At 33.2% G+C, this 128,769-nt stretch overlaps 6 protein-coding genes and 1 long non-coding RNA gene across 8 annotated transcripts; 4 read left to right on the top strand and 3 right to left on the bottom strand.

The window, feature by feature from the left end:
• The first annotated feature begins 25,954 nt into the window (after window positions 1-25,954).
• LOC123692584 lies at window positions 25,955-26,706 on the top strand. The gene is made up of 2 exons (XR_006751587.1): window positions 25,955-26,066; window positions 26,524-26,706. It is a non-coding gene; the product is annotated as an uncharacterized LOC123692584 (long non-coding RNA).
• A 29,324-nt stretch (window positions 26,707-56,030) lies between these two features.
• Window positions 56,031-58,775, top strand: LOC123692811 (inducible metalloproteinase inhibitor protein-like). The gene is made up of 4 exons (XM_045637607.1): window positions 56,031-56,140; window positions 57,453-57,647; window positions 58,078-58,275; window positions 58,659-58,775. The coding sequence occupies exons 1-4, from the start codon at window positions 56,086-56,088 to the stop codon at window positions 58,664-58,666; spliced, it is 456 nt and encodes a 151-aa protein (XP_045493563.1). The 5' UTR covers window positions 56,031-56,085; the 3' UTR covers window positions 58,667-58,775.
• A 2,642-nt stretch (window positions 58,776-61,417) lies between these two features.
• Window positions 61,418-63,602, top strand: LOC123692810. Its single transcript, XM_045637606.1, has 4 exons — window positions 61,418-61,498; window positions 61,764-61,946; window positions 62,338-62,538; window positions 63,499-63,602. Exons 1-4 carry the CDS (start codon window positions 61,435-61,437, stop codon window positions 63,507-63,509), a joined length of 459 nt encoding a protein of 152 aa, XP_045493562.1. The 5' UTR covers window positions 61,418-61,434; the 3' UTR covers window positions 63,510-63,602.
• A 1,457-nt stretch (window positions 63,603-65,059) lies between these two features.
• Window positions 65,060-68,497, top strand: LOC123692551 (inducible metalloproteinase inhibitor protein-like). Its single transcript, XM_045637309.1, has 5 exons — window positions 65,060-65,170; window positions 66,048-66,239; window positions 67,133-67,324; window positions 67,558-67,617; window positions 68,175-68,497. The coding sequence occupies exons 1-5, from the start codon at window positions 65,107-65,109 to the stop codon at window positions 68,390-68,392; spliced, it is 726 nt and encodes a 241-aa protein (XP_045493265.1). The 5' UTR covers window positions 65,060-65,106; the 3' UTR covers window positions 68,393-68,497.
• An 888-nt stretch (window positions 68,498-69,385) lies between these two features.
• LOC123692550 (aspartate--tRNA ligase, mitochondrial) lies at window positions 69,386-71,337 on the bottom strand. The gene has a single exon (XM_045637308.1). The coding sequence runs from the start codon at window positions 71,275-71,277 to the stop codon at window positions 69,409-69,411; it is 1,869 nt and encodes a 622-aa protein (XP_045493264.1). The 5' UTR covers window positions 71,278-71,337; the 3' UTR covers window positions 69,386-69,408.
• Window positions 71,338-75,132: 3,795 nt separating this feature from the next.
• LOC123692455 (probable RNA-binding protein 46) lies at window positions 75,133-77,910 on the bottom strand. The gene is made up of 4 exons (XM_045637205.1): window positions 77,193-77,910; window positions 76,420-76,901; window positions 76,033-76,240; window positions 75,133-75,739 (listed from the first exon to the last, which is right to left on the bottom strand). The coding sequence occupies exons 1-4, from the start codon at window positions 77,847-77,849 to the stop codon at window positions 75,566-75,568; spliced, it is 1,521 nt and encodes a 506-aa protein (XP_045493161.1). The 5' UTR covers window positions 77,850-77,910; the 3' UTR covers window positions 75,133-75,565.
• A 2,878-nt stretch (window positions 77,911-80,788) lies between these two features.
• LOC123692767 (sialin) lies at window positions 80,789-119,280 on the bottom strand. Of its 2 annotated transcripts, none has more exons than XM_045637552.1 (11): window positions 119,156-119,280; window positions 96,711-96,906; window positions 95,699-95,817; window positions 95,183-95,297; window positions 94,286-94,460; window positions 86,590-86,690; window positions 85,951-86,104; window positions 85,410-85,582; window positions 84,671-84,774; window positions 83,574-83,694; window positions 80,789-81,003 (listed from the first exon to the last, which is right to left on the bottom strand). In XM_045637552.1, exons 1-11 carry the CDS (start codon window positions 119,209-119,211, stop codon window positions 80,797-80,799), a joined length of 1,521 nt encoding a protein of 506 aa, XP_045493508.1. In that variant the 5' UTR covers window positions 119,212-119,280; the 3' UTR covers window positions 80,789-80,796. The 2 variants fall into 2 exon arrangements, with proteins under 2 accessions (XP_045493508.1, XP_045493507.1); XM_045637551.1 differs by lacking the exon at window positions 119,156-119,280 and adding an exon at window positions 116,805-116,967.
• Between the last annotated feature and the right edge of the window lie 9,489 nt (window positions 119,281-128,769).

Genomic DNA, 128,769 nt, shown 5'->3' with positions numbered 1-128,769 from the left:
ATTTATGCCAACTTCAACTGAACCATGGTAAAATACTGTCTTTTGCAGACGACACAGCAATTTTATTCTCGGGTGACTCATGGACAGAAGTGTTTCAAAGTACACAAAAAGGCTTTGATCAGATTTGTGAGTGGCTAAAATGTAATGTTTTAACGTTAAATGTGGATAAGACTAAATATATTGCCTTTGCGTCAAAAAAAAATCTTCTTCCTCCTGCAAGTTACAACATTACCTCACATACATGCACACCTATGACTTACCGAACCTGCTCTTGTCCTTCTATACAAAGAACTGACACTATCAAATATCTTGGAGTTTACTTGGATCAAACTCTCACATTTAAGCCTCACATTGAAATTTTAGTCACACGGATTCGCAAACTGATATATATATTTAAAATTTTGAGACATATTGCTGATTTTCGGACAATAAAAATGGTTTACTCAGCTCTATGTCATTCAATCATTAATTATTGTATTAGCTCCTGGGGAGGCGCTTGCAAGGTACACCTCATAGAAGCTGAAAGGGCACAAAGAGCCATACTCAGAGTTGGAGCTGGTTTACCATTTCGCTATCCTACTTGCGAACTATACAAACGTTGGGATGTACTAACTGTCAGACAGACTTTTATCTTATCCATTATAATAAGGCAACATGCACAATTAAAATATGATCCGAATTTCAACAGGGACAAGCGTAGAAAAGATATTATTTGTAAAAAAAACTCTTTTAATACATGTCTGTCACATAGATTTTACTATTTTCTTGGGGCATTTTTATACAATAAAATCAATAAGTCTATTTCAATATACTATCTTAGTACATCAAGGTGTAAGACGTCGGTGTGTAAATGGCTGAAAAACTTGGACTATCAAACATCAGAAAATTTTATTCATAATATTCGGTAAGTAGAGAAACTGAATCGTGCATACTCTATCGCAAAAACGCATCCACACCTACCCTCAATCACACATATATACGCGCTCACACACGCATACACACACGCACACACACACACACACACTCACCTACATACGCATACACTAACACACATACACAAACACTCACATTATACACTAACTATATTAATTCATTTTGGCCTGTCATCTCATCTATAAAATGATTTATAATATGTCCATTGGTAGTTTTTCGATATAATTTTTCACTTAACTTTAATTATGATTGATTCTTTCTCATTTAATGTTCACGTTCATTGTTTGTCTGATAGATGTGATTGTTAATGCTTGGGGGCCTGGTGACCCGTAGCACAAGTATTTTGTACTTATCGCGGGCACCAGTCTCTCACAAATGTTAGTATTAAGATATATAGATTAACAATGTATGTGTTGATTGTGCATTTGTGATGAGAAAATAAATAAATATTTAATTTAATTTAATTTAAGTTTCTCAATACTCATATACCTATCTACAAAAAGAAACATTGTTTGTTCAGGACAGTTATGTAAACAACTTTCTTGTAACCCATTTCACCCATTCAATTCTTTGAGCAATAGAATAACTAATGTTTCTTTAGCTTTCTTCAAGTATATCTATACTAATATATTATAAAGCTGAAGAGTTCGTTTGTTTGTTTGATTGATTGTTTGTTTGAACACGATTTGAAAAATTCTTTCGGTGTTAGATAGCCCATTTATCGAGGAAGGCTATAGGCTATATATTTTCACGCTACGACCAACAGGTGGAGTGGAGCCACGGGGGTGAAACCACGGGGAACAGCTAGTTGCGAATAAAGCTGATAGATAATTCTACATTCAAGAAATAACGAGACAAGTTCTTTGGTTGTACATTGTTAAAGTTTTCTATGCCGCTGCTTCACTGTAAATGGTGTGAATATTTGAAAGTTATCGGGCGTTTTAAGTGGATTTACAATCGTTAAATGTAAATTGAAGAATGTTTTTTTATTGTAGTGTTTACAAGATAAGAGAGAGATTATTAGATTTTTTTTTTCATAGTAGTTATACAAGATTGCGTACTGTAAACTTGGATATACTTTACTAAACTAGCTTACCGCCCGCGGCTTCGCCCGCTTTAAACGATTTGAGATTTAAACTATCCTATCTCTCAAGTTGGATCAAACTGCACATGGTGTGCGAATTTTATTATAATCGGTTAAGTGGTTTAGGAGTCCATTGAGGACAAACATTGTGACACGAGATTTATATATATTAGAAGATTATTGAGGATACACTTTTATTTCATTGAACATAACCACAGAATAATAACCAGTAGCTAGCTAACATTACAAGGAGCATAAGAGCCAACAGTTCCAGAATCACCGTTAGCAAGTACCCAAAACCATACTTCATTTGCGCAGTCGGTAACAGCATTTGCGTTGATTGCGTCCAGCGACAAATACTTCTAAAGGCGGTTACACAGAGCAAGCAGCCTCGCGAGGCAATTGCTGCGCGAAGCAAACTTTGTTCACTTACCAAGGCGGTGACAATACAATAATTTAAAGAGCTGCTTCACGTACCAATTGCCTCACGTTCAACGCAAATGCTGTTGTTGTCAATTGTACAAACGCAGCTTTAAGGCCCGGCGCAGATATAGTGAAGCGCAGCGCAGCGCATTTTTCATTGTCAAACTATTTTCGACATTGTTTTTCATTAAAATAAAATTCAAAATCAAATAACAACAGTTTATTTTGGGGAGCATCGAAGCGTCACACGCGAAAGGTAGTGCGCTGCGCTTTTTTGATGTTTATCACGTTATTTTAATGAGGAAAATGTCGATAATAGTTTGACAATGAAAAGTGCGCTGCGCTTCGTCATATCGGCGCCGGCCCTTAGGGTAATTGCAAAAACGGTGATTCTGGAACTGTTAGTAGTGAGAATAGAGGTGATGTTTCTTGTAATGTCATTGAATTGTGAATTGTTGGGTTGAAATAACATTCGAAATACATCATTTAGAATTATTGGCGGTATTTCGAAAGACTGCTCGCTCTGTGTGGACTCGCCTAATAGCAACTTCAAACGTAGTAGCAATGAACACCAAACGAGCCCCATAACGACATCGAAACAAAGGGTTCCGGAGAAACTTTTTAATAAATCATTTAATTTGACCCGGGGTGTAACATGCTAAATCAATTTGCGTAATAAAGTTGATTTTTTGAAGTAAAACTTCTTTATCGGGGTTGGAAAAAAATGTATGTAACATTTTTTCGTTACGCGTGACATTTTTCCGTTACGCGCCATCTTTTTCTTATCCCTACCACGCGTGATTCGACATTTTTCTGTAAAGTTGCATATAGTAAATTATTGTTTGAAAAATAAGGTCATCAAGAAGTTTCACTTCTGACGTGTGTACACTAGTACACGCACACATTTTTATTTTGTTATGTTTGATTTGCGTGTATATTTTTTGATACGTAACAATAAACCTAATTGTAAAATGTAAAACAGATTTATTTATGCATTTCTTTTATTTTCTTACCTGCAATTATTTACAGTGTGTTGTTAAGATTGCGTTATTTTATCTTCATTTTTAATTATTATCATATTACATATTATATACTCTATTCTCTACATTTTAAACTTTACTTTTATACTGCAAATTATCGCCAATTTTTATATAAATTGTAATAGAATATTAAAATTTCGCACCATTCACAGTATTCTCAACTTACACCTCCATTTCGCATTATTTCTAACTTCTAGAAAAACTATACAAGAAATAACAAGATTGTCTACCATTGAGAAAGATATATCTCTTATTCCTGGAAGAAATAATTCATTCTGAATGCAATTTATACTGGTCATTCTGCAAGGGAAGTTATTGTTAGTGCCCGCTCTATTTCGAAGTAGAGTTACAATTGTGGTTGAAAAACGTTTAATATGTTGCTATCGTTTATTTGTCTATTGCAAGGAGTATAGAAATGTTGTGAAAGATAGTGTTTTCATATCCAATTAGAATGTATTGTAATGTATTGTTTAGTTACGTTATTTCTTAGTGCCATATCACACTAGCGGATTGCGAGCGGTTTCAAAGCGGAGCGGGTGCGCAACGAATACGTTGCGGGCGCGCAACGAACACGCCGCGGATGCGCAGCGAACACGTCGCGGACGCGCAACGATTTCGCTGCGAATAGAAGCGTCAACGTCATTTTGTATACTCTCGCACAAAAGCCAGCCCTTCCGCCTTGCCTAACTTCCGTTCAATATTTCCATCGTTTCTGTAGCACTCAATTTTTTAACCGTACTGTGGAAATGCACTTACTTAACTAAAGATGTAATAACAACTGAAGTTGTTGAAAAAGGTGCTATAAAATTGAATTACTAGGACTTTAGAATGTAGCATACATTCCAAAAGTATGCAACGACTGACCAGTATAATCTCTCCCATAGCAACGTATGTTATAAAGAGATTTTGTGAACCTAATTATGAGCAAAGTGATAGTGAGTTGCTGGTTGCTTGATAAAATTTTCTATTCACTGCTATTTATCTAATAATAAGATAGCCCTGTTTAAGTTAAGGAGCTTTAAAATTTATTTCACTAGTGAACTTTCATAATGAGCAATTAAGTTATCTGATTGCATTTCGACCAAGATTTAATAGATAAAACAATACCCTAAACATTAACATGTTATGAAACTCGTAAAAAATTATGATCTCATAATTATTATACTATAACAAGTTATAAGAAACAACCAGCACGGATTCCATTTTGTAAATGAGTGTACATGACCGCGACGTAAACGTTGCGCATCTGCCACGCGTCCGCAACGAATTCGCTGCGCATCCGCGGCGTGTTCGTTGCGCGCCCGCAACGTATTCGTTGCGCACCCGCTCCGCTTTGAAACCGCTCGCAATCCGCTAGTGTGATATGTCACTTAGACTGACCGGTAGGCTTGGTTGGTAGTGGCCCTGCCTACCAAGCCAGAGGTCGTGGGTTCGATTCCCACCCGGGGCAAATATTTGTGTGATGAACATAGATGTTTGCTCTGTATCTGGGTGTTACATAATATCTATCATATATAAGTATTTATTTAAAATTATATTTGTATGTTTATCAGCCATCTGGTTTCCATAACACAAGCGAATTGCGAAAGCTTAGTATGGAATCAGATCGTGCCGTGTGTGAAAATTGTCCTGAAGTATTTATTTATTTATTCTTTACATTTTCCTGTAAGTTATTAACATAATATGGTGAAAGATACGTATCTTGCATTTTTAATTTGAAGCAATTCTAAAGTACGACTTAGTTTTTTATTAATTTTTTAATATGTTATTAGTAGATAAATGCATAGTCCTATGTATGTAAGTTCAATTCTGTGATGATTTTGGTGAAGTGAATTCACTTCATCCGTAATCCTTCTGCAAATACCGTAACACTTTTATTATCACTATCATCACTACATAGTATAAAACAAAGTCGCTTTCTCTGTCCCTATGTCCCTTTGTATGCTTAAATCTTTAAAACTACTCAACGGATTTTGATGCGGTTTTTTTTAAATAGATAGAGTGATTCAAGAGGAAGGTTTTAGTATATCATTTATTAGGTTTTAGACAAAGCGGGCGAAGCCGCGGGCGGTAAGCTAGTAATTAGTAAAGAAAACTATTTCCTATTTGAGATACGGTACTAACAAAATATATTATGCTTCAAAGAGACACCAAAAAATCTCAATTAAAATCCGCTTTTGTACAAAATTCACACCTAATTATTCATACAAATTCACTTCATTATTTCAGTGCAAACTAATTGAATTCTTTACCTTGGAGACCTGACCTGCCGAACACGGAAAATGCGGGTAGAATAAGAGCATTTTACTTCCTGCTGTCTCGGCGTAACCTAGAAAGCCGCTCCATATATTTCGATAGAGGTTTTAAAAATAATACCGATATTTTTTTTGACATATTTCATTTTAATTGCTTTGGATTTAGAGAATATACAGCAATGCGGTCGTAATGCTAAATCTTAGAATGTGACTTTTCCGTCTCAATATTACTAATATTATCTATACTATCTATACTAATATTATAAAGAGGAAAGGTTTGTAATTATGTATGTATGGTTTTCACGCATAAACTACTGGACCGATTTCAAAAATTCTTTCACTGTTAGAAAGCTGCCTCTTTACTGAGCAACATAGGCTATATTGCATTTTCAAAAAATTTGAGATTGAGATCCTTACCAAAAATGCAATAATGTAATCCATTGTAAAAAATTCCAATATTAAAAATTCTGTCATCGCGTGCGCTGAGGAATCTATTCCTTGAAGTACGAGGATGGTTCTTATGAAAAAAAAACGTAAACATGTAGGTACCACGGGCGAATCCGGGGCGGACCGCTACGCTGTTACATATTTTTAAAGTGAAACTTTTATTAGATCGTCTCAAACTTTTTGGTCTGTGTAGCGCATGTCGCGTGTATCGCGGCTGCCGAGTAGGTATACCTACTCGGCAGCCGACCGACACGCGACATGCGCTACACAAAGCAGTGTTCGGAACCGTTCGAACAGTTTCACTTTTACCGTGGTTTCATAAAACCACACAACATTTTTTTAAACTATTTCAAATTTATATCTTTTCAATAGGGTTTAGGTACTTTATTACACAAAAGTATGTTAAATTTACCGCTACCAAAATATTTCAAATTATATAAACATTATACATTATAGAATGGACGTGATTATAAAATTGATAAAATTAATGATTTTTACGACCCAAAACTATTGTATATTCTCTTAACCACCAGACAACTAACGAAGCATGTTGACAGTATAATTACAACAAAAAAAGCGTACAAAAATAGTGACCTAAAAAGTTGTTTGTAATTGTCTAGAGGGTTCTTTCAATTCTGTGAAACCTAGATTCTATTGAAGTCTCTTAAAGACAAACATTGGAGCGTTGCTTCAGAATAGATAGCCTCGGAAGGTGCATTATAATTGGATTTTACAGGTATGAATGGAGTTGGATTTAGTTCTTGGTTCTGAGCAAAAGTTGATCTGTTGCCAGTTATTATATTATGATAAAAGCTCTTGAAAGCTGTCTGATAAATATAAATGTTATGGTAAATCCTACTAATATTATAAATGCGAAAGTTTGTGAGGATGTGTGTGTGTGTGTGTGTGTGTGTGTTTGTTACTCTTTCACGCAATTACTACTGAACCGATTACAATGAAATTTAGCACACATATAGAGGGTAACTTGAGTTAACACATAGGATAGGCTTTATCTCGTAAATCCCACGGGAACGCGAACTATGCGGGTTTTCCTTTGAAAACGCGGACGAAGCCGCGGGCCGAAATCTAGTATTAAAATATGTTAACACTAGGTTTCCGCCCGCGGCTTCGCCCGCGCAGTCGAAGAAAAACCCGCATAGTTCCCGTTCCCGTGGGATTTCCGGGATTGCGTCATTTTCCCGGGATAAAAAGTAGCCTATGTCCTTTCTTGGGTATCAAAATATATCCATACCAAATTTCATGAAAATTGGTTCAGTAGTTTAGGCGTGATTGAGTAACAGACAGACAGACAGAGTTACTTTCGCATTTATAATATTAGTATGGATGTGTTATCTTTTAGTTACTAGCATGATTGTATGAATCATAATCTTTAAAATAAAGGTTGCAAATCATAGCCTGATAGCAAGAGTGAAAAGTAAGAATACGAAATTTGTGAGTACAGTGAGAAATGCAATAAACGGATGTTTGGTGATTCAAATAAACCTAAATGAACTTATAAAAGAACCATAACGATAAGATCTCAACGTCGATACAATTACGTACACTACACAGGTCAAACTAAACTGGTTGTGTTTACATGCCAAAGAAGCTAGTCTTAAAACTGCCTTTTTGCGTCGGACTTAAGATTTACGAGGACATCTCAATAAGGAAGGTCTGGTTCCCGGAATACCGGTGGCTGTGAGTATATAAATTACAGTCTTGTTACATAAAAATGAAATATCTGTACCAGTGTTTGTAAGACCGATCATAATTTTAACAGCTTGTTCACAGCTTGTAGATATGTTCTGTTTAGTTTATCTATTAGTTTAAATCAATAAATAATTGAAAATAAATAATTTAATCAATAAAATAAATAATTTAATGAAAGCGTCCATCGCCTATAGCACAGGTCTAGTACCTAGTTTAGGCGATTGTCGTGTCTCATTTATGTAATCTTCTTATAATGTGGGTCTAAATAAATATTTTTCATTTTCATTTTTTTCAAATGATGTGTAATCGAAGAATGTGTTAACAAGTATGAAATAGGCTATCAGGGATTTAAATATATAGAAACAACACACTATCAATTTGTATACTATGTGTAAAATTAATTACTAATATTGACATAGACATTTTGCAAAGCTTATGTGAAATTACTATAACTACGGTACTTGGTTAAAATATATCCCCCATTAATCAAAACATTGGATATAACTAGATATAAGTAACTCAAAATCTATATATATATATTTAAATGAAACCCGTTTCGCGTTGTCACGGCATCACGCGTGAACGGGTGGACCGATTTCGATAATTCTTTTTTTATTATATTTCTTGAAGTACGAGGATGGTTCTTATGTAGAGAAAACGTAAATATGTACCACGGGCGAAGCTGGGGCGGACCGCTAGTTATATATAAAGAAACAGGAATTTCTCTCAATAAAAATAAATATTGTGAATTTAACTCAATATTGCAAGCACTTCATCTTTATTAACCGACTTCAAAAAAAAAGGAAGAGGTTATCATTTTCTTTTTCAATTTCAACGAACTGATATAAAGTTTGTTATATTTATTTGAACTTAGAAAGTGAAATACAAGTATCTTGGAAACATCCTTCCGTCACAACAAAATTTCATCAAGATCTAAATCTTAACGTCACCGAAAGGAAACAACCCAACTAACTTTTTAAGAACTTATAAGAAAAATATTTGTATTTTCCAGCTGCTATTGACATTTTCTGGGAAATTTATCAAAATTAAGTACAAGAAACTAAAGAAACCCATAAATCTATTAAAAGTTCCGATTAATTTATGCTTCAGTAAAGTTATGTTTTTATAAGAAAAGGGAAAAAAAAGGTTGTGACATAGTTTTTTGATAGAATAAGTTGAAGATCTTTAAGAAATATTTATATTTCACCTATAACCATGATGGAACTATTTATAGAAGAAAGAGCCATTTCAACTCACGTACTACATCCAATACGAAGACTAAAAGTGGTAGTTCTAGTGCCAAAAGCTCTTATCTAAAAACGCCCTAAAATCTAAGCTCTGTGCAAATTTCAATAGTCTGGTGATATTTCTGATACCGCCTTTCTAAGGTCTGACGTAACAATGACAACGTATCACGTCTTCAAATATAAGGTGGCCTAAAATTCTAAAATGAGCCGCGGCTTCATGTCAAGGCTTGCTTCTATCGCGCGTATGGGGTCATGTTTTGTTATCAGAAAGCTTAAGCGGGTGCCTGGATGTTTGTGGATGTAAATTTACAGTTATGATGTCGAGATATCGAACTATTTGAACATAATTTTCAAATTTTATAGAGTATTAGAATACCTACATCTCGGTAAAAATCTACCAAATGGAAGTTAAATCTACCAAGTTTTATTTTTAATAAAATGCTTCCTTATACCATTTCTCTTCTTTAAACCAAATTTGGGATTAACTGACAATATTATTTTTACAGAATGTATAATATTCCTTTATATAATACTTATGAAATGCCTTATCAATTTATCATACATTTTGTTCACGATTCTTTTAAGTTACATTTTTTTTATAATCAGTAAAAAATTATAGCCAATTCAGATATAATTCACAATCGTTTGACAGGTTAGCCGTGATAAGGGTCAAGATTTGGGTTGTATTTTAAGAAATATTAACGACCGTATGGTCTGAAAGAGAAGTATGACTTCGCAGAATAAGAAAATATAGAGCATTTATCATGGTAATATGTCAAATGTGATAATCTTGTAGATTTGTTATGCGATTTGCCTTTATTTGTGGTAATAAAATTGAACTGTATGTTTGATTTTACTTTTATTCAAGCAGATGTTTCCATTTCTCTACAAGTATGTCTCAAATGTAGAATCATGTTTTATATACCAATAAAATAAAATTCATTCGTCCCGTAATGTTAACAGAGGTGTTAAGCTTCAAAGGTTATTAAATCATCTTCTCTATGCATTTTAAAGATGCATTAATGTAATTAGAGAAGATGAATGTTTTAGATTTAATTTCCATGTCCTTTTTATTAAATTTAGCGTTGACAAAAATAGCTCCAACTTTTCAATACCTGTAAAATCGGTAACGATTTTCAGGAACCTCGTACACAGGTTTAAGCTGCAAATTGATCTAGACAGATGTCACAGGCACGAAGGAAAAACGCGTTAACACAAGCTTTTAGCGTTGCTTTCAACAGAATGTGGGATTCTGTTTGATTTTATTGATAGAGTAAATGCAACCTTATTTCAAAGTATAATGGGATTTTTATTTTAATGGCCATCTGAATTGATAATACATTGACTCATTGATAGTATTACATGGTATTTCTGTTTTTATTTGTAAGGGCATAATAGGTATATTAAAATATATCTAATAATACAATCGCGTCACTTTATGTTCCTTTTCGTATGTGTATGATGATTTTAATTTAAATAAATTGTCTATTATTTATGTAGAATAAACTCCTTACTAACTTAAATATTGCACTTTAAAAAGTTTTATGAACCTTTTCAAATGATTTTCTAGTATAATTTCAATAACGTCCTTAACTTTTTATGAGTTTTGACTGGGCACGTCGCGTCGGTTAAAACCTATATTGACTAGATGTCTCGACTTAAAATCAGTTAATAAGGATATTGACCGATGCCCTTAGTCAATAACGTTATTAACTGGTTTAATCAGATAAAATCAGTTAATAAGGATATTAACCGACGCCCTTAGTCAATATCCTTATTAACTGATTTTACCGGTCAATAACGTTATTGACTGGTTCAGGGTTTTGACTGTAACATATACATATAATAAATCTGTAGAAGGGTCAATTCTGTACATTGAAAATATTGAAAAAATAAATAGCAGGGGGTGTTACTGGATCGATACCAAACCCAAATATGTGATTAAAAAAAATTTTGTCTGTCTGTCTGTCTGTCCGTCTGTCTGTCTGTATGTGAAGGCATCACGTGAAAACTAGCGGTTCGATTTCGATGAAACTTGGTATAATTATACCTTATTATCCTGGGCGTAAAATAGGATACTTTTTATCCTGGAAAAATACGTAGAAAAAAATTAATCTTAATTTTTCAGTTTTATCCATAGACGTTGTTCCGTAGAACCGCGAACACACGTTGCGTATTATTATAGGCCTAGCCGTATTTGGGAATTGGGTCCAATAGATATTTATAAGATGTTATTGACAGAGGTACTCAAAATGGAGAAATAACCATCCACGCGAAGACCGACATCCGCGCGGACGGAGTCGCGGGCGGAAGCTAGTATATAATATTATTGTCATGCGCATTAGTGTCATAGTCATACAATTGTTGATGCGTATCGTCAGGACCGACGGTACGCACTGACGGTCGGTCAAGCTCTGCAACCAGCCTTAAACTAAGTAATGGTTATATAAAACATAAAAATTTAAACAAAACCGAGCTATAGTATATAACGGCCGTGACCCACACATTAAGACCACAAAGTGAAAGATCTTGGCTTCACACTTCGATGCTTTTCTTGATACGATCGCTTTTATACTTGAGCTTCCATTGAAAAATCTTAAACTATGATATAAATGGGTATAATGTGTTTCAAATTTTAAAAATAATGTCATTCAAATTCGAACACTTATTCATACAACGTTTTTAGATGCGCTTTTAAATTATTATCAAATAGTTTAATTGTTGCCACCGATTCTAAAGCGTTTAAAGAAAAGAGTCGGAAAGAAACTTTGTAGCTGCACTTTTAAAATCATATCAATCATTTTTAAAAGCATTGTAGAAAGCGTTCTAGTATAGTAGATAGTTCTAGGTCGTTGAACTTGTTATTACATAACGACTGTCACCTGCGTTCCCCTGCACTACGATGAAATATGTAGAATATGTACACCTTTGACAAATTTGCACTGAACTTCGCAAACATAAGTGTAAAGTAATATAAAAGCAGAGAAATCTTTTATATTATACGTGAAAACGATATTAATAAAATAACTTTAATTCCATTTCATTAATATTTCATTCTATTCTTCTTTTTATTAATTAACTCTAATTTTCTTATGTTAAATCTAACATTTTAATATATACTTATATCATAATTGTTTATTTGTTTGAACACGCTAATCTCAAAACTACTGGTCCGATTTGTAAATTTCGGTGTTACATAGCCTATTTATCAAGGAAAGCTATAGGCTATATACATATCACCATGCTAAGATCAACAGGAGCGGAGCAATGCGGGTAAAACCGCAAGGCACAGCTAGTGTTATATAAACTCGTACAACCTCAAATACAATAAAGTTTTGTGGATCGAACGTGCCGCAGGATTTCGGAACTTGTTAAAAATTTCCACCCGAAAACAAACTTCGAATGTTATTCTTTGAGCAATCGTAGAAATTTTGATATATTATAAACATATACTGCATTATTGAGCAAATAATTTAAAGTAGTTTCTGTTATAGTTTTGACGTGATAACGTCTATAAAATCGTTTTAGTCGGGTGACATGTTCAGAAACTTGTGTAATAATAATAATAAAAAAAGGCGTAGGGATGTGACGACCCCATCGCCCACGGTTGAAATATCTATGGTCTACGTGACAAAAGATATTTCACCCGTGCAGTCAGTCAACCCGCAGGACACCTTGTGGCGGGGTGTCGGGGAGTAGCGACCCCGTGGGAACCGAGTGCTCCCGGGGGAGGCCCCTGTCTTAATCTCCGGCTTGCCTTCACCGGCCGGTCGGAGTGAAGCCTGACGAGGACAGGACCCCCACCTCTGGCTTGCCTTAACCGGCCGGCCAGAGTGGAGTCGCGAGAGCTTTTAGCTCGAAGGGTGGATGCGAATCATAAGTGGCGAGTGGGCACGTGATGCTGGACCCTCAGGGAGCGCGTGATCGTAGTTTAAAGTCCAGGGACGCCTCTCCACCCTTAGCTGCTCACAATATGTTGCCCCCTTGTCGCACTATTGCAGCGGCTTATTTCGGGGGCCCATACAGTGAGAGGGCGAGTCACCACCTGCCAACATATTTTTACTTTCTTTTAGTAGAAAGGCAGGTGCCATAGTTTCTAATAGTCCCCAAATACCGGCCCATTTAACATCCCACTCCATAGCCCAGTTTATTTTGTTTTCCATATCTCGAAATAGTCCTACATCGGCCGCGGACTGCCTAGGACTGTATCTCTATAGTGCAGTCATGGGCAGGCTGCGGCTGGTGTCCCACAACACAGTAAAGTTCTCTAAAGGGCCTCTGCGTGTTGGATCCGTGTCCCCACGTAAGCCTTCCAAAGGACCGGGTACCTTCCTTATGATGGTACCCGAGTATTATGGAATGAGATACAGATAATAATAAAATAAATTTTATTAGGCACACCAAATTACCACCACCAACACAAACCAAGAAACAAAAAACAATATCAAAATACACTCTTAAAATTAAACAAACATAAAAATTAAAACTAATATAATTTGTGTGGCGACTGGCGACCTAAAGGGTAAGGCCGCTCAGCATATGCTATGCCGATGTGGTCAGCATAGCGCTGGTTTTCAGGGCCCCACCAGACAACAAAACGCTTAAGTCTAAAGTGTCTCTCTCTGCTATCGGTTAATTAAACAATTAATTTAGAAAAAAAAATAATAATAATTATATGTTTGCATGTAAAGAATATAATATAATACTATATAATACTAATATTACCCATATTGTGAACTACATAATATACTTATAATACATTCAAAAATTCAACTAATACACTAATATATATATATATAAATAACCATAGTTTATAAATATAAGAAATTATAAGAATACAACTATATTGCATTCTATATAATACGTGTATATACAATGTCTTTCGGCTTTGTTTGCGTTATATACAACGCAACTAAGGTTTTCCGACGAATTCGTTAATCAAATGTTTTTTATATTTATGCTTAAAAGAATTTTTAGACATTGATTCACGTATCGGCGGCGGTAGATTATTCCAACACTTAGTTGCGTTGTATACAAAGCTGCCTCTAAAGGCGGTTGTACGGTATCTGAGCATAACCATCATGTATGTTGATGCTCTTGTGAAGTGTGAGCCATCACCTACCCACCTAAGTTTATTATAAAGGTATTTTGGTATCTGTGACGTCACCACCTCAAAAAGCATCACAGCGAAGTGAAGGCGCCTGCGTCGTTCCATATTGAGGGTTTTTGCCTGGATTAGATATGGCGTAACATGTTCTCTTGGCGGTATGTCCCAGCAGAACCGGGCACACGCATTTTGAACCCGCTGTATGGCATTCTTGGTTCTTGCTAGCAATATTGCACCGTACATAGTATCTCCGAAATTAAATTTCGAGAGAACTAGTGCCTCACAGAGCCTAATACGTAAGGGTGTGGTGATATAGTTTCTGATGCGATACAGTAGCTTTAACCTATAGAAACAGTTTGATATAGTTGTGTGGAAGTGCTTTTCGAATCTGAGGTTCTCATCGAATACAACTCCAAGATTACGAGCTTCTACGACACGATCAATTCGTTACGTTTACGTATACGTTTGCCCTTCAATTTTTAATGTTAAATCGTATCCAATCACTTTTTCGACCATCCTCGGTGTACCTAAAACCATAAATTTGGTCTTTGTAGGATTAAGGACAAGTGAGTTTTTCTCCGACCACTTTGATATGCGCATCAGGTCCGAGCTTAGCTCAGCAATAGCTTCAGGAGTTCGGGACGGATGGAATGAGATGTATAATTGAATATCATCCGCATAAAGATGGTATCGACTATACATTATCTCGCTGGTGATATCGGAGGTATATAGTATAAAGAGAAGTGGGCCCAAGATGGAGCCCTGTGGGACTCCTCTAGTTACCACCCTTTGCTGAGAATACACGACCGACCCGTCCTCCTTACGAAGCGCTACTGTTTGTGTACGATTGCTGAGATAGCTACTGAACCAACTGACTGTTTCCTTGCTTAACCCGTAAAACGACATCTTAGATAAAAGTAATGGTATATTGATGGTGTCGAAGGCTCTAGTGTAGTCAAGAAAGACAATAGCAGTGCTCAGGCCCGAATCTTGCGCGGTCAAAATGTTATCAACAACTTCGGTCAATGCAGATACAGTACCTCGACCTTTCCTAAACCCAGACTGTAGGTCTGAAAGTAATCCATTCTGCTCCAAGTACTGAGTTAGTTGGCCGTGCACTATCCTCTCGATAACTTTTGACAGACAAGGGAGAATGCTGATTGGCCTCAGGTCTTTTGAGGTCACTGGATTTTCTTTTTTTGGTATTGGCTGGACCAGTGCTCTTTTCCAAAGTTCAGGAAATTTGTGTCACACCAAAACCTCACGAGCGCGATCGCAGGTATAACGAGAGAGAGACGGACCGATCTCCCGTCTCATCTCGAGCGTCTCATCTCATCATAAGACGTTATCACGTAAACATCTCGATCGTAAACCTACTTTACAAACAACCAATTTTTTATTTTTATAACAATAAAAATAAACACTATACTTAACAGAAATGAATTTAGAAGAAGCATTAGAAAAGAGATTTTATTTGTTCTTCACGACTATGTTAAAAAGATGAAATGCCCATTGGAAAGACATAAGAACCTGTATATAAGAACAGACAAAAACTCGAAAAACATATAATTAGAGCATCTATAGATATAGGCTGTCTTACAAATCGACTCGGTCGTGAAATCAAACGGTCCTATTCACGAACAAAAAGCGTCATTCCTCCAAGAGTGCTTCAAAACACAAATCTGACTTTGATTATTGTCATCTCAGTTGAGGACGCTTCAAGTGACATAAACATATGGGTGTCGTAAAGTTGACGTATCGTAAAAAGGCTTTTTCGTGAACCAAATACGTTAATGGCGCAATTTTATTGGTGCGAAAGATTTCTGAAACACATAGTACCGCATTCAGCGAACCGTTTTTATAGTTGATAGGGCCTCTTAGGGCGGCTATTGGGGACCTCAAGTCAGGTGCAAGAGATTTCTTGCACACTTTTTAAACAAAGAAACACTCCCGAATGAAATGAAAAAGTATTAATTTAGCTGTATATCGATTTATTTAATTGGTCAATGTCACGATCGATAGGTCACCGTCAATTGATTTAATGCTATTTGATTGAACTAATAGCAACTATACGAATGACTAGCGCGTCCATTGAATGACGACATTTAATTGAATGACTAGGCTGAACCTGAACGTTGATTTAACAAGCGTCACTCAAAATTCTACTAGTTAGTAGGTAGATTGTAACATAGCGGTTATAACGCTCGGTCAAAGTCAAATACTGTTGAATGACTGTTCATTTGACGACAGTTCTTGAGATGTGACTTTTTCCATAGATATAGATATTATGATTGCAAGCCGACGACAAGGATCCCCGCAGAACACACATAACTTGTAACTTTCATTGTTATTGTTATCTCGCCCAGCTTTTGGTATATATCGAACGAATTAACGACCAATGAAATTGCGCCTTAATACATATTATAGTCTGTAGGTATCTTGTTTTGAGTCGCGGCTGTGATCAAAAGTTTAAATCGTATTTTTTATTGCCACGCTTAGATAAAAGGCCTTTGTGTGTAAAGTTTATTCGATGGGTTTACAGCTGATATGAATTTTATTACCAATGACCTAATGTTGTTTGTTTATGCAATATTGCCCGGTTTTACTAGCCATAAAGCTTTGTCAGGGAGAATAAGTAATCATGTATTTATTTGTGTACTTTTAATGAATATATTACTTTCTTATTCTCTCTACAGAAGAAAATACCCGTATTGACGTCACTTATACAATTTAAAAAATAATAATTTTCAATAGTTTTCACTGAACTAAGACCAAACTGTATTTGATGTATAATTTCATATGCAATTTTATGACGGTTTGATATGAACAACTATCGCAAAATAATGCATTGAATTTTAAATTGGTTTCAAACTTTCAACATTTTTCACAGTTCATTCGCGAAATTGATAAATTTATTTATAAACTAACGGTGAAATATTTACAGTGGAAAATAAACCTCATATTTTTTAAAGTTTTCTATGTAATTAAATTGAGCGCAAACTCGCACTATTTTCACCATCACTACATAGTATAAAACAAAGTCGCTTTCTTTGTCCATATGTCCCTATATTGTATGCTTAAAACTACACAACGGATTACGTTTTTTTTATAGATAGAGTTGTTCAAGAGGAAGGTTTTAGTATATAATTTATTATTAAAACAAAGCGGGCGAAGCCGTAAAGAAAGCTAGTATACCTTATATAACTTCTTAAAACAATGACTGTGCTTTCTATTAAATTTACCATGACAATTAGAACTATGTTTTAACATGATCCTTATGACCTGATTCCATCAGATTGACCTAAAATCACCGTAAATTTATCAAGCATAATACATTTGAGAGATTAATGGGGCGGTTCTCTAAAATATATCTTGTGCCAATGATAAATCTCAATGACGTACAGCTTCCGTAATGAAAACCACTTTGGGAAGATTCGAGATTAATTTAACTTGAACGTCTAATCTTTAATTAAATTTCTAATTAGCATAAACACGACTGAAATGTTAAATATATCAAGAATTTAGAAAGTTGTTCAGAAGGTTATTCGAACAAACTTAGAACGAATTTTGTAAGAGAACGATTTGAATATTTATATACCTATAGAAAATTAACAACGAAAATAATGAGAGCATGTTCTCTCTTCACAACTTTTTTTTTTGCTTCGGGAATTTTTGGTATTTTTCATTATAACGTATTTTGATGATAATATTCTTATGAAAAGTATTTTTTTTTAGATTTTAGTAAGTAATAGATATTGCTCAGAACAGTATGGATTTTTGGGAATTGAATAAAAATATAAGAAGAAATCAATATAATATTTACTTTAATTCTGAAGAGTTGCTTCGGAAGAGTTTGGTTATGCAGCTTATTAGATTTTTATGACATTTTTGTGTACATTCAGATTATAAAGAAATCATGCAGACTGTCTGTCTGTCTGTTACGCTTTCCCGCTAACCTCTCAACCGATTTTGATGAAATTTGGCACAGAAAAATAACCATATATTCAAATGTCGGTACGGGTTAAACTGCAAATAAAAAGGCTCTAAATCGCTACATGGACCCCGGGTGACTCTAACAAACGGTAGCGGTTTCCCCTATGTGCCCTCACCGTACTTGCCTTATTTTCATGTTGGATTGAAGGAAGGCTAGTAGCCTTATACGTTTTAGTAAAAATATAAGAAGATTTTTTTTAATTCATTGTTTATTCTTATTAGTTACGAAATATCCATATAAAGATATGTTTTTATAAAGTGGATGGCGACGATTGAGAGGTTTTACAACAAGAAAACACAGTATATTATTAGGAAATAACAAAAAAAAATATCATAACAAATTGAAATCATTATTTGTGCATAAAATATTAGGAGTTTGTGTCCTTTGTGCTAGTGCATATAAAGTGTTTTATTCATTCATTAAAATTGTAAACAAATTTACATCCTCATTCAGAAAAAAAAAACAACAAAGATATATTCATTTAAATTTCACAAGAAAACGTCACATTTTAAACAAATAACTCAGGTATAAGCCACGTATAAACTTTACAGAATGGTACCTATATTTTTTTAAGAATTAACAAGAAAGAAAAACAACAGATAACTAGTCAAGAATTTCACGCTGAAAATTTATCTTGTTACCTCAACTTTATCTTTGTGTGTTCATTGTTAGCACTTATTCGGTTTCAAATAGTTTAACTAATGTTTAATTATTTATAATTCGTTTTTATAATTTAGAATTCGTTTCAGGTACATTTTCACGAATTTGGAAACTTAAGACGGCGTTAATTTCAAAAATGTGCATATATGAATTTCCATAATTCGAAATTTATAAAAATACGCTTAAAATTAAAAAAAAATCATTTGATAAGCCCAACCTAATAAATTGTCATAAATTTTAAGTAACCTATGAAAATAAAAAATAGTACGTAAAACTACTCATATTTGTAATTTTATTTGATAAAAAAATTAATAAGTAACACCGATACATAACTTCTAGTCTAACTTTTTAAGAGCGTCATAAGAGCAATTACCCATGCAATTAAAACCACTAAAAACCAGACACAACACATCCTGCGAAACAAACGTTCAAAAACAAGGACATACTTTAGAATTCCCTGTTACAAAGGATACAGGACAGACTCAGAAAAATTTCCATTTCAGTACATTTCTTACGAATGTTATACGTACGTACGTAAAATTAAATTAAATATTTTTTTTAAATAAAGCAACATATATAATATATACATATTACACACACACACACACACCAATACACAAAGATACACACCTGTTCTGTTCCTTATAGTATATCTGAATAGTTTTTACATACCCATTTATCTTTATATCACTTTTTACTTTATTAAGGAAATGTTATTCGTGTAACAATAAATGGTAATGTACTCTAGGAAGAGCGAGATGTTCTACCACAAGCTTATAAATGCTTAAAAGGATGTCTCAATGACTGATATAATTGTAAACATATTTGTTAACGAATAAATATTTTTGATTTTGATTTTGATTATACGTACGTGATACGCCTGTTTACACACCTGTTTATTATTGCTAGTATAGTATCTGTGGTATTAATATCGTGGGAATGTTCGAGAACAGAATTAGCAAGCTGATTTTTTCAATTAAACTTCTATAAGCGCGTTGAGAGTAAAATTTCAAGGTCGCGTCATGGCAATACCGTCACGTCCTGGAGTAAGACGATGATTTTGGTATCTTTGAATCTTGCCAAAGAAGTTCCGCTTCTGACACGTGTGCTCGGCACACACGGTCTTTTTGTTATATACAGATATGTGTAATTGTGTAGGTAGTATGTATAATATTCTGTGACGAGAGAAATACAGTTGAAAATATTATGTGGTATGTAGACGTTTTAAGCTTATTCTGTGTACTTGTTCAATGTTTTTAATTTTTAAAGTGAAACTTTTATTACATCGTATTGAACTTTTTGGTCTGTGTAGCGCATGTCGCGTGACGTACGATACGTACGATAATTATCGTACAAATACGATAATTTTTAGTTAAATGTCTATAGTGTGAAAAAAAGTTTCACTTTTATAATGTTTCATAAAACCATTTTATATTCATTACGTTATTTATTTGTATTTATATAATATAGTAAACGTAATTAGGTTGTGGTTGCCGAATCAATTAGAGAACGATATTATTGAGTATTTAAAACCAATTCGATATTGGAATTAAGAAGTAAATCCACAAAGCTATTTAATTAAAATGTTCGAAACAAATTGCGACAAAAAATAAATACATCGCAGTATTACAAATTACAATTCGCTTTGATAAAAAGAAACGGAAAATAAAAGGCCATCAGAAAAATAAACATTCCTTGTAGTATTAATGTCTTAAGTTGCTGGGCGTTTGTTTTTATATAAATGTTACATTGTTGAATTCAGAAAAGAATCATTTTATGCATAAATCAAAATATAATCTGGAGTTATCGCTCGCTTTATTTAACTTTGATTACTATTAAATAATATAAAAAAGCTTCTTAATAAATATGTATATTGATGACCTACGAACCAAATCTACGATCCGATTTTGGAAATAATCTCCGTTAAATCATCACTACATAGAACAAAAAAGTGGCTTTCTCTGTCCCTATGTCCCTTTGTACGCTTAAATCTTTAAAACTAGGCAACGGATTTTAATGCGATTTTTTTAATAGATAGAGTGATTCAAGAGGAAGATTTTGGTATAAAGGAGATTGCCCAAGTGACTATGGCACTTGGTATCGCAATCAAACTTATTGTGTCAAGATGAAATATAGCTCAATTTAACGCTTGATGTTAGTACTTTTAGAAACGATTAAAGTTTTTATATAAATAAGCCGCAGTTCGCGACAATAAAAATAAAACAATAGTTTTATTCAACACTTCAAAAAAATACTTTACCGAGTTTAAACTAACGATGAACGTTAAGTTTTACATTTATTACATAGGTAATATTTCAATTTGCAAGACAAATGTGAAAAGTAAATCGTAATAAACATTACCTATATCAAAATAAATTACGTCGAACATTGCGTCGAACACATTCATTCAAGATTCATTTCAAATAGAAACTATGACATAAGACGCAGGACGCTTGCAAGAGAGATAGATATATGTGTCAAAACAAAAACTTTTACTTTTATTTCTATTTATGTGGTATAATTACGACTTAATAGTGATAAATATGATCATTATAAATACAAATAGGAATTAACAATATCACGAACACGTGACACAATTAGTATTTTACCGATTCCATATGTGGTCATACATGTTTCAAAACACAAACTTTTTATATTATTTCAATTTATCCGGTATAATTAAGACTTAATAGTGATACATATGATCATTACAAATACAAATAGGAATTAACAATATCACGAATACGTGGCACAACTCAAATTTTACCGATACCACCCGTGGTCATCCTCCTTTATTAGGTTTTAGACAAAGCGGGCGAAGCCGCGGGCGGTAAGCTAGTAAAGTTATAGAAATTAATTTCACAAGAAATATGCTATTTTATTTCTTAGGCATAATCTTTTTTCGATCCTTTGAGAAATAAAAGCGGCCTTTAACTTAAAAAATAAATTGCCAAGTCATTAATTAAGATATTAAAATACAGTTAATTAATCCGTCAAAAACTGTAGCAAAGATAAACGAAGCAAAATTTAAAGTGTTTTTTACCTCATTTTAAACTTTTTATTTTACAGTTTCTATCTTATACAATACTATCATACCGCCCGCGGCTTCGCCCGCTTTGTCTAAAAACTAATAAATTATATACTAAAACCTTCCTCTTGAATCACTCTATCTATAACAAAAAAACCGCATCAAAATCCGTTGCGTAGTTTTAAAGATTTAAGCATACATACAAAGGGACATAGGGACAGAAAAAGCAACTTTGTTTAAGTAGTGATTAACTTTCCACGTAAAACTTGAATAATTCATATAACATACATGCTACTCGAAAATACAGACTTGCTATCATACATAATGTAGGTCTGTACGCTGTAACGTTCGATATACATTTTCTAGTTCCCGCTATTTTAGGTTAAAAATCTGTCAGTTTAAAAGGAAGTAGTTCAAAGTTCTCTCTATGTTTTAAATACATATTTAACTAGCGGTCCGCCCCGGCTTCGCCCGTGGTACATATTAACGTTTTCTCTACATAAGAACCATCCTCGTACTTCAAGGAATATAATAAAAAAAGAATTATCGAAATCGGTTCAGCCGTTCTCGAGTTATGGAATTACAACGAAAAGTGGCATTGATTTTTATATATATAGATAGAAGATGTGTATGATACGATGTCATAATTTTACAGAGTGATATTCTTTCTTTTAAAAAAACTAAATAAGTGAAAGTATTTTTCTGTTTCAATATGTATCATATAATAATTATTGTCCACGCATATACTTGTAAAATGAGGATTTCTTTATAAAACTTGTTGATTAATAAATAAAAAGGTGCTTAAGTATTTTTGTTGTAATTATTATATACCTCTGCTATAAATTTAAATATTCAATAATACACAAAAACGTGTAACGATGAGCAGTGTGCGAAAAATATATGAGATGTCAGCTTCAACTAGAAAATGGACACCCATCGTATTAATTAACGAACTACGAATGTTTCTAGTTTCTACACAGTTACTATTAACTGCAGTCTGCAATGCACTCGTCTCTACGATGTTTCATTTACAACGACCCTTCATAATCTTTTATTTTTCTACACAATGTGGCATGTCTGTTGTTTAACTAATCTTTGCCTAAAATAAATAGTTTATAGGAAATATTTTTAATTACAAATTAATAATTATTTTAGAATGAAAATAACAAGAATGAAATACTGATTTTATGTTTTGTAGAAATTATGAAAAATAATAATACCTACCGATTAGTGAAAAGCAAATTACATTAGCCTGCGCCATAGAATAATAACTAGTTGCCTGCGCTAAAAAAATATATTAGCTACAGCTACACCAAGATCTAAAATCAATTTACTTATTCTTTAAAATATGAAGGTAATCATTATTCATAATATTTCAATAATAACTATAAACTAATTTTATTACGTTTAAAATCAATCCAGACAAAACGTACAGAGAAACTAACTCCGTATATTTCTTGTATCTTGATTCTAAGCCGTCGATATTTTAAGTTTAGCACTTATTTAGCACACGGCTAGGTCTGCTATTTTTGCCTAACCTAAATTGATGTAGACTTTTACAAACATACAGTTACAAACTGCTCAAACTCTTATTCGACTGAAAAATATAGCAAACTGAAATACTATATTTAGAACCTTGCTAGAATATTGCATTTTAGATAAGCTTGAAAATTTGATTGATAACTATGTAATCAATGTTTTCAAACTTATTGCAAGTTTGATGAAGCGGAAATAAATAAAGCTCTGCCTACACAAAGTTTATCACAGCAGTGGCCAAGACATTTTAATATTTAATGAAATTCTATAATATACAATTTGAATACGGTATATTTTAGCATAGGCATCTCAAAACAACGTGTATAGTTTTCTACATAACTAAGACAAAATCGAATAAGTAAGTTCTTCAACTAGTAGTTTTTTTTTAATATAATAACATTAAAAATAAATCTACAACACGGTAAAATTGAACAATTGAAGTTGTGATTGAAATCTTCAATATGTAGAAACATCTTTCTTTATTATAATAGGCAAGAGCAATATTTGAACAGCTCTAGAAAGTTCGAGCACATTTCAATAAGACACGTAACTCCATATAAAGGCGCCATTTATCAAATATTTCATATATTTGTATGACGGATTTGATGTTACATACGCAGCATAAATATGAGGGTATAACGGGAGACAATTTATTATGACTCTTCAGACGAGCATCATAGGTACCTATATGTTTGTTTGTTTGAAGGCGATAATCTCAGGAACTACGGGTTTGATTTGAAAAAATATTTCGGTATTAAATAGACCATTTTCGAGGAAATCTATAGGCTATATATTATTATCATCACGCTAAACCAACAGGAGCGGAGTACTGCAACTTATATTTCATAATGTAAGTTTTCTGTATTTAAAACTTTTTAACGGATTTAAAACTCGAGTCAACGTTTCGACGTTACAGCGAGCGTGGTCATGGGGAGATAATTAATTTGTATTTATATTATCAGTTAGGTTCCTTGGCTTCGATTGTAGTTAAACTACGGACTTAAATATATGCAATTTTTTAATATATCGGGAAAACTGCCCCAATTCTTACACAGCCTAAATAAAATCCATTTCCAAACACAAGACATTTGTTTCACAACCATATGTAAATCGGAACAAGATTGCGAACTACGCCACCCTATTCTTCACATCAAAAAGAGCCATTGTTCCTGATTTATTATAATTATAACCGATTCCCTCCAGGCACTCGTTTCCCGCACACAAATCTTATGAAAACTCCACAAAACGTAGCACTCTAAGAGCCATTCGCAGCATCTGGGTTCTTCCCGCGGTATTCAATTTCTAAATTTACTCACAGATACTATAAAGGCTTTGCCAGATAGAAAGCGTAGAGCGTGCGACATAGCGCTAACCTGGCGGCCCGCTGTGACGCCAAATTATGTTGTAGGTACTACGCGTTTTCAGTTAGAATGCGTATATAGTGCGCATCAGAGCGTTGGCTCTTTGTTTGACAGAAAATTACCACGTAAAACAGCACAGCTTGGCGTCAGGTTAGCGCTCTGAACAATGACTAAGGAATCCTATGGACAGGGCATATTGTTCTATACAAACAACTGATTATACAAATATCATGCATTTCGATACCGAAATAATAAAACTAATACTGTCTCTTTCTAACTAATGAATATTCTGATATGTGAAAAAATATGGCTATACGTCAGTCAGTGCTAATTCTATACCGCTTGACATTTGAAGTTAGCTCAAATACCTACTGTGGCCGGTCGCCATTTTATGTTCTCGTTATTACGATGTACATGCTCTGTCATTGCTCCGTAGTAAACATTGAAAAATATTGAATATTATTGTGATTGTGACAAACATTTGTGTCTAAAACATATAGAGTGGTCAAGGACAAATAGTGGCATAATGCCAAAGCGCAGTATTGTGGGATGTGGCTCCGGAAAGAATGAAAACCAGAAAAGTTTGTCTTTGCAACGGTATGTATACGTTTTGACTGAAATATTAGTTATTTCTTTGCTGATTTAGTTATTTTCATGTATATTGAATTGAGGAGTATTCACAGACTATGTTCAGTGCAAAATTGTTACCAAATATAGCTTTATTTTGTATATTTTCGTTCTAGTAAAATAATGAATTTGGGTGCTAGTGATGGCTTATAATATCGACATTAGCAAAATGTTCGATGAAGACGTGCGTCTCCCAAGGCTGTGTCATTAATCTTAAGAATAGTTGCTTTGGTGAATACACTTCCAAATTAACAAATTAATTTTGCCAAGAGCAGCAGAAGGAAAAATAAAACACCTAATATGAATTTTAACTTAAGTAAGATTAAGATTAGTCGCTTTTATAGTACTTTAAAAATGTATTTATAAATAAGTCAGGTCAGGACTAAAATTATAATAACCTAAAAATTCATTTTTTATAGGTTACCAAGAAGTGAAAATAGAAAAGGAAAATGGTTAGAAGCAATTGAAACTGAAAATATCAAGCCAAATGTAAAGGATATATTATCATAGTATGTTCCCTACATTTCCCCGAAAGTGCTTTCAATAGAACAATGGATGTGATTAGTCTGCACGATGATGCTATACCAGTATGTTTGCCGCTGCATTCACACAGGGTGAGGTTTTTATCTGTAGACACGTGATGTCTTCCAATTTACTTTTGGTCTTTTTATTTAGATTTAGGGCTGTCATTTATATTCTAACGTTTCTCCTATTTTGAAGAGGGCCTGTGAACAAACTGAGATGGTTTTATATGATTTTTTGAGTACAAACTTGGGTGATATTTGGTTGTTGAAATGTTATTGACTGAGGGAAAGTGAAATTTACTTTAAATACATGGGGTGTTTTAATTTATTTTTCTATTCTTTATAAATTTATATTTATAAAGCATTTGAATGCCATAAAATAAAACCAAAAATATAAATTTAAATTCCGCTATTGCAAGCCCTAATGTTAATATTAATTTCAAACCGTCGTGTCAGCATTGCCCTTTTAATTAAAATGTATTGCATGTTAGTTAAAATGTAAAGTGAACAATGTTAGTTAATGTAAACTGTGACATTTCATTTCCAGGTACCGGTTGAGCCTCAAATCCCGAACTCAAAAATGAATAGAGTGAATCCGAGTGCATCACAGGCTGCACGAAATAGTTTAGTTCTATAATTTTCTCTGTTATTAAGTAATTATTGTTTTTTTTTTTCTATTACCTACTGTATATTGTGTTGTTCATCGTAATAAAAAACTATTATATACCTATATTAGTATTTATTTTGTATCATTATATTACATTCCTCAAAACTGAAATTAGTTCAGCTAAAAGGTAACAAACAGCACATTCAATGACTGGGTGGTACGAAGTTCACCGGGACCGCTAGTAATTTAATAAAACAATCGAATACTAAATTATTCTGTTTTTCCGGAGCATGCGCCATCCCGCATGGCTGTAATACCATAGCAGCAAAATGCATACAACAGATTTTATACCGCATTCCTGTACCACATTTGCTCTTTACTGGCATGCTTCCGTTAATACTACATTCCAATAATATCTGATTTCAAAAACACCAGCCAAACAAAACAAAATATCCAATAAACCAGTTGGTCAATTTAGCAGATAACTTAAATGCCAAATTGTAAGTCTACCGTAATCCTTATATCCAAGTCAAAATTGAACTGGATTTATTAAATTATACAGGGTTAGCTATCTTGTCCTGCGAGGTTGCTGGTGTTTTACAAGTAACCCTGTTTAGGTGTTACCGTCACGAGCACTCATCGTCATACTTCATTCTCATTATTTTTCTTCATCGCGCCAAAAGAAGTATAACTTCAAAAAATATGTATATATAAATACTAGCGGTCCGCCCCGGCTTCGCCCGTGGTACATTTTTACGTTTTCTCTCCATAAGAACCATCCTCGTACTTCAAGAAATGTAATAAAAAAAGAATTAACGAAATCGGTTCAGTTGTTCTCGAGTTATGCGCTTACCAACACAATTTGCGATTCATTTTTATATTATAGATTATTTTTATATCGATAAACATATTAATGTTTATCGATATATTCTCGGCACTAAACACCGCCATGTTTTGTTCCATTCAATATGGCGCCGGCCACACTTTTTTTGTAGGTATGTCACTTCCATGTGATTCCTTATTCATTGGCTCTGAAGAGTACAATGACGCCGACAGTGCTATTGGCACTGTTCAGATTGAAAGCGAACTTAGTGCGTGCGCGTCAGAGCGTCATCGCTCTGTTTGACAGTAGGTATGTTAGCGGCTAGTACAACAGAATTCGGCATCATAGCGCGACATCAAGTTAGCGCTCTACGCCTCTACCACGCGATAAGAACGCATTCTATTTGACAAAGCTATAAGTCGGCATAAGGCCGATCGTTCAATATGTATTACTATATTGTACTATCTGTATTCTGTTTTCGTAACAAAAGAATTTCTTTCAGTAACAATCATCTATATACAATGGAAGTTTGTTTTGTTCGAATGGTTTTGGGTGAAACTTTGACGTGATTTTCGATTTGTGCGAAACACTTTTGTTTGTTATAATGGCGGAATTTGATACTTTGTTATTAGTTTCATGTCCTTGAATTGAATAAATAGTTTGTACTTATTATTGTAAAATGCTACGACGACGTTTCTTGTGGAAAATATTGTGAAATCTAAGTGTGAAATAAAGAATCAATAGAGGTTATTGACAACGTAACTTTTAATAAAATCATAAGTATTGTGAATTTTAAGATGCCGATGTCTTATTATAAAGTGTACCCAATTGAAACATAGGGTAGGGTGTAAATACACTGACGTACCTAAATTTTAATTAATTAATCATTTTCCCTAGTAAGAAATCTTATAACTTTGCAAAACATCCTTATTTTCTTAAGTTACCAACATCTTAGTTGCAAACTATTGTTTTAATTACACAATAAACCAGAGATAATACTAATGAACCGCTATATCTGAGTCTATTATCTGGCTTGCGACCAAAAGCTATGAATTTAATGCTTCTACAGAGTTCTGTGTGACAGTTTCGTAACCTTAATCTTATTATAATGATGTGTATACTTAAAAATTTAACCACTTATAATAATTATCATTATCTTAGTTAGTATTGTAGTATACTATGTATCAAATACTACTTTAGAATATATTATAATTTATAAACGATTTAATAACGAAGCTGTTGGGCTGGTGGTAATATAGGTGAAATAATTTAAAAATAACATTGTTTGTTAATCATTAACAAAAAACTAACAATATTTTACCTTTATGATATTATTTTAAACACATTTTACATACATCTACTATGTATAAGTGTCGACATAACATAAATAGATTTATGACCGAATTTTAAATGTGAAAAGCTAAAATAATTAAAGTAAGTTATACTTAAAACTTATCTTAACCCGTCATGAAAAAATAATCAGCTATTGTGTGCAAAGTGTTACCTTTTGAAAAATCTATCCTAAACCTACATATTCTAATACAACCTTTTCACTTTATTCACATTCGTGAAAACAAATCGCAAAATCGGCCATCTTGAAAAGATTGAGGAATCGAGATGAGAAAGTAAAAAAGGATTCCCAATACTACCCGCGGAAAAAAGAAATATGAAGTCAAATGCTTTCTTTTAGGCTTTAGGCTGCTTTCAGAAATGAATTTAGGTTGAAAGGAGGATTCGACCGGTGAACCTTTGGTACCTTTGATACAGAAATATTTTATTACCTCCAAATAAAACAATTTGAAAAGAATACAAGCCAAAAAAAGTGCCAAAAATTTCATTTTAACACTGTTATCTAATACTATATAGTTTTAGTCTAAAAGCTTGTTTCAATTGTCTTCTAAGTTAAGAAATATGAGCAATCCAGTGTGAATTGTAATATACTCCTCTAACTGTAAACCTCAACTTTATTAGAGTACAGAATTCTAACTACGCCATGTAACTGCATTCAGTTCATCCGTTTATTTTATTTCCACGACCTCTCAAGTTAAACGCTTGACTCTTTAAGTGCCAGCACAAGGCGCCGAGCAGTAATTATGAAGAACAATTACTTTTGTAAAGGTATTCTGCCTTGTAGGACAAAATCTCTGCTTAGAGCTTTGAGTTCCGACTTTTTGGCGGTGCGGATGTTACGCTCGACTGTTTTGAGGTTAATTTAAGTGGAATAAAACATGTGGACGGAAAACATTCAAATAAAGAATGTTATAAAATCGCTATTGATAGTACTTATTAATAATTTCAAAGAAAGACTCAAAAACTTGTTACTTGTTTATGAACAATGCTCTTTTTAACCTCCCCTTGAATGATGCAGTTTTCGTAGCGTATTTTTGGTCATTAATTCATAGTATAATTATTTTCTTTGTTGTTTTGTTAACTGGCTTTAATTATAGGATAGGTAATTATGATTATCTTTAATGACCCGATAAATGTTCTATTCGGTTAGGCTTCTGTTTTAAAGTGTAATTATTTGGGAGCCTTCTTGTGTCAATGTGACTTTATAAAAATAAACACACCATCTATTAATGTATTTATGTCCTATCTATAAAAACCTAATACTATTATTTAATCCTGAGCTTCTATAAAAACCTACTACTATAAAAATTCTCGTACTTGTTCAAGCTATTCTTTCCCAGATAATCCCTTTGAGGGCAACACCTTCACAAAGTGTTGCGGACGTAAGAGCTACTTGTGAATAAACCGTTCGCTTGGTTGCCATCCTGTTCATGTATAAATATAGTTATAGGACTTTTGTTATAAGGTATAGCTACTTAATTTATGAAGCTATGCTAATTAATATGTAAATATTTGATTCGATACCGCGTTAATGTTAATTAATCAAAATGCGGCTGAGTTTTCATAAAATCAGCAAATTTTATTTACTTGTTAAACAATATTGATGTAACATTACTTTAATTCGGTTTTAAAACAGTATTTTCATTTTATAAACGATCTTTTCATAGTTTAAGAACAGTTTATTTATCACACAACGTCATAATATTATTATGATCGTAGTCCTAATAATTAGTATAGAAATAGATTAAAGGATATAATATTATTAGCACATAGGCTTTTTATCTATCACGCAAGTAAAGCCGCGGACTCTAACAAGTTTTGTGATAAAGGTATATCTTTTCTTTCAAAAATAAATAATCTGGTAAGAATGATAGACAACTCCATAGAATATATTAACATATTTAAGACCACGCTTTTGTCTTCACTTATTTATTCGAGTATTCAAATAAGAAGAGCGAACGAAGGTAAGACTGATAAGAAAGGTAAAATATAAACAACTAGCGGTCCGCCCCGGCTTCTCCCGTGGTACAGATTTCGCAATAAAAGGTAGCCTATGTTCTTTCTCAGGGTCTAAAGATTGTCTGTGCCAAATTTCATCAAAATCGGTCCAGTAGTTTATGCGTGAAAAGTTGAAAACCATATGTATACATATATACATACATAATTACAAACTTTTCCTCTTTATAATATTAGTATAGATAATAGAATAGGTACCTACATCTTTGAAAAGCTAAGGATATTAGGAGAGCTATTTACAAGGGAAGAATTCTTCAAGGTCCGGAATTACTACCCTTATTGATATAAATTATCTATGTACTACCTAAAAATAGGATAGGATCTATTTGAGATTATTGTAAATGATATCTTACACTGTATCTGTTATCGCAACTTTCTATCGAAAATATCTATAATGCACGGTATATATATTATGTACTAGCGGTCCGCCCCGGCTTCGCCCGTGGTACATATTAACGTTTTCTCTACATAAGAACCATCCTCGTACTTCAAGGAATATAATAAAAAAAAAGAATTAAAGAAATCGGTTCAGCTGTTCTAAAGTTATGCGCTTACCAACACATTTTGGTATTCATTTTTATATTATAAGATTATGAAATAATCAAATCAATTTTTAATTAACGTGTGATTGTTATTAGATATAATGCAATGCAATTAAATTTAAATCTATGAATAATCCCTAGTGTTTCATATCAAAATGTAGCTAGTTTATTATTAATAAGTGTTTGTATCATGTTCACGTAGTCCTCTTATGGAAATTAATAATTTATCTGAATTTATCATAGTTGTATAATATGTACTCCCATAATTATACGTTATTATGATGAAAATATAAATTAACTAGCTTACCGCCCGCGGCTTCGCCCGCTTTCTCTAAAACGATTTGAGATTTAAACTATCCTATCTCTCAAGTTGGATCGAACTCCACGTGGTGTGCGAATTTTATTATAATCGGTTAAGTGGTTTAGGAGTCCATTGAAGACAAACATTGTGACACGAGATTTATATATATTAAGATATCGTACCTATCTACTTTAACAGATTTAGAATTTTTCATAATCACTATGTAAAATAATTCTTCTCTGTTTTTAATATTTTTATACAGCATATTTAATTTTAGCTTTCTGAAAGAAAAATCTCAATTTTATAGTAAAAAAAATATTCAGCATTATCTAAAAATATAAACTATCATTTCATACATATTACGTCCTCTGCATGAATTGCAACACTCAAAGCTTTGCCCGAATACCAACTTTAACGCATTACTCGCAAATCGCGATAATAGGTATGTTCGAAATTCGACAAATTAACTCATACCTACGGTTACGTTCTCAATTTAAAATAATTTAAAAATATATTTTATCTGTAACACTCGTTATTGCAACCTTTTTGGCACTAGTAAGATACTGGCCGATGAGAAAGACAAGAAAAAAAAATATTTTAAAAATCGAATGTGTCAAATTCAGGCGCGCTTCGCGCGTTGATTTCCCGAGCGCGCGAGCGGTCTTCACGGATGTAGGGCGGGCACTGCCTTTGCGGCAGGAGCCTGCGTCATAGTAAATGGACCTCGGCGCCTTTTTGTGGTATCCTAATTAATGGCCAAGCGTGACGTGGACGCAGATGATGTCAAATATCACAAAAAAACGATTTATTTTAGTGAATTAATGAGCCTCTTGCTGAAAATTGCTGAGATAAATATTTTATCTTCAAGGCCTATTGGCGTTAAACACTGACGTAAGTTTATTATAATCTAACTTAGAAGTACTTCGTAGTTATAATTATTAATTGAATTAAATCAATTCAGTACCTCCTTGTAATATTGTGAAAAAAGATTGTTTAGATTAAATTTAGTAGTTTATAATACCATAGCGTACACGCTATATATACTATTTATATAAATATATTATATTTAGAATATACCTACTTACTATTTATATATACATATTAATAGTATATTCAAATACAAAAATAAATATAATTCACAACAATGCAAAATACGAGACAAAACGTAGGTCGTAGTCATTTGATTTATTGCGTACATGTAAACTACGTAGGTATATTGTTTTACAGCCAAAAAGAATGAACTACTTATATTACATATGATAACTATTTAGTATTAGGTTTCGGTGTTAGTGTTAAATCGTATCTATTAAAATAGGGGTGCAATACTCTAAGTTTATTATTATTATAACTTTTACTTTGCTCTAATTTTAATGTGTTTTAATTGAAGTAGTGCGAAGTTTACGTACCTAGTACTTAACTATTTAAATCACAGATCACAGAAACTCTATGATTTAAATATGTATTTAGGAATATGGGATACTACTAAGGCCCCTATTAATCGTTGGAACATTTTATAGGTTAGGTTTTGCAGGCTGGCAACACTTGCAGACGAGGATCGTGCCAATGAATCTGAAACTTGTTACATTTCACCGAGTTTATTGCACTGCCTGTAAGTTTTATAGTTTTACTTGACCCCGTAAGATTTTATGGTAAAATAGATCTTGTATAAATGGTATAACGTTTATTTTAGCGTTGTAATGGACATTTAACTTCGTAAAAAAGTGTTGGAAAGATTATGTTGTTATTAATAGCGTTTATTTTCAACTATCCATTCCTAACGTTTTCAGGATATATTTCTTCTGATTTCCAAGAGCTTGTGTATCATTTAATTAATTAATAAAAGCTCTATTTTAAACGGTGAATATTTTTAAGTTTCAGGGCCGATTTTTCAATCATTGGTTAAAACTTACCCGTCCAATAAAGTATTACACGATATTATTAAAATTTCACTTGTAAACTGTCAATTGCATGCAATAAGAATGCATTTTGAAATGGTAGTTTAATAGTTTAATACGTTATTCGACGAATAAGTTTTAACCGAGGATTGAAAAATCAGCCCTAAATATGATTTTTTTGAAATATATTCAAGCAATTAAACTATAATGTTATCTGATTTGTCTCTATAATTTAAATACGTGTTCTTTTTTGTCTAGGACACAAACATTCCAAGTAAGAAATCATGAGTAAGAAAAATAAACAAGGAAGATAGTATTTTTGTATGGAAGAGAGAAAAGCGGACGTGTCAGCTATCATAGATGTAAGGACTGTGAAATATTACTTTTGTCTTACGTTACAGTTTTCTTAGTGCATTTCTTTTATGCTGTTATTTTTATATACTTTGAACACAACCATAATATATACCATATTGTTGTTATTATAATGCTGTAGCGTGTATTATATCTAATGTTGTAGCGTTATATTCTATTCAATACCATACTAGCTGTGCTCCGCGGTTTTACCCGCAATGCTTCGCTCCTGTTGGTCTCAGCGAGATAATAATTATAGCCTAAAGACATCCTCGATAAATGGGCTATCTAACACTGAAAGAATTTTTCAAATCGGATCAGTTGTTCCCGAGATTAGCGCTTTCAAACAAACAAACTCTTCAGCTTTATAATATTAAAGTATAAATTAGTATAGATTATCCCACCAAAAACATTTTCATGTAAAATGTTGCCAAGACGAGCCCATATGACTCGCACTGTGAAAAAGTTATCAGATCTCATGTAGAGCCAAGCTTCTAACACTACACGCCCTAACTCTACAAGGCCTAACTTCACAAACTCTACACCTTAGTCAAAATATGTGGCTTGGCCATTTCGCTACATTCACATCGGCGTAAGGTGAAAAATTAATTCACTGTTCATTACTTTTGTGTTATACAATAGTTCTTGTAGTAACGAACGGCCAAGCCACATATTTTGACTAAGGTGTAGAGTTTGTGAAGTTAGGCCTTGTAGAGTTAGGGCGTGTAGTGTTAGAAGCTTGGCTCTACATGAGATCTGATAACTTTTTCACAGTGCGAGTCATATGGGCTCGTCTTGGCAACATTTTACATGAAAATGTTTTTGGTGGGATTTCATTTCTTTTTGTAAGTTGTTTGTAACAAAATTTTATATGTCGATTAAATTTTTATTTTTTTTTAACAAGGAGTACCTATACATATATATATCTAGGGAAACCAAGTTTTAGATTATTAGATTAGACCTCTAGCGTCATCAAAATTTAATTTAAAATTACAGGTCTCATACAAACTCCCATCCCCTAGTTTAAGGGGTTGGGGGATGAAAGTTACAAGTTTTATAATTTTTTTGTTGTTTGTGTGCTAATACTAGCTTACATACAAAATTTCAGCTTTCTAGGACAATAAGTAATACCTTAAGAATTTTGATGATCATCAGTGAGTCAGTGACGAAATTAGCGTTTTTTAGATATAAATAAAATCTGAAGTATAAAAGCTAATGAAATTAAAACTTAATATGTTCAATAAGTCCGCTATTGACAATATATCCCGAAAATTTTGTTGATCTAGCATAATCCAAACCCAAGTTATGAGCGTTCAAAAAAACGTCGAAGCGCTTCGAGAAAAGGTAGGTAGTGCCCGTGCGCTTCGCTTGTTCGCTTGGCTCGTCTTGGCGGGGGCACTACCGTGCCCCCAGATAGGTACTTATTTTTTTATATGCTTGGTATTTATATTATTATCTACACATCAGATTTTAACTTTTAAAATATTTTTAGTTAGTTATTAGTAAAACCACAGGTAATACATTATTTATTTGATACAGTCAAGTAACATGCCTTTTTAAACTAGGTACTCCGTACTACGTGTTAAGTGCATAATTAAATCAAGTACCAAAAACAACGATTAATATTATCTTATTAATAATCCATTTGTTAAATTATAATCCTGCAAGTGCAAGATCAATACTTCCCTCCGTCGAGAACAAACCCAAGACAGTTTGTTTACACCAAGTTGTAACACTTACACCAAACGCTTACAACACGAAATAAATGAAAACCCATTTGACTGCCACAATTCTGTGAAGTTAATTTCAGCACGTAGTTCCCTGTTGTTTTGTAACAGTCTTACAAACCCACCTTAATTATTGTTCTACTAGCTTTCCGCCCGCGGCTTCGCCCGCGTTTTCAAAGAAAAACCCGCATAGTTCCCGTTCCCGAGGGATTTCCGGGATAAAACCTATCCTATCTCTCAAATTGGATCGAACTGCACACGGTGTGCGAATTTTATTACAATCGGTTAAGTGGTTTAGGAGTCCATTGAAGACAAACATTGTGACACGAGATTTATATATATTAAGATTTAATTTACTAAATATACAGTTTACTGTATAGTAAGGATAAATATAAATGAGAAATATTTAAGAAAGAGAAAATAATCGATAAAGAGGCCGAATTCGAATCCGTGTCTTTCGCATTACCGGGGCGACAGCTACTCGTGATCACGCCAGAGCAATCGAATTTATTCTATCATTTCGTTTTATGTATCTATACCCCAAAAAATTCTCGTTATTAAAGCATTTGAATTTTATACGAAACGTGGTAAGCTAACCATCCGCGACTTCGGTCACTTTATCTGAAACCTAATAAATTATATACTAAAACCTTCCTCTGGAATTACTCTATCTATAAAAAAACTGCATTTAAATCCGCTGTGTTGTTTTAAAGATTTAAGCATACATAAAGAAAGAGAAAGCGACTTTCTATACTATGTAATGATATCAAGGATACACATAGTTAAGTATTCCTTTTACACACATTTTTAGTCAGTACTAAAACTACTGGGTAAAGAGTACTTATAGTTTGGGAAATTAATAGCTAATACGCTTACGTGTACAGATTTTTGACTAGTCTGAGAAACACTATCCGCTGAATTCCTCTAATAAAAATTAAATCTTGTACGATATAAAAAATACAACACTTACGTCATGTTTCTACTGGAAAAAAATAATTTTGACGTCCAAAATAAAATCTAAAAGAGCGTATAACAAAGTAGTTATCTAACTTCTCTACCTGCCTATTTGTTAATCGGACAGAAAAAATAAATAAATTGAGTGTCAAAAAGAATAAAACAATACACCTTATTAGCTCATATTTTAAAAATTGAAAAACACGTACATATTTTGTCTACTCAATAGATTTTTATGCTCAAAGAGATGTTTCGTTACATAATACAATAGCATAACCAACATCAATTTTCCGCCCGATTATACATAAGTTGGTCAATTTCGGAACCAATTCCACCAAATAACTTATCTATAATTTGTTAAACGTTATCTTGTGTATTTATCAGTTTTTTTTTTTTAATGTTCATAAGTCATAACCGTTTTCAAAAGCATGTAGTGTTAGCCTGTAAGTAATTGTTACACTTGATACGTTAAATTGTATTTTTCCTTTTATGCCATATATAGTGTAAACAATTGTTGGCTATCCTTGGTAAATAAATAAATAAATAAATAAATAATGGAAAATTGAAGGGCTTTTTGAACAAATATTAAACGTAGCAGTCTAGTTTTCTAAGAAAAAAATTCTTCCTCTCCTTTAGAATAAATCATAAGCAATAACAACATGTATTAAGAAATAAATTTCAAATTATGTAGACTTTATCAGCATATAGAATAAACTCATTTGGATTGTCATTTCCTATATACATTAACTTTTCAAAGTCAAGCTTGAAAGAGCTGATCGCTTACCAGGAAATATGAAAATTTTTCAACATCAACAAACAGATTAAAATGTCAATAGGTTAGACCACAATTTACGTTTTTACGACCATAAGTCATGATATAAAAACGACATCATATTTTAGGGTACGCCGAATAGGAAGTTACCAACTTGAGCATTAGAACACATGCTTATAGATTTTGCCAATTTTGTGGGCAATTACAAATAAATTTGTGTAAATAACATGCCCAAAATTTCAAAATAAAAATAGGCAAAATTTCAAATAATATAATTTCAAAATAATAATATTTTTACTTTGATGCCTATTTGTATTCAAAAAACTAGGACAAAACTGTCTGTTATTTTCTGAAATACTCTTGTGTTTAATAAAATAAAGCCAGATTAAATGTACCGAGGTAGTACTGTAAAAAAATATAGTTGAACTATAAAAAATAAAATACGCTGCGTATAAACCTATGGTTAATTTTAAACAGCTCAAGTAATGCAATAAACAATGTTTAAAAGAAAAGACAATCGCTGGAGAGGAATTAATTATGGACTACTAAACTAATGAAAACGAATGAACTAGATCCTTTGTACAAGGCGTGCGATTAATATATTTAACTTAGAGGTAATTTTCTTGTACTACGAGATAGAACTTTGTAAAAATAAAGTCTCAGTTGAGAAAGTTATAGTACTTCCACCTTCTTTATGAACTGCGGTTATAAAATAGCAAATAAAAAGAGAACATTTCGCTAAAAATGACATAAAACTTCTTTATATTATAACTAGCGGTATATATTCGCCCGTGGTACATATTTCGCGATAAAAGGTAGCCTATGTTCCTAAATATAAATTCTTATTCTATTCTTCTATTCTTCTTCTTCTTTCTCATGGTCTAAAGATTGTCTGTGCCAAATTTCATCAAAATCGGTTGAGAGGTTTAAGCGGGAAAGCGTAACAGACAGACAGACAGACAGAGTTACTTTCACATTTATAATATTAGTAGGGATTATTACTACTACTTACATAATACACAAAAAACATGATACTAAAAGTTTCGTAGAAATTAAACAGTTTTTTAAATGTTATTCTAATTTAATTTTACTCTAAAGTGTACGTAGTTTCTGCTTTGTCAGCGAAGTTATATAAGTACACGAAATTCTCTTTGCCAGCAAGTGCTTCAAAATTAATAAATATAAATGTGGCACTAATTTGCAGGAAAATTACTAGCAAAGTAAAATTAAGTAAACCATTTTTTAATTGGTTTATTAAGATTCACAAAAATATATGTTTTACTAAAATTTCTTAAAAATAATTGTTTTATCATTATTTGTACATTACGATTTTATAAGTAGAGTACGCTTAAAAATATATTAGAGAGCAAAGAGAGGAATCGTAAAGAGAGAATAATCAAAATATATACGTAAAAAAAGTCTTGAAAATTGAAACATTTTTGTTATGCAGATACGTACACGGAAATTTATCGTAAAACATAAGTTACTTTTTGTAAAAAAAATAAAACTGCAAGCATAGAATTCGAATGGAATTTTAATTTGTAGTATCTCGCTCAAACATTTATCTTTAAAAGATTGAAATTTCTATTTTCTACACTTCTAGCAAAAGAGAAATCTTTTACTAAAGATTGAAAACACCAATGAAGGACTTATCAATGTGACCTTTAACATTTTACGCACAAAAACTTGTCTAATGTTATTTATGGCAAATTGATGATATGGAAAAAGGGATAATGGAGGATATAACATTTTACATTGTGAAAAATTGGTGTGTGTTTATTATTGACTGTTGAGCTATTTAAAGGATTGAAACAATCTTCTGTATATCCATGTATTCACTGCATGATGTCGTATGTCCATTTACTTCAAAATAATCCTAAAATTATGATATATTTTCATTTAGAACTCTGTCCACACATACGCAAAAATAACAATGAACAAAACGTTGAAGTTGGTTGCCTGGAAGATATCACTTGTAAGTGATAAGGCCGCCTTCTGTGCTATTTTAGTATAAGTTTTATTGTACTTATTGTTTCTTATGCAGCACTATAGAGTTTGAAATAAAATAAATACCTGTACACCTAGGTACAGCTTTGAGTTTGTTATCTAGATATTATACTATAGTTTATAAATTAGCCTCTCGCCACAATATTGGATATATTTGGCAGCACTTAACAAGTTTGAAACTTGGCCATTTGGGAGCCAGCGGTTGGTTAGTTTACTGAAGTTAGAAGTGGGCTGACTTACCGTGGATCAAAGCTGCCAACCTGCTTCGTTACTTGGACTACTAATATGTGATCTATTGAATATTAATGTTGAGAATCTTTTGATTATTGTAAGGAAGAAATACATTTGTCCTCGGAAAACTATATGTTAAATATAAAATATTTATCTTGGTGTGTGACATGATGACTATTAAGTAAATAATGTTAACTGTCATGTAAGTTTTAAGAAGACGATGTAGATTATCAACTCGTATCGTCTATTATTTATTATTTACAATACTGGCTCTTATAATAGAGTTATTACTTGAATTGAATACTAATTGTTAAATTGCATGTTTTTAAATCCTATCAAATCAGATATCAAATCACTATAGACAATAATTAATAGTCATTTTAATAGAAAGTACAATTAATATTCTTCACAATATTATGTTATCGTGCTGTGATTTAATACTATTCTTAATGTGTATTCATTTCGACGAAGGATGGTTAGAAAAATCAAATAGTGAACTTATATTGTATCGTACTTTTAAGACGAAGTTACTCAAACGCAAAGTCAAACATTTACTTATTCAACTAGTAGACTTCTTTTAGAAACGCTTTTGCAATCGACATGTTACATACAAATAACTATATATCGGTTACAAACAATAACAATAGAACCTTATATAAACACTAGCTGTGCCTCGCGGTTTCACCCGCAGTGCTCCGCTCCTGTTGGCCTTCCTCGATAAATGGGCTAAATAACACCGAAATAATTTTTAATATCGGACCAGTAGCTCCTGAGATTAGCGCGTTCAAACAAACAAACTCTTCAGCTTTATAATATTAGTATAGATAGAAACAATACAAAAAATGCCAATGCATTCTAGGTTACATGTTACACGAAATTCAACTTTAAAAATTTCCAGTGTGCTCATAAATGGTGCATTTTGGATATCTGAATGGACCCACTTGCTAAAAATACGCTCATAAAAATGTATCGATCGTAATTATTAAAATTGCAGTCTTGTGTACAAAATCGTTGGAAATATATTTGAATGCCCAGAGCTATTCGTGTTCACTCTTATTAGGTGGATTTTATGTTGCTTATAGAATTTTAAGTGTTTCAATCTGTATAAGTGTGTATGCAACGTTGTTTTGTAGGAGCTTATTTATGTACCTAATACCTATGTATTTGTTTGTTATGTTTGGTTTCTGACATATAAAGGAGAATTCTGACAGATTTTTGTTGACTCTCCGCGTGTATGGCAAGCGAATTTTCGGATTTGAATGCAATGTGCATTTCGCTTTTTCAATTCACTTGCCTTTCCTTTAAAAAATAAGTAATGCATTTGTTTTTGTAGATAACGTTTTCTATGGTATTACGAACAATTTCCCTTCAGGTAACATTATTAAATTCCGCCCTGTTTTTCTTCTTTAGCAAGGAAGAATTCTCTTGCTCTAGCTCTGTTCTCGTTTGATGTAAATGCACCGTTTAATGTAATTAAACGAACAGTTTGTAGATGTCACATATCGTAAAATTTGCATGTAACAATACATTTATGTAGGTATATGAATTGAAAACATTTATTTGATTTTTCACTCGCCCAGTCTCAGACCCTCATGATTTGATTAAAGCGAAGGGTCACTGTTAAGAAACTATTCCATTTGCTAACGGTCTGTTGACTTTACATAAAGTGGAAAACGTAATATGAAAATTCAGTCAGTCGTAAGAAAGGCAAATAGTTTTTTTCATTACAAAGTACGAACATTAATCAAATATTTGTCTGGGAGACACATGTATCGATTTCATAGATCATATAAAAGTCACTATTTTTGCAAAAAAACATGTTAAGCTTTTGCAAAAATATGCACCTATGATTACACTTGAATTTTTGAACGTTAAACTTGTATACGTAGTATTGTTAGTCTGTGGTTAAACGATTACTAGCTAAATCCATACTAATATTATAAATGCGAAAGTAACTCTGTCTGTCTGTCTGTTACTCAATCACGCCACAACAACTAAACCAATTAGCATGTGGTATACAGATATTTTGATACCCGAGAAAGGACATATACCCGAGAAAGGACATAGGATAGGTTTTATCCCGGAAATCCCACGGGAACGGGAACTATGCGGATTTTATTTATTTTTTTCTTTGACTGCGCGGGCGATGCCGCGGCGAAAGCTAGTTCTATATAAAACTAAAGTTATATCAAAAGTCGTTAAAATTCCTTATGATCAATATAAAGAATAATTTTTGACATCGCTTTTTAATATCCCTTTTATAAAATAACGTTGCTCAGAAAAATACCTAACTAATCGAGATAAAATTTCTATTTTCTTTAGAACCTTTTCTAAAGGTTTTGTCAGAACGTATAATAAATCTTAAAATGTTAGCCTTGAACTGATAAATTAAAGATAATTTGGGATTGAGTTTCCACTTTGTGAAACTTACTTGAGAGAATTATCGTGTTACTGTCCAACAATTTTCTTATTATCAATTCAATACAAATATTGTGTTATCCTACTTTCTACTAGTCACTACATAGTATAAAACAAAGTCGCTTTCTCTGTCCCTATGTCCTTATGTCCCTTTGTATGCTTAAATCTTTAAAACTACGCAACGGATTCTGATGCGGTTTTTTTTTATAGATAGAGTGATTCAAGAGGAAGGTTTTAGTATATAATTTATTAGGTTTTAGACAAAGCGGGCGAAGCCGCGGGCGGTAAGCTAGTAATATTATAAATGCGAAAGTTTGTGAGGATGGATGTATGTGTATGTATGTTTGTTACTCTTTCACACAAATACTACTGAACCGATTACAATGAAATTTAGCACACATATAGAGAACTTGGATTAAGACAGGATTGGTTTTATCCCGGAAATCCCACGGGAACGGGAACTATGCGGGTTTTTCTTTGAAAACGCGGGCGAAGCCGCGGGCGGAAAGCTAGTATCATTATATACACAAATATGAAATGCATTGTTGCTATACATTGAATCGAATACTTATGTTCTTTTACTTTCGCTGTACTCACATACTTTCTTCAATATCAATCCCATTAAACATCCCTTTGAACATTACTTACCTTCCTTCCTCAATTATCAGAGTACATAATTAATGAAGCTGCTAAGATCTTTCTAGAAATAAACATAACACGGCAACATTAATACGCTTTCGTATAAAAGATTCGTGCGACTATCGCTACAAAAATATATGATGCCAATCCCGAAGAGACCCTTTCAATTTTGATGCTTAGGGTAGATGCACACTTGTCAGCTTATAAATTGAGCTAAAGAAATAAACCGATAGTTTGTCGATTCATCATTCACTGCTAATAACTGCTGCGCTTGATTCTACTAATAATATAAATGCGAAAGTTTGTATGTTTGTTACTCCTTCACTCAGAAACTGCTGTACCGATTTGGATGAAATTCAGCACAGAGCCAACTTGTTGCCTGAGAAAAAACAGGAAAAGTTTTATGCCGGAAATCCCACGGGAACAACAATGCGGGTTTTTCTTTTTTGCTACTTTATATAATCTACATTATGGACTTTAATGTCCCTTTTCCAAGTTTTATTATCAATTAAAATGTTAATAAGTTTCCTTGTTTCTAAATGGTTTCACGTTGAGTTTGTAACTACATTACTGTCCTAAACTTAACTGACAGTCCTCTGAACTGTTGCACAATTCAAGTTTGTTAAACTGAGGTTAATGCTTTTTCCAATTGAATTTATATACAAAATAGGTTTCCGACCGCGGCTTCGCCCGCGCAGTCAAAGAAAAACCCGCATAGTTCCCGTTCCCGTGGGATTTCCGGGATTGCGTCATTTTCCCGGGATAAAAAGTAGCCTGTGTTCTTTCTCGGGTATCAAAATTGGTTCAGTAGTTTAGGCGTGATTGACAGACAGACAGAGTTACTTTCGCATTTATAATATTAAATAATATAGTAAGTATGGATGACGTTCAGCTAGTTAAGTTTTACCTTTTCTTTTAAATAATTATTGCATTAACGTTAAAATAAAGGCATAAAACGAAATATAGATGGAAATATGTCTATATCTTCCATTTATAAGATTAACATTTACTCTAAGAGACAACGCTCATTGGGCGAAAAATTAGTTCACAACCCGTTGTGGTCACAGTAAAAGAGCAACAACACGAAATTTGCGATGTAGTTCTTATAAAAAAAAGGCTCACAACGCGTAGCAATGAAGAAATGCCGCGACGCGCGACGTATTGAGAGCTTTTTATTACTTCACCTGTATGTTTGTATGTATCTAACCGACTTCTTTAAACTCGATTTTGACCCACTTTTAACGGACTGATTTACCTAATTCAAACTTTGCACACTTATCAAGGATTTGTGATGATACAATAATTTCATGAATTTCAGCGTATTTTTTAAACTATAAAAAATGTGTGCGTGTACTAGTGTACACACGTAAGAAGTGAAACTTCTTTATGACCTTATTTTTCAAAAAATAATTTACTATATGCAACTTTACAGAAATACGTCGAATCACGCGTGGTAGGGATAAGAAAAAGATGGCGCGTAACGGAAAAATGTCACGCGTAACGAAAAAATGTTACACAAATTTTTTTTTAAACCCCGATAAAGAAGTTTCACTTCAATAATTCTATTATTTCACTCAATGAACGATTTAAGTCTTTGAACATAACTAACATACCAAGTCGACGCATACCCTTAGACGGATAGCACTGTTAACGTTTTCCTTTTCAATTCCTTTGAGGAGGACTAAAGCGAATATTTATTGGATATTTTTATTTAACGGGAAACAAACGAAATCCTGATGTATTGCGCTATACATTACGGTTGATGTGTTTAATGTGTTTGTTAGTGCTGTATGTGTGATAGGAATAGTTTTTGCTTTTTGGTTTTACAGTGATATATTTTCATAACGCTTCAATATTACCGGTCTATAATTTTGTTTCATGTGATCTGATTCTGAATAAAAAATATTCAAGATCTCAATATGTTTCTGAGTCCATTGGCGACAAACACCCTCTTAAATATTCAGTTATCTATGCCTTCAACTAAAAAACGAGTTTTAAAACCCAATTCGTGTGGCTGATAAATCGATACTAACAGAGCATAGTTAAATCGATTTACATATTTCACTATTCGAATCAAAATTTTATATTTTGCATTTTTGATTGATTAAATCATTGGTTAGGTTAGAGTTTGGAGCTATTCGTACGTGTTTACAAATGAAATGAGATGTTTCAGCGCAGTAAAAAGTAGATGATTTAACTTTCTAGCCTCCTTACAGTCTCCAGACACAAAAAATCATATAATAAATCCCTTTTTTATGGCGTGAAAGACAAACAAACACACTTTCGCATAGAGTACAACATTGTAAATTATTTATGATATTATATTTAATTATATCATAATAACTGTATAATTGACACATGCGCGATGCGCATGCATTTCACCTATATTTCATTAGTTATAACTTCCAACTCATAGTTAGCAACTCTATTGCTATAATCCGAATTCAATTTGAAACTTCGTGAACCTTCACAGAAATTCAATATACATACAAATAATCTAGAATTAAACATTAAAAAAAACAATTACAAACATATTTATCTGCAGGTAACTATGAAACCGAAACTGACTGAGGTAAACATCATCACGGCTCGTATCGGTAAAGTAAATCATCATGATAAATTGTCATGCCGTAAAACTTGCGTAAAACTGTTCGACGGGTTCGACGACATACATAATTGTGTCATCAACCAACCCGCACACGACATTTCACTGTAGGAATGAAGTAGTAGAAAAACCCGGCCTATTTTATATATCATTGAGAAACACAGAATAATAGCTCAAAATAGAAAGACATAAAAGGATAGAACACATTGTTACAACACAATACATTGAATATGTAGATGGTCTTTTATCTGAATTCAAACAAATATAATAAAGCAAGTAAACAAGTATAAAAAAATATACGAAACACTAAAGACTATTACCATCCCGTTCTCTTATTATGTCCAAGTTCTTATACCCGGAATACTCAAGGAAAATTAGAAGATTTTAAAATTCTCTTCGAGTAAAATAGGTAGAGTCACATGCACTCCGCATACAGCTGGGGATTTGCTTACGTCAGCGTTTTATAAAATCCTCTTGGATTCAATCCAAGTTTTTCTATGCAGCCCACCGCAGTAGGAACGTAACGTTATTTATCACTGTGATTGCTTCCCTGCGACTGTTATAAATAACTTTATCGAAAATGAAATCCAAAATGTGGTAAAATGTTATTGTCAAACGTATACGTACATAAATAAAGTCCAAAATAGTTATATGTAGCGATAATCAAGATCATTACGAAATATCGTATTCATATCATAAGAACTTTAACACTATAATTTGATGACATATTATTAATTATTTTTGGAAAATTTAAAAATATCGAAAACAAATAGAAAGTTGCACAACAATTAATAGTTTTTTTTTTTTTAATATTAAAGTTGATATTAATTATGGTAAGCGTATAATAAACTAGACATGACTGCATCAAAATATAACAGTTCGTTAATTAATAACAGTTATTTCACTGTTACTAAAAATAGCAGTGATTATTGCATACGTTATACACTCTCAACCGCAGTAGATTGGTCGAAGGCTTTCAACAACCATATGGGAATTAAGTCTTTGTTACGATGCACATAATATTATAAGTCTGTAATAAAACGTTCTTACAATGGATCTTTCAGCTTTTGTACCTGCTTTTTATTACAACGTCATACAAGGTAAGAAATGCAGTAGTTTGTTTATTTTATTATACAAAAGATAAAATGAATTCTATGAAACTTTATGTTAATATTTGTAAAGTGCAATGCACTCTTTATAATATACAGTTAGGACAATGTTTACTGCTTACTTTTCTAAAAATCCTTTGAATACGTGTTTTATTGATACAGGTAAATATTTGCTATTCGATAAATTACTATTTATCTCTTTTTAACGTACACGGTCTTCTAAGCTCCCTTTAGGTAATTATAATCAATTAGTGTTGCCCAAATTCAGTCTTGGTCTTGCAGTCTTGGTCTTGCGTCTTGCGTTTTTGCAAGACCAAGACCAAGAACAAGACCGCGTATTTTTAGCAAGACCAAGACCAAGACTGACCGTGCAAGACTTGAGCAAGAACAAGACATAGCCTGCAAGACTCTTGCGTCTTGCAGCTAGGACTTAGCGCTATTTCACTGAGTAGTTAGGTGTAACAGTTCGGTGTATAACTAGGTAGGTACGCTTAGGAATTCTATGAGACGCAAAAAACTGTATCAAAGAATATGAGAAACTGGACCTATGCGCATTACTAGTTATTTATTAATCTGCTTGATCTTTACTATGGCTATGTTAATTCAAGCTCACAATGTTCCAATTCTAATACGTTTTTCTAAGATTTAAAGTAAACTTTAATAAATAGTAATAGACTAATAGGTAATTGCAAGACTTGCAAGACTTGCAAGACTCTTGCTGCAAGACCAAGACCAAGACCAAGACTGGGAGCGCAAGACCAAGACCAAGACCAAGACCAGGTGTATTGGCGCAAGACCAAGACCAAGACCAAGACCAGATGTATTGGCGCAAGACCAAGACCAAGACTGGCTAAGTCTCGTCTTGTTCTTGCATTTGGGCAACACTATAATCAATGTATGTCATACTTTTAGGTGCCTCGTGGCTTTGAAACCATAATATTATCTTTAATCCAACTTCTATCAGGCGTTCTTCAGAAACATCTAGAATAAAACAATATTAGCGGAAAATTATATAAACGTATTGTTTGCAGTATACTGTTTATTTTTTGAAACTGAAATTACTTGATTTGCGTGAAAGGAAAATTTGCAAAACAAAAGAAATAACTACGCACAAGATAGATCACTCAGACGTCTCAACTTGTCATAATAATGTTTATTCAATTGTTTTTCTCAGTCCTTTTGTTATCGCCAATAACAACGACTCAACATAATTATGTATTTTCGATTATAGGAAATAAAGTTAAATATAATGTTTTGTCAGACTTATTTTTTTGGCATAAAGAATAGAATGAAAAGAATAGCACATCAAAAAATGGCCTACTTTTTCCAATTAAAAAAAAATACCTACAATCTAACGCTCTCCAATCTACAGGGTGGTTCTAAATTACGTTGACAAATTTGAAAATAATAAATTTCAAAAATGGGACATGCTGCGTTGCTTTTGTTTTTTAATAATTATTTTCACATGTTTTGGCGCCAACTTAAAGTTATTTGTGAAGAGAATAAATTAAAAATTAGTCATTTTTTACTATGTCTACTCAATGAGGTGCAATGATATCCTTATATGAGGCTGGTAAGCGGCAGTGCGAGATAGTGTGACTTCTCAGCTCAGTATCAGTCGGCAGTTAGTTTCTTCTGCTATTAAACGCTACGATGTGCTTGGCCATCTTGGTGACCGTCTGGGAAGAGGCAGAAAAAGAACTGTGAGGATGCCTAGGCTTCGACATATCGTCAAACAAAGATTGACCCGCAATTCATAAGCCATGGTAAGAAAAATGGCTCGAGATTTAGGTGTAAGTCATTCAACGTTACAACGAGTTGTTAAAAAATGAGCTCAAGTTAACAGCATACAAGCTGCGAAAAGCGCAGCGGTTGAACTATAAAGATAAAAAAATACGCCTTGAGAGACGTCGCTTACTGAAAGCACGCTCCGCTGGCGAAGCGTGGAAAAATATTTTTTTCAAAGATGAAAAAATTTTTCAGATTGAACAGTCTCATAACCGCCAAAACGATAGAGTTTATTCTTCTAGTCGCCCTGGAACCACAGCAATTATCCCCCATCGACAAAAACCGGATTCAGTCATGGTTTGGCCTGGCATTTGCTCAACAGGCAAAACTCCTCTCGTTTTCGTAAAAAAAGGTGTGAAAATGAATCAAGAAATATACCGACGCGATATTTTGGAGAGTGTCTAGTTCTTCCTTGGAGCCAGCAGCACTTCGGTGACCAACCGTGGACTTTTCAACAGGACTCTGCTCCATCTCACAGGGCCTCAAATGTGCAGTAGTGATGTATGGACCATTTTCCAGAGTTCATAAGTTCCAAGGAATGGCTTTCATTTTCACCAGACCTTAATCCAATGGATTTCAGCGTATGGTCAATTCTAGAGGCGAGGGCCTGTGCAACATCACACAGAAGTGTAGACGCGCTGAAGGCAACACTTACTCGTGAGTGGGACAAAATATCTGAAGAGGAGGTACGGAAAATCGTCGAAAACTTCAGAAAACGTTTAAGCCTTTGTATTAAAGCTAAAGGTAGTTATTTTGAAAATAAATAGATATTTACTTTAAAATAATACTGTATTTTTATTATTAAGTAGCCACCGATATACTGTGTAAAATAAAAATAAAATTAATCGTAAAGTAAGTTGTCAACGTATTTCAGAGCCACCCTGTATACATCTATACATATAACATATAATAAATCTGTAGAAGGGTTAATTCTGGACATTGAAAATATTGAAAAATAAATAGCAGGGGGTGTTACTGGATCGATACCAAACCCAAATATGTGATTTAAAAAAATTTTGTCTGTCTGTCTGTCTGTCTGTATGTGAAGGCATCACGTGAAAACTAACGGTTCGATTTCGATGAAACTTGGTATAATTATACCTTATTATCCTGGGCATAAAATAGGATAATTGTTATCCCGGAAAAATACGGAGAAAAAAAACTAAATCTTAATTTTTCCGCGCGGACGGAGTCGCGGGCGGATGCTAGTGTTTAATAAACTTTTCAGCCAGTTTAGATAGCGCTTCATAGAATTACCAAATTCTACGATGAAACGTAACGATAAAACATATGCAAAGTGATACGTAGATAAACAGTGATAGATATAAGTTTTCATACGACAAATTCAGAAAATTTTTTTTGACAGTATCTTCAAAATCATTTTATATATAAACTAGCTTTCCGCCCGCAGCTTCGCCCGCTTTGTCTAAAACCTATTAAATTATGTTCCTATATACTAAAACCTTCCTCGAGAACCACTCTATCTATAAAAAAACTGCATCAAAATCCGTTGCTTTGTTTTATACAATACAGACAAGTTTTTGACTCAATATCTCTCACGTAGCATTTACAGAAACACGTGTACTATAAATGTCTCATTCAATAAAACACCAAGTACTAGAAATGATTGTGCTCATTTTAATATAGTGCCAGCCCTTGGGACAATTGAGCTACAAAGCGACGCACAAGTTATAATTCGAGCACTAAAAGCTCTCAGTGAACGTGTCATGTTACTAATTAGAGTTTATTTTGTGATCCAAATGGATTGTTCTAAAAAGGGTACAAGAGCAGGTATCGTATTTTAAGTGTCGCCTTATCACTTATCAAGATTTACCTTGCGCATACCGTAAATCATCGAAATGTTTTATAGTTAATATTATTTCTGTCTTTGTTTATTGGTTTTTTGCCGAAACTACTGATCTGTATTAAAAGTACTTTTACTAATAGAAAATTCATTATTTCGAAAAAAATAAATTATACTTTTATGTCGAATTTACCTCGAATCGTATAATAAATATCATTTTATCAGAGTCATGACAAGAACATAAAAACTATAGAGGAACATGCTTGTAACTTCAAAGTATTTCAGAGTCTTAGGTAGTTCAAATACGCACTTTGGACAAATTATTATACTGTATAGAGCCCATTAACCTCGTGGCTTATGCTTTATTATGACGTCATACTCTTCTTTAATATGAGAACAACATATTTGCACTAAAAATAAAACTCAGATCTTAGCTATCAACTTTTATTAATTAAATCTTCATCACTCGCATGTGTTATTATTGTTGTCACGACTGGTTTGGATCCTGTAAAAAAATAGTTATTTTCAGTATTGTTATAAATTTATACATACATCCATACTAATATTACAGATGCGAAAGTAACTCTGTCTGTCTGTCTGTTACTCAATCACGCCTAAACTATTGAACCAATTTGCATGAAATTTGGTATGATATGGCTAACACACAATATTTTAGTGTATGTATTTTATCATACGTATATATTACACACAACACGTATTTAAATATTTTATTTCATATTTATATTCGTATTTAATTATAACACAAACATTCATTACACAAAAACACAAGAAATACAGACATGCATTACACTTATACAAAATAATTATAATATTTATTATTTCATGACATAGTCCGCGACTATGTCATGAAATAATAAATATTATAATTATTTTAATTTTTTTTATTTGCGTAGTATGCGTGCCGCGACTAAATTATCACGTCGGGGTCACCACTGTGGAGGAAGGAAGGTGGAATTCCTCCATCGAAAAAGGGAGGATCCTCGACCAGTCAACTCGACTGGCCGGCCGTGAAGGCCCCTAATGGATGATGTCGGAAAGTTGTAAGCTCTGTAGCGAAACATTTCGCTTGCGCGATTCAGAGCGAGGTATCGCTACAGATATTCTGATACCCGAGAAAGGACATAGGCTACTTTTTATTGCGAAATATGTACCACGGGCGAAGCCGGGGCCCGGGGCGGACCACTAGTATTTTATAAATCGAAATAGGTTCAGTTTCATGCCTTAATTCATTGAAATCACTATCAGTATACACTATACAGTTATTGTAAACTTCTTATTAAATGTCTATAATACTCGAGAATCTTAATACTTTTCAAACTGGCCTTCAACATTAATAACTTTGAGGTCCCTTAATCTCTAATTAAATATCGTCTAGATGATTCAGATCTGACTTGAAGTCTGAGTCAATATAACTTAGCAAGTACCTATAATTAACCGTCGTGTAAAATAATATGATAGATGTATAAACTATGGAAGAAACTTTGAAATTTATAAAAAAGTTTCAAGCTAACTTCATAAAGTTGAAGCTAGAATTTCATATGGAAGCAATAATTTCATTTCGAATAATATTAATTAGTTTTCAAATATGTTCTATTGACTTCCCAGTTTCCAGTAGTTGCGGAACCTGACTAAAGTCTGTTTCATACTCAATTAGTAAGTAAACTTAGCCCTTAGGTATTCTCAATATATTATATACTTTATTAATATTATAAATACGAAAATAACTCTGTCTGTCTGTCTGTTATTGAATCACGCCTTAACTACTGAACCAATTTGCATGGAATTTGGTATAGAGATATTTTGATTCCCGAGAAAGGACAAAGGCTACTTTTTAGCCCGGGACAAAGGATAGGTTTTATCGCGGAAATCCCACGGGAACGTCTAAGTCTAACTATGCGGGTTTATCTTTGACTGCGCGAGCGAAACCGCGGGTGGAAAGCTAGTGAAACATAAAAACAAGAGTTTAATCAGAGATTGAAGCACAAACCTTATTACTTACGAGCTATAAAATCAGTAAAAAGGTATATCTTTACGCGTAATAAAAATTTACTTTAATGTCTACGGGAAACAGTAGCAAGAGGCAATTTTTGAAATAGGAAACATTAAAATACTTATTCAATACATATTTTATATAAGAATCGTCTGATTACAAAAATATATAATGATAAAAAACACAGAAATATTGCCATAAGTATGCGTACTAAATAAAATGAATGAAAACAAATTTTACAAACCATCGTTCTTTACCACTCTCGTCTCTTCAACCCTTGTTCCGTTGGGGTAAATAGTGATTGTTGTATTCTTTTCCAAATTTACTTTCGGTATAAAGAAGAAAACTGTATTTCTGTCTTTCAGTAACCTTTCCACTAGGAACCTCTCGTCTGATTGAAACCAAAATGATGATTCCGTGTCATTATCAGGTAGTAGAGCAATGTTTGGAATATCTGAAAGATAAATTAATAATAATTTATTAACATTATCTTAGTACATATTTTATTTTCGCATTTTTTTCTTTACACTAAAAATTGTAAAATAATGTTATTTCATTTTCTAAGCAACTATACTTCAAAACTTACTATTTTGCAACATACTTCTAAATGAGCGAATATTATAAAATATTACAATACGAACCAATTTTTGTATCTTTATCACACTTCTTAGTTTCAATTGGAGTATCTATATTGTCTATTAATTTTAAATCTGTTGTTTCATCTTTTGTGTCATTTTCTAATGCTATTTCTATGGTATAAATATCATTCAATGGAATAATATCAGCTTCATAATTATTTTGTAAGTCTGGTATATCTATAGTTACGACGGCATTATTTTCTGCTTTAGATTCATTAAGTTCTTCAAGAATTGTTTCATTCAATGGAATAATTTCTGGTTTAATATCATCTTTCACATCTGGTTTCACTTCTATATTTTCCTCTGCATTATATTCAGCTTCAGATACATTAAGTTCATGAGGAATTGTATCATTTAATGGAATTATGTCTGGTTTTAAATTATTTTGTAAGTCTGGTATAATTTCAATTTTTTCTTCGGCATTTTCTGTTTTAGATTCATTCCTTTCTTGAGGAATTGAGATTTCCGTGGTTGTCTTCGTTATATCTGTAAATATGTCACTTTGTAATTCCAAGTTCGGTATCTTAATACTTTGTGGTTCACTTTCTGTTTTGTTACTTTTTACGTCACCTGTGTTATCGTTTTCTTTTGTACTGAAATTCGAATTCACTGTGTTCAGATCAAGTACAATGTTCGAGATATTTTTTTTATTTAATGGATTCCCACGGGCATTTGGATTAGCAGTGTTTGGAAGCAATAGATCAGTTATTATATCTGGCGACGATACAGGCTCAAAATCTTTGAGCGTGTTTGTATAAAGAATTTCACGTTCATTATCTTTCGGTAAAGCTGTTGGTACAGGTACATCAAACAGGGGTACTAATGTTGGATTAGCTATTGGATTCTTTGCATAAGCTTGTTGAGGTTTTATTGTTGCAGGATGTTGATTAATTGGCAACAAGTTTCTGTTGAATTCACTCGCTTTAACAATGGTATGAATTGGATACATCTTAATTATTTCTTCTAAATTATCAGCCTCTTCTGTTGTTCCATTTGGATGAATAATTGTGAAGGATTTCTTTTTTATTGGTTGACCAGTATTATGCAGGTAATTTTCTATGGGTATTTGAGGAACATTTCTATCTGTAATGCAACAATTAATCGAGATATTAAACTTCTAGTATATAAAATAAATACAGAAAATATTGACCATATATCAAGACATACTTTATATGTATAATGTTACAACGACTTACATAATGGAGGTGGATTGTTGTTGTTAGGGACAAGGTGGTTTATATTCCTATTAAATATTTGATTGGAAGGCGGTGCTTCTCTTAGCGTTGGTGATATTGGTTCTTGTATCGATGTGGGCATCAGTCTTTTATCAGCATTAAACGACTTTACCAAAATCGGCCTTGGATATTGTAATTTATCGTTTATCCCTGATCCCAAATAACTTCGGAAGTTTGTTTGGAAATTTTGCGGTGAATTTTGAACTCTAAGCCCTTGTAGTTGTTGTATCTTTGAATTTTCTTGTTGCACAGCTCGTGTTTGGAAATTATCTCGTAAATGGTGTTCATTTTGGTAATTTACTTGTGAAAGCGGCAGTAATGATGCGGATTTTGCTGGTGGAAGCGAAACTGCAAACAAGGTAGACATTCAATGAAAATTTTAAAACGTGATGTGGAATTTCTCGGTCCACGTTGGTTTGAACTTTGAAGTGACACAAAATCCTGATGAACTTACGAAAATGAAAATTCAAACTAATGAAAATACAGTCAAAAAAAACCAAGCAATTTTACAGCAGAAACTATAAATGAAATGAAAAATTGTAAGTAATCTCAAAATGTATATAGTTTTAACAAATATAAATTGGTGTTTGTTAAAAAAAGACTGAACATTAATTATCCTTTGTTAATTTAATATTATAGAAACAATTAAAGCTTAAAAAATGTCCATCTAAAAATCGCATCAAATAATAACTTACCCGCAAAACAAATATAGGACACAAAAAACACAACTTTTGTAAGCAACATTTTCGTCAACCGCGACGTCCGAACTAAATAAACTTATATTAAATTCGCGTAGTAGAATACAACCTGAATAAACAACCATTGTTGTATGTGTACATTTCGTCGACGTATGAAATATTAAACTAAATCTTTATTTGAAATGGCCCTCATTCATAAATTATAATTATTTTTTTAAAAACAACAACGTCATTGTTCCAAAACATATTTTCTTTGCAATAGAGTGGCGCGTCATTAAATAAATAAATACAATATTCGTTTGTTCCTTTACTGAAATCTGTTAGTTGAGAATATTATGAAATAATGTTTTTTCAAGTAGGTACCTAAGTAATCTTATGCTCATACAAATAATGTTTTACAAGAACAAAACCAGAGAACACAGCTAGTTGTAATAAATTTACATTTCTTAGTACCTACTGAATTGAGGCTGTGTCAATAATTTCGTAACTGACCATGTAATACAAAAACATATAGTTCTGTGACAAAAACTGTGCATACAAAAATAAGGAAATTTAAAAAAATATCTTGGGTTGTGTGGAAAAATTTTCATATGTTTTCATGGATTTGCATATTAGTACGAGGTACTTACCGGCTCTTTTTTATCTTAATTAGAAATGACTATCTACATAATTCTTTCTACTGATATTATTAATGCGAAAGCTTGTGAGGATGGATGTGTAGCTGTGTATGTTTGTTACACTTTCACGCAAATACCTAATACCGAAACGATTACAATGAAATTTAGCACACTTAACTTGGATTAACACATAGGATAGGTTTTATCCCGGAAATCCCACGGGAACGGGAACTATGCGGGTTTTTCTTTGAATACGCGGGCGAAGCCGCGGGCGGAAAGCTAGGCTACAATTGTGTTTTCGATGGCTACAATAATATTATGAAGAATTTATGAATTGTAATAAAATCTGAATTTCTGTGTTCTCACTTTTCACAGAGTCAACTATTAGTCATGATATACCTAAATCATAATATTGACTCATAGATAATAATAATATAGGCAGTAGGTACTTACATTTAAGTTATTTTTTTAAGAAAATTACCTGCTGCAGTATTTAGTAGGTAGGTAGTTAGTAGTAAGTAAGTACCTATAACGACTTTGGCCAAACCCTTGTAATAATGCGAAAATTATAATTATCATCTTATAATTTTAATTACTTACTATAAGCAGGTAATTAATAACTGAACGGATTTTTTTTGCGCTAACCTTAATATTATTATAATAATCTCAAAAGTAATATAAAACGTTGTCACTCTAATAATGTTTTTCAAAGCAAAATAAAATATTTTTATTATAACGACATCTGTTATCGAACGAGAAAAACAATTTATAAGTCCCAGTAACATTCAGGCTCACCATACTTTATTCTATTAGTACGTAGTTCATGACATATACACTAGATGGCGCTATAATAAATTTGAAATTTCGGGGAAAATTATTACGACTATTTTTCAAGAATCATCACATAGTTACTAACTGTACTAATAGACTTTACAGAATGTTTACACTTTACATTGAGATATTGCCTTGAGATGTCGTGTTTACAAACATTTATTATTTATTCAGTGATCCTTGGCTTGACTCTAGGTAAGAAGTTTATACTAACTATCTTTATTTTGAAACTATTGTTTAAAACTAATTAACGACTTTCTTAATTAGGAAACCATTAAAAAGATAATAATCGATGCATTTTAACTGAACTCATTTACCTAGATAATAATTTTTTCAATAGATACCTAATACTATACGTAGTATATTATTATTAGTCTGTGCTAATACCTATACTTATGTAGATTTTTACTTCTTCACTTCAAAATATTTTCAGGCGTCAGAACTACATTAAATTCGTTCGTGCCTGATAAAGAATAATGTATCTAAGTATAAACTTTATTTTTTATTATTACTGACCAATGAGTACTAAACTATTATTTAAATTATTTCTTTAGATAATACATTTCCCTATGTCAAGAAATATAATAATTAAACAACGTCTGTCGTCAACTTTTTCTACAGATCATATTTATTAAAAGTTTGATAAGTATGCCACCCTAAACTTATAGGTAATGGTGCGTGACTTCAATGAAATTAGATTACCTACGCAGATGAAAATGATATTGCATTTAAAAATAATAGGTAATATATATATAAATGTGCTAAGTACCTATATACATAATATATATTTACTGACAATAGCAAAATTTATCTATTGTAGTTTATCGCTCTTTCAATTTCCACCTTTTTAATAGGTTCTGTTTACAAATAAAATACCTTGGCAGCATCTTATTAATGACTATGAACATTATCCTATTTTTGAGGAAAAACCTATACGTGCACTTCTAATCGAATCTCAATATACCTACCTAATATATTATTATGAATTGGAATTTGGGATTTACCTCTATACAAATTGCTGATGTAATTATGACAAAGTTTGGATGACCGACACATTAGGTAGTTAATTGTAAGCAGGTTATTACTTATTGATCATTAATTAATTATTTATGGTATGGTTATCGTTATAGCAATAAAACTACCAAATTACTTTTAAATCTATACTAATATAATAAAGCTGAAGAGTTTGTTTATTTGTTTGAACGCGCTAATCTCGGGAACTACTGGTCCGATTTGAAAAAAAAATATTTCGGTGTTAGATAGCCCACTTATAATAACTTAATTATGATTTTGGTAGTTGTAACTCTACATTTTACGGAGAGATTCACATCGGTTACACATTTTGTTTTCTTTTCTGAACCCTATTATCATAAAATTTTATTATACAAACTATGTACCTAGTTACATTCAATTTAAAGAAAAAATCTATAAATTGTATGAAGACTTCCATAAGACACGATTTATGGCTAAGAAATAAGAATTGAGTCACTGCAATATTTTTCCACAGCTGTCCCAAAATGCGGTATCAACGAGGTACAAGACGACTGCCCAGCCAACTGTTCCTACGAGAATTGTCCCACAAAAAACCTCCAGGATAGCGTCCCATGCCCCAAGCCCCAGCAATGTCCCCCCGCGGGGTGCAAGTGTGGCTTCAACTATCGACGTGCAGAGAATGGGACATGCATACAGACTAGAGCGTGCCGTAAGTATTTAGAAAATAATAAAACTGTTTATCGCTTATAACTAGTAAATATACTAGATTTCTGCCCGTGGCTTCGCCCGTGTCTTCAAAGAAAAACCCACATTTTTCCCGCCTCCCACCTATGTCTGATTGTGGGTTTTTAGCTACATACATACAGCATACTAAATTAATTTATCTATTATTTTACGTGAAAGAAAAAAAAACATCCATCGGCCATCCTCATAAACTTTCGCATTTATAATATCATGTACTTAGTAGAATTATCAAAGCAAATACCATATTAAATTTGATATAGTTATAGGCATAATTCGGCATAATCTAGAGACCTGTACACCCTTTCTGATATCCAAGATACAGGCAACAGCCTAGTTTAGATCTCCAGTATTAATGTAAGTAATTTTTTTAGTAAATAAAGCCTTTTTTATTCCAGCACCATTTCCCTGCACGGGCCCCAACGAAATATACGACCCTTGTCCATCATACTGCCCGGGACAGGGCTGCGACTCCGCGACCCCACACGGGGAGTGTCCCTACTTCATGCTCATAGTAGTGGAGTGTACTCCGAGCTGTCGATGTGTGAAGAATTACTGGAGGAAGAACGGTGTGTGCGTGCCGTATGAGGAATGTCGTGAGTATTCGTTTTTCTCCATAGATACTGCTTTCCGAATCGGTGGTAAATGTTAAAAATATGTAATGACGATTCGAAAGTGCTTCTAAAAGAAGTCTATTTGAATAAATAAATGTCGAGTTTAAACATATTGATTATTGAGTTAAAAATATATAGATCTACCTAATTCCATAATCCATTTAAGTCTTAAGCTATTGACCTTTCACTACATTAAAATCGTGCCGTATATGAAATTTCAACTGAAATGTTTATTTAGGTACTCTACTATAGGTAACCATTGATATTAATATACTTAGTACCTATTAACTAGGTAGCCTAGCCTACTATTACTTTAATAATTATTATCGTGGAAAATATTTTAGAAATTTTATTTTTTGTTTCAGTCAAGTAAAATTCTTGGAGATTACCTACATCTATGAGGAGATTAAACAATAGCAAAGCATCATCCGCACAAATCATTACATTTAATTTTCGCAGTATTATGTAGTTAGCTAATAAATATATCAGCGTCCTTAGTCCTTTCCAATCCGGTTTCCGTCCTGGTCACAGTACTACGACAGCGTTGGTTAGGGTTACCGACGACATCAGATCAGGTATGGACAATAAGCAGCTAACCGTATTAACTCTTTTAGACTTTAGTAATGCTTTTAATAGTGTCAATCATAGAGTATTGTTAGGTCTGCTTCGTTCAATTAATATATCTCCAGAGGTGATTGATTGGTTTCAAAGTTACCTGCGTGGACGGCGACAGCGCATTATAGTTGATGATAAAATATCATCCTGGTCATCCATTACTGATGGTGTCCCGCAGGGTGGCGTGTTGTCTCCTCTTCTTTTTGCGATATTTATAAACTCTATCACAAGTAATTTAACTTCTCTCTACCACATTTACGCCGATGACTTGCAAATATACACTCAATCAAGCCTCGAAGATATATCACATGCTATAGCCTCAACTAATGCTGATTTAGCCAGGATTGTTGAATGGAGCACAAACTATGGCCTTACCATTAATCCATCTAAGAGTCAGGTCATCATCATTGGTAGCCCCCGTCTCATCTCAAGGCTTGACTGGGAGAACCTCACACCTATTTCTATTGATGGCATTGTTATACCTTTTAGCAAAACTGTTAAAAACCTTGGTGTGTACCTTGATACAACTTTATCTTGGCGTGATCACATAAAAGAGGTGAGTCGTAGGGTTTATGCTTCATCTTGCTCGCTAAGGCGTTTGCGTAACTTCTTGCCATTCTCCACGAAAATCATACTGGCACAATCCCTTCTTTTGCCTATTATCGATTACGCTGACGCTTGCTGTTCGGATCTTACGCAGGAGCTTTTAAATAAACTGGAGCGTCTGCAAAACTTTTGTATACGTTTCATTTTTGGGCTTCGGAAGTACGATCATGTTTCGTATTTTAGAAAAAAACTCAAGTGGCTGCCAATCCGATCTCGTCGTAATATACATTTTCTCCGTCTTTTGTATCAAGTACTTTTTGACCCTAAATCGCCTTCATACCTTAAGAATAACTTTGAATTCCTCCAGAATGAAACTTATACTCTACGGTCGAAAGAAAGACTCACACTGCGTGTGGCTACTCAAAAAACTGATTTCTTAAGTTATTCATTTGCTTCAACCGCTGTAAGATTGTGGAACTCTTTACCTGTGGATATAAGACGTGCACAATCTTTGACTTCTTTTAAACGTCTAATACATAAATATTATTTAGATCTGGAATATGGCTCTGAGTAGTGACCTTAATACTTTAAGTAATTAATAACTATTAACTATATTTTTATATGTGTATGTTTATCATTTAGTAGGTATATATTATTATGTAATTATTAAGTAATATGTATGTTTGTAAAATATTGTTTAGTTTTTAAAATAAGATTTTGATGCCTCCCTTTATACAGCAAACACTTGTCCTTTGCCTAAGGGGTCGCCTGGTAGAGATCACTCTGAAGTGATAAGGCCGCCCCGTTACACATATTAAGCTGTAACATTGTGACTTATTAGGTATATACTTTTATATTTTATAAAAACAATGTGTGTAATGAAGTGTCAAAATAAATAAATAAATAAATATATTCAAAAATTAAAACTCAACTGCGTAAATAGAAGACATTACAACAAAATAAATAGAAGACGCCATTTTAAATATTTTTGTGTGGCGCGAAAAGCCCGTGCAGCAGAAAAGAATTTCTTTTAATAATTTAGGAAGAAGAAGAAGATTATTTTAATAATTCAGAAAGATAAGAACTTTTAGTCTTAAGCAACAGCTATGTTTCTAAATATTGTGCACTTATTATAAGTGCACAATATTTAGAAACATTACTATATTATTTGTATCATGACTAATTCCCAAATTAAATAATATGTACAAGTAAATCTTGTTTTTCTTCTACCTACAAGTATGAAATTGCATACAATATCAAAATTATATGATAATATTCCTGAGATAAGTGCGTCTCAGCAGCAGGCTATATTTTTAATAGCTGCGCTCCGCGGTTTCACCCGCGTGGCTCCTGTTGGGTTTAGATCGATGAATGGTCTATCTAACACTGAAATATATTTTAAATCGGACCAGTAGTTCCTGAAATTAGCGCGTTCAGACAGACATACAAACAAAATCTTCAGCTTTATAATATTATTATAGATTTAGAAATACAGATTCAAATTTTATAAAAAAAACAACTAAAATTTTACTATGTAAAATTATAGACCTACTAGATTTCCGCCCACGGCTTCGCCCGCGTTTACAAAGGAAAACCCGCATGGTTCCCGTCCCCGTGGGATTTCCGGGATAAAACCTATCCCGTGTTAATCCAAGTTATCCTCTATATGAGTGCTAAATTTCATTGTAATTGGTTCATTAGTATTTGCGTGAAAGAGTAACAAACACACTCACACATCCACACAAACTCGCATTTATAATATTAGTAGGATAGAATTCCTACTAAGTATACAAATTTCCAGTAAGAACCCATAGGTACTATCCCGAACGAACCCACATGACTACATACATGAAAGAAAACCAACACCTAGCTGTTTTAATTACTCTAATGTTTTTAAAGATAAAGCAATCGGCACGTCTTTTCTCACTTTTATAAAATAATAATTTTAATGAGACACGACTCAGTAGTGTAGCGGACATCATGGAGGCTTGGCTATTATTTGTTTTCACTGTTTTTCTTCCATTATACAGTTGTTGTGCTTGTGGTAAGTTTTTTTTTATATTATATTGATTGTTATTTATTGATTCTTTTATTTTTATATTTATAACTCTTACTTTAAATGACACATTTCATGGTAAGGTCTTGAAGCAAGTGTCAAGTGGAAATTTTTTTATTAGTCTTTATTTCATACAAAACAACAGTATAACTAACGTGGTATCTAAGGTCTACTCGTGGGCACCTATAGGCAGTATTCATGAACCAACCTGTACAAATAAAAGTATTTTCTTTCTTTTTTTATAATAAAACAGATGACGACATAGTATGCGGTGACAACGAAGTAGCAAAGCAAAACCCAAACGATTGCATCCCCGACTGTTGCCCCGTAGGAGATGATGCCCCTTGCCCCGACCCCTGCCCCCAGGGGCCTTGTCAATGCAGCCTCATGAGTAGTCGGGCAGAAAACGGTACATGTATACCGACGAGGCAATGCCGTAAGTTTAACTAGGTAGTATCATAATGTGTTGTTGTTATCTATTTATAATAAAGGAATAATAAAAAACAACAATAAAAACATGTACTAACTACGTACCTACTACCTACTCACACGTGTAAAATTAATTTGTTTAAATGGACACAAAACAAAAGAAACATATTTTTATATTACTGACTTATCGCATTAGTTACGGCATGTGGATTAACATATGAGGCGTACTATACAAAATTAAAATAGGTACCTAGCTAATATAAAAATCCATTGAAAACACGAGCTTTGCATTTTTTAGAGGACGTATTTTTTTTGTGAACTAGGTACCTAATATTGCTTTAAGGTAACATGGTTATATCTAGGGACATTTTATATGGCAATTATATTTATTTTAATAGCACCGTATCCATGTGGAGAGAACGAGCAATACGACCCCTGCCCAGTTTGCTCAGAAGCATGTTCCAACGCTTCCCCTGACGGAGAGCGCTGCCGGTCGAGATTCAAAATCGGTATTACTGTTATATGCAAACCGAAATGTCGCTGTATCGATTTCTTCTGGCGGGATGGTAACAAAAACTGCGTACCGTATGAACAATGTTGTAAGTTCGATTTGATATTTTTGGTTTTATGGCATTCAAATCCATAGTTAATACTTAATATCTATTATAAATGCGAAAGTATATCTCTGTCTGTCTGTCTGTTACTCAATTACGACTAAACTACTGAACCAATTTTCATGAAATTTGGTATGGAGATATTTTGATACCATAGAAAGGACATAGGCTACTTTTATCCCGGGAAAATGACGCAATCCCGGAGATCCTACGGGAATGCGGTCTGCGCGGGTGAAGCCGCGGGTGGAAAGCTAGTACTTTATAAATATAGATTTATAAAGAATAGAAAAAATTCGATCACGAGGCGAGACTCCGACTCGACCCGCATCCTTTCACGCAATCGAATTTATTCTATTCTTTATAAATTTACAATGTTTTAAGTATTATATTTTTATCTCATGGGCGCTCTTCATACCATGGGCAGCATTGGGCGAGTAGTGGCAATCGCGATAGTGTGATTGATGATGTGATGTTTATTGAGCCATTACGATTATTCATTGGGCCAACGCGCTAAAAAAAGACATTTTGAAATAGTTTGTAGTAGATTTTCATAATAAGTGTATCTAAAAGGTTGGTTGGTTTTACGAACTCTAATTGAAAAGAGTTATATAGAACACTAGCTTACCGACCGCGGCTTCGCCCGCTTTCTAAAACCTAATAAATTAAATACTAAAACCTTCCTCTTGAATCACTCTATCTATTAAAAAAAAACCCCCATCAAAATCCGTTGCGTAGTTTTAAAGATTTAAGCATACAAGTGACATAGGGACAGAAAGCGACTTGGTAAATACTATGAAGTCATATTAAGTAATTTCCAATAGGTAGTCAAAATCTGGTAATGTTATTATATTTAACTTTTTTTGGTGTATTTTGTGAGCACAAATTTTCAGTTCATTTTCAGTGTATGTTACTCTCTCTACTTAATTAATTTACATAATAATTCAGTTTCAGCTTGACCTCGAGAAAGGATAAGCGCTTCAAGAAGAAAGAATAGAAACAAATGAACTCTCATTTGAAAATTGAAATATAATAAATATTTTATCAAATTTCATTTTGTTTCATTTTATTACAGCACCCTTAACAGCACCTAAATGTATGCTATTTGAATTTTGAACAGTTGTACCTATAACGTACGTATAGCTATGACTCTTCATCTTAATTAAATATTTATTTTAATTTATAAATTCATTTCCAAGTTCCATCTATACCCGTATTAAAGAGTATTGATTATAGAGTAGAGCAATTATATCGACAGCACAGAATATAATATAATAGTATGTACTACCAACACGACAATAAGAAACCGAAATACTAAATACTAACTTGTTTTGGTCATTTGGTCACCGTCAGTCTTGATCTAGGTACTTACCTATCTTGATAGATTTGTTTTAAAAAAAACATTCATATTCTTACTCACATCATCACCGCACCGCTAGAACGGTGAAGGAAAACATCGGTAGGAAACCGATATGTCGAAGTATCAAAAACAGTTTGACGACATCTGCCAACCCGCACTTGGCCAGCGTGGTGGATTATAGTTTTTACCCTCATTGCCCGTGCCCGTGATAATTCCAAATATCAATTTCGTCATCGCTTTAAAATCTAATGTGTTGAAAAGGGGAATTCCTCTGTAAGTGTGACTATAGAGTCATGTTGTATTTTCATAGGTTAGACTTTCCTATTATTAATAATTTAAATGACTGCTCAAATAAAACACAAACATACAAGTGATAACTGCGTCAAAAACAACCTACTTCAAACTTGCAGTTTGCAAAATTTACAAATACCTACAGACAAAAATGCTCATAAAATAAAAACTACTGGGCCTATCCGAATAAAATTTTTATGGGACCAATTCGACACCATCCCGCATCGAACAAAAAAAGAATCACGTAAATCGGTTCAGAAACCTCGGAGTAATCGGTGTACATACATAAAAAAAAAAAATATATACCGGCCGAATTGATAACCTCCTCCTTTTTTTTGAAGTCGGTTAAAAATTTAATCATTATCAATATAAACACTTTTGAACAAATTTGATGATTATTGGTCTAACATCGTCTTATTATTATTACGAGGTATTAATTATGAGACTTGGTAATTATGATTTATGACGACAATCTATACTAATATTATAAAGCTGAAGAGTTTGTTTGTTTGTTTGTTTGAACGCGCTAATCTCGGGAACTACTGGTCCGATTTGAAAAATTCTTTCGGCGTAAAGATAAAGCTCCTGTTGATCTATGCGTGATGATATAATTAACCGAAATAATTTTTCATATCGGGCGCGTAGTTCCTGAGATTAGTGCGTTCAAACAAACAAACTCTTCAGCTTTTTAATATTAGTATTATAATACGATTATTATTTATTAGTATAGCATCACCCTGAGACCAACTAAACAGGAGCGGAGCAATGCGGGTGAAACCGCGGGGCACAGCTAGTAATTTATGTCCCCGTACCAAAAAGGTGACGTAACACAAAGATGACCAATAAGATATATATTTATTACAATCTGCAAATCTGATCAGAACCAGTTTGACATTGGCAAGAATATGAAGTCCCTCGCTGTGTTTTGTTGTATTGTTTTCCTGTATGGTGTTAAATCTATGCATGCCGGTGAGTAAACGTTTTTATTATGACTCGAATATTTCAATTTTCAACTACCATGCATCCTGCTAAAGTCTGAGGATAGAATATAGGCGTATTTTAATTTTGTTAACCTGAAGGAGGAGGTTCGATTCGTAGGGCTATGCTTATTATTTAATTAAAAGATTTTAAGGTCATGGTACTTAATGGTCTAAGTTTTGACTTTGATTAGCCGCTGTTGTGACGCTGGTATATTAAGAAATCTTCATTTGAATTTGAAAATTTCGAGCGTAATCTTGTAATTCCAAACATAACAGATGTAAAAAATTATAGGTAGGTAGGTATACTCTGTTTGACCCAAGTTTGATATGTATTTGGCATTTGGCATATATCAAAATATGTATTTGGCATTGACCAATATACAGGACGTGTAACTTAAACAATAATAAACTGACCTTTTAAAATGGCTGGTACTTGGTATCTCTATTTACCCTGCCTTCAAGAGGTCGGAGGTGTGATGAACGATGTTTGCTCTGTGTCTGGGTGTTAATCTATAGATAGGTACTAATATTATAAAGAGGAAAGGTTTGTATGTATGTATGGTTTTCACGCATAGACTACTAGACCGATTTTGATGGAATTTGGCACAGATAATCTTTAGACCCTGAGAAAGAACACCTGCTACCTTTTATTGCGAAATATGTATCACGGGCGAAGCTGGGGCGGACCGCTAGTTATCTATAAGTATACCTATATTCTAAATGATATATAGAGGTATTTGGTTTCCTGTCACAAGCGAAAAGCTTAGTAGGTATGGGATCAGATCATGCCTGAAATGTGCGTGAAAATTTTCCTGAAATAGGTACTTAGTTATTAATTTATAATTTAAAAAAATATGATTACGCAGATCCAATGCTATGTAACCGGCAAAATGAAATCCTCGATTGTGTCCACTTATGTCCCCCGGAGCGCAACTGCAGAAACCGTAACATAGCTTTCAACTGCTTGGAGAGTGAAACTCCATGTAGACCGAAGTGTGTCTGCAAAGAGGGGTATTACAGGAATTCTGTAGGAGAGTGTACGAGTGAAGAAAATTGTGGTAAGGTTATTTAAAAAGTATTGAAATTAGTAATTAATAGATAGTTAGGTATATTGTACTTAGTTTTATTGAATATATCTAAGTACTTGTGTAGAGACGATAGGTATCTATTTGTTTTTTTCGTAAGATAAGATTTAAGAGTTTGGGAGTCAGAGACTTCAATACTATCTCAATATGTAAAATCTTTTGTCAATAAAGAATTTTTATTTATATTATTTAGAGTTGATGTTTGACATCTGTGAATTGAATCATAAGCTATAGGTAGGTACCTACTTGAATTACGTAGCTATCTGCTATTCAAGGCTCTATACTGATTAAATTGTAAAGTTTACTCTTGTAAGTCGTAATATTTTTCTAATAAAATCCTTTATCCTAGCAAAGAGCCATATGCATAATTTAACATATTGTTATCTGTATTAGAGATCAATTCATAAACACGAACAGATTGTAGGTATATTTCCAATAACAATGATAGGTACTTTTAGCAATATTCTGCGAATAGGATTCAAGCACAGATCACAGAAATGGATTCAAGGCATAATAGAGACCATGACGTAGGTACCTACTACTAGAGCGCGTTATTTAGCAATTAAGTACTTAATATTATTTATATTTAATAATTAATAAACGTTTAACTAGGTATGTAAATTCCAAATAGGTAATATAGAAATATATAACTTTTCGGCTAATATTACGTTTGAAGGGACTGTGGAAGTTACATTTAACACGTACCTACCTACCTATGTAATTTTATATGAAACATTAGGTATTTCATTTTCATTATTTTTTTATAACTAAATTGTTACTGACTTTATTTGTTGTACATACGTATTATATACTATTATAATTGGAGCTTGTAATAAACCACTTAAAATATATTTATATTTTTACAGATAAATGTTCCCGCCAAAACGAGTACTTCTCCTGTGGTCCAGAATGCGACAACGTGTGTTCCGATCTACACTTACAAAACCAAACTAATTGTCCCATTGTGAATATTGTGTGTAATAACAAATGTTATTGCGATCCGGATCACGCCAGAGACGAAAATGGCAACTGTATACCTATTGAAGAATGCCCAAAAGGTACCTAAGTAATTACAAAGTTAAAATTATCAAAAAAAAATTATGACATTGATTTTTTTTTTTTGTAAATGGTATTGGCTGATAATGTGGCGCACAGAACTACGATTGTTCTTCAAGGAAAGCAATACAAAATGATATTAAAAGTAGGTATTACAAATTATACTTACCTCAATTAATAAGTAGATAGTAAAGAAACGACACTGAATGTTCATAAATAAATTTTATTTTTACAGATGCTGATAGACAAAAACGTCATGCTTATCACCATCACCATATTGAAGAAGCTAAGCAAGGTATGTACTAACTACTAACTTAGTTTTCATATTCAAATTATTATTTAGATTGGTATTAACTATGTGCACCGTGAATGGTAAAATTAATAGTCTCAGGATAATAACAACAAAGTTTTTTTTAAGCTATTGCATAGCTGCTATCGCGGGCCTTGAGCGCGGGGACCTAATCGAGAAATTCCGTAACGAAAAAACCTCACGCTCCCCACTCCGACGGGCTCGGCAGTGTGGCTTGAAGGCATGCTATGCAATAGCTTTACCGTGGCAGTCCCCGAGTGCCACACGTCTTTTTTTATATTATTACTAGAGGTCCGCCCCGGCTTCGCCCGTGGTACATATTTCGCAATAAAAGGTAGCCTATGTCCTTTCTCGGGTATCAAAATATCTCCATACCAAATTTCATGCAAATTGGTTCAGTAGTTTAGGCGTGATTGAGTAACAGACAGAGTTACTTTCGCATTTATAATATTAAGTATGGATTTATTACCTACCTAGCTAAGTATCTGTTTCAGAAAGGTTTCAGAGTATGGTTTTCTTTAACATTTAAAATATTGTTACAGGCAAAAAATGCGGTCTAAATGAAGAATACACAGACTGCAAGAAGTCATGTCCACCAGAAACATGCATGTCTATTGTGGCCAGATACAAATGTGACGCTCAAGAGAAATGCAAGCCCGGTTGTGTCTGTAAATCCGATTATAAGAGGAAAAGTGAAGATGCACCGTGCACTCCGATCAAAGAATGTCCTCAGTTACAGGGGTCACACGATTTTAATTAAATCTAGTCGTTAATTGTTAGAAAGGTAAAACCGAATTTAGAAAGCACTACAACAAAAGACATGATAAAATATTTTATCTACAAAAATAAATTGCGTTTTTATTAATTGTCAGTTTTTATTTATTTAAAATATCAAGAAGGTGTTTAAAAACCCCGCTGCCAGCTAACCTAGAAGCCACATATCTATGAGCCACATTCTCGGCGCGGCGGGTTTTGATTTTTGAATACAGAACTAGCAGCTGACGTGATACCACGTCGAGTGACTAGATGGCGTTGTATTAAATTACATATAATTAAAAAAAAAATTATCAACCTTTTAAAGAAAGAAAGAAAGAAAGAAATCATTTATTTGACTCCACAATAATAACAAACACAATTGACACAGAATACAATAATTAAAATTAAAGCAACACAACATGAAACAAAACAATACAAGTACAATAAATGAAAGAGTAAAATAAAATAAAATGAAGCCGAAAAGTGGAGCCAAGTCAGGTAGCCACTCAGCATAAGTTGCAACATAGTTGCAACGCTGATTTTCAGTGGCCCCTCTCTGAAGCGATTGGAGATTTTTATAAAATTTTAATTTTTTACTGATTCCCAAATCCCAAGAAAGATAGAATTATGTTATAAATTTTTAGAGCTTTTTTTATATTAAAGATGTTTTAATTTATTATGGCATATTAAGGTCTGTTTTGTAATACATAATTATTATGTAATTAAAATAAAAAGTTGAATGTATTAAATCTCTTTTTTTATTTTTTTAATAACCAACTAAAAATAATTGCATAGGTACACAAACTTAGTAGGTAGTATTTTAGTATAAAATATTTAAAAAAAAGGTCATTTGTCATTCACACAGTATGTACAATTTATATGTCTTAGTAAAATCAATATTATTATTAAGGATTTTTTTTAAATTAATGATTTAAAAACTCACAATTTACATATTCGTAATACAAATATAAGACAAATCAGAAATAAAAAACCAAACTTAATAAAACATATTTATTTACATTATTCAACAATATTTATATGATAATAATTTTTGTCATCTTCACTTATTGTATTAGGCGCACCCGATAAGGGGTCTTTTCCCTCGTGGCTCTTTGGAAAAGCAATAACATCCCTAATTGATTCAGCATTACATCCTATAGACACTAATCTATCAATACCTAACGCTATACCTCCGTGGGGCGGACAACCACTCTTTAGCGCATCTAAAAAGTGTTGTAAAGAACTAGAATCAATGTTGAGTATCTTCAGTACTTTCTCTTGTAAACCAGCATTGTGTATTCTGATAGAGCCGCCACCAACTTCGTTGCCGTTTAGAACTAAATCATATGCTAGTGACCTGACTTTCAAAGACTCCGTCTCTAACAAATGTAAGTCATCTGGATGAGGAGCTGTGAATGGATGATGACAGGTTTCTAGACCATTTTCTCCCTTTTGAAATAGAGGAAAATCAACCACCCATAGAGGTTTCATTGTGTTGTCGACAACTAACAAATCTCTTGATTTTAATAATGTTGCTAGTAATTGACGAATTTCACCTAAACATAAGCAAGCATTTTCACTCTCACCTAGTGCTATTATGTATGTTACACTTGAATTTATTACATTTCTTATATTGTTGCTAACATCTGTCCCAAATTCCTTTTGCAAATTTTCTTCAAATAAAACTTTAACATTATATTTCTTTCTAATCTCTTTTATTTGATCCTTGTATTTAGTGGTTAATTTACCTAATTTACTAGAATAAGATATAGCATATGCTGATTCTGATATTTCACCAAACAAATCAGTAACATTCTTTAGTTTTAAATCATAAGTTAAATCTGGTTTATCACTTCCATAGTTTTCAATAGCATTTTTATAAGTCATTCTTGGAAATGGAGGTTTTGGTAAATCTTTTATGAATGTTTCATACATTAGGTTCTCAATCATAGACAAAATTCCATTTAAATTTGTGAATGACAATTCTATATCCAATTGAGTAAATTCTGGCTGCCGATCAGGTCGAGTGGCTTCATCTCTGTAACATCTAGCTATTTGGAAGTATCTATCAACTCCACCAGACATTAGCATTTGTTTAAACTGCTGTGGACTTTGTACTAGGGAATAGAACAGTCCAGAATGATGTGTAGGCACTACAAACTCTCTCGCACCTCCTGGAGTTCGACAAAATAATGTCGGCGTCTCAACCTCACAAAAATTGTGTTTCTCAATAAGAAACCTGCGCATATTGTGAAGCATTTGAGATCGTTGACGTAAATTATATTGCATTTCGGGAAATCTTAAATCTACAAATCGGTATTGAAGCCTCAGTTGTTCTTTAGGTTTCTGATAATTGCGTAAATTAAATGGTAATTTCTCAACATTATTCAATACCTCTAGACGCTCAATGACAACCTCTATCGCTCCAGTAGTCATTTCATGATTAATCATATCTTTTGGTCGAGTAATCACTGTTCCTTCAACTTTAATAATCGTTTCGAGTGGAATACTAGATATATCTATTAACGAATCATTAACTACACATTGTGTGAGGCCATACGAATCTCGCAAAAGTAAAAATTTGGAAAGTCGAGCAAATTGCACCCATCCACATAAGGTTACTTTTTCACCCTCATTAATCGGTCGAAGCTCACCACAAGTGTGTGTCCTATAAGTAAAAGAGCTACTTTCTTGTACTATTCCATTGTCAATTGGAATTTGTCTGGTTTGATGACTTTCTGTGGAAAATACTCTGGAACATGTTTGTGTGAACTTTTTATGGTTACATTTTCTTAGTACTACATTGTTTACGAAAGTTTTTCTGGACAATAATACTGGTTCAATGGCAAAGGTACTCTTTACGAGCGACGGAATTTTTCTCTTCCACATACTTGCAAATTTTCATAAGAAAAATTGAATTTTTATTTTACCACACTGTTCATTTTCAAAGTGTCAATTCACAATTATTTGTTGTCACTTGTCAAAATAAAAATGACATTACAACAGCCGTTCAAAAATTATTCACATCTAGAATCATAGTAAATGACTAAAATATTGTGAAACTTTATTATATACAGGGTGTAGTCGTTAAGTGTGCACAGGCTATTATTCCGTAACTATTGCAGATATTATAAAACTTTAAACTGATATTGAAAGCCCTTTACTTAATGATTAAAATTACAATAAAAACTTTTTAAAAATAAAACGGGAAATATCCAAAAAAATTTACATCAAACAGACCCATACATTTAGTAATTGACCCAACATGTAATATGAAAGATTTTGGTTATTTTTTTGGTTTTGTGCTTAAATCACTTTGCAAATTTTAATGAAAATTAATTTAGAAACTGTATGTAAATAGAGCTCGATGTGGAATACAATGGTATTCCAAAACGAGGATGTCACTCCGAACATTTGCTTTGAATACAAAATGTATGGGAAATTAAATGTATGGGCATTGGGCATGTTTGTTGTAAATTTTTGGATATTAACTAATAATTTAAATAATTTATTAAAAAAAAATATTATTGTCATTTTTAACCGACTTCAAAAAAAAAAAGGAGGAGGTTATCGATTCGGCCAATATGTTTTTTTTTAATGTATGTACACCGATTACTCCGAGGTTTCTGAACCGATTTACGTGATTGTTTTTTTGTTCGATGCGGGACGGTGTCGAATTGGTCCCATAAAATTTTATTCGGATAGACCCAGTAGTTTTTATTTTATGAGCATTTTTGTCTGTAAGTATTTGTAAATGTTGCAACTGCAAGTTTGAAGTCGGTTGTTTTTAACGCAGTTATGACTTGTACTCATTAGGTAAAGAGCTTTCGATATGTATCAGTTTAAATTTTTTTGAAATCTGCAATAGTTTCGGAATAATCGCCTGTGCACACTTAACGATTACACCCTGTATATTGGTATTGTGTATTACTGGATATTTGATCGTGTGGTCAAAATGATGTAGATTTTAATGTGATTTTTAATAGGTAAACCTTAAAAAAAAATGAAAAATGAAATGAAAAAATATTGTTAGCTCACCGGTTCTACTATTTTGATTTCTTTTTTTTTTATCAATTTAATATACCACACCAAGTAATATTTACAATTATACAAAGGTACATCAAAAGGTAGGTACATATAGGTAGGAAAGGATAAAATACATAATATTAAGTAGAAGGATATACTAAATTGGAGAGGTGCTTATATAAAAGTTTCTTCTTTTGAATCTTAAAACAATTTTGCACGCCTCATAAGCGAAGCGTTGAGGTGGGTACTACTGTCACTTCGCGCAAAACATCTGATTTTTCAAACTTAAAATGTCTTTATGTATCATACATTGCACTTATAAGATAATACATACACACACATATTAAGAAAAAACACTATTTTTAACATTCATGATATTTTTGATGTCATTTTTGTTATTTAAACTAGTTAAAAAACAGTTTAAAAAAGTTCTGTCTTGGACGTCCGTGTGTCTGTATGTGCGGAGGATTTTCTTGATAACACGATAGCGACCGAAATACTTTACTAATCGAGTCTTTTTTTTTTCTCTTACGCTTGAGTATGCTCAGGAATAGAACCCTTTCATTTTTCAGGGTCTGATTCGATGTGGTTTAATTGTTATTAAATAAACAAAAAAAAATATCGACTGTTCTCCATAATTTTAGTAAGTATATCTATATAATATATTCTTTATTTTATTTTATTTTTTTTATATTTATAGTGTACTCAAAATTCACCATTATAAACTCGATTCTTTATACTATAAGCCAAGGTTTAAAAAAATAAGTTGGTAGTCAGTCCCTTAAACCTGCGCAGTGCGCAGTTTCACATCTAGGTGGGGCCACAAGAAAAATAGCTCAATTATTACGGTTTTTATATTTATAGTGTACTCTTTATAAATAATCAATTTTATTGTAAAGGTTGAGATTATGAGGCGTGCACTTTTGGATTTTCTAAACTATTTTAAACTATAACCAGCGCAGCGCTGCGGCCCGCCCAGCCGTATACATAAGGTATACATAATTATACTAACTTTCCGACTCCACAACTTCACCCGCATACCTACCTACCTACCTAGTTTAAGAAAAACCTGGGGCCTTAGACAAAGTAACAATTACAAAACGATAACGAAGTTAGAAATCGCAAAAATGTATGGGATTGACATACGCCGCGTTAGATCACGTGGTCTATCTAATGTCAATCCCATACATTCTTGCGATTTCTAACTTCGTTATCGTTTTGTAATTTTTACTTTGCCTAAGGCCCCTGCATAGTTCCCGTTAGCCCGAACATACCTACATACAGACAAAAATTATTCTAAAAACTATAATATTTTTGGCTTTGCTATCTACTGTAGATCACCCTCCAACAGTTTTGAATTTCCTAGGTACTATATTTTTATTAAAATACTAGTATTTATTTTTTCAATATTTTCAATGTACCTACAGAATTGACCCTTCTACAGATTTATTATAATTTGTATAGATTTATATGTCGTGGCCATATCGTTGATTTGCTCATTTCATGAAATGATCTTTTCGTATAATATAAAATATCCGCAGTTTCCAATTTTCCATAGTACTCTTCGTCTTCGTCGTAAATTCTTTGCTATGACTTTTTTAATATTGTAATTAAACGAATTGTCAAGTTTTTAACTGCGAATAATAAAATTTTCGCCAGCGGCCGCCATCTTCATACATAAATACACTCAAACACACTACCAATAATTAATGTAACTATTTTACGATATGATCAAAAAAATTTTGATCATTTCATGAAAAAAACCGCGCGTTTAGTTGCCCATATCGAGAAACGATTTCATGATCTGCTCAAACCACATCACGATGTGGCCAATAGACATTCAACAATTTCTTGTAATGCAGCGATTTCGTGAAATGATCAATCATTTCATGAAATGAGCAAATCTACGATATGGCCACGACATAGGTAACTAATATAGAAATAGCACTTTTGATGTACATTTTTTGAAATCCATTCAAGAGTTCAGAAATTAACGTGGAGCGGATTCAAAAATGTCTGCGGTTTGCATTATTATAAGAATAGAAATAAAGTGAACCTAGCAACAGCCTATCATATGAAATTGCGTCAAAATCTGTCCAGTAATTTTTACGTGATGCATTGTTTGTTGGTACAAACACATGCATACTACTTAGCAACTACTCTATTTATTGTACAGCAAGAAGAAACGATCCAATTGCTATTTTATTATATATGTATGGAATTTGATGTCTTGGCAAAACGATTCACCTATTATGATAAGTACAAAATCTGAATTGGATGAATAGTAGGAATCATATAATAATATATAAAATAGCACTCTGAAATTAACGTTGAGGGGATTCAAAAATCTCTGCGGTTTGCATTATTACATGAATAGTTATAAAGTGAACCTAGTAACAGCCTATCATCATATATGAAATTGCGTCAAAATCTGTCCAGTAATTTTTACGTGATGCATTGTGGTACAAACACATGCATACTGCTTAACAACTACTGTATTAATTAGGGTCAACTCACACCAAAAGAGCGGCGAAGGCAGCGAAGCGGAGCGCAGTTTCCGTGTCATATGAATTTTTACTTCATATGACACGGAAACTGCTGTTTTATTATATGTACCTATAGAATAAGTACAAAATCTGAATTGGATAGTAGGAATCATATACTTATAATAGGTGATAAGTAGCATTATGTAGGTACAAGAAATTCAAACAACCACAATATGTTATCAAAAGTTTATTGTCAAAAAAGTTACAGTCACATACCGCTAGATTTAACAATGCGTTCTCTCTGAATATACAATTATAAACACAAGGAAGCATTGTGGACAGCTTTACTCAAGTAAATAACGCCTTATAAAATCTAAACAATTAAGTCAAAATACTATTCTAGTTCTAGTCAAGAAAGGATTTTTTAGTCAACAAAAAATTGTCACAAAAGAATCAACTAAATTGCTCAGTGTTGCCAGTAACAATATTACAATTTTCACAATTGTATCAAATTGAATAGCTTACACTTTAGCTTTTTAAACAAAATACAACCTTATTTCTTCAAGAATAAGATTATATTTCGGTTATAATTATTTCTTAAGGTAACTTAAAGGAAATTAATTTTTATTGGCTCAACAATAAAGATTAAATTTGTCTGCTTAAATCTACCACATAGGTGGGATGGAGACAGGTAGGGTTGGTGGAGGCCTAGCGACTAGATGGGGATTCATAATATAGTCGCAGGGTACACTGATGCAACTGGGCACTGTGGGGACTACAGCCTGGTACATCTGTGTAGAAACTTGTGTGGACCGCTGTATGAGGTTGGCTCGAAGCATCTGAAATAGAAATAATGATGTTTAATGTTTGATGATAAGATCATATTGAGTACTTTTAACAATATAATATTACAAAGAAAGATCTGTTTATAATATAACCAATTCCAATGGTCACTGACAACTCATGCATTTGTAGAAGGTTGTAGGTTCTTTATTACAACATTCAAAACTACCTTACTTAGCAAACAATAGATTCATTGTTCAGATAAAACAAAGTCCAATAATTTGGTATAGACATTGAGAAATAGAGTTCCTCGTTAAAATATCTGCGATAATAGTTAAAATTTAATTACCTTAAGTGAATGTAGCGCTATTTCAGCAGCCTCAACATGAGCTTGTTGTACCGAGAAGCACGGCCTGGTGATCAGTGGCCCCATCATCCGTGGTGGGTTCAGCAGCGGCTGGCCAACATGCGGCAACTCCACACTACCGACCCACAAGTCATCGCCAGTAGGATCTACATATTTATGGTATTTGTACAGTGGTGACACCCACGAGTACCTGGAATTTTACAAAAAATAGACATTAATTATTTATATGTAACGGTTTAGTAAAGGTTTTTTTCATTTTACACGAGACTGAATAGACAAAGACTGAAAAAGTGCAATATGTATGTATATTGGAGGGTAGACTAAAATGCAAATGTACCTACATGAAATTTAAACTTATTTGATAAGTACCTTTTACACATGGAATCAAGCTTAGCTGGAGCCATTGTGTAGCTATCGGTCTGACTAGCCGGCTTGTACTCAATGGGCGAGCAACATGGAGATTCCACAGCGCAAGCCGACCCGATGCCTTCGTCATTAGGGCTGCTAGCGTATTCCTTTTTCTGCAAGTGCTGTTTATAAAGCATCAAAGTTTGAGACAAGTCCAGATTATTATTAAACTTCGCATTGCCTCTCCCTAGCTTCTGTATACGGTACAAATCGCGATCGACCGGTTTGGCCCAACGTATCTCAATATTACTTCCGTCTATCTCCGCATTTTGCAATTTCGCCATAGCAAGCTCTGCGTGTTCGCGCTCATAGAAATGTACAAAGGCATAGTCGTATATTTTCTTTACCCTTTCGACTTTATTATTTATCGCAGTTTCGAATATAGCTTTTATTGTGTCTGGTAATGTCCGAATTTCAAAATTACGTACATACAAGACTTTCACCTGCAATAGATAAACTATATCAAACGTTGTTTATTCAAATTGTGATACGCATCGCATTACTATTTATATAACAATGATCTTGCAATATAAACTTCTATAAACAATAGATACCCCATAGGGATTATATTGTAATATTAATCCGAAAACTACTTAATTTGGAAGAAAAACAAAATCCACCCCCTTCAACCATTAAAAAAAAATTCGCAAGAAATGGCTTTGTTACATAGATAAAAGAGTACGTAAATAAGTTCGCTACAGGAAAAGAAAATCGCAAAGCAGAGTTCTACTTACAAGTCTCATCTGTTCGTCGTCAATATCTGGCTCTGGTTCAGCCCAGTCCACCTGCACCTCGCGGTCCCACAGCTTCACGCAGCCCGGCACCAGCGCGCGACGAGCCATTGCTGCCGCCCTATGCGACGTGAACTCCACAAAAGCGAATCCCCTATTTTGCCGCCGATCGAAACAATTCTTGTAAATAATCACGTCCACGATACCGGAGACCCGATTCGACAGCTCTTCAAACACTTCCTCCTTGGTTTTGTTCTTCGGAAGGTTCCCGATGAAAAGGCGGCAATTGTCCACGGACTTCACCACCCCTATGTGCTTCCGAGGCTTTATCTCGTAGTTGTTCAGCTCGTGAACTGCAGCGGTGGCATCTGCTTTCGTGGAGTATGTGACGAAGGCGTAGCCCCTGTTGGAGCCGGAGAAGTCCATCATCAGACGCAGCTCGTAGATCTTGCCAACTGATGAGAATATCGGGATGAGCTCGTCTTCGAAGATGTCCCTCGGAAGCTTGCCGACAAAGACTTCGCAGCCCTTTGGTGGTGGAGGACCAGTCCAGTCTGGAGGCGGACCGAACTTCCTCTGCCCGTTGTGTTGGACGATAGGATATCCAGTCTTCTGCATCACGCCCAATAATCTTCTAGAAATTTCGTTCTGATCAACCATTTTTACAATCAACGCGATCAACGTCTCAAATCGAAGTAACGGCGAAAGAGCGGCGCGACAAAGTGCCGCCTGCTTTTATATTTGCCGACAAACGGTTCGGCGGCTGTGACGTAGTAAGTTTGTTTTGGAAAATCATTTTGAGCGACTTTTTTTTTATTAATTTAGAAAATCGTATTAAAATTTAATGCTAATATTTTAAATTATTTGTTAATATTTTGTAAGGATAAAATATTTGAGAAATTGTTTATTTAAAAAGATTTATTTCATTTTATGAAATTATCGAATATGAAGTTACCGGAATTCTATGTACGTAGTTAATCATGCAAATATTCAGTTTTAGGTTTTAGTTCTTCATAAATTTATCAATATTTATAAATTTATGAATAATGCAAGGTGTAGAATTTAGAATATTTTTCAAATTGAGAAAAATATTTAAATTGAAAGAGTACCATTTAAGCTTTCAATTTTTTACAAAAGATGGCGTTGATATTGATTTGAAGTTTTTTTTTTTCATCCTAAAACTTTTTTGTGTTGAAAATGTTAGTACCTATAGTTGTGCTATTATATAAATTAAAGTTTTATATTGTTAGAAATAAAAATGAGTTTAATCAAGAATAAACAATACGTACAAGATGTGGAAAGATCAAAGATGGCGTGCAAACATATTTTTTTAATTATTTAATATTTTATACTTTATCGGTCAAGTATTTGTCAAATTCTAATAATTTCGACATGCAAAAGAGTAATTTTTTCAGGAATTTGAATAAAATAAAACAAAATTTAATTCATAAAAACTATATCATCACAGATACAATTGAATTATAGAAATATAACAACACAAAATACAAACTAATAGATATACATTACAATAGCTGCAAATACATGATTTCTATACATTTGCGAGGCTTATCAATATAAATTATACAGTATATTTCTTAAAAAATAATAAGATTACATGTAAAAATAAAAGATAATAGTTGGGTCAATTTATTTTTGAGCTTGATTTACAACTACAAATTAAAATTCTTTCCTTGTGCATATTTTTTAGGTTCAGCAGATATTAAATACTAGCTGTGCCCTGCGGTTTTACCCGCATTTCTTCGCTCCTGTTGGTCTTAGCCTTCCTCTTTAAATGGGCTATCTAACACCGAAAGAAACAATTTTTCAAATCGGACCAATAGTTCCTGAAATTAGCGCGTTAATACAAACAAACAAACTCTTCAGCTTTATAATATAAAGTATAGATTTGAATACAAAACAAATTTCCATGTATTTTCTCTATTTTCCTTTTCAATTCACCATGCTTTAAAAACACATAATTTGAAAAATCTACTTATCTCAATATTACCTACATATTTTAAAGAATTATCTACAGTGGTTATCCAAAAGTATATTTTTACATTAATAACATATTATGTATAGTAGAAGAAATTAATTATTATTAATTAATTTCTATTTATTATTAATTAATTTTCATTAATTAATTTCATCTGAAGTGAAACTTCTTTAGTCGCGTTGAGAGTAAAATTGCAAGGTCGCGTCATGGCAATACGGTAACGTCATGGAGTGGCGACGAATTTGGTATCTTTGAATCTTGCCAAAGAAGTTTCACTTCTGACACGTGTGCTCGGCACACATGCCCTTTCTTTTCCTATATAAAAGACACATCTCATATTGAATCAATGGAATACTTCTAAAACATAAATTCAGATCTCACAATAGACAATAATGAAAAATGTTTAAATTCTTAAAGATATAAAACAGGACATTTTAAACGTTAAAACCAACAAAACAATTTTATGTAGTATCCTTGTTAAAAATTATCAAAACTTATGTTTAATAATAATAATATAACTAACCTATTTAATTTTTAATTTATGTATATAAAAACAATGGTCTTTCTAAAATTGGTATAAATTTAAATCAAAGCGCCATAATAAAATTATGTAAACACTAGATTTCCGCCCGCGGCTTCGCCCGCGTTTGCAAAGGAAAACCCGCATAGTTCCCGTTCCCGTGGGATTTCCGGGATAATAACTATCCTATGTGTTAATCCAAGTTACCCTCTATATGTGTGCTAAATTTCATTGTAATCGGTTCAGTAGTTTTTACGTGAAAGAGTAACAAACATCCATACATCCTTACAAACTTTCGCCTTTATAATATATATTAGATTCTTGAAAAAACATCATAATTTCAATTCGTTTCAATTTACAATACTATTAAAATCAGAACATACATCGTTACTGGTTTTAACTTATTCAATAATTTGGACAAAAAATATAGTTAAAATTATACTGAAGAATATTACATTATTAATTATATTATTAATTATACTGAAGAATATTACAGAATCTTCGTATTTTTGTTAATTTCAACAAATTATACCTCTGCAAAAACATTTATTTCATACTTGCGACACTAGCGACACTGTGGTGGGTTTTAAGAACTATTATTTTCAACCATTGACATACAATAACCAATCCATAATCACATACAAAAATTGTCCGAATCAAAACTATGCTCTCTAGGATATTAGGTAGAGTTTTCAATGAACAATAGAAATAAGGTGTTAAATTCAATAATTCTTTTAATTAAAATGTTAAAAATGTCTGTTGCGTTACTACGCCAGTTACAGACATTTTTAACATTTTAATTTCGAGCCTTGCTATGGTACGTCAATTGACAAATTTAAAACATTTCTACTTTATTCCATACTGAGTGTACACCACACTTATATTTATTGAAGAGAAACTTCTTTATCGGGGTTGGAAAAAATTTAGTGTAACATTTTTCCGTTACGCGCCATCTTTTTCTTATCCCTACCACGCGTGATTCGACGTATTTCTGTAAAGTTGCATATAGTAAATTATTTTTTGAAAAAAAGGTCATAAAGAAGTTTCACTTCTTACGTGTGTACACTGTACACCACACTTATATTTATTTATTACATTTCAGAATGTGTATCCATAGCTTTATTATCATATCCTCTCGCTGTAGTTACGGAAGCTGCGTCTGTATCGAAACTGGCATCGTTATCAATTTCGAGGACCCACGGTTGTTTTTCCGCAGAACAAAATATGTAGTAAATAATTGCTCCGAGCAGATATACAGCACTCGATATGAAGAACACTATACGCCATTGTTCTGCTGACTGTAAATAGAAAGTATTATTGGTTAATGATTTTGTTTTTAATTTTACATCTATACTAATATTACTAGCTTACCGCCCGCGGCTTCGCCCGCTTTCTCTAAAACGATTTGAGATTTAAACTATCCTATCTCTCAAGTTGGATCGAACTGAACATGGTGTGCGAATTTTATTATAATCGGTTAAGTGGTTTAGGAGTCCATTGAGGACAAACATTGTGACACGAGATTTATATATATTAAGAAGATAAAGCTGAAGAGTTTGTTTGAACGCGCTAATCTCAGGTACTACTACTGGTCCGATTTGAAATTCTTTCGGTGTTAGATAGCCCATTTATCGAGGAAGGCTATACAAACATATCATCACGCTAAGACCAACAACCGCGGTAAAGCTATTGCATGCTATGCCTTCAAGCCACACCTCCGCCCGTCGGAGTGGGGAGCGTGAGGTTTTTTCGTTACGGAATTTCTCGATTCAGTCACAGCGCTCAAGGTTCGCGATAGAAGCTATGCAATAGCTTAGAAATAAATAAGGGAAAGAAGATGTTTGCCATTCTTTTGTTTATTTCTTAGGAAGTTCTATTACCAAGCAACAGTGAATGGTTAAATTTGAATATTATAAAGAGACAAAAACATACTAATATTACAAATAGGAAAGATACAGTGGTGGTCATATAATTAAGAACGCTGATATAAAGGGAAGATTTTTTCAGACTAAGATACTTACATAACTAATTTCATGTAATTATTTTTATTTTTCTCGATATAGAAATACTTTTCCAACAAATCACTGTATTCATTAACACACGTGATAAGCCTAAAAAATAATAGACAAACTTTTTAGACTACTTCTAAACATAGTATTCCTATTAACTGGCTGGTCACATAATTAAGAACGCTAAATAGTTTTTACTTTTATTCAAATTAGAATAGAGAATACGACTCGATTTGTGTAATTTTGGCGCCATTAAGTGTTGCGAAAGATTAAAAGTGGTTACTTCTTTTTAAAAAAATGGGAAAAAATAAAAGGTGTGATAAATCTACTAGGGAAGTTATAATAAAAATTCGCGGGAAGAATTGCTCTTATAAAAAGATAGCCGATAATCTGCAATGTTCAAAAACTATGGTTTTCCACGCCATAAGGCATTTTAATACGTATCAAACCACTTCGGCTGTCCCACGTATGCCAAGACAGAAAAAACAACTCCTCGAGATGACCGAAACATCGTCCGTATAGCGAAACAAAATCCATTTAAAGGGTCCAATGAGCTGAGAAAAGAATATTTCGGGGAAAATAACCCTTCAGCAATCTCAGCACGCGCTATTCGATGACGTTTGGTAGAAGAAAAATTGCATGGTCGGATAGCAAGAAAACTACCCATGTTGAAACTTTGCCACAGGCAAGCCCGGCTTAGATTTGCAAGAAAATATGAAAACTGGACTGTGCGACAGTGGAAAAATGTACTGTTCTCTGACGAAACGAAAATAAACAGAGTATGTTCCGATGGAAAACGTTATGTTCGACGTCCTCCGAATGCAGAATTCGACCCTAAGTACACGAAAGTTACATTAAAACACGGTGGTGGAAATGTGAAAATTTGGGGGTGCTTTTCTGGACATGGTGTTGGACCTGTAAAGTTGATAGAAGGTAACATGGATCAATTCCAATACAAAAATATACTGGAAGAAACAATGTTACCTTATGCTGAAGAAGTTCTACCAGTTATTTAGACATTCCAGCATGACAATGATCCAAAGCACACTGCACACACTGTAAAGGAATTTCTAACAGCGCAGTCAGTTTCTGTTTTGAACTGGCCAGCTAATAGCCCTGACCTAAACCCAATAGGGAATCTGTGGTTCGAAGTAAAGAAAAAGGTTTCAAATACACAGTGTCGAAATTTAAGGGAGCTGTACGACGTTTTCTCCGAAGAATGGAACTCTATTTCTCTAGCAAAATGTCAAAAATTAAAAGAGTCAATGCCTCGCCGGTATAAAGCAGTAATTAAAAGCCGTGGATATGCTATTAAATGTAATTTTAGTTAATAATGTATTTACTCGATTTACAAACTTTTCGCGCAACATATTATTGTAATTTTTTTAAATGAAAGTGTCATACAAAACAATTCCCGAAAATTAATCGTTCTTAATTATTTGTCCAGCTTCACTATTATTTGAATGTGTTGCTTTGGTAAAATAAATTATTTTTGAAAAAAAATTGTTGCTGATTTTATTATTTATTCTTAAAATAAGTTGCTCTATTAATGTGGCTATTTTATGACATAACTAGTTGCTTCTTAGAAGTTGCAGATCTCTGCGTATAACATAATTTAAATAAAAAATTCTAGTACTTCAAATCGTTCTTAATTATATGACCACAACTATATATTTTTCTGTATGTTTGTTACTGCATACACTTAATAATTTATTTATTAGTGGAAAGCTGATAATACATTTCTTAGTTACATTACTATTGTGTTCTTAAAAAAAATAAAAAGATGTATATCTCATGACCCAATACTGTTTACATTTTTATTTTTTATATTTAGAATATAATTATTTTAAATAATTTACCTTATCAGTAACAATAGATCCAGCAAGTGGTGGACTCACAATACCGGGTAAAGTCGCTATAGTATTAGACAATCCCATTAAAACGCTGGCATGAGGCGGGGCTATGTCTAGATGGTTTACACTGAAATAATGAAAGAAAAATATTAGCTTTAATACCAAAACACATCTTATTTATTAACCGACTTCAAAAAAAAGGAGGAGGTTATCAATTCGGCCGGTATGTTTTTTTTATGTATGTACACCGATTACTCCGAGGTTTCTAAACCAATTTACATGATTCTTTTTTTGTTCAATGCGGGATGGTGTCGAATTGGTCCCATAAAAATTTTATTCGGATAGGCCCAGTAGTTTTTATTTTATGAGCATTTTTGTCTGTATTTGTAAATGTTGCAAGTGCAAGTTTGAAGTCGGTTGTTTTTAACGCAGTTATCACTTGTTACTATACAACTGGCTGAATTTAGTGAAAAGATTAAATAGTTAATTTAATAATATGAAGCAGTTCGCTTGAACACGCTATTCTAAGAAACAAGATGACAGATAATATTGTTTTGTATTTATTTTCACAGATAACGTAAATGAAGCCATGGATAGATAACTAAACTGATTCTTTTCTTAGATTTAAATAGTTGCCTATATCATTTTCTAGCTTCATAAGGGTCACATGAAAAATATACAAACATCTTATACCCATGGGAAAATTCATTAAAATGTGCACTTTAATTATTCGGAAATTTATTAACTCTGATAGAGGGCGCTATTCTCAAAATGTGACATGATTTACAAGTGTTAATATTCATTGGCCACGTTAGCATTATGTTGCCTATGACTTCGCTAATATCCATACTAATATTATAAATGCGAAAGCAACTCTGTCTGTCTGTCTGTCTGTTACTTAATCACGCCTAAACTACTGAACCAATTTTCATGAAATTTGGTATGGAGATATTTTGATACCCGAGAAAGGACATAGGTTAGGTTTTATCCCGGAAATCCTACGGGAACGGGTTTTTCTTTGAAAACGCGGGCGAAGCCGCGGGCGGAAAGCTAGTATGTATATAAATTAAAAATAAAAATAATAGTAAGGATCTTCTCTTTACCTAAATCCAGACCAGGCGAAACCTCCCAGACCAACAGCTATTGTAAGACACACGATGCAACCGATCACACTGCCTGCATACGCCGCTGCTACCATGAATATCGTCTGAAAATTTATTTAAAAAGTTATTAGTTTCATTATAATTGACTAGCTGCTCCGCGCGGTTTCACCCCCGTGGCTCCACTCCTGTTGGTCGTAGCGTGATGATATATAGCCTACAACCTTCCTGGATAAGTGGGCTATCTAACACCGAAAGAATTTTTCAAATCGGACCAGTAGTTCCCGAGATTAGCGCGTTCAAACAAACAATCAATCAAACAAACAAACTCTTCAGCTTTATAATATTAGTATATTGAATAATAATAGATTAAATTGATTTTAATATGAGACTTGGGAAAATTACTTCTTTTATCGTAAATAACCGAAAGAAGAATAAACTGTATCGCTTATTAGAAAAGTCTGCCTAATACACGCGTAGGCAGAGTTTCAAATTAGAACAATTTCGTGAGTATATGTAGTTGTTTGCTGGCAGTACTGTGGAACACATTATTATATTACTCTAGCTGCGCCCCGCGGTTTTACCCGCATTCCTCCACCCCTATTAGTCCTATTGGGCCCATAACCTTCCTCTATGAATGGGCTATCTAACACCGAAAGAATTTTTCAAATCGGACCAGTAGTTTCCGAGATTACCGCGTTCAAACAAACAGCTTTATAATATTAGTATAACAAATCCTCACCTGGGATAAAAACGCGCCACAATTAAACAGTTTTCGTATATTGGTGCGCGATAATAAGCCGACTTTTAGCATCCAATCAGCCACGTGGCCAGCCACTTGTAGCACGATGGCCATAGCCACATATGGCACGGCAGATAGCCAGCCCGTTTGGGACGTTTTGAATTTAAATACGTCTGAAATTGTTAAGAATATCGTGTTAATGAAGTTTGTACAATGTCTTTTGTAAAATTGATAGCGGTATTGTGAAAAGTGATGTTATCCCTTAATTTAAAACTGAAACAAAAGGAACTTACATTTGTCGGTTTTCATCTATTTCTGTTTCGAAATTTCATACAAATAGGTTCTGTGGTTTGAGGGTAAAAAGTTCGCACTTATGATGTTCATGTTACATACAAGCTAGAAATAAATGTATACCCTACTACAGAATCTCCTGAGATTTTTTTTTTAATCTAACAATTTTTATTGTTTTTTTTTCTGTTCCAAGTGGAGGTAAATCTAATTATTTTTTATCACGCGTCTATAAATTCTTAAATTTAAATACCTTGCATAAAAGTAGGCAGAAACGTCAGCAAAGTGTAGAAACCCCAGTTTTCACTGAAATGTGCGGCCACGATAGCCCACACCGGGCCCGAAGTGAGCATCGCCCGCCACGGGTGTCGAACCTGCGACCCCGATACTGTCGTGCCGCGGGACTCCTGGAAGTTACAGGTTAAAGATTAAAGAGGAGTATATTGTAAGTAAAAGTTACTAAAAAATAAGGAAAAAAACTCCAATTGATAATTTACATTTTTTAAGTTTAAGTAATTCCTGGATATGAAAAAAGTGTGGATAAATTGTTGACATTTATTTAAACCTAAGTTTGAAACTGCACTTTGTAAAGATGTAAATTCGTCTCAAAGATGCACCATCTAATTGATAACATACAATTATTATGCTTCTAAGAACGATTTTCATACATAATCCTAACAAGCCCTTTATATGTTATTTTTATGGAGTTCATAAAAGTTATATTCGTTATCTTTTTATTAGAAGTGAAACTTCTTTATCGGGGTTGGAAAAAAATTTTGTGTAACATTTTTTCGTTACGCGTGACATTTTTCCGTTACGCGCCATATTTTTCTTATCCCTACCACGCGTGATTCGACGTATATGTAAAGTTGCATGTAGTAATTTTTTTTACCTGTATATATTTAAGTTCAGCGGCTGTTATATGCGGATCCTTCTCCGGTGACTCTTTGACTACAATCCACCAAATTGTCGTCCACACCAAACCCATTATTCCTGGAAAATAGAAATTAACAAATTAATTTTGACAATTCTTTATTTATTTGTAAGGAAAAAAAGTGTTTCTATTGACTATTTCTCTATTAGGAAATAGACTTCAAGAACTATTCTATGGGCATCTTATTTACTTTTTTGTTTATTTTTAACAAATAAAACTGTTTGTGGCAAAAAGAGAAAACAAAGTAAAGCTTTTCAGATTCTTGCAAACGAAAACGAACCTTAAACACATGAAATACTTACCAAAAACGTAAAAAATCCCCGGCCAACCAGTGCAATTTTAACATGCAATGAAAAATAACCCTTAAGGTGGATGTTCCGACCGTCCCTCCATACATTTTTGATTACCTCTAAACACTTAACACAGACACTATTTCTTTAAAACTAATCATTTTATCACTTCTCTATAATGAAATGTGTGCGCGTTCGACCTTTTTAATCAATAATTTACAATATTTACTTAGAAAAACAACAGTAAAATACCGGAAAAATTTGACACTTCTACAGTAGTGTGCGTGACTTTTGCCAAGCGAAACACGACATAAAGCACGACATCTAGCGCATAGACTATATACTTATTACAGATCTAGCGCGTCAATGTCTAAACGAAAGGCGATGTTTAGACATAAGACGCGCTAGATGTCGTGCATTCGCGTTCGTTATCTTATACATATAATGAGCATAATTCTAATAAATCAAAGTTCTGTGTAAAAATTGAGTAATTTCATTTCCAATCGTTCAAAGAAAATAACAATAAAATAAAATAAAACTAATGACCTTAGAAACTATGTTTTTTTTTGTAAACAATTTATTACTCATTATTGTTCGTCCGTCGTAGGTCTGTAAACTGTATTGTACACTGAAGGTAAATGGTACTGTAGGTACTTTAGTTCGGCGTCGTCGTCGGCTTGATATAAATTACATTCTTGATTTCATTGACACGCGCTATGATTTGCGCGCGGAATTTCTTGTGTTGTGAATTTATTTTTGTATGCTATGCATTTTAATTGATTCAAATTGCAATGTTTCTCTAGTATGCATTTGAGACTATATTGTAAATTGTAATAATTGATCGTGGGTATAGTAATTAATTATTCTAATAACGCAATTAGTAATATATGTATTTTCGGTGGGATTCAAAACAAAAAATTGGCCCGTGATTTTTATGAAATTTCACCACATTGCAAATCACATCAATCATAGTTCATACACATGTATGACGAAAGTGATTAGTATTGTGGCTAACATTGACTCATCAGTTCATCACTGAAACCAGTGATAAATCAGTACCTATATCATATTGTGTTTGAATATTTTTAAACAATGATATAAGTATACAATTATTATAAATCGGTAAACTATCAAAGTAATCACAAACTTGCAAACATTGGTAAAATGTCCAGTAGTTTATGAGCCTATTCATTACAATCAAACAAACAAACAAAGTTTTCCTCTTTATAATATTAGTGTAGACAAACACTATGAATACGATCACGAATGCAAATTCGGGGATTTTCTAATTATTGCTAAATAATAATTGAATTCGTTTTGAAATACTCTATAATTTTTAGTGTATAAATATTAAATAGACATTTATAATGTGGTGCTCATTTTTTTGTACTGCTAACGCTATTGTAGGTACCTATTTTCGTTGTTTTATTTCAAGTGAACACGGCCATACAATTTTGTCACGAGCCGCCTATGATTGTAGGTACTTTTGTTAGGCTCCTTCGTCGTCCGCGTCGCGTCGGCTCGAAAGTTCTTGATTTCATTGTCACGCGCTATGATTTGCGCGCGGATTTTCTTGTGTTGTGAATTTATTTTTGTATTATTATTATTTTTTATTTTTTTATTTATTTTATTGATTCAAATAAAATATTTCACTAGTATGCATTTGAGACTATATTGTATTATGTATAATTTATCGTAGGTATAGTTATTCTTATAACGCAGTTATATTTTCGGTGGGACAATTTGACCCGTGATTTTTCTGAAATATCACCACGTTGCAAATCACATCAATCATACACACGTATGACGAAAGTATAGTGGCTAACATTGACTCATCAGTTCATCACTGAAACCAGTGATAAATCAGTATATCATATTTTATTGTGTTTGAATATTTTTTAAACAACGATATATACAATATTATTATAAATCGGTAAACTACCAAAGTACTTCCGAATTTTCAGACAGACAAACAAGTAGTTTTAACACGCAGTTTTCTTATACTAGTAGCAAAAATCAAAACCATAATATTATGTTTACCTACTATATTTTACTAAAAGTCGAGTGCGTCGAAATCGTAAATAATAATATAATGTTTTTCACCTTCCTGGTTATTTTCCCATAGTAAATAGTGTTTTAGGTTTGTTGTTGTAGGTAGGAATAATAATAATTATTCTTACTTGTTGGTTATGAAATGTATATTGAAATAATTTACTTTTACAAATCATTAGTGATATTAGTTTTGAGTGAAAATGCTTGGATCAGCATAATATTATATGGTACTTCAAATACATGTTTTGATAAAAAAAACAATAGTGTAATAAAATAAAACTGCGTTTTATTGTAATCAATGTTGACAGTTTTAAATTCCAAAATTATTGATCAATAAAATAGTTTACACCAACAAATATAACTTTTATTTTTATAACCATCGTTCATAATATAAACCGTAGCAGGTGGCGTTTTGAAGTTCTGTCTACTCATACAGAAAAATGGAAAACTTGTTTTTTTTGTAAACAATTTATTACTCATTATTGTTGTTTGGCTGTGTGTTTGGCAACTCGAAGCGTGGTCGTCCGTCGTAGGTACTTTTGTTCGGCGTCGCGTCGTCGCTCGTCCGCGTCGGCTTGATATAAAACATTCTTGATTTCATTGACACGCGCTATGATTTGCGCGCGGAATTTCTTGTGTTGTGAATTTATTTTTGTATGCTATGCATTTTAATTGAATCAAATTGCAATATTTCTCTAGTATGCATTTGAGACTATATTGTAATAATTGATCGTGGGTAGGTATAGTAATTAATTATTCTAATAACGCAATTATATTTTCGGTGGGATTCAAAACAAAAAATTGGCCCGTGATTTTTATGAAATTTCACCACATTGCAAATTATATATTATACAATTACAATTACAATTATTATAAATCGGTAAACTATCAAAGTAATCACAAACTTGCAAAATATGCTTTTCCGAATTTTCAGACAGACACACAATTTTATTAGTTTGTTTTAGCAAAGTAGGTACCTATACCTATACGCTTACGTCGCGCGTCGCGTCGCGTCGTCGAAAACGGTGCGCCCAGAAACAAACATACCTACCTAATTCAGTTACAATCCTTTTTTTGTTCCGTAATATATTGTATTCTAATACGATTTTTTTTATTCGTCGGCCAGTTCTACTAGGTATAAAAAGATAAAATTGAAATATAATTATTGTAGCGACAGCCATATGTTACTATGTTTTCGTAAATATGTTTTTCACCTTCCTGGTTATTTTCACATAATTATAATATATAAAGCTACACTACCACTGACTGACTGACTGACATCGGGTTTCTCGGAAACTACGCGGAAAGTTGGGGGGATTTCGACGTGATCGTGTAGAGGTGCGCCGAGTGACCACCGGAAAAATATTGACATCTCCAACACCCTGGACAAGAGAGTGGACCCCTGGAGGTGCGCAGAAACGGTGCCACTTGGAGGGGGGGTGTCTGAACAAAAAATGCTCGGAACTGGTGGCGATTACCAGGGGTGGTGGAAAAATGGGGATTTTCGCGAAAACAAGATGGCCGCCGTACTTTGCCAAAATCGCCGTTTATGAATCCTTACGTCTCAAATTTGGCACACGTGCTCTGTTCGAGCCGGCGAATCGATCGGTGCCCCGTTCGAGTGGCTCCGGGCCCCCGTTTCCAACTTCCATACAACGTAAACTCCAACGGCCTGCGGAAACGGAGCGAGTTGGGTTGGGGGTCCCGGAACTAAAAATGATCACCACCCTGGGACGCTACCAGGGAGCCATAGTGGGACGCTCGATTTTGGAATTTTTCCATTTTTGGCGCAAACATAAAAACGTAAATTTAGACGAGGTGGTGCAATGGAGAAATACACCAATGACGCATTCGTACTCGCCCAGCTCCCAGGATATCCAGAAAAATCCGAAATCTTAAACTTTCCCTCATCTCTCGAAGACGGTCAACGGCCCGCGCAAACGGTAGCAGCTACATCTGGGGTGCTCGAACTAAACTTGGAGTAGACCTCGAGCAATTACCACAGATAGTGAAAAAAATTCAAAATGGCGGAAAAAATGGCCGCCGCCATACAAATTCTAAAACGGCCATCGCTGGGCCGATCACGCTGAAACTTGGCGCAGGGGCTTTAATCGAGCCTTACATTGAGTTGGCATACTCATAATCGAGTTTCCATCGCTGGTTTCCGAGTTTCATACAACGCAAAATTCGACGGCTCTCCGAAACGGCGCGAGATAGGTGGGGAGTGTAGAACTAAAAAATAATCAGGAAGATGGGGCGCTACCAGGGCAATCGATAAATTTCAAATTGGACGCCATTTTTTTTTCAAAAATGGCCGATTTTTCGAGGCAAGATGGTGGCGCCGGTTACTTGACGATCGGTTTGAAAATTGACTTCTGTGCTCTAATCGGCCAGATTTACAAAACTGCATACTCAGAATCTCACTCCGACCCCTGGTTTCCATTTTCCATACATCACGAAATTCAACGGTTCTCTGAATCGGTGACAGGTAGGTCGGGGTCACCGAAGTAAAAAATACTTCAAAACTTGGTCCGCTTCCAGGCATATAAATTTTTTTGTTAAAAAGCGAAATTTTTTTTTCGAAAATTTTGTATGGAAATTTCCATAGTAGGAAGGGTAATTGAATAGCAACGGCAAAAGACGGCCCCGCGGGCTGCTTGCTGCCCGCGCACCGCGCAACCTCGAAGGTCGACATCCTCCCGGAGTAGAAAATATTTATTAACTTTTGAACTACCGCACGAGCCAAGCGAGCGAAGCGAGCGAATCACGGCAGCGGCTGGCGTAAATATTCAAATAGGTGGCGAGGAGCGAAGCGACGAGCGTGTTGGGTTAACTTTTGAATTACCGTACGAGTCAAGCGAGCGAAGCGAGCGAGTCACGTCAGCGGCCGGCGTAAATATTCAAAGAAGTAGCGAGGAGCGAAGCGACGAGCGAGTTAGGTTAACTTTTGAACTACTGCACTAGCCAAGCGAGCGAAGCGAGCAAGTCACGTCAACGGCCGGCCTAAATATTCAAATGGGTAGCGAGGAGCGAAGCGACGAGCGTGTTAGGTTAACTTATGAACTACCTACCGCACGAGCCAAGCGAGCGAAGCGAGCGAGTTGCGGCAGCGGCCGGCCTAAATATTCAAATAGGTAGCGAGGAGCGAAGCGACGAGCGTGTTAGGTTAACTCTTGAACAGTTTATTATGAAAAGTCACTGCCCGCTATCGATAAGACGTTTAAAAAATTTACCAATATTTGAATAAGTAATTTATAAGCAGTTTAGGTAGCGAGGAGCGAAGCGACGAGCGTGTAAGGTTAACTTTTGAACTACCACACGAGCCATGCGAGCGAAGCGATCGAGTCACGGCAGCGGCCGGCCTAAATATTCAAATAGGTAGCGAGGAGCGAAGCGACGAGCGTGTTAGGTTATCTTTTGAACTACCTATCGCACGAGCCAAGCGAGCGAAGCGAGCGAATCGCGGCAGCGGTCGGTCTAAATATTCAAATAGGTAGAGAGGAGCGAAGCGACGAGCGTGTTAGGGTTGTTTCAAAAATTTAAAAATATTTGAATAAGTAATTTATAAGCAGTTTCGACTGACTGTAGAATCGCTGTTAGCAGATGTTACAATTGGAAAGGAAATTCGAATGCATTTTCAAATGACTGAAGATTTCTGCCCTGGGATGAGCCGCTTGCAGCTCGCGCACCACGCACCCTCGAAGGTGGACAGCCCCCCGGAATAGAAAATATTTTAATGGGGAATTTATAAGCACTTCCGATTTACTGTGGAATCGCTGTTAGCAGATAAAAAGCAAATTGACAGGGAATTTTAACGCATTTTCAAATGACTGAAGATTTTTGTCCCTGGGATGTACCGCGGGCTGCTTGCAGCCCGCGCACCACGCACCCTCGATGGTGGATAGCCACCCGGTATAGAAAATATTTGAATGGGGAATTTATAAGCAGTTTCGACTGACTGTAGAATCGCTGTTAGCAGATGTTACAAATGGAAAGGAAATTCGAATGCATTTTCAAATGACTGAAGATTTATGCCTTGGGATGAGCCGCGAGCTGCTTGCAGCTCGCGTACCACGCACCCTCGAAAGTGGATAGCCCCCCGGAATAGAAAATATTTGAATGGGGAATTTATAAGCATTTCCGACTGACTGTAAAATCGCTGTTTGCAGATAATAGCAAATTGACGGAGAATTTGGAAGATGGACAGCCTCCCGGAGTGGAAAATACTTGAATGGAGAATTTTTAAGCATTACCGACTGACTGTAGAATCGCTGTTAGCAGATGTAACAAATGGACAGAAAATTCGAATTTATTTTCAAATGACTGCCCTATTGCTTCAACCCAGGGGCAAAAGGGGCTCGCGGGCTGCTTGCAGCCCGCGCACAACGCACCTTCGAAGGTCGACAGCATTCCAGAATAGAAAATATTTGAATTGGGAATTTATAAGCACTTCCGATTGATTGTGGAATCGCTGTTAGCAGAAAATTACAAATGGACTGGGAATTCTAACACATTTTCTAATGACTGCCCTATTGCTTCAACCCAGGGGCAAAAGGGGCTCGCGGGCTGCTTGCAGCCCGCGCACAACGCACCAGCTAGTCTTATATATATATAAATGAATCGCAAAATGTGTTGGTAAGCGCATAACTCGAGAACGGCTGAACCGATATCGATAATTCTTTTTTTATTATATTCCTTGAAGTACGAGGATGGTTCTTATGTAGAGAAAACGTAAACATGTACCACGGGCGAAGCCGGAGCGGACCGCTAGTAAATAATAAAATAATAAATAGTGTATTAGATTTGTTATTGTATCTTGTATACCTACGAATAATTATTCTTACGTCTTGTTGGGAAATGTTCAAATACCTACCTATTGAAATAATTTACTGTTACAAATCATTAGTGTTATTAGGTAGTTTTGAGTGAATAGGCATGGATCAGAAATTCAGAATATAATATGCTACTAACTACTCAAATACATGTACACGCCAAACTTGTTTTACATTCACGCCATCTAGAGTTCAATCTTTATCATTTTTGTATACGTCTGTGTGTGTAAACGACCCTGTATGCAATGACAGATGTTAAAACGCATGGTTTTACCGAATTGGGTGGATTTTAAGGCAATGATATGACATATTTAAATAAAATATAATATTCAGTAATCGCCATGACTATTCCTACGACCTTAATCTTTTCCAATTACGCAAAAACTCAAATAAACTAGAAATGTAGAATTCAGCGCCATCTAGCGGGACATTGGCTGGGAACAGATCGTAGCAATCACCTTAAGGTCACAAATTACTTACCAAAAACGTAAAAAATCCCTGGCCAGCCCGTATAATGTGCCAACAGAGAGCACACAGGCATAGCAACTACTGTTCCTACGTAACTACCACTAAAGGCAAAAGTGGCTAGCCTTGCTCTTTCACCGCTCGGTGCCCAAGATGACCATACTGCGTGTATACATGGGTATGTCACACCCTGGAAATTTATAATGAACATTTTAATTAAACTTATAGTATAAAGGTGAAAAAAATTAGTTGATTGTTCCATTTTTAAGCTATTGCATAGCTTCTATCGCGGGCCTTGAGTGCGGTTGTGTGTGTGTGTGACCGATTCGAGAAATTCCGTAACGAAAAAACCTCACGCTCCCCACTCCGACGGGCGGAGGTGTGGCTTGAAGGCATAGCATGCAATAGCTTTACCGCGGCAGTCCCCGAGTGACACACGTCGTTTTTTTTTTTGTATAGTAAATTTGTCTGGGAAGGCTGTATAGCATCACGCAAATATGAAAAGCATCAATGAAGAAATAGGGAAAATATTTTTTTTCGGGAACAGTTTGTTGAAAATCTTCGCCGAAGTGGCTATGGCCACGCTAGGTTTAGCGCCAAGGAATTTCTTTGCATAACTGAATTAAATTTGAAACTATTAATAAATATTCAGACAGAAGGTATGAAGAACATATTAAAAGGGTTAGTTAGTTAGTTAGTTCCTTATCATAGATTATACAATATTAAACTAGTTTTCCGCCCGTGGCTTCACCCGCTTTGTCTAAAACCTAATAAATTATGTACTAAAACCTTCCTCTTGAATCACTCTATCTATGATAAAAAAAACCGCATCAAAATCCGTTGCGCAGTTTTAAAGATTTAAGCATAAGAAAGCGACTTTGTTTTATACTATGTACCTACTGATTTACTTACCTCAAATAATCCTTCTATAACTCTAACAGCAATAAGGAGACCGGTGCTGGTGTGTGCTAGCGGCGGGGTGAAGAGAGTCAGCAGTGACGTCATACCCACGCCGATCGCGAACATTCTAGAAAAAATTTTTTTTTTTTAGATTTTGTCGGATTTTTTTTGAATAATTAGTTTTTTGAGTTTAGTTTTTTAGTGATAAGAGTTGTTCAACTGTTATTCATAGTATTGAATTGTTATAAGGCATCTTTATCATTAGGTATTGATGAATTAATTTGTAAAAATGCTATCGTGAGTTTAAATAAAATCTACTTTTAATACAATTTTTTGAAAATGGCTACAAAAAGCCTATGAAACATTTTTTTAATAACATTATCACATATTTTGCTTTCAATTTTAATGTTATTTTGGCGAATATCATTTCATTTCATTCTGAACCATAACTTATCAGTTAATTTTTCCAATTTTTTGTGATTTTATCATTCTCTCACTCATTCATTCGTTTTACAATAAGGAACGAACCTGTTACCTCCTATTTTAGCCGCCAACCATCCACCAGGTAGCTGTGTAATGATGTAGCCATAGAAGAACGAGCTCAGCACTAGACCCTTTGTTTGGGAACTCCAGTCGAATTCTGGCACCTGAAATCATTTAAATTATTTTATTTAAAAGGGTGTTTATGTGGTGGAAAATAATGTAAGATACGATTACATTCACGAATTTTACACAATTGCATACCTAGTTGTTTACATACACAATTTGTTCAATTTGTCAACAAAGTGATTTTATTGAAGTGAAACTTCTTTATCGGGGTAGAAAAAAAATTTAGTGTAACATTTTTTCGTTACGCGCCATCTTGTTCTTATCCCTACCACGCGTGATTCGTCGTATTACTGTAAAGTTGCATATTGTAAATTATTTTTTGAAAAATAAGGTCATAAAGAAGTTTCACTTCTTACGTGTGTACCCTAGTACACGCACACATTTTTTTACGGTCCTTTGCCCAATGATAAGATATTAGTGCTCCGGGAGTAGCGCGTCGAATTGTGGCTAATTGGCCGCAATTTATCGTGTGTATTGTGCCATTTACTTTTACTAACCAACTTTGATGAAATCTCTATACTTCTCATTTAATTAAACATGACATATGACTAAAACTCCCAAAAAAAATGTGTGCTTGTACTAGTGTACACACGTAAGAAGTGAAACTTCTTTATGACCTTATTTTTTAAAAAATAATTTATTATATGCAACTTTACAGAAATACGTCGAATCACGCGTGGTAGGGATATGAAAAAGATGGCGCGTAACGGAAAAATGTCACGCGTAACGAAAATATGTTACACTAAATTTTTTCAAACCCCGATAAAGAAGTTTCACTTCAAAAATTACCATATATTTATTCCCTTGGTATTTCCAGCTTACACAAAACAACAAAGCATTCATCCTCCTAACTCATATTTACGACATAGGTATACCATAAAGTTCTAACAAGTGCCATAAGCATTATCATAGATAATTAAATAGTGCTCACATAAACTATAGTCCCGTTCTCGAGTTCCGTCTCCATCGGCTCCGTCATGGCCACCACAGCGACTGACAGGTTCACCCTCAGAGCGTACACGTTGAAAAAACCGAAGAATGCCAGTAGGGAGACCACCAACCGCCTCTTCCTCCAGAACCGCCATGATGTGCTTTGCTCAGTATGCTCTTTGATTCTGGGTTGATCTCTGGAAGGTAAGATAAGTACAATTTTAAAGTAAGAAACATTTATATTGGTTGTATTAAGTGCTAAAACGGTGAAGGAAATATCGCGAGGAAACCAACATGTGGCCAGCGTGGAGGATTATGGCCTCTACCCAGTACCCACATAGGAGGCCCGTGTCCGGTGTCCCTGCAGTGGAAACGTATGTAGACTGATAATGATGAACTAATATGTAATCTGTGGTATTATGTACAATACATGCGTATGTGAAGGCTACTCGAAAATAAGGTTGGCTATATTTTGTTAGCTCTTTGATTGGATACAAAAAAATGCAAAAAAATGAGACAAAAAAAAAACGACCTTATTATTTTTGAAAAGTAAATTTTTACCAACTTTACGTTACACTACAAAAATAACATGAATATGAATAAGTTCATACAGTTTTTGTCTTAAAGTTAAGTGTCTTTTCTCATTTTCCTGCTAAAATATGGTTTATGATAGATAATGTTTGGCTAATTAAAGCATAATGCATAGCCATAAGTTCCTTGAATTTTAATTTAAAATGAATGTAGGTGACATATAATCTTCCCAAGGGCGTCCCAGATTTACGGCCAAAAGTTTCTCATTACATTGGGGAAATATATCATAAGTCAACTCGTAAGACCATTAAAATTTTGTGACCGAAATTCCAAGATCTAAAAATAGTCTAGTGGTTTATATTAAAATTATAATAGTAACTTTTAAGCATTCAAATGCACTTGAAGTCTAAACCGATTGATCAAAAGTGTTTCTTTCTTTACACAAACCTCAAAACTGAAACATTTTTAAACTCGTAGACTAATGTTTTATACTAAAGAATTTTGATCTTCATTAATTAATATATTATAGGAATTAAGTACCCAAGTAGGTACTAAGGTATTTAAATAACGACAATCGATCGATTACATGAAATTGAGTTAAAATAGGTCAATGAAATGGAAAACATGTGCATGATTGAACATAACAATGCCGTAATTTCACGGTTATAAAAATTATAAATAATGTTACGATACACGCCGATACGGTTGTAAGGAATTTATATCGATATCATTTTGGCGGTTAAAAGCTAAGTTAGTGCGAAGGAAATTGTAAATCATGTACACATAGTTTTTAGAATTTTTGTCTGTTTATCTATATTACACAACAAATTACATCTGCATTTTCAACAGATTATTTAACAAGGATTAATTATTACGTGTGCATCTTCGTCTGTATCTCTAAGCAGGCGATCTGATTACAATGCATGTATTTTGTTCGAGGATCTTGTCTTGCGAGGTTCTTAGTTATGTTTGGAGGAAATAGAAGCACTCCGTAACTCAAGAATATATTCAACTTTCAGTAGAATTAGTACCAAGAGTTATGTCAATACCTAACTACTTTAGCTTAACCAGATTAACTTCAGAAGAACTTCCTTTGTCATAAGACTATTACTGCATTGTTTAGATCGTACGTGTCCATGTATAAATCAGTATACTCGATAAATATGTATGAAAATAATATGATTATACCTCGTTCTCACTACGTATATTATCTGAGCTTTTATCAGCAATATTTTAGTGGGCGTGCAAATTACGATTTAGGTTTACGATTTTATTTGTGAGCCGAATATTGAATATATGAATAATTTACCAAATTACCGACTCTTTATGTTCCCGGTCTAGATATTTAGAAGTTCTTAACTTCGAAGTTTGTTCATGATCGAACTTCAAAACACGTGACGCTACGCCTTTCTTATGTTAGTTCTGGCTGGATTCTATAAAGACTTCGAACAATATATTTAGGCGGTTTTATGTGAATTGATGAACAAAAAAAGGATTGTACGTGTACCTACAATGTACATGTACACGCTAAAGCCACTGAATCGATAATAATGAAATTTGGTACATAAATAGTCATAAAGGACGAAGCATAATATTGACGACATAATATGTATAAACATAGGTGTATGTAATATATTAAGTAAATATTACGTAGGTACAATGCACATATTAATAGAAAGGATCGCACAAAGGTCATTTTTGTTAAGATTGTAATAATTACCATCTGAGCGATAATTTTGTATGATAAATGAATGCAAACACACATTTCTTATATAGTAACTATTCTTCTTCAAAATATTGAGCTTAGAAATATTTAATTATTTATTATTAATACTAAGCTCAAAAGGTTTTATTTATTTTTATTTTGTTTTGTTGAAACCATACACAAATATATATCATAGATTAACTAGCAGACTCGACAAACATTTTTCTGTCAGAACACCCTTGTCACTAAGGCTATAATAATTTACGACCTAATATGAAACCTACACAAAAATTCATAAAAATCGGTCAAGACGTTTGAAGAGGAGGTCGTTGACACGTAAGTTATGTAAAAAGATAATATTTCATAACCATTCTTACTAAATTCATTCTAAATCACGTCTCTCAGTAAATCCAAAACCTAAAGAAATACGATAAGAAATTTCAATCAAACCCATGTAACGTGAGCGAAGGCGGCGAATGAATACTTTTTCTTATAGATCCCTCATGCCTACAACTTTACGAGCAAGCTCAATAATATGGACACAATATATTTAATGTAGGGCTATATGGGTACTAGGCTTCGCTTGTCGCTACCTAAATAAGTGTCCTAACTACAAACCAGCTGACATAAAACGTAAGTCGTAAAAATAAGGGTTCAGAGCATTAGCTTTATGTAGAGATTTATGTAAACAAGCTTTGAGTAATGAACAAAAAACATTTGATATTTTTTCTAGGAGTAAAGTTTGGTAATCAAACTCATAAATGCAGAAAAAGAAAAAGTAAAAGAAATCTTTGAGACGGAAAAATACAGTAATCTATACTAATATTATAAAGCTGAAGAGTTTGTTTGTTTGTATGTTTGTTTGTTTGTTTGTTTGAACGCGCTAATCTCGGGAACTACTGGTCCGATTTGAAAAATTATTTCGGTGTTAGATAGCTCATTTATCGAGGAAGGCTATAGGCTATATATCATCACGCTACGACTAACAGGAGTGGAGCCACGGGGGTGAAACCGCGCGGAGCAGCTAGTTTAGAATAAAGGTATACCTAATCGTATTTTATCACGTAAGATTAGATACACTACGAGTAATGTATCGTCTATCTAAAATGATACAACTAACTATACAGTTAAAAATATTCAATTTTACCAACCCAAAAAGAATCGACTAAAGTTATATAATCTGTGTTGCCAATAAGGACAGTTATGGCAGGTTAATGCACTGACTTGACCCCACGGAACCCATACACTTAGTGTTTTCGTAAGCAACTTATCGTAGAGGAATGTTTATTAGTTCATTGTCGAGTTATTCCAAGGTCCACTCCCTTTTACTATTCACTGTTACGATATGTTTTTCCATTGTTGTAAAGGCATTGTTACAGAGAGGTTCTACGCTCTGTGAATGCTGTGTACGAATGAAGTACGAATGTATGTCAAATCGAAATAAATTTGATTTGAGAGCAGGGAAATACTTAAAATAAATAAAAGAAAATATGATCAATTGTTACTGAATTATTAGCTTATTGTTTAAGACGATAGGTAATTAAATGAAAAACCAGTAGGTACATTACTTGTATTATTTAATAACCCATTTTTAACATCATATTTATACAAATAATTTACTTATACTTTTCTTGCAACGCAGATCTTACACAATTTCAAGAACATTAAATCTAATAAAATCCAATGCACGTTGTCTTTAACCTTTCACGTCTAACCTCCAAATTGAGAACTCTATTTGTCGGAATGTCCTTTTAATTTTAAAAGTAGACGTACCATCTATAACATATAAAGTTTAAAAATAAATTAGGGTAGATACCTAATACCTATATTGTAAAGGTTAAAAAGCAGGCTAATACAACAAAGCAGGATCCCAGGACATAAAACGTTCGTTCCAGGATACAAACGTTCAAAATTCAAATATGTGTATCAGTCCACTCTAATTGTTATAGCTTACTACAAATACAATTTCAATTAGTGTTGCCCAAATGCAAGAACAAGACGAGACTGAGCCAGTCTTGGTCTTGGTCTTGCGCCAATACACCTGGTCTTGGTCTTGGTCTTGGTCTTGCGCTCCCAGTCTTGGTCTTGGTCTTGGTCTTGCAGCAAGAGTCTTGCAAGTCTTGCAATTACCTATTAGTCTATTACTATTTATTAAAGTTTACTTTAAATCTTAGAAAAACGTATTAGAATTGGAACATTGTGAGCTTGAATTATCATAGCCATAGTAAAGATCAAGTAGATTAATAAATAACTAGTAATGCGCATAGGTCCAGTTTTTCATATTCTTTGATACAGTTTTTTGCGTCTCATAGAATTCCTAAGCGTACCTACCTAGTTATACACCGAACTGTTACACCTAACTACTCAGTGAAATAGCGCTAAGTCCTAGCTGCAAGACGCAAGAGTCTTGCAGGCTATGTCTTGTTCTTGCTCAAGTCTTGCACGGTCAGTCTTGGTCTTGGTCTTGCTAAAAATACGCGGTCTTGTTCTTGGTCTTGGTCTTGCAAAAACGCAAGACGCAAGACCAAGACTGCAAGACCAAGACTGAATTTGGGCAACACTAATTTCAATAAACGATATTCGATTGTCTTAGTAGGGACCTTTGGTTTGTTTACATTGAACAAGATAACAACTCACTGTGTAGACATCAGGGAGTTAGAATGATATGAATATATTCAGCTTAATGATCCATAAACGAACTAAGAGAATATAAAGGACGTATTTTCAGATTAATATGAATAACTGCAACTGTTATCTCGCCATACTATTTACAACAAAGTTCGGATGTATTGGGAGTTTCTTCGGAAGTTATGATATAAGTTTGTTCGAATGCCGCCGTTGAATGTTGTAGGTACAATGTACAGTCTTGGAGAATATTTGTATAGTAGATATATTATTTATTTTGGAGGTCGAATATGTTTCGATAATTAAGTCATATTAGGTGTTAGGTCACCTTCTATTCAAAAATACATAGACATTTTAATTTTATATTATTTATTTTGCATTAGGTAAATGCAAATTATAACTAAAGTCTTAAAGAAATAGGCAAAATTGTGATGGCCTTTTCAAAGGATTTTATTTTCAAATCGTGAACAATATAATTTAAATACGACATATAATAAACAACTCAAACCATTCAAAGAAACATATAACATAATATTACCTTGACAATTGACCTATGCATTTCTAGGAGGTAGCAACGTTGACAAGTGAGCATTTTAGTATAGTTGGTTCTTTGATATGCTGTTCCTCTTGCTATTTCGGTTACAGTCCGGGCTGTCTGGCTGGCCGCAGTGGTTGCGTTTATTAGTGCGCATCTTATCTGCACAGGAAAATATCCTTAATTTAAAGTCATTTTTTAACGCGTAATTTTTAATCTTTTGCCTTTAGATAGATCCATTAGACATACATTTTTTATTGCAAGACGTTTTTTTCGTTGTAAAATAGGTGCCATACGCAATTTTTATTTCAAAATAACTAAAATGTCATCGAAATAAGTGAAATTACATCAACATGAGTCCCAGTGAAGGATAAGTAATCACTTATCCTCAGGAAATAGCAAGAGAAACAGTATATCAAAAACCCAACTATACTAAAATGACTTTTTTTTAAACGTTGCTAGCTCCCGTACTAATACTCTATAGTTGTAGGAAATACAGGATTGTTGTTCTATCATATCTCTACTACTTCAATATTTCATTCCAATTTGTTCAGTTATTATAGCGTGATTGACATAAAAATATGCATAAAAACGTGTACCATAACTTTTAATTCGCCTATTATTTATCAGGTCTATTACCTTTACGTTACATTTATATACTAATTCGGTTCCGCTCTAATTCCATTGATCAATTACAAATTAAAACTCTACCTACTATATTATCCAATGGTGCAATTAAGTTTTTTACCACATTTACGTTTTTGATGCACCTATTATCAAGTAAGGTCGTTTTCGTTTGTTTTTCGCTTAGGTTTTTCGACTGTTTTTTACATTCAACATCGGATTACAGTACTCCAAAAATAATAATGCGCATAGAAAGGGCATTGAAACTTTCTGGCATATCAAACCCGCCGCCATTTTGATTTTTTTTCAAAATCGCGGCGCACGATTAAAGTGGTATGTATGGATAGAGGATACATAGACAAACAAAAAATGTCTAATAACATAGTACCCTAAAGCGTCACATTACCGAGATATATCATTATTATCGTGAAAATTTTATCGAATTAATCTGCACTTCTATATTACAAAGAGGCCAAGTCTCATTTTTGTAAGTTTATGGAGAGATCATTGGAATCTGATCATGAATACTTTTTTTTTTTGTTATAACTCTGTTTAACTCGGACACTTCGAATGAAAATTACATTAGAACAAGAATAATTCTAGCATTATAAAATTATTCATCCGAATATATTATATTACTTACTTCAAATGAAAAACTATCCGTTCCGCTTTCACAGCACAACTTTCTAACAAATTCGAAATTTGACCAAATAAACTACCTACCGGTTTTCAAAATCTGTTCAGTATTTTTTGCAAGATTGGTTGACAAATATACACACCCTTGTGTCTCTATAATTTTTTGCAATAATCTTCGCATGATCGGATCGACGTTTAACATGTTATTGATATAATAGTGCTAAGTATATAAAAGACTTTTCTGCTCGAGCTAAAATAAATAAAAGAAAATATTATGATCAGTTATTGCTGTTTCGGTTATTCTTTCGCCGTTTCAAGCAGTGGTGATGATATGCGCAGATAAATTGAAAAATCAACTTATTTAATGCACGCTCACCGGGCTTCGAACTTCCGACTTCGATTTCGAAGTCCTCACCACTCAGACACCATTGCTTTATAGACAGTAAAATATAGTGATATTATATGTTGATATTTTATTATTACATACTATGTTTTAAATATGTCTACCCAAAGAGCTAATTAAGAATCATCTACCAAGCCGAAGGTCGTTAGAAATGCCGAGCTGAATGTTAGCCTAGCTTGCCCTAATATTTGTTAAGGAAAAAATGATAAATCTTTTATTCAAGCTGTGTCTTCAGATTCTGCTTAATGAATAATTTAAGATAACCTTGTATTTATCTTTGTGACTGCTATTAACAACATCAAAAGTTCTTCGATTCATAAATGAGTATGATATAATGTTTATAATTTACTTTCTGATTTAATTTACTAGACAATTCTATTATCTAGATACTTATGTATTATGTAGGTATGTTATGTGTTGGTGAAGTCGTTAAAGTATATAGTGCAAATACATGTGCAATCAGTAGTACGTAACTAGGTAATTTTTTGAAGTGAAACTTCTTTATCGGGGTTGGAAAAAAATGTAGTGTAACATTTTTTCGTTACGCGTGACATTTTTCCGTTACGCGCCATCTTTTTCTTATCCCTACCACGCGTGATTCGACGTATTTCTGTAAAGTTGTATATAGTAAATTATTTTTTTGAAAAATAAGGTCATAAAGAAGTTTCACTTTTTACGTGTGTACACGCACACATTTTTTGTCATTTTTTTATGTACATATTTCAAAAGTACTCTATCTCTCTACTCTAATTGGCATAATTCGTGATTATTTTTGAGTATCACAGGTAATGGGTCCCTTTCTGTTTCTGTTATGTAAAATAATATCTAATAAGTGCTAGCAGGTAATTTAAATTCTCATACGTGGGTCACGTAATACAGAAGTCACGATACTTATAGCGTCTTCGAAAATCGTATTATGTAATCATTCAATTGACTTACGGAGCAACGATTGTATATAAAAATAAACCGGCCAATCGTGGATTGACTTCCCATAGTGATCACACTTCCTATATGAGATCCTCAGTTGTTTTAGTCAAATTATCTTTTATACTTTAGTTAATGATGGTCACCCTTTACGGTACTATTATCTTTATGGGATTTTGAAGTACCTACAAACGAACAAGCGTGAGAGAGATGAAACCTTTGCCCTTTGTAACAGGATTCCATTGTCACCATTGAAGTATGTGGGTATATGGAGCTTCTAGTTTTACTATTTTTCGATATCTTCTATCGCGGGCCTTGAGCGCGGGGACCGAATCGAGATATTCCGTAACGAAAAAACCTCACGCTCCCCACTCCGACGGGCGGAGGTGTGGCTTGAAGGCATAGCATGCAAAAGCTTTACCGCGACAGTCCCCGAGTGACACACGTTTTTTATTTCATGTTATTTCTGTACTATTTTTATAAGTACAATAGCTACTAATTTATAAAATTCTCGTGTCGCGGTGTTTCTTGTTAAACTCACAGAGAATCTACCTATTCAAAGGAACTAAGGAATCAAAATTGTCATCTGTAAATTGAACTAGTATTTTCTGTTGTTTCTAACAAAAATATAAAAGCCTATTGAGTTAGCGGCATGTAGAAATATGGGTATACTTTAATATAATTGACTTCATTCACGTTTCAGTAAACAAGGTTATTTCGAAATATAGCAAGCATTATGTTATGTATTTACCAAGTATTGTTACATAAGTCTGTCATGAATATTTTTACAAAAAATTTACGTAACATCAATGTGTATATCGGTGCGTATGTAAAATAATAAATTTCCTATACAGATATCAACAATTGTAATGCTATATCACACATTTGAAGTATTTTGGTCAATTACTCACATCTTATTCATTCACCAGAATTCCTTTGTATTATTATTTATTATTATCTGCAAGGTTTGTATTTTAATGAATGGAATTGTTTCAATATCGTTGTAACTTAAATTCTTTAGATGAATCCCAACATTTATAAGGTTATAAAAACTTCGTAAGGAAAATACAACTTCAGCTATTATTTACGTAGAATGCAAATGCAAAAGCAGTCGTAAATCGTAATAAACACCGCCTCCTCCACGCGTACAATGCTGAACGGCACTCAAGCGAAATTGCATTATCTCGCTTATAATACGTTGTTATGATTGAAGTATGATAACCAACTTTTTGCCCAATATAATCTGCAATCATAAAGCTCTGTGAGGGGAGATTTCGATTTAGCAACCGCAATCCTACATAGCTCGAACACGGCGGGGACTTGTAAATCGAGTGGTTTGCTCGTAACCAAGATGTCGTTAAGAAAAGCCCCCGTGGGACATTTATTGGGCCAAACATTCGTGCCGATGATGTCAACCGACCTAATTAGGTTGTGACCCAATTACTTATTTTAAGGATGTTGCATTTCTGATTTATTTGGACCAAAATTTAATAGAGGACTATCAATATTTAGTGGAATAAGTAACATAGATACATAAAAAAGCGTATCCCTAGAGATGCTGTTTTTGGGATAATAATAGGCAAATACCTAGTGGTAAAACAAAGAATTAACTATCGTACGTAAAAAAGCTTAGAGATGATTCCTATATGTATGAGTAAAGTCATTAAAATGTTATGAATTAAAATGCATATGAATATAAAACAACCAACAATAAGGAAGTCAAACCTTAGAATAATTTAATAAACACCAAACGAGGTATACATACGAGTTTTTAAGATTCATCAAGCCATAATTTTAATTGTGGTTGGTAAGATTAAATTAGCATAAATGCTTGAATTATGTAAAGAACAAAATTTAGTTAACGCCAAAAAGATCTACCTATATCTCTTGAAAAGTATATGGGAAGATCATAGATAATTTCATGATGGAATCGTGAATGTGTTTCAGTTTATAGCTGCAAGAGCAATTCCAGGGAATGGGATAATGTAATAGACAATCGGGTACTTATACCATATGGGTATACCTATGGTACATGTACCTTACGTTTTGCTTTATCTACATTCCTTAACTTGGTGAATTTTGGGTCACGTTCTTTAAATTGAAATCAAAAGTAGAAATAAGTTCTGTGAGGCCAAATTTTATTTCCGTCTTTAAAACTATCTTAGCGAAATAATGGCATAAAATATGGTTTTCAATGCGTCGGCCTTGTTATAAAATATAACTTATAATAACCAAATATCACATTCGAGCATTGAATTGCAAAATTATTCGTGCTTGATTTTTATTTGCTTTATTCAGTACTTCCTAGGAAGCTCTCATCTCTTCATCCCACTCAAGTAATGGCTTAACAAATAATAATAACAAATAGACTACAATTTGTATTTTGCTTCAATTATTCCGTTGACTACATCATTATTATAATATAGGTTTCGCGGGCGGAGCCGAAGCCCATTCAGCTAAATATGACACTGCCAGTGCCGTGAATTGTATATAGTGTAGTACTTAATAGTTTTAGTTATAAAATATTATATGTATGTTAGTCTGTAAGGTATTTATTCTATGGGTCTGTACAATTTATTGTCTGTTACCTGAAATAAATGTTATAAAAATAAAAATAAATATCAAATCCGCATAAGTACCTACACTAAAAAACAGTCCTATTCACGAACTAATGGTCAAAACTTTCACTACGCAGTTAATGATTTAAGCGTTCGTTAATTAACTCTTTGTTTGCCCCGGGTGAGCCTTAATAATTCTGGTCAGAAATAGTTCATTTCACAAAGCCTCCACTTATCCTTTATCCTGCAATCCCGCTATAACTCGTAGGTAAGCCTCATCTACAATGGAAACGGAATTAGGTCAAGAAATGACATTTGATGTGGCTTTCTTTATCACGGAGGGGTGCGAAATAACTATATCTAGAGCTAGAGAAAATCAGAGGATTGTGCGAAATAGCACCTTCAGATGGAGCAAATCAAAGCAGGATTGCTCCTTGATGCAATCTATTATTCTGCACCTTATACTTGTAATATAATATCTATCATAATAAAAAAAAAAACTTGTTACGTCTAGGAGTATGATATTATGTGACATTTATAAGATAAGCACATTTGAATACATAACATCTTGACTTGTTTAACATATTTGATAGTATATAGATATATGTACACATTTTCTTCTGTATACCTATTATGTAGAGTTTTCTTACGGAAACTTTTACTACGTTCCTTCGAATTTATACATACTTTCATGGATATTTATACATAGTTATACATAGTTTGAATATATTCTCACGTGAAACTCTTTCTAATATAATATTTATCCGGATGTACTTTTCTGCAAATGACATTTCGAAAAATCTCTAATAAAAGGAACGCTACTGATAGCGTTACCAGCTTATATTTACTACGATGATATTTATTTTGCTCTCATCTTGTCACTAACCACTGCCACCTGTTAGGTACTGGATTGAGTATATTTTGCTTCGACGATAACCTTAATCTCTATATATTGTAGATAATATCGAGTTCATTTAAGTAATTCTTATTAATTCTTAGTAATTCAAAACAAAGCTGATTGAAGGGAAGTAACCACTCCCTGACCAGTGACCTCCTGTCTGCCACTTTATCAAAAAGAAATAGTTATTTTTTTTTTAATCGCAACATTTTTATTCCTCTTCTCGCTTCTACTGATCTATAACGCTTTGTTAAAGAGCCCTCCTCGAATTACTATCCGATAATATTTGTTTTGTATTTTTCGATTCGAACTAGTTCTTCCTGAGATTATCGCCTTCAAACAGCCAAAAATGCTCTTTAGCTTTATAATATTAATTAAAACATGTATCTACATAGGTAGGTACCTACTTAGATACATGTTTAAAGAATCGTATTGAATCGACCAATCTTATCTTACAATCTATTGTCACGGTTAATGCTTATATCAATATGTAGATTAATGTTAAATAAGTGCTTTACATGAACAAACATTGTAAGGACATACGTACAAACCAATATACGTATGTGATGTATGTATGCAATATGTGTGTGATGTTGGATATAGTGATAACAATAATTCGACAAAAATGTGCTGTGATTTGCCGTGTATGTGTAAACACTAAACACACTCACATTTCACATTTTTAACATGAAACAAAAAACAGTAAAATTATTATTAACAGTAAATACAGGTATTTGACTAGACTAAAAAATTTATATAGAAAAAAAAATTACACTCTAAATACAAAAATCAAGTGCAAGTTAATCAGTCATTATGTTAATAATGAATGCTGTAATTGCAAGAAGTAATTATAGCAGAAGTCATTTAATCCTTAATCGCTGAACTTATGTGAAGTTATATGTTATTATCTAAGTAACAATAATTAACATCATACAATTTGAATTAAAATATTGAATCTCTTAAAAATATACAAGTAGATACAAATGTATGCAAATTCATATTTGATTACAAATATACTTCTTTTATTATATTTTTATGAGACTCATAAACTGCTTCGTATTCCTTGTAACATTTGACGTCAATAACTGCACGCTTTTGTACAATAAATTTTGCAAATTAAAATATCTTATAAAAATCAATCATTGAACTATATAACATTATGTAATGTCCATATAAATGACCTTATTACAAAATATAACCCTGTTCTGTGTTCAGCTTTATATGAATTGCTATTCAAGCTATTTCAGATTAGGATCAACAATAATATTACACATTATTCAATTCCTTGGAACATTTCTGCATAACATACACCATTTAATACAAGATGTAACAAGGCGATTAATCTTAAAACTGTTATTTTACGACCGTCATAAACCGAATTAAACCGCACATATTCTTGGATCTTCATTAGTCAGGTATTTACATAATGATAGCATAGTTCATTTAGTTTGTTCAGAAGCAATGTTAACTTTGACTCACTATCAAAGTTACTGTTTGAAGTTTATCGTATTGTTAATCATGCTTGTTTTGGTATTAAAGTAACGACTTCCTGGCTAATTATTAGTTTCTTTTCGGTTTTGGAAAGTCAATTTATCTAACGATACTCTAAACAAGATTATGAATTATTCAAGTACTCAATAATAATTCATTGTATTATTACGTTCCTTTCGGATTGCGAGAATGAATTGTCGCGGAAAAATAATGGCAAAATTGTCACCGTCGCAATATTTCAGACGCCCTAGTTCAGATACATCAATAAATGCTATGAAAAAGGATGTTATTAGAAAATAAGCTTAATGAAATCTTGGAACTAATATATTCAGATAGTCATCGACTCAACAGCGTGTATATATAATATGATATATTGTAAGTAAATAACCAATTTATCTAAATTAATGAATGTCTAAGTTATCTCGTATAGTTATCGTGAAATATGAACAGACAATGAAATCGATAGCATTGGTGTATTCTTGGTGTATGCACGTAGAAATAAACTACCTTTTGTTTGCCTTTTATTTGAAACAACACCTATTTCATTTTGTCACACTTCTTATAGGTATTATGTCAAAGACGATTTTATTCCGCGGCAACATATTATGTACATATATACTACTATTTTTCCGCCCGCGGCTTCGCCCGCGCAGTCAAAGAAAACCGCGCATAGTTCCCTTTCCCGTGAGTTTTCGTCATTTTCCCGGGATAAAAAGTAGCCTATGTCCTTTCTCGGGTATCAAAATATCTCTATACAAAATTTCATGAAAATTGGTTCAGTAGTTTAGGCGTGATTGATTAACAGACAGACAGACAGAGTTACTTTCGCATTTATAATATTAGTATGGATTTTCAATAGAAAACTAGCATTAGTACAGTGGTACGAAAATTTTCCTACAGGCTTTCTGTCAGTGAAATTTCCTCAGATTCATAAAAATCACTACGCACTAGGATAAAATGTGAAAGTAAGTAAATCTAAATTTGTTACTAAGTTAATCAGCAACAGGATAAATCCGACAAAGTGACGGATCCACGCTGCAACAATGACCCACTTGTTCTATAACGTGAAACGGAGTTTTATGCGATCTAAATACCGATCTGAATGACAACATTCATTGTAATTACAGAATCTATAATCTGTTCCAGACAGGTCTCGAAACAAGCAAAGTAAACAATTATGAAAGATAATAAAGCTTATCCAATATTTGTGTATACATATTATCTATAAGCAGTCATATTGATTAATTAAAACAATAACGCCATTTATAGACAACGAAAGAAAACCCATTTCTTCGGAGCGTTGTTGCTTTGATGTCATGTTACAATGAAGGTTATTTTTTTTTTGTTAATATTCAATGTATCAAAAGGAGTAAGCTTGACTATATATTTTATAGAGATCGTCGCATGACTTTGTTTATTATAATGTATTTAAATTAAACTGTAAACGGCCGGTATCTGAATTGAGTATTTTAAACTATGCCTATACTGTGCTTAAATATTTTCTTGTATGTGACATAAGCTTTCTCAAACCTTTTTCAAATCAATACCGGCTGTAAGTCATTGTCGTACTGGCTACGTTTTATATTTGACCGACCGGTTGGCTTGGTTGGTAGTGGCCCTGCCTTCCAAGCCAGAAGTCGTGGGTTCGACTCCCACCCGGAGCAAATATTTGTGTGATGAAAAGAGATGTTTGCTCTGTGTCTGGGTGCTAATTATCTATATAAGTATTTAATTGAAATTATATAATATGTATGTTTATCAGCCATCTGGTTTCCATAACACAAGCGAAAACTTAGTATGGGATCAAATCGTGCCGTGTGTGAAAATTGTTCTGAAAATATAAAAAAATATATATTTATACTTTTTATCTTATCCATTCATCTAGTGACCGTTTAACTCATATTCATCAGTCCGAATCCAATCACAACCCGTAAATCAAGTAAACCAATAAAAGTTCCCCCGTAATTTATATCGGACAAATGTTTTGCTTTTCGACTATTATCGGTAAGGTTATTAATTGAGGTTTTTATGACAAATGACTACAACCTGTACAATAATGTTTCTAAATAGTATTATCTCAGTGTGGAAAAATAAAGGTGGTATATAGTTTTTGTTATAGCGCCATCACTTCCCCACACTGGAAACAAAACGTAAGACATCATGGTAACCCCCAGGTTTAAGGTCAAACCTTTTAAAAATTTTATGACAACTTTGAGCTGGTTCTCTTAAAAATCTTGTAAATACATAATACATGGTGCTCTACATTATTTGCCAAACCCTTGCATCTGAATTTAAAATATTTGGATGCATTATTTATATTTCAGAAGCGAGTGGGTGAGATATTTGACGATAAACATCTATTCTTGTAGGTTCCAGACGGGACAATTTTTCCATCTTTCTCTCATACAAGAAATATATGAAGGGATCATAATATGAATCTTTGCGTGGGTATTCACAATAGTTTCATTAACTTGTAAGCTATGTGTGTGGGGAGTTCGCTAAGTCTTTTTATACAATTGCATTAATAAGAGCTTCGTAAAGACTAAAAGAGATAATATCTTATTTATTTAATATAATATCTTTCTTGGGGATCAAAGATAGCGTAGTTATTTTTTTTGCCTTGAAATGTAAAATTAGTTGATATAATACGACATAGAAAATATACTCCTATATAGAATTGTTATATTATGTATAATAATACCATTATTATTTCTAATGGCATTTGATGAGTAGTAGTAGGATACCTGACTTCAATTAAAATGAATACAAGTCCATTAACAATGTACAATTTTAAAAGTTAATTGACCGGATGTTCCCACGACATTCTGCAGCTTGTCTAGATAGGCTTTAGGAATAATTTAATTTCCGACTCTGAAATTAATGCTAATTATGAAAATGTTAATAAATAATATCCTATGTGAATAATGTGCATTATTCACATAGGATCAAATCGTGCATTATTACATTTTATATTAATAGAATTATTTTATGGCATTGTAAACTCCAAAACTACTGTTGAAGCAGAAGAAAGTAAGTATATTTTCAAAACAATTCTGAATATAATATCAAATTCTATCACATTTAGTCTTTACATTTTTTAATAGCAATAATATTGAGGCTTCTCTAGCCTTCCAATGTCTACTAAACTGCATATTCACTGCATACAAGATTAGGTCCTAAAATACATGTATTCCTCGTAACAAAACATTGGCAAACTTCTAAGAAATTGCACATTTATCACCATTTATAGTAAATGCTGGATAAATCCGAAACATTTCCAGAAGATTACTACGGTCACTAAAGCAATTAGTTGCTTGATGGAAAAGTAATTGTGTGCAATAATTGAGCACTTAATAATTGAGCATCCATGGCATCGTAACAAATTGCTTTGGGATTGTGAATATATAAGAATGTATACGGAAATGTGATTTAATTATAGACCAACATTTACTGGAACTCTATATTCTATTTAGAATTTATACATAAGAGCGTTTGAATAAATTAATGATAGAGATAAGGATGCAACATCATTGTCCTCAGTGCTGTGATAGACCTCCTTCATGGTTTAGGCAATAACTCTAAATATAAACTGTAACATACATATTAATAAGTAGAAAGTGTAACATACAAATGGAGAAATATTCAGTACGGATCCACGGTAAGAAGTATTTACCTATTCTATGCAATCTAGGCATAATTAACGTGAATTTGGAGACGAGTTGTGATTACGTATGTAATATGTGACTGTAATTACTTCAGTATTTAATCAGTCGAAGTAGTATTAAGTTTTAACTCAACTGACAGGTACTAGCATGTAAATTTAACGCAATATTGTATTGTATAGAGCTAACGCGCAAGAGCAACTTTTGTCTCCGCAACTATTTTGTCTATTCCATCAACTCTATGGGCTAGTAAGAAAGTGCGCGCAAGTAGCGACGCAACTCCCCATAGAGTTAATGGGAGAGACAAAATAGTTGCGGAGACAAAAGTTGCTCTTGCGCGCTAGCTCTTAAGGAAAGTTAGCTTCCACGTGCTCATGTGACTTGCACTAGATTTGAAAGTGACTCCTATCACCATATAATATGGTATCTTTGTGACATAATGTCATTTATTTTTGCATCACAGTGAAAAATAGGTTAAAAGAAACGAAAAGTTGTTATTGTAAACAGAAATATGCTAAATATAATTTATTTCCCTTATAGCTTGGCATGTTGTTGTATTTCTTTATTAATACTTTTTGTACCTACATGATTTTCTGTGGATTCAATTTATGCAAGTGCGTATAGCAAACTAAAGAAAGAATGTAAATTTTTTGCTCGTTTTTCCGCAGAATCCTCGCCAACCACAAAGTATAGATAACAATATGTAATTAATATTCATGTGTTCAGTTTTCAAGGTTCCACCGTTTAACCATGATGGGAAATTCATATCTACTTATTTTGTATTGGCTTCTAAGTAATTTATTAGTATTTAAAAAATTGTTTGAACTAGCCAGTTTCAGGAACTACTGGTTCGAATTGACAAATTGTTTACGTTGTATACACAGGTTGTATATTTCTATAGAGCTAGTCTATTTATATAGAGCAACTAGCAGTCCGCCCCGGCTTCGCCCGTGGTACATATTTACGTTTTCTCTACATAAGAACCATCCTCGTACTTCAAGGAATATAATAAAAAAAGAATTAACGAAATCGGTTCAGCCGTTCTCAAGTTATGCGCTTACCAACACATTTTGGGATTCATTTTTATATTATACTAGCGGTCCGCCCCGGCTTCGCCCGTGGTACATGTTTACGTTTTCTCTACATAAGAACCATCCTCATACTTCAAGGAATATAATAAAAAAAGAATTATCGAAATCGGTTCAGCCGTTCTCGAGTTATGGAATTACAACGAAAAGTGGCATTGATTTTTATATATTAGACTAGCGGTCCGCCCCGGCTTCGCCCGTGGTACATATTAACGTTTTCTCTACATAAGAACCATCCTCGTACTTCAAGGAATATAATAAAAAAAGAATTATCGAAATCGGTTCAGCCGTTCTCGAGTTATGGAATTACAACGAAAAGTGGCATTGATTTTTATATATTAGAGAAGATTAGAAGATAAGTAGGTATTCATAAAATGTAACAATGGGAAAAGTTTTTAAATATTCCTTTAAAGCGAAGACGAATTTAAAAGGTTCAGCTTGTATTATTCAAACGTGATTTTAAAAACTATATTCTACAACAATATTTAACCACTTACAGATATTCTATCGATCTAGAATTTAGTTTCTAGAATCTATTTCTGGATCGTCAAATATAATACCTCGACAAGACTACTCAACCGAGCGTTAGCTGCAGCGGAAACGATATTATGGAGGGTGCACCTAAGAGTCGAATAAACTTCGAGAGACGAATTATTAGTTGCAACAACTCTACATTTATCTTTATAAGATACTAGCTTTCCGCCTGCGGCTTCGCCCGCGTTTTCAAAGAAAAACCCGCATAGTTCCCGTTCCCGTGGGATTTCCTGGATAAAACCTAGCCTATATTACTCGTGGATAATGTAGCTTTCGAATGGTGAAAGAATTTTTAAAATAGGTCCTGTAGTTTATGAGCCTATTCATTACAATCAAACAAACAGAGTTTTCCTCTTTATAATATTAGTGCAGATAATATAGAGTAGTTTAGTAGAGTAGAGGTTATCATTTGAACTTTTATTCTATGCCATGTATGTTATTCATTGTTTTGTGAAATTTAGAAGACTTTGTTATTTTTAACAAGGTCCTATTATAGGTTGGTCAAGTTGTAAGAACAAATATAAGGATTATTCACGTAAACATATGACAATAATATTCATGGGACGATAATTTTACCGGTATCCCATCCCTACATAAAAATCGCTCTACCAATAATTATCGCAAAACAAACCGCGTTAATTAAGTTAAGTTAAGTTAATTCGTTCTTCTTAGTAGCTTATCTTTCAGATAAAGATTAAGTAACTGAATTAATAAAATCCAAACAAAGAAATAAAAAATATCTTAAAATGCATACACAACAGTTTCTGTGAAAGGTGACATCTTTACACTGAACTAAATCGTGATAATAAAACTACATATATAATAAAGATAAAAGTATGCATAAAGTAATAGAAAGAAGTAAAATATAATATACTAGTTGTGACCCGTGGTTTTACCCACATTGCTCCGCTCTTATTGGTCTTAACGTGATGATATACTATAATATATTAATATAGCATTCCTCGATAAATGGACTTGGCGCGTTCAAGCAAACAAACAAACTCTTCAACTTTATAATCCATACTAATATTATAAATGCGAAAGTAACTCTGTCTATCTGTCTATTACTCAATCACGAAATAACTACTGAATCAATTTGCATGAAATTTGGTATATAGATATTTTGAAAGGACATAGGCTACTTTTTACCCCGGGAAATAGGATAGATTTTATCCCGGAAATCCCACGGGAACGGGAACTATGCGGGTTTTTCTTTGACTGCGCGGGCGAAGCTGCGGGTGGAAAGCTATATAGTATTACTATATATAATATATTAAAGATGCGTGTGAATGTAGAGGCAATATAATCAAACGTGTTGGGTAGCTTTCTAAGATGAAAAGTCAAAGTGTACGATCATTTAGGTGATATTTCTCCGTAAGTTCAAGATAGATTGTAGAAAAACGAGTTTGCGACCTTGTGCCGAAGTTCCTTGTTTTTTTAATCGGGCACACGAGGAACAGTAATATTCTTCGCTATATAAGTACTAAGTAGGTATTATTTCTTCTAATTATGGGCAAAAAAATATTCTTATATGCGACGTTTCAAACCAATAATTGAAACTAATTACCGCGAAATCTTTAATGTGTGCATTAGTTCGTAAAACATAATTATAATTATTTGAATTGCGACTTTGTTATAAGTGTGTCATTTTTTAATTATTATAGTTAATAAGAGTATTTGTGATATTTAAACAAGAACTTAACCAACTCATTCATATTTTTTTGTAATTGCAGTTTATAAAAAACTGTAGCAATTGCACATAAACTTCAAACTGGCTTTCGCATTTTTCTGTCTCCAAAACATGTTGAGCACCGGGCGTCAACCTCAAGCGACTATAGATCGTATCAACACAAGCAATTTCTAAACGAAATGAAAACAAACCTTTCCGTGGAATTATAAAACATAGCCGCCTGTCGTTTCAAATCATCCGACACTGCGTTTTCTTCACTCATTGTTACACAAACACACACACTTATGTAGAAATTATTATTTTAATTGTTTTGTATCGAGGCCGGCAAGCCTTTCGACGCCCGCGCCTCTCGTCGACTGAATGTGCAGTCGGCCGACCCACCCCGCGTGTACGATACGTGACGTAGAATAGCAAGTTTACTTTCCAAATATTATAATGACCTCTCGTATCTAACAGGTGTTGAAGGAAATATAAATTAGACGTTGAACCTCTATGAAAACAGACTTATGCTCTTTCTTTGATACTTTTCCACGCGTTGCCCAGTGTTTATTTATTTTGAGGGAGTTTTTGGACAATTTTGTCAATTATTAAGGCCAGCGCCTCATAGTTAGGAATATATTTTGTTTTTATTAACTCTATGAAATTTATCCCATTCCAAACCTTAACAAACTTTAACAACAAGCACTCATAACTCTATCAGAATAAGCAGTCTCCACCCGAATCGAACCCGTTAAACTTTTCAATTAACGCCCAGATATAACCACTATACCAAAGACTAAAAATAATATGCCGCATATAAACGAAAAATTTATATTTTCTTCAACTCTAGTTGGTACCGACCGCGACAATCGCAAATCATGATTAAAACTTATTATTCTGGAAAACCAAAATATATTCGCATTCAAGACAACTTTTAATAAAAACATTACGAAATAACGGTTCAACATAATTTTCACAATTAACAGTAAACTCCCACTAGCAATTGAGAATATATTGGTTAAATATCGCCCACTCGAATTTTATGACGTCTGTATCGAAGGATCAATGATGTAGGCGCCAGGGGATAGGGTGACGTTATAGGCACAGTTATAGGTCTTGTAATGTTAATAATGCTAGATAATGAACTTAGAAAATTTCATAAAATGTATAAAAAATCAATTACTGTTCGTTAGTCACACTAAATCTCGAGATTCGTTGAGCCGATTTATCTGATTTTGTTTTTGAAATGTGTATCATAGTCCAGGGAAGGTATTAACGGTTTTTGAATGGCCGTTAAGACATATAACATCTTAATCTCCCCGTGACCATGCTCGCTGCAAAGTGTGTGAAACGTCAGGATAATAAAACAATAAATAAATCGCATTTAAAGTCCGTTAAAATCTTTAATTTCTAAATGTAATAAATAGTTTGATATTCTTATTCATAATCAAATGAAACATCAAATAAATTATATCTAAATCAATGGAGAAAATAACTTTTAAGTTTTTAATGAAGTATTTGACCATTGGTAAGAAGCACTGCAACAATTATAAAGAAATCTTTATAAAAAAAATTAATCATCAAATTTTTTTGCTAAATGTAAAACTTGAGAATGGCTTTATCAATTTGGCAATTGCAATATGGCACAAAGATAGTTCTTATGGAGCGAAAAAAACCTAATAAGGGCAATGGGACAGAATAATGTCTACCAGGGCAGCTAGTTAAAAAAAATAGGCCCATATTCAAACATAGCGCTGTAATTGTGAAAACTTTAGGCCCACAGCTTTGTCTGTATAGTAGTAGTACACACTACACATATATTTAAACACTAATAGGAAACAAAATAATCAGCTCTTTAGTAATAAAAAAAGAAGATGTGTGGTACTCGGGGACTGCCGCGGTAAAGCTATTGCATAGCATGCCTTCAAGCCACACCTCCACCCGTCGGAGTGGGGAGTGTGAGCGTTTTTCGTTACACAATTTCTGGATTCGGTCCCCGCGCTCAAGGCCCGCGATAGAAGCTATGCAATAGCTTAAAAAATGTACAATGTACACATGTATTTTTGAATTTCTTTAAAATCTAATTAAAATCTGATTGTGTAAGTAACTATTAAAGAGTAACAGAAGGTGTTACTTTTCAATAATAATATTATGGTTAAATTATTTGTATTTAAGCAATTATTAACTCTAATACACTCTAGTCTTAATTCCAATAAGAAGTAATTTTCATCAAAACTACAGGCATATAATTGTGTATTTTTTTCTTAGACTACTTTATCACTTTAGCAAGGAATACATATTTAATAATGTATGTCCTTTTAGAGTGATTGAATGCTTAATAATATAATGAATGCTATGATTATAATATTATATGAAATAAGTACTTCAATCATATACAAAACAAATGGAGATAAGAATAGTTACCTAATGAATCCAAAATAATATATTAAACTTAAATAAAGAAGATACATTTTATCAAATCCTTTTCTTTAATATGTACCTAGTTATGTACCAAAACATAATATTTAAATATGTATTATGTAAAACTAAATTAATAACTTACCCGGTTTCAGTATTGAGTTGAGTGTAGCTGTATTGATATTGTCGACCCTTTTTCATTTCACTTTTTTATGTTAAGATTAATAACACATTTTTTGGTATTACTAAATATAATACTTTGTTTACTTTACTTTGCAGAAAAAAAAACAAATACGAATTACGAAGAAACGGCGCGCTTTTACATTTTTGACATTGGCAAGTGACATAACAGCTTCTTTAAAGTAAAATCTGTGGAAATGATACAAGTCTATTTGGTTCTTCATCGAAAATTAGGATAATAATTAATTATAAGTAATATAAGATTTTACTCTGCTTTTTTCCATGGAAATTCAGAAACAAACTATATAAATATTTCATTTATATATACATATTATATGAAAAGATCATATTTAGGCATTTTATTATTACAATTTTATATTATCTGTGGGCTTAAATATACAGCTCCAGAATTTCGGGTAGGTACATATAGAAAGTGATCCATTGTAGAGAACATTATAAAATTAAGTAACTGCGATGTGATGTGATTTCAACCGAAATTTTAATTACTTTAAATTTAATTCTTTCAAAATAAGCTTTCAAGCTACACATAGTTTTTACAAAAGATTTTCTTTACTATAATTTCTTTATGTTCTTATCAGACTGCTTGTATAAAAAGTATTGATTATTAAAACGTTTAAAGATAAATCTAATTCGATTTTATTATCCTACTGTACTATAAAATATAATTAGGAGGATAAAACCAATTAAGTAGGTCGTGGGTAGTTCCATTCATCATTCCACCTCAAGTACATAATATTATTATATTGTGGAACATATTGAAATTCAAATTGCCTCGTATTTATATCTAATAATTTCAACCCTTACAAGACAAAGGCGTGTCGTATTAATTTGATGAGCATATACTTGGCTTATACCTACTTGAGTTAGGTACATTAAGTACCATTGCACATGTAAAACGAGAGTGTACATCAAAATTCAAAAGGATTGTGTATTGAAAAATAAAACGAATTTTCAATTTTCAGATTGAATAAATTAATTCATTTATGTTAATGGCATTTGTATTTTATTACCTACTCAGTCATGGGTGTAAAAATAGCGGTCATTTAAACCGTAACTAAGTATGTTAGGGTGGAGTTACATATTTTAAGATGTATTGAAAATATTTTATACGTAAAATCACATGACAATAATATAATGATATTATCATGTCAAGTAAATACGGTTTGAAACACTTTGATCTAAGTTTCGATATCCAATCATAAACTTAATCTCTGACCTGATAGCATCTTCACTAATAATCTAAAATGCACTTAGCCAACTTAGCTGCTTTCAGATATTTCATTACTCCTTGTCATTGAGATTCTAATAGAAATTAAGAGGTTCTTAATTCATAATTATATCCTAACTTCTTCTATTCACTCTTAAATCCTTCGTCGTATTGAATATTTTCTTTTTTTATACTGGTTGCCAGCGATTTATCAAGTTGTATAGTAGTAGCCTGTTTATACATAGGTACTAAAAATCTTATAAAATACTAGGTTTCTACCATAGAAATCTAAATGTGTCTTGTTATTTAGATTTCCATGGTTTCTACCCATGGTTTTGCTCTTACAGTTACATGCCACGTTTATAGCCTCACACCTCCTTAAATTACATACCTATTAATACAATTTAAGTATATTTTTATTACAGAACATTTAGCTGTAAGTACAGTAAGTTATAGATAGATAGATAATTCTTTATTGCACTGTTGTTATAATAATAGTATATATATACTGTGAATAGAATTGTAATAGATTGATGAAAATGATTTACGCGTGTTCCTTTATTTTAGACTGTGAAACGAATATGGAATATTATATTACATTCTAGAATTATATTTATAACGTATGGTAATAAAATCTCGTGTTGACAGTTGACACAGTGACATATATGAAGTCGAGTAATAATTTCGAAATACCGCCAAAATTGCGATCTCTGTAGGTAAATAAATTATGCTCGAAAGCAAATTTGAAAGTTTCTTATGAATTTGTGTGTATATGTGTATGTTTGGAATGTACTCAACCAAATGTCAAAAGCCAAAAGGATTATTACCTATTAATTTATCTTAATCATTAATGAAACAAAATCGGATTGTTCACAATTTTAATAATATTTTTACAAGTACATAATATAAGCAACCAGATAAATATATTAACGATTTACGAAATCGATACAATTTAATTTTATGAGTAATTTCTATGAAAGATTTACCTACAACCCATTGCAACCCTTTCAGGATCTTCCCAGAAATTACATTTAATAATAGGTATTTGAACCCTAAGCTTTTCAATTTATATAAAATCGAAGATATGGAGAGCATTTCAGTAATAAATGGATATGAAGACGAGTTTTCGTGTACATAGTGTATTTGCAAAGTTTTTTTACTCTGACTGAAACAATTGCTATTTTATTTCTATAGGCGCTTACAAAATTGCTTCGAAAATATCATTTATTGTACAATGTACATACTTTAATACTGTTGGGCATTTAAACATTTACAATTGAATTTAAAAGGCTCTAAGTAGCCTTTTCATAGTTTGACCCATGCTTATCTATGAAAAATCTTGCGAAAACAATAAAATATCCAAATTTCTATTCAAATCACAGAATATAATACTATTGAAATTTGAAACATACAAACACATTGTTGATACCAAACGATTTTTATGAAGACTTTATAACACATAGATACTTATTAATGCGTAGTCACGTATTTCATTTGAAGTCAATGATTATATAATTTCGCTATAAAAAGTTAGGTATATTATAGGTATCCTGTTTTTATTTGGCTTCACTCTTTTATTTTCAGCGTAGGTATTTATCATAATAAATTGTTTTCAGACATTCTCGGTAATATTTAGATAAACACAGGAATTTATTTTCATTTATCATCTAACATAGGTACCTAAATGTATAAAAAAAACACAAGCTGTTCACCCGCGGCTTTGCCCGCTTGGTGAAAGGAAATTACTATGGGAATGAGGTGAAACAGTAGCCTATATTATATTGCTCCTAGTCTCCCAACTATCTCCAGACAAACAAATCTTACCATAAAATACCTCCGTTGCGTCATGAAGAAACACAATAATTACACAAACAAACACATTTTCCCATTAATTTTAGCAATTATAGGTACCTATACCTTTTTTTATAGTGGGGAAATCTTCCAAAGATACCCACTGCCCCCGGGGAAGGAGCCGTGGGTTATGTCGGATTCTTACCGACTAAAACCCCACTGTGTTCCGTCGAACCGCTTTAATGATGGGGCCGCGGGTATTGGTTGGAATTTTTCCGCGACAAGTACCTATAGGTATACCTATTATAGTAGAGAATTTAATAGATAGAGTTTAATTTAATGTAGGTACGCAATTTCCATAGCTTCCTAGTGTGGGATTATACCAGGATTTAGGATGTTTACGTCAAGAGATATGCAATTTTATACATACCATGCAATATGCGAAGTCGAATCATATTCAGTTCTATATTAAGCTAAATCGGCTTATGGGATTCAGAATGGCAGAATGTTTCGAGCACATACAGTACAATAGTTATTTCCTTGTACACTGACTTGCAACGCTCAAATTGATATGACGCATGTAGGTTATATTTGAAATATTCCAGAGATTTCCTGTAAGTTATTGGATGGCCGGATCGAAGGGAATTTAACCCCTGAACTTTTGCTGCACGTCTCGAGGTATATTATTCGAGTAGATTTAGTTATTTTGCAGATACCTACCTTATGTAGTTCAAACGGAAAGATTTTAGCTTGTTGGATAGATGTATGGTTCTGAAATTTCACGGGGTACCTAGGTACAAGAAAAAGAAAGAATGCGGATTTCTGGCTCAAAAACGTCATATTTTAGACTTTCCATTATTTACTTGCTTTCCAATAGGTACTAAGTATTGAGAGGTCCTAAATGACATCTCTTCCTAGTCTTTAACTAAAATATATCTGAAGCATAAATCTCGGTTTAATTTGGCATTACATCATATCATAAATCTTAATGTTGGGTTAGCTGCAGCTGCCAAGAGCCGACGTGTTTGCTCCTTTGTCTGACCATATATAAATTAAATCTTTGTGGTGATGGGTTAAAAAAATCATAGTTTAATTAAAAACACGTAAGCTGTTACTAATATTATAAATGCGAAAGAGTGTTGGTCTGTTGTCTTTATTTTACGTCGCATCTTCACGTTGATTTTATGACATGATTTTTAATACCTATTTTATATTAAACAGTTTAAACACAAGTCACAACACGTTAAAACACAACCAAAAATGTTATTGCTCTATATTTTCTCTATTAAAGTACAAAGGGTAAGTCCCAAAGAAAAGTGTTTATCTTTTCCACGCAGCTTCACGCTTGGAATCCCTGACCCTGATTGGTTGATGGATATAACGTGACGTGTGGCTATTAAAGTTCATTTATCAATAGAAAATACGTTATAAATAATCACATAAATAATCGACCCTTTGTACATTATAGTAAGGGTATAATACGATTTTAATTTATAGTCATCAGCTTTATATTTTATTATTTACCGACTAAACGAAAAGCTTTTGAATGAGTCTTATAATAGTGACTAATAAACTCTGTAAGTTATTACCTGAAAGATAGACCAAGAAAAAGAAAAAAAAACATACTACCTATACACAATTTTAAAATTTTCAAGAAAATATACCCAACCTATAACTATACTTACCTATATCAAACATTATCCGCACCTATTCAACAGATCAGAGGTTTATATGTAAATGAAAAACTCGACTAACTGCAAGCAAAGGTCTACAAAACTTTCCTCCTCTGTTTTCCATTCGCACACGTCATAACTTCTCAAATATAAATAGATCAAATGAAGAAGGATCTACAAGGAAAACTAATCCAAACTCAAAAGAAGCCGCGACATAAATATCGCTTCAACAACGCTGCACTTACTCATACAAAGGAAGTACATAAGCTATGAGTTTTTACAGTCATGCCACGTACGGTTTTAAAACTAGAATGATACATAGAAAGGGTAGCTAGTAAAACATTTCATAACATCACGCTCGTATTCCCAAAGGGCTTTTTGAAGGGATTCCTGCGTGGGCTTCTAACAAATCTAGAGGAAAATTGTTCAGGAATCAGGATTATAATTCACTCCTACTAGTGATAAGAATGTTTCCCAGAAGCAACGTGGAATCTCTCAAGTATTCAGAATCATCTGTAACATTATAGAAGCTTTTCCAAAATGTCTTACTTTCAGTTAGAACAGCATATTACGGAGCACAATTTTAATTCTGGTCCAAATTATACCATGTCTGATATAAAATCTAGATTTAGTCACCTGTGATCACTTTTTCAATATCCTATAGTAATGTTAATAATGTAGATAGATATAAATTTATTTAGAATAGAAAAATTCGATTACGAGGCGGGACTCGAACCCGCATTCAATCTGTTCGAGTGCTGCCTCGTGATCGAGTTTTTTCTATCCCATTTGAATGCCATAAAACCAAATATATAAAATTCAATGATAGATAGATGTAAGATCCGATAAGGAACCAAAACAAGATCCCAGGTTATTTTTATCCTGTTTAAAACAACGAGCATATATTATTATACTTTCTATCTATACATATAATAAATCTGTAGAACGGTCAATTCTGTACATTGAAAATATTGAAAAAATAAATAGCAGGGGGTGTTACTGGATCGATACCAAACCCAAATATGTGATTAAAAAAATTTTTGTCTGTCTGTCTGTCTGTCTGTATGTGAAGGCATCACGTGAAAACTAACGGTTCGATTTCGATGAAACTTGGTATAATTATACCTTATTATCCTGGGCGTAAAATAGGATACTTTTTATCCTGGAAAAATACGTAGAAAAAATTAATCTTAATTTTTCAGTTTTATCCATAGACGTTGTTCCGTAGAACCGCGAACACACGTTGCGTATTATTATAGGCCTAGCCGTATTTGGGAATTGGGTCCAATAGATATTTATAAGATGTTATTGACAGAGGTACTCAAAATGGAGAAATAACCATCCACGCGAAGACCGACATCCGCGCGGACGGAGTCGCGGGCGGAAGCTAGTAGATAATAAACTCTTTTCAAGCATTATATAAAAAGCTATTTCAAAGGTATATTTACTGAAACATGGTATGTTTTTACGACCAAAACATGCTGTCCTATACGTGTTATTGAAAGATTTTTCGAGCGCGTGTCGGTCGCCGATAACGGTTTTACTATTTGATAACATTCGCAAAGCTTTCACGTATTTTTAATACGTTTTTATATTATTACAAGCTCGTGTACTTACGCACTTATTTTTTACGGTAGATTTTATGTATCTACGCAAGTCTTTAGAATTGTTTTTCTATGGGAAAAGTTGAGATACTTACAGATAGATACTATATCAAAATGTAAAAAAAGGTTGCTGAAGTAAAGTAACCGCATAATTATTTATAGTATTATCTATTTGTGTGTGGGAGCCGGGTTTCATAATCGATTTCCTTCCTTTTTTCTAAACTTCGTAGCACATTTGCTGTAGATCCTTATGAGAGTGGTTTAGTTTGATACCAGATCGTTAAATTTAATTGGATAGTTTCGTTCATATACTTAGAGTATGAAATAACCTATCTTTCAACATATTATAGATGTAATCTACATAGAAAAACCGTATTCAACGATACGGGGCGAGTGCTACATGATTTTTTTTAACTCGGGATACGACTCTACTGTGGTTTTCAAATACAACATCAATATCGAACACTGAATGGAACATCAGGATATATAAAATTACATTTTATTTATTTATTTATTTATTGCACACACAAAAGAAAAAGAGACACATAAAGTACAGATAAGTGGAACAAAAAGTGTAGAAACAGTGGCCTTATCGTTAGGTAGCGATCTCTTCCAGGCCACCGTAAGTAATCTATACATATAATAAAATCGTAGGAAAGTCAAAACTGTACATTGAATATTTTTTTAAAAGAATACATAATATAATATAATTTTACACCTCTATGTGGTAAGTTAGGTTAGGTTAGGTTATGTAGTAGGTAGGTACATTCAGCTTGAAAACTAATGTCGAAGCACTGTACTGTACAATATTTAACACTGTTTTATACAATATATATTTCTGAGACAGCTTTTATTTAACACAGTGACGTATACAAATGTATCGTATTACTAGTACATTACTCTCGAGTGACATTTGATACAGCTGATGTGAGGAAAAGGTTATATGAAGATTTTGTGTATTCTTTTGAAGAACAAAAGTGCCGGTTCGTGTTATCTTATAATGTAATGCAAATACATATATACTTTAGGTAAGAATCGTTTTTGGTAAGACTCATTGAATGTCTGGTGAAAGGTATATAAGTTACACAAAGAAGCATGAAAATCACATTAAATTAGCCTAGAGGGCTGAAATAAAGTTGAAGTAAAAATAAATGCAATGAAAATAAATTTTGTGACAAAATGCCTCGTAATATTATTTTAATGATAAAGGAGATGTAGTCTTAATATACCTAATAATATCCTATAATTAAGGAATAGGTAAATAAAAAACTTATCGACGATTCCATCATTTTTATTTTTTATTTCCATTTTACAATTACTAACAAACTCTTACAAAATATTATAAACACATGAGCGAACAGACGCTATAACAGCAATCGTGCATTTTCGCTCGCAAAATTAAACGCTAAATAAACTTTATTAGCGAGTGCATTCCCCACTTACGGCCATAAAGCAGTAAGTTCTGTGTTCCGAGTGGAAACTATTGGAACTCCCTCGACATTTGTTCGACATGAGTTAGTGCGGATTGCGAAGCGCGTGGAAGAAGGAAAGAACAGATTTTGTTAGTTTTAGATATTGTTGCTTATTTTTTTCTTACTAAAATACATAATATTACGTAAGTATGATGAATTATTATGATGTGTGTTATAGTTCGGCATCAGCTGATGTACTATATAGGTATTATTTTAACGGTTATGAATCTCGCCATTGTTTTCTATTATTTTGTAGTTTTTAAAATGATCCAAGAACCTAATAAGTACGCTGATATTTTTGTTCAGCTTCAAATAAATAAATTAACATTATAAAAAATTACAAATCAACAAAAATATAGGTACATACCTATATTTTAAAAATATGTAGAGTAAGTAGTTACTTTACTGTAGGTTAGACAATATTACTTAAATTATTCTCTTTTGCAAAAAGTTAATACATTACAAGAAAACGACGGATATAATGTATTTGGATCTAAAAAAACCGGTCAAATATAATTATTTAGAATTAATGGGAGACTAGCGGTCCGCCCTGGCTTCGCTTGTGGTACGTATTTCGCAATAAAAGGTAGTTTCTCAGGGTCTAAAGATTGTCTGTGCCAAATTTTATCAAAATCGGTTGAGAGGTTTAAGTGGAAAAGCGTAACAGACAGACAGACAGAGTTACTTTCGCATTAATAATATTAGTAGGGATATATCGATCAGGCAGATATTAAATTTGATGCTTAGTGGATATCAATCGAAACAGATCTCAATGTATTTCTGTTTTATCTGTTCGTTGCCCTCTGAAACCTCTTTACTGTATTCATAATTGTCTCAAGAATTTCATCATTTATTATGAGTAAGTATACACAAATCATACTATGTTGTTGCTATTTTTTATTATTAGAGGGATTTCATTGTATAAAAATATAGGCACTTGCTTTGGATAAACTCAAAAACTATTAATAGAAAACTAAATTTTTGCAGAGTTACAAAAATTATAAGTAACTGTTTGTCTGTGCTTTTACATTATTATGTACGATTTTGTCACAATCATTTTCAATTTCTTGACCAGATTTATAAAATCTCTACAATTGATTCAAGACTTATACTCAGAAATTAACTAATAATAAAGATGTTTAGAACCGTATATTTCAATTACTTACCTGCATATAAAAAATTATTCGGTAAATCGGTGAAATCCATCTAATCGATATTACATTCTATGTAAAGAACCGTATAATATAATAACCTGCATATAAAAATATTCGGTAAATCTGGGAGATCCCTCTTATCAATATTACACTGTTTATAAAAAAAGAAAACGACAAAAATTCATGTAAATAAATGCTACAAATATCGTACTTTTAACTTCGTTAACTGTTTCTTTGTTTTCCTTTTGTAACTACATACTCTTTTGCAATATAATTTCTATGTAATAAACCTTAAGATAAATAATTCATTGTTTATTTGATCCTGTGAACTAATTTTGAAAGCAAACATTGCCAGATTTAATTGATAAGGTTTGAATAGTCACCTTTAATTTAAATTCATAACTATTACCATATATGAATACAAATAGTTTGTATTACTAGTTTCATGATGAATATCTAGATAATAAATTTAATTCAATATACAGCGTGTTTAATGTTTTTGTTTGTAAAGAGCTTTTATATTTTCCATAATATAATATTATATTTCTCAGGCCCCGGAACCACAGACACAATAGAAAATCTATTATGCGTCTGAGACCGATCGGGCCGCTTGGGGCTCAATGGGTTAAAAGAATAAATGATTTGAAAACAACAATG

This window comes from Colias croceus, chromosome 6, assembly GCF_905220415.1.
Source record: "Colias croceus chromosome 6, ilColCroc2.1".
Lineage (NCBI taxonomy): Eukaryota > Metazoa > Arthropoda > Insecta > Lepidoptera > Pieridae > Colias > Colias croceus.
This window is presented reverse-complemented; position numbering and strand designations above follow the sequence as displayed.

Excerpts from the sequence above, each read along its gene's own strand:
- LOC123692767 (XM_045637551.1), bottom strand. The coding sequence starts at position 116,875 with ATGAGTGAAGAAAACGCAGTGTCGGATGATTTGAAACGACAGGCGGCT. Across the intron at positions 94,461-95,182 it reads TTATAGAAGGATTATTTGAG|GGTGTGACATACCCATGTAT; the intron begins GTAAGTAAATCA and ends ATAAATTTCCAG. Across the intron at positions 86,691-94,285 it reads AGGGATTTTTTACGTTTTTG|GAATAATGGGTTTGGTGTGG; the intron begins GTAAGTAATTTG and ends TCTATTTTCCAG.
- LOC123692811 (XM_045637607.1), top strand. The coding sequence starts at position 56,086 with ATGTCGTGTTTACAAACATTTATTATTTATTCAGTGATCCTTGGCTTG. Across the intron at positions 56,141-57,452 it reads GATCCTTGGCTTGACTCTAG|CTGTCCCAAAATGCGGTATC; the intron begins GTAAGAAGTTTA and ends ATTTTTCCACAG. Across the intron at positions 57,648-58,077 it reads CATACAGACTAGAGCGTGCC|CACCATTTCCCTGCACGGGC; the intron begins GTAAGTATTTAG and ends TTTTTATTCCAG.
- LOC123692455 (XM_045637205.1), bottom strand. The coding sequence starts at position 77,849 with ATGGTTGATCAGAACGAAATTTCTAGAAGATTATTGGGCGTGATGCAG. Across the intron at positions 76,902-77,192 it reads ACGACGAACAGATGAGACTT|GTGAAAGTCTTGTATGTACG; the intron begins GTAAGTAGAACT and ends TATCTATTGCAG. Across the intron at positions 75,740-76,032 it reads TAGCGCTACATTCACTTAAG|ATGCTTCGAGCCAACCTCAT; the intron begins GTAATTAAATTT and ends TTTCTATTTCAG.
- LOC123692810 (XM_045637606.1), top strand. The coding sequence starts at position 61,435 with ATGGAGGCTTGGCTATTATTTGTTTTCACTGTTTTTCTTCCATTATAC. Across the intron at positions 61,499-61,763 it reads ATACAGTTGTTGTGCTTGTG|ATGACGACATAGTATGCGGT; the intron begins GTAAGTTTTTTT and ends ATAATAAAACAG. Across the intron at positions 61,947-62,337 it reads TATACCGACGAGGCAATGCC|CACCGTATCCATGTGGAGAG; the intron begins GTAAGTTTAACT and ends TTATTTTAATAG.
- LOC123692551 (XM_045637309.1), top strand. The coding sequence starts at position 65,107 with ATGAAGTCCCTCGCTGTGTTTTGTTGTATTGTTTTCCTGTATGGTGTT. Across the intron at positions 65,171-66,047 it reads TGTTAAATCTATGCATGCCG|ATCCAATGCTATGTAACCGG; the intron begins GTGAGTAAACGT and ends ATGATTACGCAG. Across the intron at positions 67,618-68,174 it reads TATTGAAGAAGCTAAGCAAG|GCAAAAAATGCGGTCTAAAT; the intron begins GTATGTACTAAC and ends ATATTGTTACAG.
- LOC123692550 (XM_045637308.1), bottom strand. The coding sequence starts at position 71,277 with ATGTGGAAGAGAAAAATTCCGTCGCTCGTAAAGAGTACCTTTGCCATT.